The sequence below is a fragment of the Hibiscus syriacus genome, unplaced genomic scaffold, assembly GCF_006381635.1.
Source record: "Hibiscus syriacus cultivar Baekdansim isolate YM2019G1 unplaced genomic scaffold, ASM638163v2 tig00111540_pilon, whole genome shotgun sequence".
NCBI classification, from domain to species: Eukaryota; Viridiplantae; Streptophyta; class Magnoliopsida; order Malvales; family Malvaceae; genus Hibiscus; species Hibiscus syriacus.
The window spans coordinates 447,199-563,562 of NW_024063114.1; the positions used below are offsets into that span (position 1 = coordinate 447,199).

At 34.6% G+C, this 116,364-nt stretch overlaps 2 protein-coding genes and 6 pseudogenes across 3 annotated transcripts; 3 read left to right on the top strand and 5 right to left on the bottom strand.

Annotated features, from left to right (window-relative positions):
* Window positions 1-14,153: 14,153 nt before the first annotated feature.
* Window positions 14,154-18,696, top strand: LOC120164466 (annotated as a pseudogene).
* Window positions 18,697-42,846: 24,150 nt separating this feature from the next.
* LOC120164563 lies at window positions 42,847-49,498 on the top strand (annotated as a pseudogene).
* A 10,096-nt stretch (window positions 49,499-59,594) lies between these two features.
* Window positions 59,595-62,383, top strand: LOC120164475 (annotated as a pseudogene).
* Window positions 62,384-62,502: 119 nt separating this feature from the next.
* Window positions 62,503-66,250, bottom strand: LOC120164472 (annotated as a pseudogene).
* Window positions 66,251-67,038: 788 nt separating this feature from the next.
* Window positions 67,039-69,055, bottom strand: LOC120164474 (GPI-anchored protein LLG1-like). Its single transcript, XM_039174182.1, has 3 exons — window positions 68,747-69,055; window positions 68,603-68,657; window positions 67,039-67,598 (listed from the first exon to the last, which is right to left on the bottom strand). Exons 2-3 carry the CDS (start codon window positions 68,655-68,657, stop codon window positions 67,243-67,245), a joined length of 411 nt encoding a protein of 136 aa, XP_039030113.1. The 5' UTR covers window positions 68,747-69,055; the 3' UTR covers window positions 67,039-67,242.
* A 1,157-nt stretch (window positions 69,056-70,212) lies between these two features.
* LOC120164476 lies at window positions 70,213-75,250 on the bottom strand (annotated as a pseudogene).
* A 6,300-nt stretch (window positions 75,251-81,550) lies between these two features.
* LOC120164473 lies at window positions 81,551-83,959 on the bottom strand (annotated as a pseudogene).
* A 26,520-nt stretch (window positions 83,960-110,479) lies between these two features.
* Window positions 110,480-114,843, bottom strand: LOC120164528 (vacuolar cation/proton exchanger 5-like). 2 transcript variants are annotated; one of them, XM_039174236.1, is made up of 13 exons: window positions 114,462-114,843; window positions 114,003-114,044; window positions 113,585-113,869; window positions 113,438-113,505; window positions 113,316-113,344; window positions 112,969-113,165; window positions 112,671-112,883; window positions 112,414-112,554; window positions 111,831-111,947; window positions 111,708-111,761; window positions 111,182-111,298; window positions 110,884-110,980; window positions 110,480-110,770 (listed from the first exon to the last, which is right to left on the bottom strand). In XM_039174236.1, exons 2-13 carry the CDS (start codon window positions 114,042-114,044, stop codon window positions 110,751-110,753), a joined length of 1,380 nt encoding a protein of 459 aa, XP_039030167.1. In that variant the 5' UTR covers window positions 114,462-114,843; the 3' UTR covers window positions 110,480-110,750. The 2 variants fall into 2 exon arrangements, with proteins under 2 accessions (XP_039030167.1, XP_039030168.1); XM_039174237.1 differs by having other exon boundaries at window positions 113,585-113,866; window positions 114,462-114,842.
* Between the last annotated feature and the right edge of the window lie 1,521 nt (window positions 114,844-116,364).

Here is a 116,364-nt window from a genome sequence, read left to right on the forward strand (position 1 = left end):
CAACGGTCAAAATATTTGAATTTTACACACAGTGTACCGATGCACTAGCCTTATGCATCGATGCACACATACTTGTAACTGATTTTATTAATTGTTTTCACATTTAAACGGCTCCATTGACTCCACTAATCATCCTCAATGTTCAGAATCAATTGAAGGAGTATTTAAACAAGCTTAGAAGCCATTGATCAACAACAAGAAACAACAATCAACAAGAATCAATAGAGAATCAAAGAGAAAGCATCAAACCTCAAGTTTGAGTATTTTCAAGCCTATTTCATTCAATATTCATTTTTTGCTTTCAAGAACACTTATTGTGCTCAATTGTATTATTCTTGAGTGTTCTTTCTTTATTCTAGAATTGTGCAAACACATTTTCCTTGTGAGGTTTTTCATTAAGTTTGCGAATTTGTAATCTTCCCTTTGAGAAAGAGTGTTCTAAAAAATTGGGGTATATTCTTGAGGGAGTTGTAAGGTTATCTCTTTGTCCTCAAAAGAAAGAACAAATTAGTAAATTTGTTGGAAAATCCTTAGTGTGGATAGCTAAGGTAGTGGACGTAGACTTTGGTTGAGAAAGTCGAACCACTCTAAATCGATGTGCAAATTACTTTCAATTTTCTGCAAAAGCTTCCACCAAATTTTTAATTACCAATTCACCCCCCTCTTGGCCTATTCCATCGATCGATTAACTCAACAATGGTCACTGAACTTTTCAGGTGCTTGGATTTAGGTCCCTTTAACTATTAAAACTTGCAACACATTCATCAATTACATTCTAAACCCTAAAATCCAAAATACTTCAATTGTATTCTAAACCTCAAATTCCAAAATACTTTAATTACATACCAACCCAAATTCATAATCCATTCTCAAAATTTGTCATAACAAACTAAACTTGAAATAATAACCCTAAACCCTCAAAATTAACCATTTCAAAAAGATTTAACCAACTATAAGTGAACAAGAAGTTATTATGTTGGGTTTCGGGTTTAAGGTTATATTGGACCTAAATACTCAATTCAGTTTATAAAATAGTTGACTCGAAATTTTTTCGATTTGAGTTTATAAAATTTAAATCAAATCAAACTGAATTGAATTTTTGAGTTTCTGTTTAAATTTAATTATAAATATTTATCATATTATAATATTATTTGATTCTAATTCAGTTCAGTTTATAAAATAGTTGACTCGAAACTTTTTTCGATTTGAGTATATAAAATTTAAATCAAGTCGAATTGAATTGAATTAAATTTTCAAATTTCTGTTTAAATTTAATTATAAATATTTATAATACTATAATATTATTTGATTCTAATTTATATAGTTTTTTTAACCATATACAATACATATATTTCTTCATATTTTTTTCCATATTTGATATACATATATCATACAGAGTCAAGGCACTAGACTCAAACTTAAAAATTAATCCACTAATTACTAAAATTTTGAGATATTCGAGTTGTATTTTACAACTCGATTTTAACTTGAAATTTTTTTTAAGTTGATTTTATGAAATTACAACTCAAAGTCAATTTGTATCAAATTTTTTGAATCAATTCAAGTCGAAAATAATTTTTTCGAATCGAATTGAGTACTGTTCACTTATAGTTGGTTAAATCTAACTTTTAAATCCTAAACCCAACATTATCACTTATTGTTATAGAACTAAAATAAACTAAACGTTGTTGATTATGTTGGGTTAATTGGTGGGGAAATTTAGCATTTAGGGTTATGTTTTAAGGGTTTAGGGTTATTGCTTTAAGTTCAGTTTGTTATGGCAGATTTTGAGAATGGATTTATGAATTTAGGGTTGGGCATATAATTAAAATATTTTGGAATTTGAGGTTTAGAATGTAATTGAAGTATTTTGGAATTTGGGATTTAGAATGTAATTGTTGACTGTGTTGCAAGTTTTAAAATTTGGGGGACCTAAATACAAGCGCTTGAAAAGTTCAGTGATCATTTATATAATTTACCCTAACGACAGTGAAACGACCGTTACGTTGGGGACCATTACGTTGGGGAACATATTGCAAACGAACTAAATGTTTGGTGACTGTATTGCAAGTTTTAAAAGATTGGAGACCTAAATGCAAGCATGTGAAAAGTTCAGTGACAATTTATATACTTTACCCTTATTTTTATATAGTTGGAATTTCGATTTGGACTCTCTTAGGATTCAAGATATAAATGAGAATTAAGCTCAATGCAGCCGGAAAAAGTTCCACGATAATGCATGGGGAAAACTTTATTTCCCAAAATAATGTTGTAATGCGATTATTTCCCCAAATGGGGCGATTGACACAGGAAACATGGATCTCTCGGCGTCTTTAATAGATTTCTTGGCGCCTTCAGGTTTGCTGCACTCGTTTGATGGATATATCGGCGTCTTCAACACAATTTACATGCAAAATTGGATCTCTAGGCGTCTTTAACACAATTTGCATTCAAACATGGAGGTCTCGGCATATTCAAATTCAAACTTGGAGGGCTCGGCGTCATCAACACAGTTTCCATGCTCGTTGGATCTCTCGGCATCTTCCATTGGTTTGGCAGCCATAGATTTTGGAGCAAAACGAGGAAACCATGGGAAGATAATGGGTTGTAACAATGAGGAATCAAGATCGTGAGTGTTAATGATTTTAGTGCAGGTTGGTCCCATAAAACAACACAAAACAAAGCAAAAGTAAAAACTTGCATGTGATAATGGGTAATAATCCATCGAAAACATAACACAAAACAACATAAAACAAAGCAAAAGCAAAAGCAAAAACAAAACATACATTTCGGAAAAGTTAATCAATAATGCATCGATAATGGGTAATAATGCAGAGAAAATTTTGTATGGGGTCGGGCTGGAAATCACTACATGCATGTGAAGCAATAATGGTGTTGTAATAATGAACCGAAGATGATTTATAAATAGAAGATAGTGGGAGGGAGAGTGTGAGTTCGGGGAGAAGTTAGAAAAGAAGAGAAGAAAAGCTTGCATGTTCGAGAGTTCTTTCGGAAATAAAAAGAGAAAAAAAGTTCGAACAAAGGAAGAAATAAATCAAATATTTAGTAAGTTTTATGTAATTTTTATAATTGTTCCATTATATTAATTTTAAATAGAAATTAATTAGATAAATATTTTTGATTTTAAAGAATGAACTATATTTTTTATTTTGTTAATGAGTAGGTTAGTGGTTGGTGGTTAATCCATTAACATCCCGATAGGTTGGTGGTTACAGGTTATTAATTATCCATTTTAATTATGAATGTAATTTATTATGAATATCTTTATTTTAACGTGTAGAGAAAATGAGCAACAAATTTTTCACAATTTTCCATTACAATGGACATATGATGGAAAATGAGGTCGCGGTTATTTTTCAGTCTGAAGCACTTATAAATATGATTTTTAAAAGGGACATCACATTTTTAGAGATGAAGGCGAGGATAGAAAGAAAAATATGTGCTAAAGTTGATGGTTTGAGGTACAAATTTATGGTATGTCTCAATCCAGTCAGGTATGCTGCAGTACCAGTTGAAGAAGATGATGATATTATAACTATGGTTGAATTACATGACTCAACAAATATTCCAATTATTGAGTTATTTGTTGAGTTGTGTAATATATCTAATGTGCCTGGGTCATCGAGAAATGCGGTTGGAATTTCATCTCAAATGGGTTTCGAGAGACATTTCGATAACCCTATATATAGGTCGATGAACAGCTTTTTGGCGATGTTGGAAAGTGAAAATGAAGTTGGTGGAACATCTGGAGCCGCACAGTATGACGCTGAAAATCGATGGGAAGAAATACTTGAAGATTCCAGTGAAGATGATGAACCTCATTTGGTTGAGGATGACGTCATGTTCGATGGTGATGAAGATGATATCAATATTGGTGAATATCTGACATCGTATCAACCTACCCCTCACATGCAGAAGATTGATTATGAAGCAATGAGGGCACCTAAATTCCTGGAGATGCCACATTTAACTTTAGGCTACATGATTGAATCGTCCGATAACTCTGGTGAATTATCAGTTGGGAAGCAATATAGAGGAAAAAAAGAAGCTACACTAGCGATTAAAGAGTATTGTATAAGAGGTCATGTAGATTGCAAGGTTGTAGAGTCCAACCAGAAAACTTTGTACGCAAAGTGTGTTAAATATGGGCTTGAGTGTAAGTGGTTGATCAGAGTGTCCAAAATATAGAGACAAGATGCTTGGGTCATCAAAAGGTACAATGGTCCACACACATGTTTGCAAAACTCTATCGAACAAGACCACCGACTACTGGACTTTGATGTAATTTTTCAATATGCGAAGGTTTTGGTTGAACAAAATCTAAGGATCCCTTGCTCGGTGTTAGCTGCATCTATTCGAGACTAGTTCAGATACAATGTAAAATACAAACCCATTTGGCATGCGAATGAGAAGGCAAGAAGGTTGATATATGGTGATTGGGATACATCATACAATGAGTTACCTGATTTGTTATGAGCTATGAAACAATTCATACCTGGAACCATCGTGAAGTCTCAGACCATGCCTGTATAAAATTGAGAAGGTCAACTTGTTCTAGGAAGAGAATATTCCATAGACTCTTTTGGGCATTCAAGTCATGCATAAAAGGTTTTCCAATTTGCAAACGTATGGTCCAAGTAGATGGTACGTGGTTATACGGTCAATACAGACATATATTATTGATAGCAATTGCGCAGGATGGTCAACGAAATATATTCCCAATTGCATTCGCCATCGTTGAAGGAGAGACGATAGAGGCTTGAGACTTCTTTCTGACTAATCTACGTAAGTATGTAGTCCGAGAAGAAAGAGTTTCCTTGATATCCGATCTAGGAACATGCCTTTTGTCAGCAATTGAACGACCGGGTAGTCGTTGGACACCTCAGCACGCATATCCCGCATATTGGTAAGAATTGTATTGAGAAATTTCATAACGGCCGTATTCGTAGGGAGATAGTCAACATGGGTAAGTTTTATTTTCAGCATTTGTACCTATTTATATGTTTGTTTATAAATTGACTTTAACAAAATATCTATTTTGAAACAGGATATGAACTACGCCAACCAAATTTCAATAAGAGATTGGAGGATTTGAAGGCCATAGATGAGCGTGTTTGGAATTGGGCGTCAAAAATCGAGCGGGAGAAGTGGTCGCAAGCATACGATGGTGGTCGGAGATACGGACACATGACTACAAACCTTGCTGAGGCCATTAATTCAGTACTAAAAGGTACACGCCATCTCCCAATAGCGAGTGTGGTGAAAGAGACATACTTTAGGTTGGCTAAAGTTTGGTCTGATAAAGGGAAAGAGATCGAGTGTCTGATAAATCGAGGTAAAATCTGGGCTCCGACGGTGGTAGAAGCAATGGAAGTAAATGAGCGTATGGCAACCTCAATGTTTGGTCATGACTTTGATCGAATTGGACATACTTTTTTTGTCATCGCATGCATACGTCGCAATGAAGGAGCAGATCGAGAATCATTTATTGTTAATTTACGACAAAGATGGTGTGATTGTGGCCGCTTTCAAGCGAGGAGATATCTGTGTGCTCATGCAGTCACTGCATGTATACATACTGGAATCAATTCATACACTTTTGTTGATGAGTGCTTTCACCTACAGAGGATATTAAATATATACAACCATGAGTTCAGACCGATCCCAAATGAATCTTATTGGGAGAATCGAGATCATGATGAATGGTTGCCAAATCCACTACTTCGTAGAAGTTTGACAGGTCGACCGAAATCTACTCGTATTCATACCATTATGGATATTCATATTAAAGAGAAAGGCAAACTGAAAAGATGTGGATTGTGTAGAGGTGAAGGTCATTCAAAAAGAAATTATCCAAACCTTCCACGGTACAGGCCTCAACCGTAATCTTATTATTGTATAAATTTGTTAATTAATTTTTATAATTTTGTAGATTATATTCGATTCAATTACTCGAGTATATATACATATTTATTAATTAAAGTTTAAAACGTCAATTTTAACTCCTTACTGAAATGAAATAATAATTTAGTAAAATTTAATAATAATGATTTAATCATTATTAAATTTTAACTACTAATGATTTAATAATAATAATTTAATAAGTTGATACAAATGATTTAGTAATGATTTGATATTTAATAATTTAAACATTTTTATTTTACATTCCTGCTAAACAAACAAAACAAAATAATACAATACTCACATAGTAATGTTACATTAAAATGATTTTATTCTCAAATGTAATCTTACATTATATGAAACAGACGCTCCCTTGAGGGCTATGCATGTGGATTGGACCAATTACGATATTACTTATCTTCTATATGGTAAAGTTTCATTTGCTATGAATATGATATTACTCGTCTTCTATACGGTAATGTTTAGGGATAAGGATAAATATTTAATCGGGTTGAGTCAATTAAAAAAATTTCGAGTTATTCGAGTTGACAAGTCGTATTTTTTAACTCGAACTTAACTTCAAATTGTTTAGAGTCGAATTTAAGAAATTCGAGACGAGTTATTAGAGTTTTTATGTAAATTTTATTATAATTATTTATAGTATACGGTAAGGATTAGTTCCAATTTTCTGACTTTCTCTAACCATATAATATATATATATATATATATATATTTCTTCATATTCTTTTTACAATATACTATTATTTAATGTATAAAATGCATTATAAAATTATAAAATATATTTATAATATTATATTTTAAATTAGATATTTTGAGAGAAATGTATTGATGCGAGTATAAATGAGTTAAGGTACTGATAAGAATAAAAAAATTGCAAACGAATGCAATCAAAAGACTAAATAAAATGCAAAGTTAAGGGATTAAATAAAAGAGAATATATTTTTAGCAAAAAAATATGAATTGAAGTTACATAGGCATTCTATAGCGGTACATGAGTATGTAATTTAAAGTTGGAAAAAACAAACTTAAAATGAATGATGAATTGAAAAAATAAAAAAAAGTCATGAAAAGTTGAGGGATTAAATTAAAAAATTGAAAAAATTTGAAAATACATAGGTATTCTATTATGGTTTAGCACGTGGATAAAATTTGATAAAAAAATAGACTTAAAATGAATGTTGAATTGAAGGAATAAGGAAATCATGAGCTAAATTGTAATACTGTCAAAATACTCAATCAAATTTTGTATTTTTCGAGTGACTCGAAATTTTTAAATTTTAACTTGAATCAAACTCAAAAATTAAATCGATAATTCTAGTTGAATCAAGTAACTCAAATAACTCAATTTAAATAACTCAAAATTGAAGAAAATTTATTTTTTTGAATCAAATTGAATTTTATTCATCCTACACTAATGTTACTGTATAAAGCCAGTTGTCAATTCTTTTCTATGAATTTTATTTTATAATTTTTCAAGCAATACATATAGTCGGGGACATGTAATGTCTTCAATTAAAGTCTCTTAGAAAAGTCGATGACTTCAGCTCCCAAATAGTACAAACCAAATTACTCATCTACCAAATTTATTATTATTTCCGTCTCACTAAATTCGATCCTTATTGATTTTTTTAAAAATAAGAAATTTTAATCTTTAATCATGATCATTTTAAATATTTTAAAAAAAATTAAATTTTATAATATATAATTTTATTAATAATAAATTTTAAATAATAATGAGCTAAAATTAAAAAATGACTCGTTAAGTTAAGTGAGACAAAGGATCATAAGTTAAGGTTAATTGTGATTTAGATTATGTTTATTAATGTTATCTATGTTTAGAGTAAATTACGTGTTTAATACCTAAACAGTTGAATATGTTTGATATAACAAATTTATCGGCAAAATATTTTTAAATTTAATTGAGTTTATTCAAAGTTTTCAAAAATACTTCATAAAACTTGAAATTGAACACAAAATTGATTTTCTGGGTAATCAATATCGATACTGTTTTTACAGTATCAATACCGCGTGAACAATACCGATACAATTCTTACAGTATCGATATCAAAGGTAAAAGAAGTATCGATGCTCTCATTGCAGTACTGATACTGCATATTGTTTTCAAATGTGTTCAAATTTCAGCAAGCAAAATTGGTATCCATATTCAAAGGATTATCGATACTACTGTATAATAGTATTGATACCGTAACCCCAGTATCAATGCTCTCCTCGCCCAACGGTTATTAACGGCTATTTTATTTAAAAGTTATAAGCGAAGTATCGATATTTCTATCCTGAGTACGGATACTCCCTGGTCTGGACAATTTTATTTTACAACAATTAAGTCTCCAACGACTAGAAACAGTCACAAGTTTATTTTAACATATAAAAATAATTTGATGACAATTGAAGAAGGTGCAGTTAAGCATCAGGTAGAGACGAGTAACCAGGGTATGATGATGATAAGGCAGAAACAGAAAGCACTGATTGAGACGCCAAATAGTGTTTGGGTGACCCCGCTTCAGTTGGTTAGTAATATTGTGGTAGCATCTAAAGGGAGAGTAGTTCCAGTTCAAACAACGCTCAACAAGGATAAACACACTGTCGTCCAAGTGTTGGATAATGATAAGAATCGAATTCCCCGAGACCAAAATATTCGTATACTTCAAAGGACAACAAAGGAAATGAACCAGAAACATGTAAATAAAGGTGTAAGTGCAATTAAAGGCCTTTCTCGAAAAGGGCTGAAAACGAAGAAGAAATATTATTGGATTCCAAACCAGCAGGTGCTTGCGCATTGGATGTCGACAATGAACCTTAAATTGAATATGGCTCAGGATGAACCTTAAATTAAATAAGGCTCAGGATTTAGCTACATTATCGGCCTCAGGAAAGCATCGATCCCCAGCCTCCTCTGGTGAAATGGTGCAATGGTGTGCGAATAATATTTTTACAACGAGTGATGGCGACGACATACATGTTTAACTTCTTGTTCTTTTCATTATTTTGTTATAATGACTAGAATCCTTTTTTGGAATGTTCAGGGTGCTTCTAACCCTGAGTTCAAACGGTACTTTAAGCTTCTTATGGGGTCTCATCTTCCGGATATGGTTGCGATCATGGAACCTAGAGTTAGCAGAAAATCTGCGGATTTGTTTATTTAGAATTCTGGCTTTGATTTATCGTATAGAGTGGAAGCTTGTGGGTTTTCAGGAGGTATTTGGATTATCTGGAAAAATCATATTCATCTCAAGATCCTTGCTGCTTCTCGTCAATATATACATGGATGGTGTGTCAATTTGAATGATAATTGTAGTTTCTTTGCCACTTTCATCTATGTAAGCCCAGATTGTGGGATTAGAAGCCGTCTTTAAGATCAGTTGAATGTCTTGGGCTCTGATACGGATCGGTCATGGGTGCTTGGGGGATATTTTAACATGATTGGCAGTACCTTAGGAAGACAAGGTGATTCTCAGTGTCGTGTTGGGATATGCCAAAGGCATTGTGATTTCATGTTTGACTCGGGCCTTATTTATATGGGTTTCAGTGGTCTAAAATTTACTTGAAAGCTTAAGACACTTCTTTAGAGATTGGATCGATGCATATGTAATTCGTATTGGACCGGTGACTTCCCTCACTCGGAGGTTTATCACCTTCAGCGAATTGGTTCTGACCAACGACCATTATTGCTTGACATGAGGGTAACGGAGAGGGTTTCTCATTCTCTACCTTTTAGGTATATTGATGCTTGGAGTGAACACCATAACTTCCAAAACTTTATTTTGGATGTTCAGAAGGGAATGAGAACATTCGCAATTTCCAAACCCAAAGTCGAAGCTGGAATTACAACACTTTTGAGCATATTGGTAGAAGGAAGTCTGTTTTGATGGCTCGGATTAGAAAGATTGAGAATATTGTGGAGAGATCAGAGGATGAATATTTGTTGGATTTACAGGATCGGTTAAAACGTGAACTCAATTGGGTCCTTGCACTGGATGAGAGTATTTGGCATCAACGAGCGCGTAACAATTATATTGCTAAGAGTGTTTTGAATACTTCATTTTTTTTTCACACATCGACTATGATAAGGCGCAAGCAAAATAAGATCAGTATGCTGCAACTTCAGGATGGTACTTGGTGCTCTGAGGGAGCCGCTCTTCATAATCATACTGTGAATTTTTTCATGGTCTTTTTACTAGTAAGGGTGTTTCCGTTGGTGGTTAGAATACAATGAGATGTACCTTTCACAGGTTTAGTGTTGATGAGCTTTGGGTTTTATTGTAGGATATATCGGTGAAAGAAGTTCGTAGTGTCGTTCTGAGTATGGCGCCGTTCAAGTCTCCGGGAGCAGATGGACTCCACGTGGCATTCTTTCAGAAAAATTGGACATTGTGGGTTTTCGGTTGTCACCTTTGTAAGCATTTTTTGAGGAGGGAATTTTGGATGACTAGATGAATGAGACTTTGCTCGTTTTAATTATGAAAGTTCCGCATCATACGTCAATAAATCAATTCAGCCCGATCAGCCTATGTAATTTTCTGTATAAGATTATTACAAAGTTGTTCGTTTGTCGGTTGAAGCCTTCTATACCTAAATGAGTGGTCAAAAATCAAGTCAGTTTTGTCATAGATCATCAAATCACAGATAATATAATTCTAGCTCAAGAGGCCATTCATTCAATGGTCAGGAAGACTGACAGGAAGGGCTGGATGGCCATCAAGGTTGATATTGAAAAAGCATATGACCGGTTGGAATAAGATTATATAGAAGAGACTTTTCATGAAGTGGGACTGCCAGAAAGGTTTATTGATCGAATCATGGTTTGTGTGCGCTCAGTGTCTACAAGAATTTTATGAAATGAGGAGCTTACAGATCCGTTTAAGCCCACTAGAGGACTTCGGCAAGGGAATCCACTATCCCCTTATCTTTTTTTTCTATGCATGGAACCGACTATCACAGATGATTGAAGCAAAAATTGCCATAGGAAAATGGAAGCCTATTCACTTGTCAAGGAATGGTCCGGGATTGTCTCACCTATTCTTTGCAGATGATCTTGTCTTGTTTACGGAGGCTGATTCTTCTCAATGCTCCACAATCAAAGATGTTCTTGTCGAGTTTTGTATGACCTCCAGTCACAGAGTTAGTGCCACAAAAACTCAGATTTATTTCTCAAAGAATTGTTCGCTGGACATACGGAATTTTATTGCACTTTGATTCGGGTATAAGAAAGTGAAGGACTTAATGAAGTATCTTGGAATTCCCCTACTTCACAATCGAGTCACCAAATCAATGTATGCGTACCTTCTTAGCAAAATGAATCAAAGACTTTTAGGGTGGATGACGAGAATATTGTCGCTAAATGGATGCATCACTCTGGCAAAATCGGTCCTTCAGACTATTCCGGGATATGTCATGAAATCGTCATGGTTCCAAAAGGTCTATGTGATAACATGGAGAAGATTATTTGATGCTCCGTTTGGGGATCCCTAAACCAAAAGAAAGGTCTTTCCCTTGTGATGTGGGATACAATGACAAAACCTACGACTGATGGTGGTATGGGAATGGAGAATATGTCTCATTAGAACAAGGTTTTCCTAATGAAGATAACTTATCAGCTGGTCACAAATCTAGACACTTTATTGGCGAGGATCGTTCATGCAAAATACAAGTAGGATGAGAATCTACCTTTGAACCTTGGAAGAGTAAATGGATCTCATTTGTGGAAGGGACTTCATTGTATATGGCGTGATTTTACCGAGAATATTGCTTGGAATATTCGGGATGGTAAATCTATACACTTTTGGTACTACCATTGGTTGGATAATGAGGAAAGACTTATGTTTCCCTATAAGGGACCAGGTTCGCTAGCTCTTGTCCCAATTAACGATATGGTTCTCCCCTCAGGTTATTGGGATTGGGGGATGATTTCACCTCTTCTCCCAGATTCTATTCTTCAGAAAATAATGACTGTAATACCGGTTGATGATCGGTTGGGACCAGATGTACCTGTGTGATGGTGGAAAACGGACAAGCGGTTTACAACTTTACATCTAAGTCAGCATACTGAGCTATCTTCTCCCTGTTAGAGGTAATAAATAACAATTTTAATTGGGACTTGATATGAAAACTTGCTGTGCCACATTGGATAAGGACCTTTATTTGGCTTGTTGCCCGTGATCGGCTGCTCACTAACTTTGAGCGATACCGACGTCACATTTCGAGTGACATGCACTGTTTGATTTGCTTTTGAGGGGTTGAAGACATAGATCATGTTTTGCACCGATGCAAGCAAGCAGAGAATTTGTGGGCAAATGTGATCCGAGTAGACAAAATCGCAGCGTTTCTGTTTACCCCATGCAACGAGTGGATCAAATTTAATATTCGATCGCCAGGTATGTTCATTTCCAATATGGATAATTGGCCTATACGGTTTGTGGTTTACTACTGGCTTTTGTGGAAAAACCGATGTCGAGTCATTTTTGATGCTGAGTTTGTGGAACGTGAGAATTTTCTTGTGTGTTGCGATCGATTTGCTGTTGAGATTGTCCTCGTTAATGAGCAGTTAAGTGGTCATAATTTACAACATGCAACTTCCCAATGAAATGTCTTCGACCACCAGATGGTTGGATCAAGGCTAACTCGGATGGAGCGATTCACCCGGTTGATAACAATGCGGCGGCTGAAGGTATCCTTCGGAATCATAATGGTGATTGGGTTTTTGGTTTTACTCGAATTTTGGGTGTTACTTTGTCCTCATAGTGGAGCTGTGGGTGTCCCACGATATTCTTTAGCATGCTTGGAGATTGGGTTTTAGGAATATCAAGCTTGATACGGATAATAGAGAAGTTGCGAATATCTACAACAGGGAGTCTGATGCTTTACATGGAAATTCCTTGGTTAGTGTTATCTGTGAGCTTTGAGATCGGGTTGGAATATGAGAGTTTCACATATTCGGAGGAAGCAAAATGGGATTGCGGATAGACTGAGGGCTCTTGGATGTGATGATCTAGTAGGAACTACGGCTCCGCCGGACAGTGTTTCCGACTTGCTGCTGAATGAATGGATGGAATCCGTTTGATCTTAGTTGTGTTCTGTGTTTATAAAAAAAATACTGTTGTGAATTTTAAACCTTATCATTTAAAGGTTTAATTCAAACTAAATAGTTGAGAAATTTTTAGGTGTCAAAAATTAAGTTAATAGGATATAGATTTTTATTGAGAATACTGAACAATTATAATCGACTATGCTAAAAAAAATTATTTAAGTTTTCGCATATTTTTTTTTACTAAAAGTCAATTCATCATCTCTTAACTATTTTTTATTCAAATGGTAAACAACTTAATATTACTTAAGCAGATCTTGAGTTCGAAACCTTGTATAGATAGAAAAATCCTTATTGAGAGACTCACCTACTCAAACTAAATATGCGACGTGTGTTAATCCATATTATTAAACGCGAAATCCTAAGAATTAGAAAAGCAACAAAAATGATGGAACAATATGACATTTCCTCTCAAGATCAGTGATCGGATCCCTCAATGCCTATATATATATTATTGATGAGACATAATGTATGTCAAAAATTTATTTCATATAATTCTATCACGATATTTAAAAGTTTGAATTGTTATTTGATTAACTATTATAATTCATCAAAAAAATTATTATAACTCAAAATAAAATATTAATATTAATAATAAAGACTAAAATGATTATCTAATCAATCAAGAAGTTAACCGTAAAATAATCATAATTAACTGTAATGAAAGTATTATAAAGATCAACAATGATTTTCATAAGTTAAAATATAATATCAATACATTTAAAAAAAATAAAAACTAAATTAATATAAGTAAAAACTAATTTTATTAATTTAAAATAATTTCAAAAGTAAAATTATTAAATTTATTTTTAAAAACCATCTATTATATATAATATATATATATAAATAGATGTTGTTCTATTCATACAACTACCGCTATCTATCGAGTGGGCGGTGGCAGGCTTGAGTGGTTTTCTTATATGGTGCAGGCGCGTGCTAACCGTAGAAAAGGCTTGACGTGACAATACAAGACCCGCACACATCGAATCCGAAACCAAAAGCATGATTTCTATATTTATTTATTTTTAAATATTTTAAGACAAAGTGAAATACAAGGTAAAGCAAAGATTTATCAAACACAAATTTCCAATAAATAAAATAGAATAAACAGTTGTAGTAAATGAATTCTGATTAGGGAGTTTCATTTCCCTTTGTTGGATCTGGAACCCTAAAATTAAAGGGGATGATATTCTTCTTCGTCCAAGCACACATCATTCAAATTCAATAAAAAAGAAAACAAAAGGTTTGATCTTTAGCAATGAATTGAAAGTGATAAAAGTAAATACCCAGATTTTGATTTATTGTTTTTCACTTGGGTTTTTTTTTTTTGAACTTTCGACATTGCCCTGTGTAGATACTTTGCTCTGCTTCGAACATGCATGCCAGACATAGAAACGCTGGGGATGACTACAGGTCTAATTCTATGGCGATGGGGCTTTCCTCCTCCCGAATATCCACTGAAACATCGGGTAGAGGCCATGGGTTTTACAATTCAGAGTACCGCAGCTTCAAGCGTGGGTTTGGGCGTGGTCGAAGCCACCCAAAATCATTTCAATTGCATCCGCCTCCACCACGCGAAGGCACTGACATATTTACGCAAGCTGGCCGTCTTGCGGCGGAATATTTGGTTTCTCAGGGATTGTTGCCCCCAAGTGTGCTGCCTGCTAAATGGCAGAACGGTAGGTTGAACAAGCAGATGGGGGATTATCAAGATTATAGCTCACAAGAGGGTGATAACTTGCACCTTCCCTCCAAGGGCCGAACATCGGCCCTTGCTCGTCTGAGAAATTGTAATTCTGATGTGGGTTTAAGCAGGAGGAGGTACGCTGATGCCAATAATTCCTCATGGTCTAGAAATCTTTCTAAAGGAAGAAGGAAGGATGAATCGTATCGAGGTCGAGAATATGGGGGAAGTGGATCATGGTCTGATCGGAGTCGGGGTTCTCCTGATTTAGACATTGATGATGGTAATGTTTATGGACGTCATGAAGAATCACAAGTTGGTAAATATGTTGGTAATGGATTGCAGAAGCACGTTTCCAGCGAGTTTGCACCAAAAGGCGAAGAATTAGATAACTTCGATGATAAGAACATTCTAAAAGATGAATTGAGCTCAAAGGCAAGTTGTTCTGGTGCGGAGAAAGATCTAAAGTCTGAAGCTGATGGTGAAATCTTGAAGAGATCCAATGATTCAACAGATTTTATAATGGAGGCTGGAGAGCTGAAAGATGGCAGCAATGATGACGTTGAAACTGAAGAAGAGGGTGTATTGAAGGATTCATCTTTCAAGCATTCTTCCACGGAGGATGATGTCTCGGGCAAGACTAGTACAGGTTTACTGGCACTCTGCAATTTTGCCAAGGTGCCTACTAAAACACGTTCTTCGTTGACATTGAAGAACTTAAAGGCTGACTCAGTTTCGGCTAATGAGCTGGGAAGTGTTTTTCATTTCGAAACTCCCAGTGCTCCTCAAGCATTACTTGAAGACAACTCTCTGGGAGGTTCCTCTGGTGATGTGCTATTAAATAAAAGTCAGGATTTGAAACCTGATTCTGAACTTTCTAAAGATTTGTCTGTTCATTCTTTTGGCATGGATCACATATATGGTGTTGAGCAGAGTACGTGTACAAGGTCTCAGTCCTTCCCTGATAGAGCCCTTTTGCATGACAGTGAGCAGGAATTGGATCAGGACATGCCTGCTCTCCAAAGATCGTGCTCTATGGCTGCGGTTAAAGAGAGAGGCGAAGGCGAAAAACGAGGTTTTGAACAGAGTGATTTGAGGGAGGGAGCCAAAAAACCAAGAGAGTGGCTTGAGCCTGTGACAACCAAGACTGAGTTCCTGCCTTTTTCTGATTTTGAGGACAAGAAGTAGGTCTAGTAGAAGGGATAGCTTCTACTTCCGAGGAAGTTGATTTGGTTGTCAAAAAAGAGTTCCAAGACAGATTGGTTACAAATTCACATTTTCCAGGTGGAGATGGTGAATCAAGTGTCAATTATGTACAAGAAAAGAAACTTTTTCCAAACGCATTCAAGATCTGTGACCTTAATCTGATGGAAACATCCGATATAAATGGAAGTCGCCATAATGATGCAATTATAATGTACTCATCTGCTCCAGAAACCAAAATTGAAGCAGCAACTGTATGTACAGATTTGTCAATTAGTAATTCCAACGGTGCTGCTGGAGGTAATAGGCATGCAAATGACTGTAAGGAGATTGAAATAATTGATCTAGAGAATGATTGCATCAAAGAAGACAAGGCTGAAGATAATCTGGAGAGAAAGTAAGTGCACTTTATCGGTACGCTTTATTCATAATTCTGCTCATATATTTCTCTCTTGCATATAAATATTGACAAAATGATCTTCAGAACTTGGTTTTCTGTTATTTCCCACCTTTGTTCCAAGTGCAGCGTGCCTCATGCAGCAACTAATTCCTCTAGTCTCCCATCTTCATCTTGAATTTGACTTGTTAATCATGTAGGAGTGAACCAGTGTTTGTTAGCATGAATGGTGATATGACTGATGTAGATCAATACGACGGGTTTATGATCACAGAGTTCTTCAGAAATTTTTCAAATTGCCCCCCAGATGATATCAATGCTCATCATCTACAAAATGAAAACATTAAAACTCTGCAGACCGAGGACATCAATCCTCTCCAGAATGACATGAGCCTTCATAATGGAGAGGTACAATACTAATTGCATTGAGTAGGATGTTCATTATGTGTACAAGTCTTTATGTTATTCACCCCTGGAGTCTTGATACTTACTAACCTTAATCTATTTTAACAAAAAAATTGATTGTTCCTAAATGTCAAGTTTCTTAAAAAATTGATATTGTGATGCTGATTATTACTATATTACTACCTTTTTTAAAGAATAGCTATTCTAAAGCATTTCAGTTGAATAAGTTGAGCATTTGCTTGATGAGTAATTTGTTGGGTTTTTTTTTACTTCAGGGAACTCTCACAGATGACGACTCAATATATATGTCCCTGGGAGAAATTCCATTAAGTATGTCTCCTATTTAATTTATAGTTTGCCTTGTAGCTGCAGTTTGTGGTTGACCAGTCTGATCACTTGACCAGTAATTGAATACGTTGTACATTCATGCATCAACCAAATATTGTGGAAACATGATGTGTTTAAAAGCTTCTAAAGGAAAGAAATAAAAATACGTGGAAACTGCTTTCTTTTTTATTCATTTTAAGACGTCAGAGAATTTACTTCTCATTTCTCCTTTAACTGCTGCCATTTCATATACCGCATTTTCCAATAGAGATTAAATTGGTATTTGTCACCAAATTACACTAAGTTTATTGATTTGAGAGAACTCCTTTGAAAAGAAATCAAGTGATATTTTCTGAAAGAGTACAAATATACTTGCTCAGCGGATATTACCAAGAGGGTGGTGCCTGCAGAACCGACTGGTGTGTGCTAAAGGAAGCATTAAGTAACAAAACTTTTTGCATTTTATGAAACTTCTTGTATGTGCAAGCTAGATGCTAGATAGCTTATTTGTCAGTTTTGGATGGAAAAGATAAGAAGGAATAATTTGATAAAGTAGGAGGGATACAAAGAGGAAAAGCTAGAATCTCATGTTAAAATTATTGATTGAAGGGAAGGTTAATTGAAAATTTTGGAAATTTTCTTCAAGTGATAAATCAACAATATAGTGACCAACTCACTATATCCAAACTTCCTTTCCCCTAGGTTTGATTTGGAAATATCAAATAAAATAAATGGTTAAGTCTTTATTGTATCTCCTGTGGTGACTTTTCTTCCTCTCCATTTTCCTTGGTTAACCTGAACAAAAATGAATTCTCAAGCTGTAGGGTTTCGCAATGACCCCATGGCTATTCTAATTTTGGATTTTCTTTTCTCTTTTTTGTAAATCAGGTGCTAAGATGTGTGGTGGGAGAAGTTTCCTCCCATGGAAGGCTTTCTAAGAGTAAGAACATCCTGGAATAGCTGCAAACTTGCATGAATGAGTTTTAGGGTAGCCCGGGTTTTTCATTAGTTTTTTTGATAGGAATGGAAGGCCTCGTTAAAACCTCCTTCATGATTAAAGGATGGTTTTCAAAAAACATTTTCGTTGGTTTCTTGGCCTTTATGACTTTTTTCCCCATTTTAGTTCCGTTATTAATTCTGCATTGCATTTAAATATAAACACTTGCTGCTAGTGTCTAATTATTGGTAAAAATAGGTTATATTATGTGTATCCCCTTCTGACTAAATATTCTTATGCTCTGAATTCTTTTTCATCCTTTTCAATTTATTTATTTTTTGACCTTGATAACCCTTTGATGATCTTTTACAGGCTTTTTGCCGGCATGGGAGGAAACACCAGCGCAGGAGTATGAAAAGCCGTTCTGTTTCTACAATTGTGCATCGGTGAAATACCACTTAGTATGCTAACATTAGTCACTGGAGTTCCTCTCTCATTATTGTCTGTTCCTTCCATCCTATTGCAACTTGCTTTCAAATCTATGCTTGTATATCTATGCTACTGATAGGATGATATCATATCTCTGCTGCCGATAGGATGATATTTCAAGTAATCTACTAGTCTATTTAGCCAACTTAGCCATTTTATAGTTAGGATGATTCTGATTGAGATAAATCATTACTCTCACAATTTATGATGTATAATTGTACTTTCATTGCAAGTCCTGCTAAGCCTAGATGAATATATTATGTGTGTATGGATGCATGTACATGTTATGCTACTATTTATAAGTAAAATTTGCAAGGTTTTCGAGTCTATTGCTTGAGAGGGTAATTAGGATGAGCTACAGTACTGCTTGTGCCACATCATATATTCTGAATTTACAGGACTCTTGAAGGGGATAAAATGGTGCTCCTCAAATCATATCTACTTGTGTTTGAGCTCGAGCTAAAGTTCATGTGTAGTTTCAAGCAAATCATCACGCACTGCATCGTTATTGCTTATTTTATTTTGTTTAAACAAACTACCAATCTATTAGCTGCCTGCTTGTTTTTAAGAGGAGAAAGGGGGTCCAACATTCCATTTCCATACAAAAGAAGGATAAGTTGATGAATTTGAAGGAGCAGAAGCTTGTCCCCATTTTGTTTTGAGACACAGAAACTTGCCTTGTTTTATTTAAAGCCTTTCAAGAAATCTGCAAGCAAAACAGCTGCAGTGCTTCGCTTTGGCATTGATCTGTGATTCTTATCTTCTTGATTTGGAATCCAAGCCTAGCCTAACCAGGTAAGGAATATCAAAACCGAGTTTGAACGACATGAGATGAGCATCACACTCAACATTATGGAGCCATGAAATATGAAATTGAGATATGTAGATTTTAGCAAACCCCAATCTTTGTTTTGCATGTTGGCAATGTAATTATATGATATGCAGTGGGTTACAGCTCATTCAATCCCAAACTGGTTTCATGAAGTTCCAAAGGATCGTATATATTGAATTCCAAGGACTTTTTTGATGGACTTGTTTTTGAATAGGGTAAATAACACATTTAGTACTTAAATTATCAGTTTTGGTCAGTTTTAGTATTTGAACTTTTAATTTTTTTCAAATTCATACATAAAATTTAGTTTTTGTTTCATTTTAGTACCCTACTATTAAAAACTTAACGTGTTTGTATCTAAATTATCAATTTTGATCCGTTTTAGTACTTTAATTTTTTAATTTTTTAAATTTAATGTTAATTTTTTAGCAGTGGTACTAAAATGTAACACCTTAATCCAGTTTGACTCGAAGATACATGGATTACGATGCCACGCGGAACCATTGAAATGGTCAACCAAAAATTTTCTTTTCAAAACATTGGTAAACATCAGAGTCATCCATTGATCATACTAGCAAAATTTAATTAAAAGTTTACAAAGTATGGGAGCCTCTTAAAATACATACAATACGATCGTAAAGTTTAAATCAAAATAGAATAGAGTTATGACTCGAATAATACAACGTCAATATAAGATACATGCCCTCTACAAATACTCAAGACATACTCTGCAAATCTTATGGTCTAGAATGGGCGAATGTGATAAGCTCTTTAACGATCCCATACTAACCTGCACACGGAAACACATTTCATACACTGAGCTCACAAGCTCAGTGCCACGAAAATAATTATTCAATACTACATGCATTCATTACATGAACATATTGGAGTGCAAAGTCATAAACATGCAAAAGTACATAACAAACACGAGATAGGCCGAATGTGTGGTCGGAGGAATTTAAGTGCATCTCGGACAACACACTAGCCTATCTAGAACGTAATAGCTTAGGGGTAAGAATCGAAATTTACGTGCGTTGGAACTTAAGGCCCTTAGTTTACCTCGGATCCTCAAGAGGTCGGGATTAAGTCCAAATTTTGCGTGCATCAGAGCTCACATCCGAACCTAGTCGAGCATAAGATATGATTCCAGAATTTACGTGCATCAAAATTTGTACTGGTACGATCTGAAATTTACGTACATCGAATGCGTACCAAACAGATAATATCATGATATTCAAAACAAAGGACGATCATCATATCGTCATAATGCTAGAGTAACTCATGTGACCTAGTCGTCTCCCAAGCATCATACAAAGGCAAGTATTATGCCATCCTATCTTGCTTGATTTCTAGGTGAGAATTGAGTTATCTTGATTGTTTTCACTTGTATTAAATACTTGTATATTATACGAACTCAAAACACCTCAGCCTGAACACCCAAATAAAATAACCAATATTGCCCAAAAATCACTGTGGGTATCGATATTATGGCAATAATATCGATACTGGACCCTTGGGTATCGATATTCACTCGAGTATCAATACCAAATTTTGCTTTGATGTTTTGAAAAATATACCTTATTATCGATACCTTTATGGGGAGTATCGATATTCTACCCTGGGTATTGATACTCTTATGAGTATCGATGCCAAAATCAGCATCGATGTTTTCAAAAATACCTCAATATCGATACTATCTGAGTATTGATTATGGACTCAGAGTATCGATACTCCTTGAAGGGGTATCGATACTGCCCCTATAAATGACTTGGTTTTTGTTTTTCACGAAGAATGATATCATTATTGTTCTTCCATTACCGATACTGACGGACCTGGGTGCTCTGTTTTGAGCACGACAACATGCCCAAAACTCACCCATTCACTCCCTTAAGACTAGCAAACATTTTTAAAGTGTTATTTAGTGTCTGAAAGGTTAAAATGTATCAATTTTCATGCTTGTAACACACAAATATGAATTTCACCATAAATTTCCTCTATCATGCTTACATAAACAAAACATACCAAAATGCACATGCCATGATCTACATGCAGTACGGTTATGTTAGAAACGTGTTACCTTGAAGCTAATTTGCTAAAAACATCCCCAAATAACCTAAGAGTAAGTTTTTCATTCCCCTTTCTTTGGAGCTCTCGCCCTTCTCTTGAATTAATTAGGACAATGAAGATGAGTTATTAACTCATTTTAAAACTTAGGAAGGTGTTAAAAACGATCCTATAACCCAGAACTCCCCCAAAAATGGATTAAACCTCAAGGTTCTTTAAACCCTACTAAAACTCGTTTTTGTGAAACTCACCCAATCCTTGTAAATGAGGGCTCAATTTGAAGCTTGGGAAGTGTAGTTCATGAATCTTACCTTAGAATTTTGAAGCATGCTTTCAAAACTAAAAAGCTTAGGTCTTTTTCTTAACTTGTAAAGAAAGAATATGGAGAAAAAGAGAGAAAGAAGACAAGCTTGGTGAAGAAAAAAATATGGGAAGCAACAGACGTGATATCATCCCAATTAATTGGAATTCAACCTTTGTTTCAAAAATTGGGATAATTACATCCTTAGTCATTCCCCAAATAAGCCTATATTAAAAACACTCCTTTTATAACTTGTTGGGCTCATCTATGGCCCAAATCAAATCTATTTGGGTCTAAAGCTTGATATACTAAGGGAAATTTGTTCTAAATCCCAAATGATTAAACCCAAAACTCCTAACCCTTATTTCATGGCGTTACATAAAATGTGGACATGAATAGTCTCATTAACGAGTTTAGTAACTAGATGATATTAGACGTATAGATAGGAATAGCCTCATTAATCTAGATTTGGAAACCATATTATTTTATCTTTTTCTCTCTTGGTTTATTCGGCCTTTCGGTGGAAAAATTTCGCAAATTCGAGATGTTGATTATTGGTGGATAGAGAAGTATAGATCAAAAACCCCTTCAAATATTACAATGCTCATTTTCCTTAATCTATCTAATTTGGTGATGAAGGGTGACTCCAATACTACTTCAATACCCTATGCATGTGTCATTATTCACATTTTGTAGCAGCATGAAATTGATGTTTTGGTTGACGACCAATTTGTTCGTCCTAGAAGATTGACATTAGTTATGCTCATAAATTCATATACAAATTTATAGGAAAAAAGGGTTAGATTGCAAAGGGTTATAAGAAAGTTGCCATTGAAGCAACACAAAACAACGAACATATGGACATGACGGACCACGACGACCATGGACAATACTATGACAAATGGAAAAAGTTGCGCTTGAAAAGAACTTTACTATATCGTCACTGATGGAGTACATGGTTAATTTCTATGAACATTTTGATTCTCAACCGACGCGTTTGAATGATAAAATCAGGGCAATGCGAGATACTATGTCGTCAATTCGTGACGAGATTCGTTGCGAAATGTCCAACATGCGTCAGGAATTCAACCAACAATACCAAAAGAGTTATATATTCAATATTTTAAGTTTTAACTTCTAATACTAACACTTATTTTTAATATATTTGGTTTTCTCATAACAGGGAAGGGGATTGAAGAGGAATAATGTAACATCCCAAAAACCAGGTTAGTGACTAAATTGTAAGATTTTGGAAACTTTGTGTCTGATTTCAAAAAATTGAAAAGTTCAGGGACTTAATTAAAAATTCTTTGTGTAGGAGTGAATAGAAAAGAATGAATGATGAAGGGGTATATTAGTCAATTGAAAGGTGAAGGAATTAATATTCATTAAGAGTGTTTTATATAAACACGTAGAATTGGGGAGGATTAATATCAGAGTACTCTAGAGCTTTTCTTCTCTTTTCTTCCTCCTCTCAACGTTTCTTCATAGCTAAGGTAAGGATTATTCTAATAAGTTATTTCTTGCAATTTAGTAATGGTTTTGATTCTTGAAATGTTAGGAAAGTTTAAGGAAAACTTAAAGTGGTTTAAAACTAGAAGATGGATAAGTTATGGGAGAATTTATAAAAAGGGTTTTTAAGTGAAATTGTGGAAAAGAGATAGTAAATAAATTTGGAAGTTGGATTTGACTTGTCATCGGTAAGGATAAGAGATTCACGAGTTCAGAAAGGAATTATAACAAAGTTGAAAGTTTAGAAAGATTCTTAGTTTTAAGTGTTATGGGGAGTTATTAAATATTATGATGTGTTATAGTGAGATAAGATGGTTTCAGTAAGTATAGTTGAGGTTAAGGATGAAAAAGTAGAGTAAAGTGAAGAATCGGTAAATTTTTGGGTTGTAAGAGTAAATTCTGGGTTTGTGGTATCGGTACTGTATGAACAGTATCGATACTACAAAACAATGATAAGTGCTAATTATGTGTAGGTATCGATACTGGATGAACAATATCGATACCATAAAGCAATCATTGATAAATGCATCATAGAGTATTGATACCGAAGTGGTAGTATCGGTACCATGGGTATCGATACCAATATATAAGTATCGGTACTATTTTTAGAATGAAATTCCAGAATCGAGAATAGGTATCGATACTGAAGTATAGTATCGATGCCACGGTAAGAAAATATCGGTATTGTACCTTGAGTAACGATACTAATCAAATGGAAATTATAAATCAAATGTATTTTGAGATTTAGTTTTGATGATTAATTATTAGTGATTTAAATTCCGATATTTATTTAGATCGTATAATTGTGTAGATATTGATAGAAACCAAGATCCAGAAGATTCAAAGTTATAAGACCAATGTTTTGATTGCATGATTCTATGAATACAAGCCTATTGTTTATATAGTTTCTATGTGTACATGAATACTTGTTTATGTGTTATATGCATTGTTATTCATGAACTGTGTTACATATTATCTTATGTGATAATGATCTATGAGAATATATGATAACAATGTATAAGTTATATGAATTAGATCTATATGAATACATGTCTGCATGGTAACCTATGTGAACTTATATAATACCTATGTGAGTAAATGGAAAAGTGAGATAAGCTCAATAACATTGACCTATGTGATTACATGAGAAATAATATAAGCTATGTGACTATGAGTTATGTGAGTACATGTCTATGTGATGATCTATGTGACTATGCGAACATGTGATATAATCTATGTGATACATAACTATGTGAATAATTGAAAATGTGAATTGTGTAAACAGTAAGCCCATAACTATATGTTATGAGAGCTAATGGTATAATTGGCATGCCAAGAGTCGAGGGTTCTACGCGGTCTTTCGGGACATTTCTACGCTGTCCTTCGGGACATCTATGTGGTCCTTTGGGACATTCTATGTGGAACTTCAGTGTAATTTTATACGAGCTATGGTGACATAATTTTGTACAACCTCAATGCACTCACATACCTTAAGTTCTCAAAAGTGTACCATGGGCTATTAAAAGAGATAAAATAAATAAACAATATGTGATGTTATGTGTGTTGCTTTGTGAAATGTATTATATGATGTGTTACGAATGTTAAGTACAATATTATATGTTTTAAATGGTTTAATGGTTTTGTATAGGGACAATGATAATAATATTGATGATGATAATGCTGATGATGATATATGTATATATATGTGTGTGTGCACTTATGCTTTTGTTACATGGTATGTGTTATCGTTTCTTTATATGATTATATGAAATGTTTAGAATATGATTAAGTGACAAGATGTTTAATTATATATTTTATATGTCTCACTAAGTCAACGACTTAGCGTGTGAGTGTTTCACACGTAGGTACAAAGAAGTCAGAAGATCAAAACAAGTACATGCAAGACTACATATTATTACAGAAGATCATATCAGAATTGATTGAAGATGTATGTTCTTATGTATATGTTATTTTTCTGGCATGTAAATGAAAGTTTAAATCAAGTATTCTCTGATCGAATTTTGTAAATTATTAAGTTTTATGTTAAATTAAAGTATGAATTATTCCACGGTTTCATTATGATATATTGTTCAAATTATAAACAAAATTTTAAAAGGAAATGTTTTGAAAGGTTAAGGTGACACCTCGGATACGAGTTGGGGTGTTACAAATAACTTACAGATAATGACGATGACGATAAAGATCCAAATAAATATTTAATATATCAAACACCACCATAGAGAAAACTCCTCATTTTTTATGTCAATGGTGTGCTTGCTTATTTTTAAAATAAGATTAAAAGTATGAAATATAAACCAATTTTCTATAAATGATTTAAAGTATGTGTCATACTATTTTAACATACTTTTTTCTAATGTTGTAGATGTTATAATGAGACCAAATGTATCACAATTTATTCAATTTTGTCTGGATAATTTTTGGTTGTTGCCATATGGTGTTAAAAGTTGAGATAGACATTGTTATGTTATTCAAATAATTGATAATCATATGTTTAAGGTGTTAATTGTAACAAATTTCAGGCATAACATTGATCATTCATTTGACAAACTATATTGTTTGTCTTTTCAATTTCCATTCATTTGAGTAAAAGGCAAATGTTTCCCAATTATTTCTTTTTCAACGTAAAAAAGAATGGTGTTCAACTCTTTCTAGGATCAAGACAAGTTCAAAAACAAAGATGAATTCACATTTTGTAAAGATTTGCATGATGTATGGAATCACTATAATCGGTTTTTCGTGACAAATACATTGTTGGTGGATGATTCATCAGAAAACCGAGTTATAATCCAGTAAGTTGCAATTTTTCAATGTTATTCTTATCATTGATAAATATGTTCATTCTTAATTTCTTTATTTCAATAGCAATACAGTTACCTATGTCCACAAACCTTTGAAGGATCTTTGAACGACAATGCGTTGGGTGAATACTTTGTTTTCCATTTATGCGAAAATGGATTACATTATTGAATAATGGTTTATTAGCTTATTTTGATTATTTAAATATGTTCTCAAAAAAATGCGAAAAAATTTGGGAGTACTTATTGAAATTAGCTAAGGTGCATAATGTTTCAAACTTTGTCCTAAATAATTCATTTTGGTCGGTTTAATTTCATTGTGTATGTAAAGACTTTTATAGATTTTTTTAATTTAGGATGATTGTTATATACATTGTATATGATATTGTGGGTCAAAATTGTTCAATACTAATATTTTTATTTTTTTTCTTATTTATACAAATCATATGATACCTCAATTATAAATAGAAGCAATTGTGTTTTGTTACCTCTCATGCTAAAGAGTTCAAACACCTTTCTTTTTTCTCATTCTATCAAAATAAACCATCATTTTCTATCAACATTTACATAATATGAAGCAATCAACTAATAGCTCATCCAAAAATCTCGAGCAATCAACCAACGACTCATCGAAAAATCTTGAGCAATAAACAAACAACACATCTGTATATTCACTCAAAGTTACTTATATATTTATTTCTGACTATCACTATGTTATAATTTCTCTAACATAATTATTTATTAGTTAAATTGCTACGATATATGTGGATCTGTTGGTTGGTCATAACTAGTTTATCAATTTTCTTTATGTAAAATCAAACGCCATTTGTAAGATTTTTTTCTAATAAACTTCAAATTATTTTTTTTTCAATTTAAACATACTACATGTCCATCATTGTGAGGCATAAGGTGGAATATTGGATATGTGAAGAATTTATTTCTTTCGAAGCATGACTATAGCCCATTTAGCTCGTTCTGATAGAATTGAGAAGATTGCAATTGTCTAAGAGACGCACATATGTATTTTAATAAGAACACAAACAATAAATGTAAACAAAGCAATTACATAACAATTGATTATCCTTTCGATCTCTATAGTCAGTGGACTTGTCAGATGTTAAATTTAGTTCTTCAATCCTTTGTTTTTATCTTGTTCTCTCATATACACAAATAATTATAATGTTGTAAGTTTCGCTTCTATACTTTTTGATTCATCTTCTTTTAACTTTAGATTTAAACTGCAACAACCCGTATCTACTTAAACATAATCAACAAACAATTCAACATGGCTTACCGAATTTGTTATGTACGTCTCAATCATTTTACGAATGAATGCATTATTATTCAGATAGCCCATTATTGAATCTTGTCCAAACGAACCTATGGGGAACATATAGCTTAATAACGACGATTTTTTAGTTTTGATAGATGCACCAGAGTCCATAATACATGCTTATTTGGACTAATGTTTCTACTCGAACCTATTAGAAGAACAAAGTCTCAAAGATTCAAAGCATATCTATTCGGTAAGTATAATGTGAATGAATCATTAAACGATTCTAATGTTGCTCCTTTTAATATTTCAGATTCGAGGTCGAATCTTTTTGAAGAAAGGGAGGATGATACATGCATCACAAGGCTCACATCAAAGGAAGAAGTAATAACACTTCCAAATGATCCACTCGTCCAAGCATTGGAAAAGAAGATCAAAACAGAAGCAGACTTACGACGACTTTTTAAATGGGATCCTAATCTTATTTAGTCAAGATGTCTTCTGTAGATACGACCTTCTGTCTCTTATCTTTCCAAAGGTTCTTGAATCGCATCAATCCGATATCGGGAACTCAAGATATGGCTATTTTACTGAAGACGGTGCATGCAGAAAATCCTATACGGGATTAATACGGGATTTTGTAAATATTACGAATTTTCAATATTTTTATTGATTATTTGTAATATAACTTAATATAGGATGATGCATTATCTTTTAGGATTATATTTATTATTTTATTAGGAATTAAGGTTGGGTTAAAAATAATATCTTTAGTTATTATTATTTTATTAGGAATTAGAGTTAATATATGTTTAGTTTATTATTATTTTATTTATTAGTTATTTAGGACCTTTAGAACTCAGTCCCTATATAAAGGAGGCTTCATTAAACTTTGTAATTGAAGATTTCTTTGATTAATAATACAACGAGAGTTCGTTTTTGCAAGTGTTGATTGCTTTGTGCCTTCGAAGTTTTTTCTCCTTGAGTTCTTTCAAGTTCTTGTGAGGGAGATTAATCTTCACACTCCAATTTGCATTTTCATCGCAACTAGGAGGGTTGGTTAGAGCCATATTATCGTGTTTGCCTTTTCATTGCGACTAGAAGGGCTCGATAGAACATTATCCATCGATTTTCCACATATCCATCCACGTCATCAATCATCTTTACCGTTCACCTTCATAAGGGAGATCTTTTGATTTCTTGGTTATCTTATTTTATTTGCAATTCTTTATCTTTTCTTTATCTTGTTTTAATCTTATTTTTTTATCTTATTTCCAGCACCAAAAAGAAACCCTAAAGAACCCTATCTATTATCGTCACCTTCCTCATTCATCCCTTATTGTTTTTCATCGAGTCTAGATCTTTTCTAGGTTTGATTATTCAACAAGAGCAACGTTCATCAAACCGCCACCGCTTCCCTATCAATTGGTATCAGATTTGGGCCGATTCTTGGAAAGAAGCAAGCAATCTTGTTTGTTCTTGCACAAACCGTCAAGGTATCCCAACAGAGCTAGTCCATAGAAGATTCATTGTTTCATGTTCTTTTTATTTAATTTTAATTTAGATTCAAATCCTTCTTGTTAGTTTGCTATTTTTTCAAAAAAAACAAAAAAAGCCAAAATTTCAAAAAAAAAATGCAAACGAAGGTATTTAGGGATGATTTTCTCCAGATATCTTATTTATCCTAATACAAATATCCAGTCCGAAATTCACCCAAATCGGAGTTCATTAGAGCCTTCAAATATATTATTCAAGTTTCATCGGTAGATTCGGTCTAGGATCTTGTCAAATTTCTTGAAAATTATACAGAAGGAATTTCGTGGTGAAAATTTTCAGATTGCAACTTCATATATTGAAGATCATTTACACAAAAAAGCATAATATTTGGAGATCAAGAACACCTTCGAACAAAGCGATCAAGAAAAACAGATTGTTTGAGGACTCACCGTTCAACAGAGTCCACTGGATACTACTGAAGGTATTTGGTTTTGAAATTTTACAGGTGGCTTCTTGACGCATCAAAAGACATTCAATAATTTTCTTAAAATTTTCGGACACCGGTAACCCCCTCAAAAACGTTACTCAAGTTGATCCAGCGTTTTCCAGGTTTTTGGGTTGGTTCTTTTTTTTTCTTTGACTCTTAGTGCTTTAAGTTCTTTTGTTTTTTTCTTTTTATTGTTCTTTTGCATTATCTAACACATTATCTTTCTTGTGTTGGTAGGACTAAAGAGTTTGCATACTTCTTCCTTCTTTGCATTCTCGTTCTCTTGGAGTCTAACCCTTGTTTGGCCTCTTACAACTTTTAAGTTTTTTCTTATCGCCTTTGCTAGTAATCAAACTCCGATACGAACTGTAGAAGACTACTGGTAAAGTGAGTTTTAAAGAGTACAAGATCGGCTTACTTGCCTCTCGTTGTGTTACTTTCTTGGAGTGACTTGTGAGGTTTCTTGCTTTGTTGAATTTTCTTCCTTTTATTTTTATTTTACTTTAAAATTTTATTTTGAGTGTTATGATTTAAGGATGGGCGACAATAACAACAAGAAACTTACGGCTATCTTAGCCACACTTACCCGACTCACGACTCAAGTTGAAAGATTTGATGAAATCGTGAGAGAACGACAAAAACCACAACTGGATCTACCAAACCAGAATCCAAGACCAAACAATGCTGAACTTTTGGTACCCGGGCAAGAACAACCACGTTTTCAAGCACCCAAACTATTTGCAAAACCAAAGTTCACGATCCCGTCTTTCAAAGAAGACAATAATCCAGACAGGTACATCGAATGGGAAGGAAAAGTTGATCTCATGTCCGCATACCATGACTGCCCCCAAGCTAAACAAGTTCACCTCATCACCACACAATTCGAAGGATATGCTCGAACTTGGTGGATGCAAACAAGGAAAAAGATCCAGAACTTCCAAATTCCAACAATCACTTCTTGGACCAACCTCAAACAAACCATGAGGAAGCAATTCCTACCGACACATTATACACGAGAAGTTAAACTACGACTAGACCGACTTCGACAAGGTAGAAGTTCAGTTGAAGAGAACTATAAGGAGATGCAGTCCTTACTCAATAGGGCTAACATAACCGAAAAAGAAGATGTCACCGTGTCAAGATTCATTATTGTCTTAAACTCAAACATCATTGATCTTCTTGATCTACAAAGGTACGAAAACCTTGAAGACGCACTAAAGAAAGCAATGACAATCGAAGCACAAATCTAAAGGAGATCTCGATTCAGTGAACATTACCAAGGTACTTCATCCTCTTACTAAGGTAATCCTTCAAATCCTTCCTCATCTTCTACTCCATCTTCGCTAAAAAAGCCAAGAGATGACAAACCTGACAAGGAGAAAGAACGACCAGCAAAGAATGACACACTTCCAGTCCCTAAAGATCAAATGATAATTTGTGAGGAGGTACGGAAAGCAAAAAAAAGAAAAAGTTGAGAAAGAGGCAAAAGCAAAAGAGGTCACTAGTTATAAAAGCCAAAAGAATAATGACCCATGGGAGGTGAGTGAACCTAAATGTGAGAAGAAAAGAGTGACTCAAAATCTATGTGTGAGCACAAAAGAATTAAGAGAGAACCTTCTTTACAAACAACCTTGCATCCTTGTTCGCTTTAGGGAATCCGATTTCTAACATTAACAAGGATTTGCCTAGTGTGTTTTCATCTCTTTTACAGGATTTTCGAGAAGTGTTAGGTGATCTACCTAACAAACTACCACTGAAAAGAGGAAAACAATGCCAAACCAATCTAATTCAAGGTTCTATCATACCTCGTCAAACATACAATCTCGAAGAAACCAAAGAGTTGGATTTATTACAAAAAGGCTACATCCAGGAAAGCCTTAGTCGTGACACCATCTTAATGACGAAACATGATTTGAACAACTCTACATGCTTTATAGTTCATGCACAGGAAATCCATGTAAATGATGAAATAGTAAAAGCAACACGAGACTGGCCCACACCATCTTCCATAGCCAAGAGTTGTCGAATAATATTAGGTGACCCTCCTGACGGGTTACCACCTGAAAGCCCTAATCACTATGCCATATCAATGAAGAGTCACGATTTACGGGAGTCCAAAGGTAAGTATTTTATTACTCATTTTAATAACATTGTAACATACTTCTTCTCCTTCTTACAAGGTAAGGCTCGTGAAGTTGTCATCCATACTAAACACAACTCCTTTAAGTGCGTAGCTGACCGAGGTAAGCAAAACACATTAGACGATGCACTACCACGAAGGTATACTCTTAAGCATGCTACTATTCCAAGAATTGAACATATAAAAGATGTATATCACGATAACTCAGATATTTCTGATATTTCTACCCATACTTTTAAAAGTACTTTTAATGAGTTTTTATCTTGTATATGAGTTTCCTTGCCAACTAAACAGGTTCTACAATCCATAAATCTCCTGCCGAGAATTATTAATTCATGAACCACACTTAGGAGACTTAAGGGATTACTTTAACAAACCAGTTGACATGGTTTTTAAACACTCATTCTCACCACACACGAATAAAACCATGGAGAAATTATCTGAAGAAATCATATAGAAAGCAAACAGTGGTCGACACCATGTTGAATTTCAACCTAAACATCATATTACAAGACTTGTATGCAAAAGAGGATTTCAAGACTACAAGAAATCAGTTCCTACAAAGAAGAAACCTCGACTGAAATGCATAAAGACACATCACATTGATCTTGGTAAATGTTTCACAAGTTTTCCTTTCAACACTTCTAAGTCTCTTTCTTTTTGGATTTTCAGATTCGAGGACGAATCCTTTTCAGGAGTAGAGGAATGATACATGCACCAGAGTCCATAATACATGCTTCTTTGGACTAATGTTTCTACTCGAACCTATTAGAATAACAAAGTGTCAAAGATTCAAAGCATATCTATTCGGTAAGTATAATTTGAATGAATCATTAAACGATTCTAATGTTGTTCCCATTAATGTTTCAGATTCGAGCTCGAATATTTTTGAAGAAAGGGAGGATGATACATGCATCACAAGGCTCACATCAAAGGAAGAAGTAATAACACTTCCAAATGATCCACTCGTCCAAGCATTGGAAAAGAAGATCAGAACAGAAGTAGACTTACGACGACTTTTTAAATGGTATACTGATATTATTTAGTCAAGATGTCTTCTGGAGATACGATCTTCTGTCTCTTATCTTTCCAAAGGTTATTTAATCGCATCAATTCGATATCGGTAACTCAAGATATGGCTATTTTACTGAAGACGATGCATGCAGAAAATCCTATACAGGATTAATACGGGATTTTGTAAATATTACGAATTTTCAATATTTTTATTGATTATTTGTAATATAACTTAATATAGGATGATGCATTATCTTTTAGGATTATATTTATTATTTTATTAGGAATTAAGGTTGGGTTAAAAATATTATCTTTAGTTATTATTATTTTATTAGGAATTAGAGTTAAGATATGTTTAGTTTATTATGAGATGACTATCCAGCTCAGTTGGTAGAGCACAAGGTTCTTAACCTTGAGGTCGTGGGATCGAGTCTCACGGAGGGCATTTCATAATTCGGAGGTCTTCTACGGAAGCTGCTCTCAACTGGTGTTTGGGCAGCTTAGTATCTTACCTCCCCCTTATCCCATTACATATGGGAACAAGGAACATCCATTTATATGTTTAGTTTATTATTACCTTTAGAACTCAGCCCCTATATAAAGGAGGCTTCATTAAACTTTGTAATTGAAGATTTCTTTGATTAATAATACAACGAGAGTTCATTTTTGCAAGTGCTGATTGCCTTGTGCCTTCGAAGTTTTTTTTCCTTGAGTTCTTTCAAGTTCTTGTGAGGGAGATTAATCTTCACTCTCCAATTTGCCTTTTCATCGCGACTAGGAGGGTTGGTTAGAGCCATATTATCGTGTTTGCCTTTTCATTGCGACTAGGAAGGCTCGATAGGACATTATCCATTGATTTTCCACATATCCATCCACGTCATCAATCATCTTTACCGTTCACCTTCATAAGGGAGATCTTTTGATTTCTTGGTTATCTTATTTTATTTGCAATTCTTTATCTTTTCTTTATCTTGTTTTAATCTTATTTTTTTATCTTGTTTCCAGCACTAAAAAGAAACCCTAAAGAACCCTATCTATTACCGCCACCTTCCCCAATTCATCCCTTATTGTTTTTCATCGAGTCTAGATCTTTTCTAGGTTTGATTCTTCAACAAGAGCAACATTCATCAATCTGCCACCGCTTCCCTATCAAGTTTTCTTTGTACCAACCTTGTTTGACACTTGATTCATCAAATTGAACAATCGCATGTCTTCTTCAAACAAAATTTTGAATGATTTCACCTCACAATACACAGTCGCTGAAATTCTTGTCATTGACAACAATAAGATTTGTACTTACACACAAAGAATACTGTAAATACACAATGAAAATTTTAGGAAATATATGTCGAGTTAAAATCAATTCTTATCACTTTTATTTGCACAATACATGTGACTTACATAGTAAATATTCTATTTCATACATAGTAAAGATTCATTTTTTAGGAACATAGTAAAAGATTATATTTCTTATGGACTTTATCACTTTTTCTTTTTTTTCCCGTGAACCCAAGTAAGTTTCAATTGTAATGCATGTGACTCTTTTTCTGCTAAAGCCTGTGAAGTAACTATTATCAATATATATTGTAAACTAGGGTTTTCAAAATAGAAGGTAGAAATTTAATCCAGAAAAATTCATTCTTTTCAATCGGATACAATAGGAGTTTTATACAAGTAGATAAGAAACCTAGATAAGTTAGGAGTTATCTTCTCTACAAATTAGAAGATTAGAGTTAGAATAAATATAGGAACTAGAGTTTGACCAAAACACTACTCACACTCCTCCTCAAGCTGGGGAGTAGACATTGTAAAGACCCAACATGTATATACGTTTATCAAAAGTAATCCTCGAAAGAGCATTGGTCAATACATCAGCTAGTTGATTTTGTGAAGAGACGTAGTTAAGTTTCACTTTTATGCCATTTACTTTCTCTATAATGAAGTGTTTGTCGATCTCTACAAGTTTTGTTCTGTCGTGATGTACCAGATTCTTTGCAATACTTATTACTGATTTTTTATCACTCTGAAGTTCTAAGTAATAGTTATTGCACCTCTCCAATTCAATTAAGAACCTTTGTAACCAAATATTTTCAGAAAACCCGAGTGATATCGTCGAATATTTTGCTTCTGCACTGCCCTTTGAAACTACAACTTGTTTCTTGTTTCTCCATATCACTAAGTTTCCCCAAACAAACGAGCGATATCCTGTAGTTGACCTTGTATCAATTAATTCTCCAGCCCAGCTTGAATCTGATAAGATCTTTATTGTTATATCTTCATGATTTCTAAAAATCAACCCATGTCCAGTGTCATCTTTAAATACCTCAAGATACAATTTATTGCCTCTAAGTGTTCTTCTCTAGGATCATTCATGTATTGACTAATAATACTAATGGAGAATGCAATGTCAGGTCTAGTTAGAGATAGATAGATAAGCTTAATGACTAGCCTTTGATACTACTCCTTGTTTACTGGATTTTAGACTTTCATTAACTTCAGATTAACTTCCATGTGATTTTCTTAGGGCTTGCAACCAGTCATTCCAATCTAAGAAAGTAAGTCTAGAATAATACTTTCTTTTATTTATGACAATCCCTTCTCTTGATCATGTCATCTCCATGCTGAGAAAGTATCTCAAGGTTCATAAATCCTTGGTTTCGAATTCATTTGCTAGTAAGGTCTTCAATTTCTCAATTTATATCGAGTTACTCGTGATGATGATGTCATCGAAGTAGACAATTAAGATTGTTTTCTTCTTATTAAGAGCAATTTTACAAACAGAGTGCGATCAGATTAACATTGTTTGTAGTTATCTTATAATAGTACATTGTTTGCAGTTATCCTATAACAATACCCTCGTGAATTTTTCAAACCAAGCCTTAGGTGATTGTCTTAGACCATATAAAGATTTTAGCAACTTACATACATGGTGATTTCCAGAGTGAATTTTTACTCATGATGGAACTCACATATAGACATTTTCTTCAAGATTTCCATTGAGCAATGCATTTTTTACATCTAGCTGATGAAGTATCCAATCCTTGTTCACTGCTAAGGATAATATAACTTAAACAGAATTGAGTTTTGCAACCGGAGCAAATGTCTTTTGATAATCAGCTCCATGAGTCTGAATGAACCCTTTTGTTATAAGTCTAGCCCTATAACTCTCAATACTGTTATTTGCATTGTATTTCATCGTAATGCCCATTGCATCTGACAAGTTTATTATCTTTAGGTAGATCGATGATAACCTAGGTTTTGTTGTTTTCAAGGGCTGAAAGTTCCTCTTCAACTGTATTCTTCCACTTGGGATATTTTAATGCTACTTCTATGGTCTCTGGAATGTGAATACGATCAACCTGAGCTGTGAATAACTTAAAATCGGGAACTAGTTTTCTATAAGCAACAAATTTATTAATAGGATGAGTTTTACATCATCGTACTCTCTATCTTTGAGCAATTGGTAACTCACTAGTATCAATCATCATATTCAAATTATTCTGATCATCATCTCCTTTGTCTGTCAAGGATTTAAACCTAGTTATGGTTCTTGACAATGCATCAGCTGCGGAGTGGATTGAATGACTTGTTTGAGAAGTCGATGAACAATTCAAAATGAAAAAACTAACATAATAACAAAGTTGCTAAAAAGAATTGGTGACCAAAACAAAATATTGTAATAATAGAATTACTAACTAGATTGTTTACCCGATAAATCTCTCATTATCCCCCTCATGTATCTTTGTTCGTTTGACTCGAATGGAACGGTAATGCATACTTTTGGGCATTTTTATCCAAAAATCTCCAAAACAATCAATAATTACCTTTCAGGCATGCTTTCTTCAAATATTACCGATCTTATGACATAGTGATAATAAAGCGTGTTGCAAACGTGGATGGAAGGCGCAAATCATGAAGCACATCTTCTTGGGGTTCAGTCCAAACTAGTGTCATAGTGGAAAAGCGATCATGAAGCGCGTCTTCAATTATTCCCCCTCAATTATTGTCCCTTCTATTATTACCGCAGCTTTCTTAAATCCCAGACGACCTATCCCCCTCCCCTATAAATACCCCCAAATCCAAATATCAAACCACTCCAAAATTACATTCACATTCTTCCTATTCCTTCTATCAAGTAGATTTTGTTACAATTTTTAAAAGGTAAAATTATTTTTTATTATATTATATTTATTTCATAATTTATTTATTTGACCAAATTTTATTGTACTAATTATTTTTTATTACTTTTTTCGGTTGTAAAATAGAAGGTGTGATCATATCTCGAAACATTTTACTGATACGATAACAACATTAAATTAGGTTATTTAAATTATTGTGAATATTTGTTAATTTTTTTAGTATTAGTTTATATTTTAATTCATATATATTTATTTAATTAAGAGAATAATCATATAATAGAAACAAATATTCGTTTTTGCAGATATAAGACTTTCAAACTTTCAAACTCTCAAAATGAGGCGTATTTCAGCTATTGTTTATTATGATGGAGAAATTCATGAAGATGAAACCAACGTTATCTCTGCATCAAATTATTTTGCCACCTTATCCTTCAAGAGAAATATCACTATTAAGGAACTTATCACTAAAATTTCAAGGAAGGTTCATGGTGGAAGTACTAGAAGACTGTACTCACTTCAGTACAGATTTCCAACTGCACTATTTTTGTTAACTTATACAGAGTTCGAACTCTCCAACAATGACGATGTTGCTATGATGGTTGATGCTTAAAATCAAAATTCAGACGTTGTTACACAAATGTATGCCATATTTATTTAAGTGTATGTGATTCGTGGTATGAATTATTCTCCCACTATGGGTTGGCTCAACAAGCTGATCAAGTTGACAGCCCAACTCAAGTGATGTGTAATGATTTTAACTCGTTAATGGGAAATCTACATTATGGTATTATCCCATCAAGTTCAATGGGGAGACATTCATCAGCAACTTGTTACGATCTCTACCGAGGTGGCTCCACGAACAATTTGTATGGTAACATTGCTTTCAGTTCAAAGGGAAGACATTCATATGCTAATTTCTTTGACCTTAATATGGATATGCCCTCGACACAATAATATGATCAGTACACATTTGACATGATGCCTTCAAGTTTCGAGGGGGGATAAATTTAACTGCGAGTTACTTCAACTTCAATGTGGAGATGCTTGCGACACAACACTCAGTTCAAAACTCGTATGACACGATGATTTCAAGTTCAAAGGGAAGGCATTCAACTACTAGCTTGTTCGACCTAAATATTGACATCACAGAGGAACCCTCATATCCATAAGAAAAACCTCTTCGTGAGCCAGGTGTGGATGGTTTTGAGACTGGACTATTTGTTGAGCCAAAATCACTGCAGTTCAACATGAACTCTGATAATGATGATTTATATGAAGTTCCCATGAATACGGTACATACTGAACCTCTAACACACATGTATAAAGCTGACTATGATGTAATGTACGAGCCAGAATTTACGGATATACGTAATGTTGGTAACTACGGATTTAACTCATCAGTCAATAATGGTGAGTTATATATCAGAATGGAATTTCCATATAAAGAATAAGCGATGATTGTAATTAAGAATTATAACATTTGTAATTTTATTCACTCTAAAGTCGACCAATCCACCACAGAAAAGTATGTTTATCACCATGTCTAACGTGATAACAGATGCAACTGGATAGTTCATGTATCGAAGAGGAAAAGAAAAAAAAATATACGGAAACTAACAATATACAACGATCCTCATATATGCTACGCTAGAGGGATCAACCAGGACTATCCAAACTTAGACTCCAACATTATCTGCCAAGCCATCATGCTCATGGTCAAATCAAGCTCTCATATAGCTATTGTGGTGTTGATTTTAGCTATACAGCCTCAATATGGATACACCATCTCCTACAGGATAACATGGAAGGAAAAACTTCACAGCGAGTGGGATTCATCTTACAACAAACTACCAAGTTGATTTAAGGTATTGCGCAGACTGAATCCTGGGATAATAGTCGACTTCGAAACTTACCATGCATACCAAAATGATCGAGTGCTTCACGATCGATGTCAATTCTACCAACTTTTTTGGACTTACCCACAATGCATTAATATTGTGAAATACTGCAAGCCCGTTGTCCAAATTGATGGGACATTCTTGTATGGAAAATACATACATGTTTTATTATTGGCAGTTGTCTAAGATGGTAATCGCGACATTCTTCCAATTGTTTTTGCCCTTGTTGAAGGTGAAGATATAGATTCTTAGGCTTTTTTCTCAGAAACTTATACTTACATGTTATCACGAGGGGAAAATATATATCATTTCAAACCATGAACCTGGGATCAAAGCATCAATGAACTTTTTGGGTCCAATGTGGATATCGTCCTATATCCAACATCGGTATTGTATCTGACATATTGTCGTGAACTATCATAGAAAATTTAAGAAGAATGATGAACGCCAATTACTTGTCTGCATGGGTATATCATAATGCCTAAATTTATTTCTCAATCATTTTCATTTTTATGGTAAATTAACAGTAAGTACTACATTTGACGCTCATAATACGAACTATTACCTCAAACGTTTGAGTCCATGCTTCAATATTTGCAAAGAAAAAATGAGCAATGATATAATTACATCAGCCTCATCAACAAAGAAATTTGGATAAATGCATACGATGGTGGATATTAATATAGACATGACAACCAACTTGGTTGAGACTATCAATTCGACCTTAAAGGGGACGCGTCATTTACTAGTAATAACTTTGGTTAAAACGACGTATTTTTGTTTAGGAGCATTTTTCCAAGCTCGGGGGACAAGCTCAAACTTGGATACAAAATGACCATGTTTATCACCCAAGATTAGTTGCAGGTCTACAAAAAAAAGATTACACCAAATAGAAAGTCTGTAACAAGCTTCTCTCGAACCCATGAATTATTTCGTGTCACAAAATGCCATGACCACTTCAAGGGATTGAATCTAACTCATTCAAAGTTAATCTATAAGATATATGGTGTGACTGTGGGTTTTTTCAAGTTCTGAAGTATCAATGCTCCCATGTCATAGTAGCTTGCTCTTATACTCGTCAAGACTATAATGTTTTATGGATCATGTATACCGAATTACAACCGTATTTAAGGTATATGAATTTGAGTTTCCCCCGATAGGTAATGAGAAATACCCAGATGAGGTTCAGAATTAGCTTCTGATTGTACTAGATCCATCCTTATTGAGGGAGACAAGTCGTCCAAAATCTACTCGAATTCATTGTGATATGGATATTTGAGAGACGTTCAAAGAAAACAAAAGATGTGGACATTGTAGAAACCTAGGCTACAATAGGAAAATATGTCCTTCTCTTTAGCATCACCTAACCATTAAAAATAACAATGTAATTGTAGTTTCTGGAAATCTCAATCTGTATTATTTCATTTTCGTTTACTTTCAATTAATGTCATTTGAGCATCAACAAGTAATTGGCTACTCAAGTGAAAATTAAATAAAAACATTACAAACTAAAGTGGTGAAAATGATTAAAACAATTAAATAGAAACATTAAATATAAATGTTACAATTCAAATAATTAAATAATAACAACATTAAGAAACATAATAAATAATAATTCCATAATTCAATACATTTGATGATAAACAAAGAAAATTAGATAAAAACATTACAAACTAAACAAGTCTATCAATGTATGTATCTTGAATGTGTTCCACAGGGTTGCAACTCTATATTTCGATAAGGGTTTTTTTCGTATAACTTATTTTTCCTCCTCACTCTCATCATCAGTAGCAGTAACAGTAGCTATATTTTGTTGATGAGGGACGAATGATGATGTAGGATCTCCATAGAATAAGGACCCTGGAGGTATATGACTAACCATCCCACTACTCATAGAAAACTGTAAAAACTACGAAAACATCGACATCGATGACTGCGATCCATACTGAGCCAGAGGTGTATGTGTCTGTGGTGAATCACCACCCACCAAATAAGTAGCATATAAAGCCCACGCTTGATCATTAAGCATATAAGTATAATATTTTCCAGGATATGTCATAAAACCCTGTGGTGGTGGCATCTAAAACTATTGTGGTGCAATCAAAATCGACGATGTACCCATGTATAGTGACGGGCTGGGAATATAAATCGGTGTAGATGGTGGTTGTTGTGATGGTTTCGATGCTGTAGTTGAGGATGGACCGGAAGCGTATACTCCTATCCACAAGTCAAGGGACGATAATGCTATGACGGTGGACGCTTTTCTCGACACCGATGAAAGCTTCCACCTGTGCTTCTTCAGAAAATAGGAATGGCTTATCATTCGTTTTGAATCACTCATAATAATCACCCGCAACCGAATAATGATCCACATAAATCGGCTCCCTATGGGGAATGCGTCCACGTCAATCCTCCCATATCATTATCCACTCGCTATGCTTCAGCAGCCAATTGACATCCTTTTTGCCCCGTCTATCAACGTTATGCATATTGTCGAGATTCTTAGGTTCTTCAAGAATTTGTTGTACGAAACTGAATTGGTGGAGCACGAGATCAATAGGATGCCACTCGATAATATCATAACTTATCAAAGGGACCACCACCATCCGTACATCTAATAAGCTACTCAACTGAGGTGGGATGCAAAGCCTCATTTATTGTGTATAATAAAGAGCTCATTCAAACTAAAACAAATATATAATTCTTATCAAAATAATATTTTAATTATATAATGATAATTAAAGGTAAATAATAAAATTTAAATGCATACCTCTGTATCAGCCTTCTGATCAATGAGTAGCCGAATTTCTTCCAATTCATATGGTATATCACAAGGATTTTCCTTGTACATGACCACCTATTCAATGTAAAGAAATATTTCATTATATACTCAAAAAATTATTTATATACGAACTCAATATTGAAATTATCTCAACAATAACGGGAAGAGTAACAAGTTATTCACGACCGATCATAAAAAGGGCATGCGATACCACACCCATGATTGGAGAAGAATGAGATATTTGTCGATAGCATTTTTTCGATAATCAATTGCCTGACACATTTCTCTATACAAATATGCCAAAATTACGGAGTCCTAACTGAGTCCGCCGGTAACGTAATAATCATCAAGGAAACGCAACCACACACAATGAACTTGGTTTCGAGTTTTATCGGGCATCAAGATCATTCCTATGAGTTGTAACATGCAAACCCAGACAAATATTTTAGCTTGTTCCTCGGAACAGTCTTCACTTAAATGTTGAAAATTTATAGCTAACCATGATAACAATATTCGACCACCGTTGAAATTAGGCGGATGCCTCCAAGATACTCCTCGCACAAGGAATGGCAATTACCATCTGCCACACCAAAAATAACATCTCCATCTACCGAAAGCCCCAAGTGTATGAAAACATCATCCAACATAATAGTGCACTCCCCACACGGAAGATGAAATGTGTGTGTCTCTGGTCTCCATCTCTCAATCAGTGCATAAATAAGGTTGGATTCAATATTACAATGTCATTCATATTTCGCTATATAACTGAATCCAACCTCATCTAAATATGGCCAGACACGACTCAATATCTCTAACTTAGCGTTACGAATAAATAGTTCTAATATACGATCATTCCCCTAATTAAATAAATAATATAAAAATTAAAATATAAATTAATAAAAAAAATAAAAATATTCACAATAATTAAAATAACACAATTTAAAATTGTTATCGTATCGACAAAATGACTTGATATATGATTCTCATCTAAACGCGACAACTCGTCTTCCATTTTATAACTGCAAAAAATAATAAGAAAATAAGTAAATTAAATAATAATAAAAATATTAAACTATTAAATGATTATAATATAATAAAATATATATATAACTTCTAAAAACAATAATAAAACTTACTTAAAGTTTGCTATAAAAATCGATAAGAAGAGATTAAAATTTTTGTGTGTGGTTTGAGTGTTGTATAAGAGGGGGAGGGGGACAAGCTGATGGTCGTATTAAAGGGAGTAGGTGGTAATTTAATGGAAGACACATATCATGATTCTCGCCTTTCGTCATGTGTCAAATTCCCCACGAAGGCACGAATTATTATCCGAGCTTTTCACCGTGACATTAACTCAGATAAAATCTTATAAAAGAGAGTATTATGATCTGCTTCTTCCATCTATATTTGCAAGGTGCGTATCTTAAAACACCCTTTATTATAATTATATAAAAAAGAGTATTAGATCAATAATATTTAAATAAATAGTGTCTAATAATTAATTATTGATTATTTGGATGATATTTTTGGATAAAAAGGACATACTTTTGCTTGTTTTTTAATTATTATTTTTATTTATTTTATTAACGGGTGGAAGCGGAAAGAAAAAGGAGGGAAGGGGGAGGAATCTGATGCCCCTTTTGATGTGTGAGTGGTTGGTTCTGATTTTACCTTCAACTTTCTCTCATCTCTCATTTTCTGCCTCCCTTTTTCTTTCTTCCCAAACAAAAACTCTTTCCTGTCAAAAAAAAATTTTTTTTGCCTTCAATCAAAATTTCCCAAAGGTAATAATCTCTTTTGCCCTAGTTTTCCCTTCTTCTACATCTATCCTGCCTATTGTTATTCAAGGCAAAGGCTTCACTTGTTTTGTATTCTTCTTTTTTTTCACATGTTCTTCAACGTTCCTTCCGAAAAACTATTTACTTACTATATATGTTTACAAATGATTTCACCATACCCTATGTCTTCTCAGCTTATGGGTTCCTTTCTTGCTTAGTCTCAATGTTAACAAGAAGGAGAATCTAGTCTGTGGGCTTAAATACTAGATTTCCTTCATGGGATCTGTTCTACTGTACCTTTCAGATTTGGGTTTTTCTTCTTGTTTGATATAGTCATCTCTTTCTTTGTTTCATTTCATGTTTTTTTTTTTTGCTCCTTTGTTCAATTTCTCACCCAGCTTCAAAAATTTTCCGATTTACATGTATTAATCTTCGCTTTATTCTCTATGATCTAACTAGCTATGGTTTACCTTTTTTTCTATGGGATTTGATCATTTTCTTGAAATTTTTAGTAGTCGATGGTGTTGCCACAAATCACAAAGATCAGTACTTTTCACTTCTTTGGGTTTGCCCACATAAAATAATGCTCCCTCATGGACTTTGGTTGAACATCTTTCCTTGCGGGTTTTGTTCTTTGCTTTCCTTGATTAACCAAAACGCACATGCTTCTAAAACACTCCTTCCCTTTCACATAAAATAACGTTGCTTTCACTGCCTGATCTTCTTCATCTTCTCAGTTGTGTCTTTCTTAAAACTATTCTTATTACCATATCATCTTCTTAATTCTATCTAATATTGCTGCAGGCTATGAATGATCGAAGATGCGAGTGGGATATCGTTTGATCTTGTGAATACTGTTTTGTAGAAAGAAGTTATAAGAGATACAACCGAAGAGAGGAAGAAGAGATCAGAGGGAAAAGGGTTATGCTGAAAATAAGAGGCTCTACTGCTGGAGAAAGAAGCAGTATAAGTGTGGCTTGTGACTGTTGTGAAAACAGCACAAGAAGAGAGCAGCTTTTCATCAGATGTTATCCATTGAAAACCCTCCACCAGATCCCCCATGTCCATGCCAAGTTCTAGAACAGCTGAAAAGTGGTGGTGATGAGATTGAGAGGCCCCCTCACAAGCTTCCCTTGCCTGAGGTAGATCTACTAAACAAGCCGTTTCTTGATAATCATCATCATCAACAGCAGCATCAGCATCAGCATCATACCTCACTCCCCAAGTTCTCCATAAGGTAATATATAATATTATTTAGTTCAGTTTGATTTTGATTTCTTTTCACTCCATCTTGTTCTCTTCAACATGAGGTGAACAGTGACCATGTTTTTTTTCCTTATGGATTCTAACAGCTTTCCTTTGATCTCACCTTAAGACATCTGTTGGGTCAGATCCACGAGTTTTATGTTACTCGGTGACTCAGTTCAACATGGGAACCTAAAATATTGACACAGACCAAATCTTTGCCCCTATTTTGGTCTTGGGAAGGTAGTTGGGAGGGGTACTTTTGGACATGTGATTTTATTTTTGGGAGCAAACTTCTGGGAAGTTCTTTGCGTTCTCTTTGCAGCAAGATGTGTACTTGAAACTTGACCACTCTTTACCATTTCATGCAGATAGTACTTTTCATTTTTCCTCTCATTTGCCTGGGGTAATTCAGTATAATAGATCATTGAATCTTGGGTTTTGTTTTGCTTCTCTGTTTCTTCACCGTTAATGTGTTTCCTCTCTCTTTTGAGTATTTGTTATGGTCCATGTGTCCCCCCTCCTCCTTGACTTAACATACAATATCAGAGTGTTCTAGATTTCAACCTTTGATTCCCCTAAGAAAAGCTCTTGAATGATCAGTTTTTGCTTCTTTCATAGTGATTGACCCTTTTTAACGTATAAATCTCTTCATGTGTTTACCCCCAGTTACTGACGGCAGAGATCTTCTTGTACTGCAGAGATTATGTTTTCACTGCTCGAGGCAATGATATCAAGAAGAATTGGCCGTTTTCTTCCAAGAATTTGCAGCTTTGTTTGAAGCATGGCTTGAAAGATCCATTGCCACCATTTGAGCTTCTTGGTACTGTAAAAAACCAGTCCATATAGAGATGCGTGGTTGAAACCGGTACATTTCAGAAGCAAACTACGAGAAAATTCGGTGATGAGCCATCTGGGTCAAACGATCATGTGGTCCTAGAGTCGTCCAATGATGCTTACTCAAACCATAACCTAGCAGTTACTTGCATCGACAATAGCTCGTGCAGATCGGGAGGAGAACATGGAAATGATTTACCTTCGACAACAGCAAGTGTTTCTCAAGCTGATATAGACTCGGTTCTTGTTAACAAGCAGTCCGACTCAGCATTAGAAACCGATACAACAGTGGAGGCATCAGCTGGAGTTCAAGCTGCTGGCAAGCCCCGTAAGACTGAAAACGCAACCCGACCATCTGGGAAGAAGTGCAGATTAATTGTGAAATTTGGTGCACAGTCTGAACCTAAATCTACTGAAGATATTGCTTCAAGCTCTACCATGCTATCTGAATCCATGGCTTCTAAAGTTTGCCCTGTTTGTAAAACCTTTTCTTCCTCTTCCAATACCACCTTGAATGCTCACATCGACCAATGTCTTTCAGATGAATCGACTCCCAAGTGGACTGTGGATTCTAGCCATAGAATAAAGCCGAGGAAGACGAGAATGATGGTGGATATTTATGCTACTGCTAAACCATGCACTTTAGAAGAACTTGATAGGAGGAATGGAAGACTTGAAATATCTGATGAAGGGAAAAAGCAAAGGGCTTCTTCTATTAATCCCAGGGATACTGTTGATGTAGGTGCTGTTTATTTTGATGACAATGGTACAAAAATCCGTATTTTATCAAAGTCTAATGATGTTCCACCAGTGTTAAAAGTCGGAGATGATCCTGGACCAAGCAAAGCTTTCAAGGGAAGCAAATTCTTTTCGACAAAAAAGAAAAGGCGACATCCCTCAAAACATCACAAGCATCTTAAACTTGCTCCTCAAAGCCGAAAACTTACCTCGCATAAGACCTGCTCTTCTACGGTACACTCTCTTTATTATTTCCTCCTTATCCATATCTTCTGCCTTTTACCTGATTATTTTATATTACTTTCTTGGGTGCTTTTAAAGGTTTTTTCTGCTTGTATTTGATGCCGACTAGCTGATTGAGTTATATTTTTAAATCCCTTGGAAACAATGTTGCCCGGACTCTTCATTTCTCTTGAAGTTCTTAGGCCCAATGCTTGCATCCAACAAATACATTTGGAGATATAACCTCCAAAGGTTACGAAAAGAAAACATTTAAAAAAATCTAAGCGTATCCATGGAGATATTTACCCGTATCCAACACACACCCAAGCCCCAGTAACATAGTTGAAACACAAGTAATTTTTATTGAAAAATAAACATTCTTATATGCCCTTAGTATTTGAACCCATTCCATGTTTTGTAGTTTGTGATTATAGGTTCTGCAGTGAATTGAAAACATAAGTAGTTATGAATTAAAACTTAACAAGCTTATTGCGCTCCGTGCTTTTTTTGTTTGTGATTATAAGCTTTGCTGTGACCATGGCATCCACATGCTGCTAGAATAATAATGGGGTATAAAAAAGGCTTTCTTGACGTAAAAAATTTAACAGTTGCTATAATGTTTTTCAACAGATGGTTGGAGGTCTAAAAGGGTACCATGGAGTAGCAGAAACCTGCCAGAGCGATGGACCGGATGTGCCAAAGCAAGTCAAATCCAGTGATTCTAGAAACTTTAGGGAAAGGGTGTGCTCTAAACAAGTTGGTCTTTCAAGGAAGCCTAGTAATCAAGCTAGAAATCAACCTTCGGTTTGCAGACGGAATGTTTCCCTGGACTTGCAGGTTCAGAGGGATCAACCACATCAAGGAGATCCTGTTGCGGAGAGAAACTGTGTTCGCAGGTTAAAAAGTTCATCTGAAATTGCAATTTCTTCTCCTGAAAAATGTGAGAAGAGAGAGAAGCCAGTTCATGAAGCCCCAGATATGAATGAGAGGGAACATTCTTTTGGGAGAAAGAGAGTAAGGAATTCCTTGTGTGGAGCAAGAATCCGTGACAAGGTGAAGCTAAGATCACATAAGCAAAATGAAAATCACTTGAGTAAAGACCATTCCCATCTAGGTAAGGATCGTTTGGTGAAATCTTTGAGCTCTGGTGGAAATTGTTCATCTTCATTGAGCAAGAAGATGGTTGATAATGATGCAAATAGTAATCCCAATACTCCCGTCACTTCTATGGCACCTATTAGTGGCCGTTCGTTTGCATTCAAACGCTTCAGATCCTCACCAAAGAAAAATGTGTCATCTTCTAGCAGCAGGTCTTCCGTGGGTAAATTTGGGTCAAACTTGGTTAAGAATCATTTAGTGACGGAAAGTCTGCGTTTTATGGAGGAAATCGATGAAGATGTATCCTGGGGTCCCGATTCTGATCAAGAATGTGACTTGATGCATGATAGTTCCGAAAATCAACCTGGAAGGAAAGAGATTACTGAAGAAATGCCATTTGGAGGAAGCATCATCCTAGGATCCCCATCTGGAGAACAAAGAAGAAAAAGTATTTCTAGTAGGGAGGAATCCATGACTTTGAGCATACATTCGACACGTAATTTTTCTTCTTCTGATGAGATGGAGAACACTGATTCTTATGCAAGAAGTGCTGAGAATACTCTGGATAAAGCTGGTGGCTTGGAATCTTTTGAGGATACTGACACTAGTTTGAGTCACTCAGAAGAAACCAAGTTTAACAAACATGGTAATCTTTCCGAGAATAGGTCCAATTCTATACAAACTCATGAGGATTACAGTGGGCACTTGTGTGGGGGTGAAGGAGTGGCTAACCTTACAGATCCAGGTCTTGTTGGTGAACCGCACATGTTTTGTGCTGAACTTAGCCATGATATTATTGGACAAAAAGGTAATATGGGAAGAGAATTGGATTCTGATGCGGCACAGTTGAACTCTTTTCCTGAGGTTGATCCGATACCTATTCCTGGTCCCCCAGGATCATTTTTGCCAAGTCCTAGGGCCATGGGCTCCGATGATTTTCAAGGGAATTCATCATTGACCACCAGCCGAATTCGGTCCTCTCAGGATCAGCTTGATTTGGTTGATGGGGAATCATCGGATTCACCCATATCTGCAATGTCTACAATCTCTAATTCTCTGGAAGCCAAGTCAGATTCGAAGCTTGCTGAACCATTAGCATTTGTCGGTAATCCTGCAATGCTAGAAAATTATAGATTTGGCTGCTCTAGCGCCAAATCTGGGCCTTTAGTTGAAAATGGTGCTGCATTTCCCCATACAAGTGCGGGACTTGAAAGAATATCTAAAGGAGAGAAGTTTAGAGAGCATAGAACTTCTATTGAAAATAGACCTTTGATTTTCAATAATGATGATCAGCCATGCTGGTGTCAGAGAAAAGAAAGATCATACCAGGGTTTTGCACTAAATTATCAGGAGTCACAACTACTAAGTCGACGGGCAACAACTTCGATGATGGTCCCTACCATGGGAATGCAAATTTGTGCCAATCAAAATATCAGTCCTGATAACATGGATGCAAGACCAGAAACAAACTCGCGGAAGAGTAGTGCGATTTTAGGATCCGAACAAGTGGTTGTACCCGTCTTGAAACCTCCTGCAGGTTCCATTGCTTTCGAAGGAATCCCGGGTGCTGTTGTCAAGCTTTCTGATCGCAGTAACATTGATCCTGCTACCCCATCTTCTAATCCCGTTCTCAGGCTAATGGGAAAGAACTTAATGGTGGTTAACAAGGAGGAAGACACATCTGTGCCACTTGGTCAGGCCCAGTCATGTTTCCCTGAGTATTCATCTAACTCCGAAGTTTCCAACTTCGTCTGGAATCTCTACGAGCAATATTGGGAATCAAGGTGAAATAGCCTTTCATCAGACAATGCCTCAGAGTTCTTCAATCTTTGATCAGCATCCAAAAGATTTGGCAGGTAAATCTTTTGATGTCCAATTAACAAATGGCTATAGAAACCATGCAAATCTTGGAACACCACAAACGCCAGCACAATTTACAGCTGGTATATTTTTTTGATGGACGTATGGAATGTGAGCTTACAACCTCCATGGAGCCATACAAATATGCAGGCGACTATAACTTGCCAGCTCTACCGAGCAGACTGAAGAACAAGCCAGGTCCAGATATGGAGAAAGTCACAAATCTAGACTACCTACATAGGAACGGTGATTCTGCTGCTGTTTCCAAAGAAGTAATTGTCACTGATGATGCTCCTGAAAGTGAAACAAACAAATTCTCCGACACTGCCAAGCGTTTTAAAGGCTTGAGGGAAAGCTCACTGATACCAGCTGGCCTTTCGATGCCATTAGTTCCTAATCATAGCGTAAGGCGCATGAATACTTTTTCTCGTTATCAGCTGGAAGGCTCATTACGGGGTGACCCGTCCATGGTACAAAATAATAACTTTAATACAATCCCTTCTGGTCGAGCCGATGCAGTTCCTTTTCGATGGGATTGCACTTCAGAACGTTCCGGTGTGCCTCAGCGGGGGCCTCTTATGGCTGCATCATCCTCAAGTGGCCATCTCAGACCTGCAGCTTATTATTCTCCGAGTTTGTCTTAGCAGCTTTGGGTGGTATGGGAATTGTACTGAATCTTGAGCTTCTCCTTGACTGATAAGATTTCAGGCTTCGAGACGATATGCAACAAGCTAAAATAATTGCAGTTTGAGTTTTAATAGATTCTGTGCAAGTTTAGCATTTGAGATGTCATAGTTTGCATTTATTTTTCATTCACTTACAATTAAACAAACTTTTCACAGTTTTCGAGACTTATTACAAAGACTAGATAATATATATAAGCAAAATCCTTGAATAAACCTGGCAGAGTTTAAAGTGTCCTTGTATCAAATATTTTATCATGTTTTTCTAATGTTTTGTTATACTTGTTGAGTTGCTTCGACATGCGAACAAAGGCTGTTCTTGTCAATTTAATTAATGGCATAGGGATTATGATCAATCATCGGTTTTCTATGTATATATTTTGAAGTAATAAGCGAATATGCATATAAATACGCGAAATATTAAAAATCTGAAGATCATTAAATGTGGGAATATACATACGTATTAGTAATGAGCAAGAGCTTTCACAGCTGAGGAACTGTCAAAGTGGGGGTGAAATACGTATCTGTAATCATTGCATGGCTAAATTTGCATGTCTGAAGCATGAAACAATGGTTGTGATGGACATGCATGGATCAATGAGTGATACGTAAATGATCAGTAAAAATACAACAAAATATATCTTGTGTAAAACGACCTTTGTAAATATAACAGTTGTAGCAGTCATGGACATGCATGCATGATACCAGTTAGAAGAACTGAACCAGGAAAAAAACAAAAGCAAAGAGCTCTATAAACAAGGATGAATAGTATTATATACATGTATATGATGGAGGTGGGGTAATGATATTGATTGGGATATTCTTCTTAGTTAGGAGACAAACGAGAAGAATAAAAATAAGAAACGATTGAAGATAATTGATTCACTGTAAAGATGATTTATATACTGCCATGGCTACGTACGTATGTAGTTTTCATTCGTTGTTATTACTATCGATTCGGCCTCAAACAAACATACATGTAATGAATCACGTTTGGCTGTCGTTGCCAAATACGCTGAGTGGTGTGATCCTCGGCATTTTGACGAAGTGAGTCGAGTACAGTCCGAGTCACGATTTGGTAAAAAAAAACAAAGAAAGAATGATAGATGTAGAGAGAGAGAGAAAGTGGTGGGGTTGCTTTTCTCCAACTAGGCACTTAAAGCTTTCTGGGAGCTGCAGTAAGACGCAACTACAAATTGTATAATCATAAATAAATATAATAATGGTAATCACACATCATATATAATTATGCACTTTTCCCGCCTCTTTATTTTAATAAGACGTGTCAACTAATTTATCTTGATTGTTAAAAAATTTATTATTATTTTTAAAATATGTGAGTTTAAGTAGTTATAGTGAAGTGAGTGAACGTTTTTTTATTAAATAGTTAAGAGTATTTAAAATAAATATTATTTTATAATTAATTTAGATTCATACAAAATTATTTTAATAAGATCAGTGCAAGTATATTAAAATATTAGGGTAAACTACACTAGTAGTCCCTAAACTTTTAGAGGATTTCAAGGTAATCGCCCATCATATTCAATTGATGTGCAATAAAACAACACATAAATTAGTTAATTTGAATGGTCCCACACACGCTGACAAGCAACTAACTAAATAGGAGTACTACTACTATTATAAATTGGAAAGGGAGGAGGGCAGTTTGGTAATTAAAAAAGGCTACATCCGTCTTCTTCTATTGTGTTCATTTCTGAAGCATTGGCAGCCGACCAGTTCAGCCCTATTGTCTCTGTGTGGGCCCTGTCTACCCATGTGTCCCCCGCCGCCCACATTCTTTTTCATTTACTCTTTTTAATTTTCACTTAATAAGTAATTATAATTGTACCATTTGTAGTACTCAAGTAATTCCTCTTCAGGTGAAAACAAACTCAAAAAATAAATATATATTTTTTAAAGAATTACTCAATAATAAATTTGATTCTATTTACTTAAATAGCATCATGAAAATTATTTTAAAATGGGTCATTACTGTACTTAATTATTAAAATAATATTTTTTTAAAAAAATTAATTGAATGTATTATATAAGATGAATGTATATTGTGAGATATAAATTTTATTAGTTGAAATGAAATATACAACTGATAAAATATAAATTTCATAAATTTAAATTAATAAATAAATTATGATCAACAAAACACACTTTTACTTATCACATTCACTTCGATATTAAATTAATATAATTCTTTTAGAATCTCTATAACTATTTGATCGATTGAATCTCAATATATTAACGATGATGAATGCATTTAATTGATCAATATAATACTCAACATATTGTTTTTCATCTATTCTTAAAATAAAAATCATATGCACAAATACTATCCTACTTAAATATGGCAATTTAATTAGAATCTAATATGTTCTGACTCGATCCAACTTGATAGAATCGGATTTTTTTTATAAAAAAAAAATCAAGATTGGGTCAGTCAAATTTTTAAGGAGTAGGGTCAGGTCGGGTTCGACTGGAGGGTAAAAACTTCGACCTAACCCAAGTATAATAATATAATTTTTTAAATTTTTATTTTCTTAAAATTAAGTCATTTCTTTATATCAGGTCATGTCAAAGTCAAATGAATTATATATATTTTGGGTCAGCTCGGATCTTATAGAGGATATAAAATTTCGGGTCAGGTGAGGGTGGAGGCAACCTGGCCTGTTTCCATCTTTAATCGTACTCAATATTTTACTATTGATATCGTATGTTGGATATATGAACTGCAAAACTACACCGTTAGCACTGACTGGAAATATAAACAGTAATTAAAAGGAACAGATTCGTAAACCGTGTCGTGATATAATCACTGTCTTAAAAACGAATTCGCCCCGATGTGTGTAATTGCTACAGTAGGCGGACCGTCCCCCGAGGTTAACACGGTCGCTCCGAATTCCGTACACCCGAAATCGGAGTGGACTGCCGGTGGTATTGCTCTTCTTATCGGAAAGCACAGAAAGAATAATTGCAGAAAACACTGAGAGTGAATTGTGAATGTTGAGAGTGAGTTGAGAAGCTGAATATAGCCCTCTATTTATAGGCTAAAAATAGGGTTAAAATCGTCCATAAAATTTCAGGATTAAATCTCTTCTTTTGTAACAGCTGAACCCGAAATTATATCATGTAACTCATAGAATTAAATCAAATAACTCCTGATATTAACAGCTTGTCTCCTCTGTACAAAGCTGGAAATCAGTCTAGATACATCTTAACGTTTTTTATTTAATTTAGGAAAAGTTGTTTAATTTCTGATAACTCTCATAAATCAGCTGTTATCATTTGTTTCCATTTGTTTCTCTAAAAAAATAGTATCCGCGCGAACGTGTCGAAGACACGTATTATCACGACCACGAGACGCGACGACAGTGCGCGAGAGTCCCCCTTATTCTCTTTCACTCAACAAGGAAGTGAGAACTCCATACTATAAATACACATTCACAATAGTATTTCTAATACTATGTGGGATTGAGCATTACCAACATCGTCTACTTATTTGTCCAACAATACTATCACAAACATTCTACCATCATCGTCGTCAATTATGTTATATACATATACACCAACATCATCATCTAAATCTTTAAAGTTCTTATTTAGCTAAAAGGAACCTAAACAAGGGTAGGGGATTAATTAGGTTTTATCCACTAAATCAGATTTAATACCAGTAAAAATAATTCAGCCCTTGTCCAAGTTTGGTTATCCTCTTTTATCTCCTATCTTCTATTTCATTTTATTTTTTCTATAATATTGGTGATATATATTATTATTTTATTAAAAATTATTAAATTGTTTAATTAAAATTATACGTCTCAATATTTCATTAAATGATTATTAAATTATTTTAATTTAAAAGTTTATCCGCAGCAGTTATTCTTCTTTGTAACAGTTATTTTACCTTAGCTGTTGGTTACCTAATTTTCTATCTTTCGGGCAACGGTGGTGGTCTTACTAGGGGTGTTCAAATTTTTGAACTAATTCGGTTAACCGACCGAACCGAATTAGTTCTGTCGGTTAACGGTTAATAAATTTTTTAGAATTCGGTTAACGGTTAATTCGGTTCGAAATCGGTTAATTAACCGAATTAATCGAATTAACCGAATTAACCCTTAAATATTTTTTATTATTTTTTCACCCCATATGTTGCCCCCCACTTCCTGCTACTCGGTTACCAATTATTTTATGCCTTGATTTGTGTAAGGTATGGGCACGAGCATGGGCAGGTGGAGCACTCGTTTAACAGTATTGGAACTTGCATCCATTTCTTGAATGTGTAATTCATTAATCTAAACTTTATGATCTTCCCATCATGCATAGTAGATATATTTGCATATAATTTCCCTAATGCATCCAAAAGATCAAATAATGAATGATAGTAGTTCTTAGCATTTCTCATAAGTGAGAAAGATAAAAGATACAGTGCTATAAACATTTCCAAACAGCACCAGAGTGAACCTTCCTCACCAACCTTGCCACTGCATTAGCCCAATCTCGGTCACCACCCAGGTTTATGCCATCTCCGATCACAACTTTTTTGCCTTCATCATCCACTTCATGTTCAAGAGGCTTGTGCAGTAAGTCCTGCACAAAACTGCACAAAAGAGCTAGTTATATTCTTGATTGTAGCATCAGAAAAATTAAGCATTTCACCTAGCAATACTGCAATAGTAGCTGTCGAGTTGCAGTTAGCACAACCTTCATGCACCATTTATTTTGTAGAATTTCAAATTTGTTGGTTTGTTTGAACTAAATTGATAGATACAAATATTTTATTTTAATATAATGTTTGAATCAAATTAATTAGATATTGTAAATTGTTTTTTTAATTAAAAAAATATTAAATTCTAAAATTCTAAAAAATTTCAGTTAATTCAAAAATTAACCGAAATTTATTCGGTTCGGTTAATATTTTAAAAAAAAGTACGGTTCGGTTAACAGTTAAAGAAAAAAAAAGTTCGGTTAATTCGGTTAATGGTAGTTCGGTCGGTTCGGCCACCGAATTAATCGAATGAACAACCCTAGGTCTTACACAACCATCTTCTTGTCTTTTTGTTCATCTTTTCCGTTATTTCTTATCTATTTTTATTAGTTTTCAATTATAGTTTAACGTGTTTTAATAATAATATATTCTCTTAGCCCTTTTTTCGTAAAAGGTATCATGGTTATATGTGTTTTTAGACCACTGATGTCGATTTCTTTTATTGGTATCATGATTATATGTGATTCTCTATGATTTCATGGTTGGTTGTTTTCTTGTTTATAAGACAAGCCATTGGTTATCTCATATCGGTGCTGGATAGGATTGCCATTAAGAGGAGATTGTTTTTTCAGTTGTCCATTTTGACTCTTCTTTAAGTTTTTCTCATCCATGTTTGGTGATCAGGGCTTTTTGTGTGATCCGATTATGTACATCGTTACCTCAATTGTTCACGCTTTTTCTTATCAGGCTATCACTAGTCGATCATTTTTATATTTTACTTATGATAGTCACGACTGTATTTATTTGGTCTGTATTTGATAATATGTTATTGATTTGACTTTCGACAAATCAATATATCCTAGTACTACTTTCAAAAAAATACTAGAATATATGAATAATAAATTTTAGGGTTAACTACATAGATTATAACTTATCTTTGTGTTTTGTCCATTTTTTGGTCATTGATTTAAAAAACATAAGATATTATCACTATTTTTTTATTTAATTAAGATATGGTCACCTCGAGCTAACTGTCCTTAACAACAGTTAAATATTTTGATATATTCTGTAACACCCTCAACCCGTACCCGACCCAGATACGAGTCCGATATGTCACTTTGACTTTTTAAAACAATATTCTTACAAAATAACAGAACATTTGGACTTGAATTGCATTTATTCAAAGTTTTCAAAGTTTACAAAAATAATTCAAAGTCCATTTAATTTGGAATTGAGCACAAAAATATTTTATGAATAGTATTGTATTGTATTGTATTGTATGAATAGTACTGATACTGTATGAATAGTACTAATATGTGTGAACAGTACTGATACTCAAAAACTTCGAATGTAAAATGTGTATCGATACTGCTATAGTGTACTGATACATTGCTATAGTATTTTCAGCCCAATATATATATATACATAGGTTTATACAAAATTCCCAAAATACTCAGAGCATACACGACTTAAAACGTTTAATTACATGCCGACATTGATTTACATAACAAAATGACATACTATTTAAGTTGCTTCTGATCTGATAGTTGCAGGAGTAATGTTGTCACAACTGCCTAGCTTTGCTTGTATACCTTCTCGGATCCTACGTGTGAAACACTCACACTCTAAGTCATCGACTTAGTGAGGCATAATGGTAATAACAATGAAATATAATGATAATGTCATAATGATATGAAATGTAATGAAATCACATATTTCATCCGTGCAAGTTGCATAACCATGTATCTTACCCATAATCTGATCAAATTACCATCATGAATTCGTATTAATAAGTTCTCTAGCTCATAATACAATACTGAGAACCTAAGATATGTGAGTACTGTGAAGTTGTGCACTATGCTGTCACCACAGCTGGTATAAATTCTCACTAGGGGCACGTAGAATTTGTCCCGAAGGACCGTGTAGAAATGCACCGAAGTGTCATATAAGATGTCTATATGGACCACGTAGGAATTCCTTAAGAATCATATACATATGCCAAGGATCAAGTATGTGTCTCAAAAGACATCACACATGTTCCAAAGAATACATATATGTCCCAAAGGACCGCGTAGACCCTCTACTCTTGGCATGCCAATTATACCTATAATTCTCATCTACATAACATGGGCTTATCACAATTCACATAGTATATCTCATAGACATGTAATTTCTTACCTTTATCACATAGTTCATGTAACTTTCCATGCATATTTATTATAATCATTATCACATAATGCATTTAATATGAAATTATGTCATGTATTATAGCATGGAATGTAATCATGTATTATTGTATTGACTCTAGACTTATCACAAGTCTAAAGCGGAATATACCACTATAATCATGATATGCATATGCACTCACCTATATCTCTTTGTCTTTTCCCCGATCGATCCTACTCTTCAATTGTTCCGGAACTTGTTTAGGCTTTATATCTACATAAATATAATTTTCAATAAGATTATTAGCAGCATAAACCTTATAATTCGTTGCTAATAACTTAAACTAATTTAATAAATCATATTTCATTTTTCCCTTAAGGAGTGTATCGATACACTACGGGTGTATCAGTACCCAAATTAGCTTCGAAATTCAAGGGTATCAGTACACTCCTTAATGTATCGATACACTATGAAGTTGTTCTTCAAATTTGGTCTTAGTGTATCGATACTTGTTCATAGTGTATCGATACACCTGCCCAGAACAGACTGTTTTCACCTGAAAATTATCAACACTTCTCCCAATTTTCATGTATAAACCCTTGTTATGCTACCAAACTCATCTATAACCACTTTAACCAACTTTTATCATTTCAACACCTTATTTTCTTCTATATATTTCCCAAATTCTTAAAACCAAGAATCTTGCTAAATGTTCCATGTAATCCAAACTTTGATTTAACACTTATAACTTCTTATTCACACCTATGACAAGTCAATTTCAGCTTCTAAATTCATTTATACATCCTTATTCACAATTTCACTTATCCACTTCTTCCCTTTAATCCTTCATAACTTATAACTCTTTGAGTTTCTATGACCCTTTTTATCTCTATCATCTTTCCTAAGTCTTCATTAATCAAAACCATACTTGAATCTTAAGGTTTAACCAAAGAAAACCCAACTCACCTTAGCTTGTATGCTTCACGGTTGGAGAATAACAAGATGAAGAAGAAACGTATGGAAACTTTTGTTTCCTCAAAATGGATTCCACGTGGGTTATAAAATACCCACAACTAATATTTAATTATTTTCCTTGTTCAAAGACCTTTGCCCCTTAACTTCTCCTTCATTTGCTAACTCGTCCTACACAAAATATTTTAATTAAATCCTCGAAATTTTCAATTTATCTCATTTGGTCACTGAATTTTAAAATCTCTCAATTTGGTCACTAACTCGGTATTGAGGATGTTACTTATTCACACATTTTGTTATTGTTATTTACATATTTTCTCAATTTAGTCATACTAATAAATTAAAATAAATTATATATTTTAAATGAAAATAAAAAATATTTTTAAATTAAGTTAATAATAAAATATATTTAATAAGTTGATATAAAAATGTTTTAAGTTAATAGATATAAAATTATATTATATATAATTCACGTCACGGGTACCAAAATTTATTAAAATTTAAAATAAATAAATAAATTAAATTAAATTTCAAATATTTTGAAGTTAAAAATAAATATTAAAAAATAATTTAGAATGTTAATGTGAAATATTTTAAAAAATTAAGAATTTAGAACGTTAATGTGAAATAATTTAAGAAATTAAGAATTTAGAATGTTATGTTGTCAAAATTTAAGAAATTGGATTTTAGAATGTTAGAGTGAAATAATGAGGATTATGAATAAAATTTAATATAAAAATAAAATGTATAATATAAATCGGGTACCGGATCGGAGGGTACTCGATTAACCAATATTTTGTGACCACTGACCCGTGCTCGACCCAGAAACCCTGTCGAGTACCCGGCCTGAAAAATCGGGTATTTTTATTATAAATACCTGATATTTTTTAACTATGTCAGCAGGTCGATGGGCCAGCTCAATCAAGTCGGGTATTTTTGAACAACCTTACTGGCATGACATGTGGCATCATTCGACTTGAGATTAAATTTATTTTAATTTATTAAAAGTATGACTAAATTAAGAGAATATGTTAATAACATGAACCAAATATTAACTGTTGTTAACGACATTTAACTCGGGGTGACTACATCTTAATTAAATAAAAACGAAAGTGATCATATATTATATTTTTCTGAAATCAATGATCAAAAGTGAACAAAACACAGAGATAAATTACCATACATGTAGTTAACGTTAAATATATAATTATAGCAACTTTTTTGTTTTTCTTGAGTTTAAATTATTAAATCATTATTATTAAATACCGCATAGACAAGGTCAACTTTAAGTTTTTTTAACTATAGGTGACTTAATTAATATTATTAAATAATCAAACGATTTAGTTAAAAATGTTAATATAGCAATGGTCAGATTAAGATATTCATATAATTAAATGGTCATCCATGTATTTTGCCCTAAAAACTCCCTGCTCTATATAACTGCAAGTCTAACCACACAAGGGTTTATATTTTCTTTGGTTAATCATGGGTAACGTATTAAAAAATAATTTTTAGGGTGAATATATGTATTCATAATAAAAAAAATTATATAGAATGATCATAAATAAATTTTTAAAGTGAATATCTTTAATAAAATAAACGAGTAACATAAAAAAATTTAAATTTTAGGATGTAAACAAATAAAATTTAACTAACGTAAGAGTTCAACGTACATCCGCCAGTGTTTATCATCACCGTAACCTTCATCTTTAGATTCTAAACCTTTACTTCCAGTCCTCACAAACATCTCTATGACTGCTTGAGAAAAAGGTACCACTTTTAATCAAATATCTTATTAATTACATCTTACTTTTTCACTTTTCTATTTTCGGTTGTTCTTTTTAATCATTTCAATTCAATCTGTGATATGCTCTCGTGATGTTTATAGAAAATTTAAGTTCATTTGCTTCTTTGAATTCCTTAATTTGTATTCGGAATTGATGATTGATTGATCATCCAATGATGGGCGCATTTCAGTTTTATTTCACTTCATTGACTTTTTTCCAACTGGGATGATAGCTGGGTTGTTTTGGACATGGTTTTGGTGGAATGGTAGTTATTGTTGTGGATCCTGATCTGAGTGAATCCTCTGTGAAACTCGATTTACAGTTATGGATTTAGGAAGCGAATGTTCTACGCTTGAATTGGTCGAGGATAATGAAGCCGCTCAAAACACGATACATCATGCTGGTTATGATAAAATCAAGAATAAGTTAGCTGGCGATCGCGAGAGTAAGGATAATGGATCGTGCACAAATGATGATCCGACACAGAGGTCGGACGCTGATCAAACTGACGAATCTAATGCTTTCACAGCTGATAACCATGTAAAGGGTACTTCTGGGAGCGTGCAGCCAATGCTTTCACCTCTTGTAGCAGTTAAATCTCCTTGCGCTTCATCTTCTCCTACCACCAAAGGGTATGGCTTGAAGAAATGGAGGCGGATTAAGCGAGACTTTGTTAAGGATGCTACTGTCACGATGGAGAGCGGTAAAATAGTGAAGCGAGGTTTGACGGCTTCCGCAAATCCAGATCCAAGTAAACCACAACATAGGGCATCACCTGAGATCAATCAGAGCAGTGGATCCCCTAATGAATCAATGAATATGTTGAAGAATGCAGGTTTGGCTCCTGGGTTCAAGATGCATAGCCCCAATTCAGATTCTATTTTTGCAGTTGGAGCTGCTTTTGCTTCCGCTACAGATTCTGAAAATAGTGAGGACCGGAGTAGCAAGTCATCCACGGCAGCCAGTATGCCAAAGGTCAGACACGACCTGCCTTCAGTGTTGGGTTACATTCATGAGAAACACCAGATGAATTTAAGTGGGAACACCGTGGGTAATTCAAGTCAACAAGTTCAACGGGGAAGGGGTCGTGCTGAAAGCAGCAAGAAGGGGGAAGGGGTCGTGCTGAAAGCAGCAAGAAGGTCAGAGGAGTTAGGGTCAAATTCGAGAAGGAAAACTCTCATTCCAGTATGGAATCCGACTCAAGAAGCTCCAACTTTAACTTTAGAAGGGTCCAATTTCAGTGACAAGTAATGGAAAGCAACATAGAAAATCTGTGAATTATGATGGGGAAAATAGTGATGAGGCTCATGGAGATGAACACCAGATCAACAAGGAAGTTCAAACTGCTTATAGGAAAGAAAATTCCAGTGACATTGAGGAGCTTTCACCTGATGATTTAGCTGCAGGATTATCTTGGGAGGATAAAGATGAAAAAGGTGAGAATCATCAGCCTTCACCAGATCAAGACCCTTTGGTCCAGTCTATTCATGCACTCCAATCTGTCCAGGAAGCCCTTGAAATTGGTGAGTGTGCTATCCTCCTGAAATTTTGGTGAACCTCCTCATTGTTTGTTTATATATTCCTTACTACTTATGCATACTGTATTATATCCTGCAAGTCTAGCTTGGTGATCCTCTTAATTTGTTCATGGTTCAGTTAGCTTATTTGTAATTTCAGATTTTCCATAAGTACTTACTTAATGCAGCTGATAACAATGTTATTTGAAACCAGTCTCCTTGATGTTCTTGGCTGAACTGGTATCAGGTAGTCTTAGATAAGTCTGGAATAAGCTTCTTAATGCGCAAGTTGGGCTGCTGTCAACATGGGCTTTAAGAAGCTAATGCGAATAGCATAAGGGATCTTCTGACTATATTTCGCATAAGGGATCTTCTGACTATATATAAAGTTAGTGAACTAGTTATCAATAAATAACAATTGATAGTAATGGTAAGTATCTGGTGAAGTCTGATCGCATCAGGAATAAGGTTGGACTAGAAAATGACATTTGGCAAGAATTGGTCATTAGAAAAGAGTAATTATGTTCTGTTCATATGAGAATCGCACCAATTGATTTTTGCTGGTTTGTGGTCAATGTGACGATGGCACCGTCACATTTGTTTAAGTAGTCTTCAATGCATCATGGATATTTGTTGGTTAACTTCATCATGTGGAAGAGTCTTGGACTACAGCATACTTGTTTTCATTGTTGGTGAAGTTAAATTGTTGATTGTCTATTTTACCCAAGTACTGATCATTTCATCTTAGCATAATTGCTGACCACGTATATCCCCCTCCCTCCATGCAGAATTGCAGAAAGCTAGGAGATATAACATACGTGATGAGTTAGCATAACGGTTTCATGTGGGTTCTACTTTTGATGAGGAAATCTGAAACCATCTGACCAATTAGCTTCTGAAAAGATGACAGAAGGTACTTCAGGTTCCTTGGAAACTCAGGTATTCACCTTAACACACAAAGTCAAATATTTGGAGAGCAAACTGAAGGAAGCAAGGCTTGTAATTCGGGCAAAGGAATCTAGAATTCTGAACTGGAAACCGCAAAAAGTAGCAGGTCAAAGAAGGAAGAATCAAGAACTGCAGAGTTACAACAAGATAAATATGGAGAGATGGAACTGGACCTTGAGGGCCTCTTCCAACAAAAAACGGAATCCGAAATCAAATTTCTAGTTCTAACCAACGAAGCGGAGAAGTTGAGAGGTGCGGTATTTGAAGAACAAACAACATTGGCAGGAGAACAAGAGCAGATGTTGAATAAGCTCGGGGAGTTAGAAAGCATGGCTGTAATGCTAAAGAAACAAGCGAAGGAGTTGGAAAAGTATCACCGAATCATATTGGACGTAGAAGAGGTTTTGAAGATGCGCGGGAGAGTATGCAAGGTTATGTCATATTTTTTCACACAACTGATATTACTGGCTTTAGTGTTCTTATTCCTTGTCTGGCAGATGTCAACCCATTCAGAGGTGGTTGTCCCCACCTGAGTTTTAAGGAAAATAAGCCCTCTCCTTTCGGTGACTGTATGTGTATTCTATAAAATGTTTTGGATCATAGATTCTTGATTCTAATCTAAATCTATATCACAACTAGATACCCAAAATTTGTAATCGACAAAAGAAAACGAGCAAAGAGCCAAAGGCACTAGCAAACGAAAGCAAAATGGCAAATAAAATTGTCTAGTTCCAAAGGAGCTGGGAGCCATAGTTCTATCTCATTCTTGTTCACATCAACAGGCCTTCTGTACATACCCTCCCATTAACCTCTTATGCAGAAATGAAAACCAATTATCCAATTTAACGGCAATCCCTAAAGTTGCAGCACAATTTACATTTACATCTAAAACCCTCTTTTACTGGCTCAGATACCATCAATAACCACAAAAGCTTATTTTGCATTTCCCCCTCTTCTACTGCTCAAGTTTCATCAGGAACCAGGTGACGCCCTTATTTTGCATGCTTCATAAGAATCGACTCACATGATTAGGGAATCGAGGTATGCGTAGTTCCTCCGTCGGCCATACTCAAGAAGGCTACCATATGTACGATCCCATACACCAATGAAGAGAGACTCTGTGTCTGGACTGAAGGATAGCCCAGATATCTCGCCGAAGAAATCGATTTCTTGCTCATTCTCATACCCACTTTTCACATCATATACATGGACAAAGTCAGCAGGCTCAGCCATCGCCATGTACCTGCCATCAGATGTGTAGCGTATGGACCGTATCGCTCCAAGATTTCCCTTGAGAACTGCAACTGACTCGGACAAGTTCCGAACATCCCAAATCCGACAAGTTTTGTCTTGGTTACCAGTGGCAAAAGTGACACCATCAGGATGCCATGCTGATGCAAATGAGTAGTCCAAGTGTCCATGCAAGGGCATAACAGTCTGCAACACGGTTTCACATTAGCCAAACACCAAGTCCTAGCCTTTGAAATCTCCAAACAGTGGTATATATAAAATAAAATGGTGCAAAAGAAAGAAGACTACCTTCCCCGTGTCAGAGTCCACCAACATAACATCGGGGTTGTCTCCAACGATTATTAGAAGTTTCCCATCAGGGCTCAGAGAAGTATGCTGCAAAAGCATATGCATTTTGATGGAATAATAGTAAGTGTATGTACAAATCTTAAAAATGAAATGAATCCCCTGTATATGGAACTTACATTGACTGGCCAAAGAAAATGAAAATGCTTAGAAAGCTGATATTTCTCCATATCAAAATCTCTGACTCCACAGTCATTGTTTGAGGCAGTAAAGTGAACTGCACCACTGGTAATTTGAAAACAAAGCAAAATTAGGTTCAGGTTGAATGCGACCGATGCCACCAGTAGCTCGGGGAACAAGATATACCTAGGAGTGGCATAAATGTCAACAGCATTTGTAATGGCATTGTCATCGTATGTGGTCCTGGAGCAAAAGCTTACTCCAGGCCGATCTAAATGCTACATGCCAGATCAAAATCAAAATTAATTCTTAAGATAATTGGCAAGAGGAAAACGATAAATAAGAACTCGACCAAAATAAAACCTGAATGGAATCATTTAGCCAGACTCATGATAAGACTAACATGTCCAGCAATGGATTGAAATAGAACAGTTAAGACCTAAACATTCAACTTTATTATCTTTTTTCTTTTGAGTCAATACACTACTTAGTACTTACCTTGCATATCAGTTCACCCTGGAATCCTCCAGCAACCAGCAAACTTATCTTTAACTGCAAGAGTACTGACTTGAGTTTGCGTAAAACCTTCCATCAGACTTCCAGGATGTTTCTAAAGGAAGAAAAGACATGTTCATCAATCACAGAAGAAATAAGATAGGGGGAAATAAAAGGGGGAAAAGGGTAAAAAACCAACAATTCAGAGAAAAAGCAAAATCACTGGCAGAACACTGACCTCAGATGGTGCCACATGGCCAGAAACATTAAGAATTTCGCGCTTTTTGTGTTTTAACGAAGACCAATGAATGACAGAAAAATGTGACATAAGGTAAACATCATGTTTTGATGTAGCCCATACCAAGTTCCTCAACTGCATCAGCACAAATGGTTATGTTTACCAGTCAACAATAGTAATCACAGCACAGTCAAAAGCACACAAAAACAGGTCTACTAGAAACGTCTTGAGATAGGAGAAAAGTTCTTTAAAAAGGGAAAAGAAAAAAGAAAAAAACTTCTATGACCTCACATAATAATAATGGGGTAACGATAGCTGATTAATGAAATGAAAATTTCCATTTAGCTAACCTGAAAATGAAGTATTGTTGATTTTACAGATCTGGAATTTAGTCGGAAGTCATAAAATGAGGCACCCTTCTTCGTTCTTTTGCAATCCTATGTACAAATTTAGCTAAATTAGCACCGAAACATTAGAGCAAAGAATTCTTATATAAGGAAGGGAGCAACTTATAAGTATTTTTACCTTCCCGGACCTTTCTCCAGAGTTAGAGATATTCTCATAGTTCTTATATTGTTCTAGCCTAGTTTGCCTGTACTTTTCCCTAGTGATGCTAAGCCGATCCCAAGGAATTCCCTGGATGTCTTTTCCTCTTCTAGCTTCAGCAGCAGAAGTATCGGATATTTTATTATTCTGCAGTACAGGCAAAAAAGGGCTTCAAGTTCATGAATAATAATACTAGAACAAATTCATATTGTACAGTTGCCTAAGGTAATGATTCATGAATTTAGTTGTTAAAGAAATGCCCATGTGAGTCTTGTAAAACAGAAAACAAACCGAGTAGTTTTCATCAACATCAGTGTCGAGCCAGAGATATATCTGCCGGTAAACTCTTCATCCATGTCATCTTCTATGTCTTCCATGTCATACTCCTCCATATATTCAGGATCGTCTTCTTGGTAATGGGACATATTCAACCGATAGAACTACACCAATACAAATTTAAGCATCCACGATAAATTAATGACATACAACCATACACAAAGAAAAAGGTCACATTACATTGAATTGGACTATTGTATTGGCTTAGATTTTTTTAGGAGTGAAATTTGTGCTAAATACACTGATGAACTGAAGATTGTAATTGACCAGATGGGGCAAATTTAAAATTGTCATGAAAGTAATATGGTGAGTTTTTAAGTCCCTTTCAACTTATGCAAGTTACAATCTAAAAAGAATTGAAAAAACATGCCCTATACGATAACAAATCATATAAGTTATAGTTTTAAGTCCCTTTTCAACAAGTTCGAAGCACAACATTTACATAATACATCGGCTAGGAGAAAAACAAATTAGATAGCTAAATAGCCCACAAGTCAATACCATAATAGATTATTTTAAGGAAATATATTATGCTAAATTCTGAAGTAAATTTTGCAATATTTTCAATTCAAATACGCTACAAGTCTATTATAATGTTAGGATCAATGCAGAAATTAGCTTCTCCATTAAACTATGCAGCATGCAACACCCGAAGAAGCACTACAAAACCTTGCCAAGGTCCCTAATTTGGAAAGTTTTGCCTCCTATAGAGAAATCAAATCTTCGTGAAATTCATAAACATACAAATTTAGGGTCTGCAAACTAAAATTGCAAGCAATAGCCTGATTAATGTAAACCCTAATGGAAATTCCAACAAAAAAAATTAAACTCCAAAAACAACCATGCAACAACAAGAACAAAATTCAATAATAACACTTATCCGAAAACAAAACATTGATAACAAAAATTGGTGAGGGGAAGGAACCCTAATTTTCTTTTTTTAAAATAAATAATAAAAGGAATTAATTTCTATACGTACCTATGAAGCGATTACCAGAAAGGATCACATAAACAAAGAAAAATCATGATCGAAGAATATAAACATCAACAAATGGATCGTGAAGCAGTGAAAGGATAACAGCAAAGGGGGGGAAGAGAAGAAAGAAAACAAGACCTTTTAAATAAGTGAGAATATGGGATGGGAAGATGGCCTTCTTCTCCGATCTGGAGATTAAAAAAAATCAACACAGGAATTGCATTTTTTACAGATATATAATATATTATAGTACAAGAAATCTAAGATGAATAAAAAATAATATTTTTTTCTTAATAATAATAATTTTACTCACCTTACTCTCATATCATTTTTAATATTTTAATTTTAATTAAAATAAAATAATAATTAATTTAAAATTATATTTTCAACCATCAAACAACTTCAATAGCTAAGGATTTATTATTGTCTCTTAAATGGTTAAGGATTAGAGTCACATTTTAATTCTAAAACAATTTTAGAATATAAAATTTAACAATTTAACATCCTAGTATCTTAACTCACCCCAAAACGAAAATTCAATACCAAAATTAAAGAATTTTAGAATTCAATGATAAAATCCATACACAACCTAAAATTAAGTAATTTCAGTATAATTTATCCAAATTATAATTGTAAACATGTTTTTTGTGTATATTGTCTTATTATATAACAATATATAACAATATATAACAATAATTATTGTAACTATGAACATTTTTAGCCTTACCAAACATAAAATAATTAGAAAAAGAGAGCATTGTTAATTTTTAAAAGTTATTTTTTAAAAGTTAGGATTTAAACAGTTGCATCTACTAAATATGTTTATGATTATTAATGATTAAGAAAAATTATTAATCTATACTATCAAAAAACATAAAATAATTAAATGTATGAAGTGAAAGCATGTACTAATTTTTAGCCATATCAAAAGTAAAATAATTAAATTAAATTAAATTACTATAATTATGATGTACGCCGGCACAAAATGAAAATACAAATAAAAAGCATGCACCAAGAACAAAGCTGATGGATGAAATGAGAACACTGTAACTCTTCTTTGCAATGTTAAAAGTGGGAAAATATATATAAATAAACCAATGGAGTGATCTGGAATTCATTTCCAGGCTTTCACAACAAGATAGCTGCGGCTATGGCTGTGGCCATCACCAGCATCAGTAGATTACTTATCAGCTGCTGACTGCCGCTGGCGTTCTCCGATGCTGACGGTGATAAGGCGGGGCAAGCAAGCCCTAGTTTCCCTTCACGACACTCGCTGGCAAAAAGGCCTGGAGGGTATTTCCCGTAAAGATTAATGTAGCTGAACATCGTCGAAGCACAGTCGGTCGTCAAGTCGTTGATCTGTTCTGCACAAGGACAAGCAAAATCCTTGAACGCTGAACAGCAGCTTCCAGGTGGAAACTTGGGTCCTTTGCATCGGCTTGTGATGATTGTGTAGTTCAGGAACTCAAAGTTAACAGGGCATGCTGCAAAGTACAAGGAATAGTACGTCAAAATCTAGTTATATGTCCCGTTCGAGGTTAAACTACACCTTCCCCAAAAAAAGCTGTTACTTAAAACTATATATATATATATAATCTTTAAGCTCAAAGAGATCAAGGCCTTAAGACATTGAAATGCACTTTTGGAATCTTCAATGAGCCAAGCAAAAGATATCTACATATTCGGTCAAATATGGTGGATGCTATTAGGTTCTATGTTAGTCGTACTCGAATGAGTGTGTTGGACATGGGTATTTGTACTCGTCTTATCCCTATACCCATGTCCGCATATGAGTCGGACACGAGTAAAATAGAAGGGTAATCATATCTAATTCGAGACAAATCTGATGATTTTAACATTCACCATATCGGTTCTCAAATCCTAGAGACACCTTTAGGCTTTAGCACTAAGAAAATGAAACAATAGGACTCACAAAATCTGCATGAATACGACATTAGCACTGGAAAGGATTCTGAGACGATAGCAGGCAACATCAAATGAATGATAGCACTGGAAACTCATAGAAGAAAAGATTTTAACCGATAAACTGTTTGTTTTGCTATGAAGAATGGTTTGATACATGATAAATTTTGGGGATTGTTCCATGGTAATGGTTTCAAATATGAGATGACCCAGAAACACTGTGCTAAACCATTTTTTCAGTTCAAGTAGTGCAGCCTGGAAGCAAACACTTAATCAGCAGATTTCGCATCATAGTTCATGGAAACCAGAAAGAAAATCAAATCCCTTTTCTCCCCTTCTCAAGATTTTTCTCAAGTACCTTCAACAAGTTTCTCCCCAGGGTAAAGATTTCAAACTAGCCAAAATCATATTCCTTTGTGTTTCAAACTCATGTAATTGCCTAAAATGATGCAAGATCTCAAATAAGCTCTCACCAAGAATCGGACTACCCAAACCCGGCATCAGATCTGGAAGCAAACACTTCAATCTTATCCTAAATAACAACGAAAAAGAAGAGAAAAATAACCTTTCTGGTTTAAGGAGATTCCTTCCAGTAAAAGTGAAAGAGCTGAAAACACCATGCAGACATTCAAATCATCACATATTAGAAAAACACAAAATGGGTCTAAAAAAAATGCAAGAAAGCAATGAAATCTATTGATAAAAATACCCGATATTGATTTGCAAGCAGAAAAACCCAACAAAAAGAAGAAAACTGCAAACCAAGACAACAATTTGTTTGTCCCCATCAACTTCCTTTTCTTTTTTCTTTAGATGATTTAGAAACAGATCTGCCTCAAGTTCAAGGGGGCAGAGTACTACAAAAATTGAAGCTTCTCTAATCTTGCAGCAGCTTCTGTTTACTTTTTTCTTTCTTTCTTTTTTATCGGTTCATGTTCGAGCATTAGAAGAAGGGAGAAAGCTGTATTGCTGAAACTATGGAGTCGTTAATGGGATTTTGAGATGATAAAAGAACAAGAGATGACAGAGCAGGAAAGAAGCCGTGTTTTCATTAAAAATTGATAACAGCTCATCACTGCTTTATTTCCCCCTTCCTCCAGCTACCCTCGGAAGTTAGTGGGCAAATTAATATATACTTAAAATAAGATATTATCGGTTTTGTTATTATTTAAATAATAAAATTAATAAAAAATTATCTAAAATATTATTATTTTTATCTAAAACATTAATTTTTTAATATTTTCGATAAAATTACTCAATAATAATAAAACCGGTAAAAAATAACAAAATCACTAATGCTTTACCAAATCTAATAAAACGTCTGATAATAACAAAATCGATATAAATAATAATATTTTTAATAAAAATTTACCTATTTTATATTTAAATAATAATAAATCGATAATACATTTTTTTAATTATATATTAAAGCTGTCATACGTTAGCATTTTCCAGCTAGCATTCCCTATTTTTTTTTAAATATTTTAAAATATTAATTCGAATTGAATTTTTTACCACTCAATTCGATTGTTTTTTTTTTCTCCTCTCTCTCTATCTTAATTGGTCGCATGTTTAAATATTACAGAGAAGAGGACAAGAAGCAGCTGAAAGGATTAGAAGACAAATAGGCTATTATGCTAATAATTATATAATTTTTTGCAAAGGCTAATAATTAACTTAAAATGTTGGCCATAATTTTCACTGTGGAAACTGGGGTCAACAGATTCAAAATGTCTAAATGATGAACTCATAAATTGACCATGATTTGGGTCCAAAACTCACATGGAGTCTTCTGTCCGACCCACCATGCAGCGAATTTAAAGGGCTTTTAGTTTGTATTATTTGAAATTATGGAGTATGATTTTAAATTTCGATAGGATGATTTTAATATTTTGTTTGGAACATTGTGGGTAGAGTTTAGAGTGTGGAACATTACGGATATGTACCGTGAAATTTTATTTTTATAAAAATATTAATTGATTTTATAGGTTCAGATTAATTGAGTAAATTATATTTTAAATTATTGTTGAGACATTAATGGAGACCACGTCTTCCGTCTTTTTCCTTTCGGATCATTCCCCTGCATACGGAAATCTTGGACATTTTCCCTTCATCTAAGTTCTATAAATATAAAGGATGAGTTTTGTTTCAGGTCTGGTCTTACGCTCACAATTCCATTTTACAAGCTTGGATTTTACAGATAGAGCAGGACATGGTAATTTCATTCGGATACGATGAAAACGAAACAAAAATCCCGCTGCATGCTACAATTACAAGATGTTTCACCGATATGTAAATGTATTTCTCTCTCTACATACAGTCTCAAAGCAGTGCTTCGGAAAATTCCGTATAGCTCAACTATAACTCCAGTCGTGTTGTACTTACAGTCCCTACGATTCATTAACTGTGCAGTGCTGCCCCCACATGAGCTTTGTCAGCATCGACATCAATCTCCTACCCCTAGAGCCTCAATCCAACGTGGTCTAAAAATCCGTCAATCTCCACACAAAAACAATCTTCGTTGCTGCACACAGCCAGCAAGAATGCATACATTCATCACTCATCTATTCGACTAAACAGTGACTTCAAATAATTTCTATATACATCAACTTAAAGAATAGGCATTCGATCTACAGGCTAGACCCCATATTTCCGTTCAGCAAACTTCATACACTTGTTTTCCATAGTTCTAAAACCGAAAGTCAAAGAAGATTAGGTCTCAAGTTTCTCCATTTTCATTTGGTGTGAAATTATCAATCAATGGCTTCACTATTAGTTCTTGATACCCCTTCCGTTCTGCTGACTCTTATCACATGTGACAGAATAGGATCAAGCTCAAGATTCCAAGACTGTAGAATTAAACTATTTTATGGAGAATGGAACTTACACGATATTTAGACGATCGTATATTATCCAGCCACTCAGCAATCTCAAGTTGCTTTATTACTGTAGCATGTAGGACCTGTATAAAATGACACCATTGTCAAAAAATCTATCAACGTTGAAATCAATATACTGCCTCTGAACCTGTGACTTTTATAAGCAACCAAGATGAGCCATACTCGCTTAGTTTTGTCAAGGTCAAACTCGACAGATTTGATCCGGTCCAGAGATTCCATGAGCATTTCTCCTTTTCTACGGGAATTACAGGAGGCTTGTTGCTAAGTTCCTCAAATGCTTTCTCAAGTTTCTGAAGACGCTCATTAAAAGGACGGACAAGGTCTTCTTCCTTAACAGCTTCTTGCACTGTTTGAATTTGAATGGCTATTCGTGTTGGGTTCCATTGTATTGGAAGGATGAATATAGTTGGCCTTCTCCAAGATTCAACGAACAGTGCGAATAAAAGCAGCCAGTCTAACCAATAAACTTATTAGCATTTTTGCCACGGAATGAATATTCCTTCTCCCAAACTTTTCCTTAACAGTGTGTAACAAATGTGTGATCGAAGTTCCTGAAATTCAATACCAATTTAGAGGGGGGAAAGAAAATCCACGGGTAGGGAATTATAACAAAGAAAACATAACTATATTAGGTAAATTATCAACATCATACATTAAATCAGATAGTAAACAAGAAACTCCTTACTGTGATGAAATAGCATTTCAAATACCTTCTGAATGAAAGATGCTCTTCATAAGATTGGCTATCCACATTACTAGAATTGGGCAACTGATCTAGGGAGTATGTCATTCCTTGGGCACTTTCTATGGTTTTCTCGATCATAGGGAAACCATCATTGCAACTATAAGCATTTGGATCTGACACCCTCACCTGCATAAATCACAATCAATCTTATTAAAAGGCCAGAAACAATCACTTATCAATAACACAGATTTCTTTGCTTTTGCAACTCACTTCTTCTGAACTGGTGCTTCTCGATCATAGGGAAACCATCATTGCAACTATAAGCATTTGGATCTGACACCTCACCTGCATAAATCACAATCATCTTATTAAAAGGCCAGAAACACATCACTTATCAATAACACAGATTTCTTTGCTTTTGCAACTCACTTCTTCATGAACTGGTGCCAAACAAGAAAACGCGGAGCTTGTTCGTCCAATTGGAGAACACTGGTCATCCATCTCTGACCCATACTCTGCTACTGTGTCACTAATAGTTCCCTGACAGAGTATATGTTGAAAAACATGCATGAGAATTTATAATAATCACAGAATAGTGATGTCCTGAATGATCGCAGGACACAATACTTGCCTTTAGTGGTCGTATGTGATATAAGATTCATAGTTATGCTGGTCATTCGATACTCTTGTAATTTGCCTCACAAATGTCACCTCTGCATTATGTACAAGCTATCATGGAAACAGTACACATGTTAGTATCCAAATAAAAGTTCAGTAAAACCTAAATCATGTCTAACAACCATTCCAAGGAAAAAGGATGGCTACCTTCATTATCTCTGGATCATTCCACGGACCTTTATTGGATCTAAGACACCCTCCATGTAGAGCAGTGCATGACCCTCCTAAGAAATCTGGCAATTGATGAAAGAGGAAGAAAAAAAAGGACTTAGGAGAGATCATAGGGTGAATTCTCTCAAGGGTAAGAATGAACAGATATTTAACAGACCTAGAATCGATGACCTCCAGTAGCCTACCGAGAGTTTGGGCTCCAAGACCTACAATCAGCAAATAGAGCATTGAATAACCACTGAGCAGGAGAAAGAATAGAAAGAAATGCCTAATGTCATATCCTTTACTTTCTTCCAATTGTCTTTCCATCCAGAATTTCTGACAGCAGGCCAAAGCATCTTCTTGAATCCAGAACCAGCATTGACTACATACATTCTGTTTAATGTTGTTAGCAATATAAAAAATTACATTTCCAAGTAGCAACAGAAAGTAAAACATGAATGGATTAGATCAGATACCTCAGGTAATAACTGTTGTCTATTTTACTCATGGCAGCCAAGAGATTTGCAGCAGTCCTGCTAAATTCTTCATGCTCTACATTCAAGAATAACATTTAATGACCAATTAGGGGATCAGCAATCACTTCAAAAACAGCATTTAATCATTAATTATATCCTATCATTTGGCTGCTTTAGAGGAAACAAAGAATTGGTACGCAGTTAAAAACTACATTTAATCAGTGATTATAATTATATCACTTGGCTGAATAAAAGTAAACAACAATACCGTTAGCGTCTTTGTTCCAAGTCATCATCGAAATGATGCCATAGCAATGATCAAGGTAAAAAATAAGCATTTTGCATTCACTTCTATTAGTTTGTGGAATAACAATGCATTTTTTTTCAAAAAGCTACAAGGCTAGCAAAGTTCTACCAGAATGGTATTTTTTAATGTCGTCAAATTAATGTCGTCAAATATCAAATTGTTGAAGGACAATGAAGATAAGAGCCAAATACCAGTCCTTGTACATCCAATATAGTAGTTGTTGAACAGATTTGTCGCTTTGCAGCAATTGAACAAGCAGGGAATTTCTCCAATAGAGCTCTCTCAAACTCTTGGACATGGTACTTCAGATATCGATCTATGGTGGTGATTTTCATAAGCCTACTTGGATGAGCTTTTCCTAGCCGCTCAATATAAACAGGTCTTCCTTCCTTGTCAACTCCATGGTACCCTTGGGGATAGTATTGCAATACTTCCTCTAGCTCTTCAAACTCAAAATCCTGTTCATTCAACAAAAGGTTAAACTTTGTATAATTAAAGAAAAATAAAAATAATCCTAGCCCTTCATGAAAATAAACATAATATTTAAGGGTTCCAGGCTATTGGACTAGTCAAATATGATGCAATATATTCCTTTTAGGTCTTATCTGTTAACTCTTTTCCAATGAACAAGCAAAGAAAGAAATACAACAAACTAAGCATTCTCACCTCCAAAATGGTATCTGTTCCAAACTCTTTCCTCCATTTAAGCATTTCTACCCACATCTGGATTGTTTTCTCAATATTAAACTCTCTAGCTTTCAAGAATCTACAAGTTAAAAAGCAGTAGCATTAATCGGCATGCATTAGTAAGTAAGCAAAAATTGCCCAAAGCAACAACTGACCTCAACAAAGTATGATAATCATCATGCCTAGGTGGCAACAAATCCTCATGGAGAAGCTTTTGACGCAACTCATGCACAGCACCCTCCTCTCTTGCATCCTGACATCCTCAATTGATACAGCAGGGACCCTGTAATCTATTTTCCTCTTCCCTCTTTTCTTAAGAGAATGAGTGAACTTGTTGGATGCATTTATGGCCTTCTTTTTCAGATTCCCAATTTTGGATCTCCTCCTCTCATCCTCAGAGTTATCAAAATCAGACCTTCTATCTCTGTTTTCATCATTTGCCACAATTTCTTCCACCCCTTTTCCCAATACAATAAATTGGAAGGAAATAAATGCATTTTCTAATAAAACCAGTAAACATACAGCAGGATTAATTAATATACCTGACATCTCTGCGCAATTGAAAAGGAAAAGCTTTGATTTTTTAAGCTATTAATGTTGTTCAATGGAATGTAAAAGAACCATCCTGATCTGCACATTGTGGAAAACAATTAGAAAACAAAAGCAAACGAGTCGTCTTACATGAAGAAGCGGTGATTATAAAAAAAAAAGCAGCAAAATTTATAAAATAAAAAAGTAAACCTAAAATTAAATCTAGAGTAGAGAGATGACAAGAAAAATGAAGAGATGATCAGATCTGGACAAACGAAATTGAATAAGCTTTTTCTCTCAGTTATCATTAATTCTGCCTCACGAGTCACGACTGCTGAAGCTATAAAATAAATTCCCAATTCCCCAAAATGGAAAATCTCTTCCTCACTTTAAGCAAAAAAAAATACAACCAAAATGAAATCGTCAAAATTCAGTGGAAGTAGAACAACGGAGGAATTAAGTGTTTGGCAGCGGTGAAAGAAAAAGGCGTTAAAAAAATGAGAGTTAAAGCTATCAAAAGATGAATAACGCCGCAACGCATTCAAATGACTCTTACGATACAATGCTTCAGCATATAGCACATCAAAATCGTACGGATCCCAAATCATCCATTTCCACTCACCATTAAGAAGCAAGAGAAATTAAAAATTAAAACACGCACCCACAGATAAGACTCCAGAGGTGGGAATCTATCAATCAAACACCAAACCGCACCGAATCTCTCGAGAATATGAAAGAGAGAGAACTCGAATGAAAAAAAAAAACACCATAAAACTAAAAGAATAAACTTTTGTGGGAAATGTGGAGGAGTTTCGGGGGGAAAACTGGTTGCGTGTAATATTAAAAAACTAAAAAAATATTTTTTTTCTGAAAGATCTGATCTGATTTTCTCTCTGTATAAAACGAAGGAAAGTAAAAATGGAGAGAAAAAGCAAAAGCAACAAATGAAGTTTCCAGCGAGCGAGGGAAAGAGAGGCAGCTTAAGCTTAAAGCTCTGCCTTCTTTTACTTGAGGGCTGGCCTTGGCAATGGCGTACGTGCCATTTTCTTATTTTATTTATATTTTTAAGTGAAATAATAAGTGCTTTTCGTATTTGGGATTAATAAGTTTCAGTTTTAGTTAGTTATGACTCATTAGCATTGATAGTGATATTCTATGTGAAGTTATTTATTAAATTGATTTTAGGAGTTATATTACATTAATGTAATCAATAAAATTATATAATATAAAAATAAAACTCATCATTTCAAAATATTAATATTTATTTAGTTTGATTAGTATTTTTATCGATACAATATACAAGAAGATATGTAAATATATATGTTTAAGCTATTAATATTTTTCAATTTATGAGTAAAACATTGTCCATACAATATACAAGAAGGTATAATATCAATAATGATGTTGATATTATTGAGATGATTGAAGCATATCATTTCAATTCTATATCCAATGTGGAGTTTTATGCAGAGTTTATTGATGTTGATGTTAGTGGTTCGAGATCGAATACGAAACAAGTGCGTAAATGACATATGAAGTAGACTCGAAAACATTTTTTGTGAGATATATAGAAAACGAGAACCAAGGCATGAATGCTTGAAGAACCTAATATAACTTCTGACGAGTCCACAAATTATGAATTAAAGCTTTTATGTAAGAGTAGTGTGTTTATGTTACATGAGATCTTAGTATTTTTCTCTCGTTAAGTACATAGATGGAGAACTCTTCTATGTAATGTGACAATCTTATCCTTAATCAATAAAATATTCGACTCAACTCGATTTGAGAATAATGGATAATTGTTCTTTATATATTTAGAGACAATTGCTATATTACCCCGTATCTTTATTTTTTTTATTTCAATTATGTCAATATTTCGCATAATAAAAATGAGACGTATATATTTGTATCAGACAGGATCATATACGAGTTTAAATCTTAAAATTTAAATCGACTTCGAATAAATTAAATCTGAATCAGATTATATAATGGATAAAAAATTACACTCGGATCAAATTCAAATAAATTAAAATTTTATCCGGGCTCAGTCCATAACAATATATGATATTGATCGTATAAATGAAATATATCATAATTTTTAACCCCCATTTATAAACTTAAACTATGCACGAACTAATTTACCTATATCGTTAAACGAATTATTATTATTCCTAGAGATCGCGAATTTAAATACCATAAACTATAACATCATAATTCAACATTCATTCGTATGAATGATGAGAGATGAAACCAAACTCACATGAGTACTTGGAACTTGTCAAATTTTTTTAAATGCTAGCATTGGGTGTAGGACAAGGGTTGAACTTGAAATAAAAAAATATGAATGATGAGATATGAAAAGGCAAGAAGTCAAGTATGGCAGTATCAACAGTACATAATATAATTAAGAGGAAGCACTGCACAATCACCCACACAGACAGAAACATGACAAAATCCTCACGACCACCGACCCAACAACTAACAATTTTATTCACACTGTCTCACAACCTACGTGTTAGACAGTGTGATATGTTTTGGTTAACTTCTAAAATTTTGAGGTATGATTCTAGTGAACAATTCTTCAAAGGTTGTGATTTTGGATCTAATTTTTACACTGTCATAACTATTTATTACGATAAATTACACGTTTACTCATTTAATTTTATTCTCTCATATTTTATTCACCGTACATTTTTTTTTTAATTTATTTATTGAACTTTAAACATTAATTTTTTTCGGTCACTTAATCGTTAAATTTCTAACGAAATTACGACTTTGCTATATTAATTGAAAAAAATTAAAAGTACAGTGAGTAAAATAAGAGAAATAATAAAGTTTAGTAAGTAAACGTGTAATTTATCTTTTTAATTATAAATCTTACGTGACATGTTTTATTATTAAAATAAGTCACATGAGTACGCCGTTACTGAATAAACAGTCGAGTGACAAAAAATCAATATCTAAAGTAAAACTATTTTACATTATTTGACTGTCGATCAGCACATGCCACTTGATTAATGCAATTATTTTATACTAGAATATAGATCAACCAAAAAGTAAAATTAAATAACGGTAATTAATATATTATCTATATTTTTATGAAAAGGTAATTTTAGTCATTTTCATCATTGACAACGTTAACTTTAATGTTAGTTGTCTATTATTTATGATTCTTTTTTTTTATATCGTATTTTTTCATTAAGTCTGTTTATGATGTACGTTTCATTTGTCTTTATCACACGTTTTTATGCTTTTGGCATTTTTCGATTATTTGCCGTTTTTTCATTTATCTTTTTTCTAAGGGTTGATTTGACCTCGCCACGACTAATCAAGATGACGCTTATATGATATATTGTTGATATTTTCTGCTTTGGACTCTCATATTGTATTTGGATACTCGATTTACGTTTGTGGATAGCTTTCCACGTCGCTTGAGTCTGATTTGTAATTTTTCGGTGGTCTTTCAATAGCTTGATACCCTTTTGTGGTTGGTTTGTCGATACGATCGGATCTATCAGTATCTATCTTTGTTCGAGTTTCTTGATTACATTTAATCTTTCCTTGTATGGTCCTTATGTGACCTTAAGTTGCTAGTTTTTTTCAATTATAATAGGAAATTTTCTTAATTATGTGCTTAATTTACAACTGTGATTGTAAATCTTTATTGTAATTTGAGATATTTTATATTTTAAATAAAATTTGTTGCTTTTATCTAGGAGTGCTTATCGAGCGAGTTGATTGCGAGTTAGGCAATGTTCGACTCGACTCGTTGCTCGTTAAACTAATTAAAATCTTGCTCGACTCATGCTCGTTAAAAAAACTTGTTGCTCTACTCATGCTCGTTAAACTCGTTGCTCGTTTAGCCCGTTGCTCGTTAATCTCATTGAAATTTTCATCTTATTTTTTTAATTGTAGGTAAAATCTACTAATACTATAAATTAATAAATTAGTCATTTATAATGTTTTTATTATCTATTAGTAAAATAGTAATTTTTGAATGAAATAATTTTTAAAATTATAAAAAAAAATTAACGAGTTGATCGTGAACTTATCGACTCGAATTGGACTTTGCTCGACCCAACTCGTTAAGCTCTCAAGTCGAGTTCAAATTTGAGCTCGAGTGGAGTCAACCCGAGTCGAGCTTTTATCATGTTTTGACTGAGTCGAGTTTAAGTTGCTCAACTCATTAAGCACCTCTACTTCTATAAAAAAATAAAATAAAAGGTAATATTAAAGAGTGGATTATACACTAATCTCCACGCATGCATAGACCTAACTTTAAATAATTACCCTTAATTATTACCCTTAATTTTAAATAAATTATTAAAACTTAAATTAAGTTAATTAAGTTAATCTGAAACATTAATGATGAGTAGAGATTTAAAAATAATATAAAAGATAAATATGTTAAAATTTATATAATCTGATAATATTGAGTAATAGAACGTGAAAACGAATAGGATGTTGACAGAAGAGGGAATTTGGTGGAGCAGGAGGAGCTCAGTGGACGGGAAAGTAGAGTAGTGTCACTGTCGATGGCCCAGGGCTCGGTGGAAACCTCCAAAATGGCAAAGACCAAGAGAATTCTGCAGTTAATTAATAATACAAAATAATTAATATCAAAGTAGCTTTCGTTCTGCGTTCAGTGATCTTTTCCGTATAATTAAAATCTGATATTTGATTTGTTGTTAATTAATCTAGATTAAATATTATTAAAAATAATTAATAAGATCACAAGTTCAATAATATATGATGTAGTTTACCCTTAAAACAACAGCTTATTGGATTTGATAGTTTAAAGATCCGATCAATATAGAGAATAATACAATTTGATTTGAATCCTAATTTATGTGAATTAATACAATTAATTCAGATTTTAAAATATTTTATAGTCTGTGTGCTAACACATGGACAAAGGGTACGCCTAATCTGAGTGAAAAGGCACGTTGCATTGCATGATATAGGACAACACAACGCGCAGGCCTACAACAACGACACGCCGAGAAAGTTCTTTCTGCTGATTTTTTTTTCATAAATTGATTCCCAAGCCTTCTCCACCTGCGTGTGGTGGTCACCGATTTGTTTTTTTAAAGTTCACGTGTCTAGTACTGGACACCATGCCAGCGGAGAAAGAGAGAGACCGAGTCAAACAAAATGGTGGTAAGCCGACATACGAACAATTTTATGAAGCATAATTTGTTCGGTAGTCTGATTAGGTTCACTTTAGGAAGAGAAATAGAGAAGTATTATGATGATGGTTGCTATTTTAACCAGGATTATTTCGATATTCATAGTTAAATATAAACCATTTTTTCAATTTTCGAATTTATTTAACATAATTAATTCATAATCATTCATATGACAAAAAAATGTCAACTCGTTCTGGATATTTTCACAACTTCGTTTCTGGATATGGTTTAATTACTTATAGTTTCAGGAGAAAATCAGTCCTTACATAGTGCATATTTTCTAGTTCCTAGAATTTTAATGCAGAAAAAACAGGCATACCAATGCAGAAAGATCAGACCCACTTAAATTCTCACAAGCCTCCATTCGGCCGATGGCACTCAAATCTACATCGGCATCTATCGGTTTCTTCCCAGCAAGAGCTTTCTAGATCAACCCACGTTCGTCAGGACTGGGAAGCGGTACATAAAGAAGTTTACCGAATCTACCAGGTCGTAAAACAGCACGATCCATCACTTCAGGTCTGGCAAAAAATTATGCCAAAGCCAAACAGAGTAAAGCGATGATAATCAATAGTCATCATCTGAAAAATCGAAACTAGATATTCTACCTATTGGTGGCACCAATAACACAAACACCACGCCGCTGATCCGCACCATCCAACTCTATGAGTAACTGAAAACGTGACCAATTCTTTCATGCCATTATTTGCAATTGGTTATTTTTTTTATATGGAACCATCCAACTCTATGAGTAACTGAAAACGTGACCAATTCTTTCATGCCATTATTTGCAATTGGTTAATTTTTTATATGGAAAGATGGTAAGTGGTGATCAGTTTGCTAAGAGACTGTCGTAACAGATTAACTAACCTGGTTCAGAAGTCGCTCAACAATCCATCCCCCCTCTTTCCTACGCTTTGTGGTCAAAGCATCCACCTAGATAAGATCAGAAAGACCCCAAAAACGTCAAATCTCACACTAGAGATGTTACCCCAAGAAAATTTTCTTTCATTTAGAAATAGAAAAAGACAGTCCTCATAAAAAAAAAGTATGCATGGAGAACATGTCCTGGCACGGCTGAACAATGTCCGAACTGCCAGCTCACTTTCTCCAACATACTAATTCAAAAGTTCAGGGCCCTAATCAGCAAAGAACTCAGGATCAGAAAAAGCAGAAACATAGGAAAACTAGGCTATTTGTTTCGTAGAACCAGTTAACATCATCTTTACCAAAGAGAAAACCAGTTAACATCATCTTTACCAAAGAGAAAACCAGTTAAATACATGCCGCAGACTGACCTTGACGTGAATGAAATTGGCTCCAGCCTCATTAGCTACGGCCTTTGCAATCAATTATGAGTTCGTTTAATCAAATCCCTTTTTCTTTTTATTTTTTTTACAATTTAAATATCAATGAAAATAAATACTAAAATGAACATAAGGTGAACTTTGAAATTCAAATTGTGAAGTTTAAGAAAATTAAGTACTACTGAAATAACTTTATCATATTTATTTGGTTTGTAAAAAATGAGTTAAAGAAGTGTAGAGTGTTAATTGTCGAGCATTAAATGAATATGTTTATAAACGTTTAATAAATATATTTGTGAATGTTAAACGAACATATTTACGAACATGTTCTTGATCGTTAAACGAATGGACACAAACTCATTCAAAAATAAATAATGAACACGGTTATGAAAATTTAAACGATCACAAATCGAATATGAATAATTTTAAGAATAAACAAATAAATATGAACTCAAATATGTTCCTTCAATCTGGTTTGTTTACCCACCTAATTCTAACGTTCCAAATAATTTTATGATTTGTCAAATATTTCTACTTATAAAAGAAATTGAAGTCATTTTTACGTGTAATTCTATAACCATAATTTGTAGTTTTCCTTTACAGTGATACATGTGAATATTACAATGGTATGTTATCCAAATTTTGCACGAATAAGTCCTTGAGCAGACCCTGTAAAGGCCACTATTGTCACAAGTAAGCCGAAAATGCTGAAACTCTTGAGAGCAACCCATTTTCTGGTCCAGGGTTGAATTTTCTTCTGCACAAGGTACATTTCCACCGGAAAATATACAACAAAAGGCCAAAAGGTCAACGCTCCCTTCAGTCCCAAAACCTGGTTGAAGTATGGGAACATCATCGCAATACCGGTCGTCGACGCGACGTAGGCTGTTCGGAAACATATCTTGAGGGGATTCATCCAAAACGATGGCAACCAAGGGAGTCTGTTCATGTAATATTTGTTTACGAACCAACTGTTCGGAAACTTATCGGTAAACCGTCTCTCCGCAAATGCAAACACTGGCTGACTAAAAATCTGAGCAGGAAAAATTAGCATACGTTGTTGTATTTGTTATTCGATTTTATCAGAAAAACGAATCAGATTGTCGATAGCTGGACTATTATGCTCGAAAACATGTACCTGATATCCTCCCACAAGGTGAAGAACAATGCAAGCATTGGCGAAATCAACGAGCCAGTACGGCTTGTAAAATCCGAATCCCGTCAAGAGATTTCCGGGCGTGTTGTTGCCGAAGGCAGCATATCCGAAACATCCACAACAGAGGTAGAACAAGGTTGTTATTACGATGGCAATTACTGAGGCCTTTTTCATGATTTTGTTCGGAGGTGATTTCAATGTATCCTAATAATCCAAACAATTCACTGATTTTGCCTAACATTCCTGTTTCATTTATAGTAGAAATTTGAAGCCATTTTACCTGTATTTCTAGGACAATGACTGTATATGGAAAGGCATAAGCAATGTCCCCAAGTGCCTGGAATGCCAACCATAATTTATCAACAGTATTAGCAGCGGGAACTCCATTTATACTCCCCTTAATGGTTCCATTTTCTGCAATGGGAAACAAGAGTGAGTCTTATATCAGGCATCCAGGACGAGTAAAATTTGAATCGGATTCGGAGTTATACCGATCGCTTTTGCGAACCCGAGTCCGGATCCTACGGAAGCGTAAAGAAAAGGACATGATTGCAGCAACCACTGAAAGCCATTTCATGTTATGGAAATCAGGTATCTGGGACATTACAAACTGAACAGCACCAAATAGGAACACGTAGGAAGTATCTTCATATGAACATGGAGCATTGTGGCCTTCTGTGTGGAAGCAGTTTGATTTATGAATTCCTCTGTATTAGATGTTAGTACATGGGGTTAAAAAACTTCTGCAGTAATTTATTTATCGTTATATCCCGATAGCCATGTCCGGCATAGATCTGGATACGGAGTTCGGAAATACGAGTTTCTTAGGACTCTTCATACATGGAAAGAAAGAAAAAACTGAAAATACCCCTATTACATACATATCTGTATCTGATACTCATACCTGAATCCAAGTAACATGGTATATGTATATATATTGTATCCAACTCCAAGTTACACGTATATGTAGGGGTGAGCAAAACTCGACTCGACTTGAAAAACCGATTTTTTCGACTCGACTCGAAATGACTTCGAGTTATAATTTCATAAACTCGACTCGACTCGAAAAAATTTCAAGTTCAACTAGAGTTATAAAATACAACTCGAATAACTCGAAATTTTTAGTAATTAGTGGATGAATTTTTAAGTTTGACTCGACTCGATCGAAAAGCTCACCCCCTACGTATATGCAACATAAAGAAATTAGTTAAAGAAGGGAAGCAATCAAAGAGTAAGAATTGAATCATACTTGATGCTGCTAGCGGAAGTTATGACATAGGCAATTGCAGTCCCATACAAGCTCCCCATTAGAATTACTCCACAGAGTCTGTGTGTCTTCTCTCCTGCATTTGCATATACATTTTCCATGTTTTTTTTCACATGTAATTCTTTCACCCCCAAAGTTTAAATTAAGAAACATTCATCTTTGCAAAATATATGAACCAACCCCATCGTCAAAATACTTTTTTTTAGTAGCACGGGGTGATTATAAGGTAGGGTCTCTTAAGAATTTTTCTTAGCCGTTGACCACGCACACGTAGCTGCTCGAATCCAATAACTCAAGGAAAAATAACACTTTATTTTACCATTGAGATGGCTCAGGGGAGAATAACACGGATAAAATCTCATAACAGACATAGTCCAGTAATCCTTGTCTGGATGAAACCATAGGATTAAGGTGCATGTTGTTGATGAAAGTGTAGAAGAAAGAGAGGAATTTGCTTACCCAAATAGAAAAGGACTGCATCCGTGTAAGACTTGAGTCTGTTGGGGCCAAATTCAGGGTCGGGAGACATGTAGCAGTCGGATAGAAGGGAGACAGAAACAAAGGTGATTGCAGCAAACACAAGCATGGTGATTGTCGTAACCGGTTTTCGCCCGGGCACGAAATATTTATTTGACGGGAAAAGTGATGTGAATAAATGGTTTTTAAAATAATTTGGGAGTCGCCATCGGCCTTTTGGGTCAGGTAGGTCGAATACCTAAAAATCATCTTTTTAAAAGAGTTTTTAAGAAAATATCGATTTAAAAGATAAACTGATTTGCGTTTTAACCAAAAATTCGTTCTTTTTAATAATAAAAAAAGATTTGTGGTCGGTTACGTTTAGGGAAGGATTAGCACCCCTACAATGCCCAAAATTGGTACTTTTTAATTAGAAATTGTCTATATTATTAGAAATTAAAAATTCAAAATATATTTAATTTATAATCCTATTATTTTAAGATTATAATTATGAAAAATATATAAAATATTTATTTATTTAGAAATATCAGAAAAGAATTTCTAGGTGCCTTAAGACAGCTCTTTTCTTCGATATTAATAAATATTATAATAATTTAAATAAAATTAAATTATAATTTTTTTATCATAATATTTAATTTTAAAATACCAGAATAGGACATCCAGTTGTATTAAGACTGCCCTTTTCTTTGATATTTAAAAATAACTAAATATTAAAATATGATAAAAATAATTTATGTAAAATCAAATTAAGATTTAATATAAATTATTATTTATTATATATATTTATATGACTATATAAAAATAAAAATAATATTTAAATATAAACAAGTAAAATTAAAACATAAATAAACAATAATAAAAATAAAATCAGAACTTATATATTTAAAAGCAGTAAAACTTTATAATAAATGAAAATATTTAAAATTAGTGACTAAAATTATAATCTAATAAAATTTAATACTTGATTCGTAATTAATTATTTGAAATTATAGGGATTAAACATGCTATTTTTCTTTATTTATTAAATTGGTGACTAAACTAAAATTATATAAAATTCGAATATCATATTAAAATAAATTAAAAATATATACTCGGGATTAAAATATTAATTATTAAAATTAAAAGGACTAAATATGATATTTATCCTAAATATATTATTTTAATATAAAGGACTAAAATAAATAAAACTAAAATTAAAGAACCGAATTAAAAGGATTATAAATTGATTTAGTGACTAAAATGTAAAGATTACAAATTAGGACGGCTGCGGAAAGGGTTTAACCTTCAGTTAATTACAGATAGATCCCTCCCCAAAACGACGTCGTTTGGGGAGGGCTATTTAAGCCCTTAACCGTAAATCGGACCATCCTATTGATGGTTCCGATGACCGTTTCCTTTAAAAAGTTCTCAATCAGAGCAAATCTACAAAAATACCTTCGGTTTTCAAAGGTTTCCGATGACGTGCGAAGGCTTCAGTGATGTTGCAGCTTCCTCAGTAAGTATCTCTTCGTCTTCTCTTTGCTTATTTTTGGGTTTGTGGTTGCTGGTTGTTGTGAGTTGGTCTCTATTTTTGTATCTTTGCTCTCAGTTTTGTTTCTTTGTGGCTGTTGGGTTTTTTTTTTTCGCAGGTTCGGTGGTGGCTTTATAGCCATCACCGGCGCTTGTCTCGGACCGGGTAAAAGAGTGGAGTCTAGTGAGTCACCGGACTTCCAGTGGTGACTCACCGTTGGGACGACATGTGTGCGGCGGGAGTGGTTTCTTTGGAAGCTTCCGACGGACGTGGCAGCGGTGGAGATGGTGGGAGTAGCTGCGGCGGCCGCGTGGCCTAGGGTATCATCACCCTAGGGTTGTACTGATGAGTGTGGGCCATTGGATTTCTCAGATCAACGGCTGAGATTGAGGCGGCGACGCACGGGGCTAGGGTTAGAAAACCCTAACTGAAACCCTAAATGTTTTAGGGTTTCCATCTGGTTTGGGGCCAACTGGTTGTTTGTAACTGGGCCGATCCAGTTTCCATTGGGCCTGTAATTTTTTTTTAATATAATAATAATAAATAATATTATTATTATATTATTATTAATTTATAATTTATAATAATAAATAAATAAGTAAAATGGGTAAAAACAACTGGTTGTTTGTAACTGGGCCGATCCCAGTTTCCATTGGGCCTGTAATTTATTTTTTAATAATAATATAATATAATAATAATTATTATTATTATTATTATAATTATAATAATTTATAATAATAAATAAATAAGTAAAATGGGTAAAAAATTAGTATTTTCAGCTGCCCCTCTTTGCTCTTTCTTGTGTTAACAAGAATAGGGTAAAGACGAAAAGATAATAAATTTTTTTTATCCATTTGACTTCACTTGATTATAATGGTAATGTTGAATAATTTCTTCTTTGGGATTAGTTCTTCTAATTATGAACTTTTCCACTGGGGATGACAATTTATTTCCTTCTGTGATGTAATCTGAAAGTGTTGATGTTGATCTATCTCTTTCTGTGATAGAATCATGCAAAAGATTGAACAAGTTCTTCTCATTATGAACTTCTTCTTCTTTCTTCAGATTAGTTCTTCTCATTTTGAACTCGAACTGGAACTGCTGTTCCACCGAGTGATGAATTTAAGCAAAAAGTTGAACAAGTTCTTCTCATTATGAACTTCTTCTTCCTTCTTTAGATGAGTTCTTCTCATTATGAACTCGAACTGGAACTGCTGTTCCACCGAGTGATGAATTTAAGCAAAAGTTGAACAAGTTCTCTCAGTGATGAATTTAAGCAAAAAGTTGAACAAGTTCTTCTCATTATGAACTTCTTCTTCCAGATGAGTTCTTCTCATTATGAACTCTAACTGGCAATGCTGATCCACCGAGTGATGAATTTAAGCAAAAAGTTGAACAAGTTCTTCTCATTATGAACTTCTTCTTCCTTCTTCAGATGAGTTCTTCTCATTATGAACTCTAACTGGCACTGTTGATCCATTGAATGATGGATTTTAATCTTTGATAAAATCTTTGAAATTCCTGTTAAAATTCAACATGGATAAAATGAATGAAAATGCACCTATTTTTGCAAATGCCTAAATATGATGCATGAATGTTAAGTTTATTTGATTTCAATTTGGTGAACTGAGTATTTCTTCAGTTGTGTAGAAATCCAATAAATCTTTCTTCTTCAAATAGGAGAATCTATCATCTTTGACAAATGTAGATGTAGATATAATGTCACAAAATCTCTTGAGAACAAAACTCAATGGCACAGGCTCTTGAAAAGTTTGCACTCATGTAACATGTTGATTCTGATAACTACTCATCTAATTATGAAGTGATCTTTCAAGATGATTTCACAGATATCGATAGTTCTTTTGATACCGAGAAAATCCTGAATTCTGATTCTGATGAGGAGAGTAAACTGTTATACTTGACGAAAATGGGATACTCAAATACTATGTCTTCAATAGTCATAGAGATATAATCCTGATTCATCAATTGCAGAGTTGACAGATTTTATATGTGCTACTCAAATGGCTAAGGCTGCTGACACACTTCTTTCGGTAAAAGATAGGAAGCCATTATGCAATGATCCCAATTACAAGAAAATGCAAAACTTGGGCTATGCTTTTTTGGAAAGGAATAAGCAGAAAAAGCTTGAAAAGAAGCTTCTTAATGAAGACGATCATGCAGTTCATCTTTTAATTCCAATAATTGGTTCTGTGGTTCCTACCGAACCAGATCAAATGACTCAAAGAAAACTTCCAGAAGATGCTATTGGGTCTTCTTATTTATACTATGAGCAAATTCATCTTTCAAATCCAATGATTGATTTTGGGGTTCATACCAAATCAGATCAGATAACTCAAAGAACACTTCCAGAAGATGCTATTGGGTCTTCGTATTTCTATTATGAGCAAATTCATCTTTCAAATCCAATGATTGATTCTGGGGTTCATACCAAATCAGATCAGATAACTCAAAGAACACTTCCAGAAGATGCTATTGGGTCTTCGTATTTCTATTATGAGCAAATTCATCTTTCAAATCTAATGATTGATTCTGGGGTTCATACCAAATCAGATCAGATAACTCAAAGAACACTTCCAGAAGATGCTATTGGGTCTTCTTATTTCTACTATGAGAACGTAGCACTTGCTCCAATTAATGTTTGGACTGGAATATTACAGTATTTATTCGATGTAGAGCCATAATTTATAGATTCGAAGTATTTTCATGCTGCTACACTAAAAAGGGGCTATATTCATAATCTGCCAATTTGAGAACAAATTTCTTCTTGTTCCGCTTCCAAATAACTCTATTATGGTGATAATTTGCTTACTTTGTATTCCATGCCTTTAAAAGTATTAACATAAAGTGATATTCATAAATCTTTAACTTATTTCAGAATTATGTTAATCCATTTACAAAATAAAAGAATAAGTTGAATTTTCGAAAATAAATTGAATCTCAAATAAATAGAATTTAGAGAAAATAAACTTAGAATTTATTAATAGATAGAATTGTATTCAAAGTTATGGCAAGCATAGGAATGATAAAAATTCAAATGACTCAACAAATTATTAGCATAAGTATTTCTAAATTAATCAAATTGATATAATTTAGAGTACTGATGTAAGCTTTTGTCTGAAAGATCTCAAACGTTGTCAGAATGCTTGTAGATGTGAAGTTCCTCCCAAACTATCAAAATCTTAAGAGGGTTCAATTGCCAGATGCCTAATATCAACATGTATTTGAGCCGCCCTTTCAGGTTTTCAACTCAAATCCTTCCTTTGGTTACAAGATGCCCTTTGCGGGTTTTCATCTTGACCCCCTCTTTTTTCTTCTTTTCTTTTCTTCTCTTTTTTTCTTTTCATTTTTTTATTTTTTTTATTTTTCTTCTTTTTTTCTTCAAGCATAATATTTCTTGACAGAATCCGAGTTTATTGGATTTCTCAGAATTTTTCCATCCATTTCTGCCAAGATCAACGCTCCTCCGGAAAAGGCCTTTTTTACAACGTATGGCCCTTCCCAATTAGGCATCCATTTCCCACGGAAATCTTTATGTATAGGAAAGATCTTTTTTAGTACTAGATCACCCTCTTGGAATTCTCTTGGATGTACTTTCTTGTCATGAGACTTCATCATCCGTTTCTGATACATCTGTCCATGACAAATAGCTTTCAATCTTTTCTCCTCAATAAGGTTCAATTGATCAAATCTAGCTTGGATCCATTCAGATTCATCCAATTTTATTTCTATCAAAATTCGAAGCGATGGAATTTCAACTTCAATTGGTAAAACTGCTTCCATCCCGTAGACTAAAGAAAAAGGCGTTGCCCCAGTAGATGTTCGAACAGTAGTTCGGTATGCATATAAAGCAAAAGGTAACTTCTCGTGCCAATCTTTGTAAGTTTCAGTGGTCTTTGTAATGATTCTCTTGATGTTCTTATTTGCCGCTTCAACTGCCCCATTCATCTTTGGACGATATGCCACTGAGTTTGCATGTTTAATCCTAAACTGTGCACAAAGTTCGGTCATCATTTTGTTGTTCAGATTTAGAGCATTATCTGTAATGATCCTTTCTGGTAGGCCATACCGGCAAATTATCTCTTTCTTTATGAATTTGCAGACTGTGGACCTCTTAATATTGGCATATGAAGAAGCTTCAACCCATTTGGTAAAATAATCAATTGCCACAAGGATGAAGCAATGTCCATTCGATGCTTTTGGTGTGATTGCCCCAATGACATCTATTCCCCACATAGAAAATGGCCAGGGTGCTGTCATTACATGTAAAGGAGATGGGGGTACATGAATTTTGTCTGCATATATCTGGCATTTATGACATTTCCTTGCATAATCAATGCAATATGTGTGCATGGTATCCCAATAGTATCCATATCTCATTATTTTTCTAGCCATGGAAAGACCATTTGCATGCGTTCCACATATTCCACTATGTACTTCCTCAATGATGCTTCTGGCTTCGCTGGTATTTAAACATCTCAATAGCATTTGATCATTGATTCTTCTATACATAATCTCGCCATCAATAAAATATCCAGCAGCCATTCTTCTCAAGGTTCTTTTATCAATTTCAGATGCATTTTGTGGATAACTTTGATTTTTGATATATTGCAGGATATCATAATACCATGGTTTACCATCTACCTCTTCTTCCACACTATAACAATGTGCAGGAATTTCATATACTTGCATTTTGATTGGCATCATATCAACTTTCTTAGTTGCCTGAAACATAGCAGCTAATGTAGCCAAAGCATCTGCCATTTGATTTCTTCTCGAGGAGATAATTGAAGGTGACTCTCTCAAATTCTTTCACTAATTCGAGGGTAAAATTTCGATATTCCAACAATTTGGGATCTTTTGTTTCCCATTCACCTCGTAATTGATACACCACTAACGATGAATCTCCATATATCTTGAGACATTTAATTTTTCTTTCTATGGCTGCTTTCAATCCCATGACACAAGCTTCATATTCCGCCATGTTATTGGTGCAAAAGAACTCCAGTCTACTTGTAAAGGGATAATAAATATTTTCTGGAGAAATTAACACTGCCCGATTCCTCGTCCCAAGGCGTTGGATGCTCCGTCAAAGTAAAGCTTCCAAGATGCAGATGCATCATTTGTTCTGACTTCTTCATTCATGGATATACACAACAAATCTTCATCTGGAAAATTGAAACTCAAAGGCTGATAATCATTCGATACACGAATGGCCAGAAAATCAGCTATGACGCTTCCTTTTATCGCTTTTTGGTTGACATATACAATATCAAACTCGGATAATAACATCTGCCATCTAGCCATTCTGCCTGTCAAAGCTGGTGATTCCATTAAGAATTTCAAAGGATCAAGTTTGGATATCAACCAAGTAGTATATAACATATATGTCTGAGTCTTCGAGTAGCCCACACCAAGGCACAACATAATTTTTGTATGGTGGATATCGAATTTCACAATCAGTAAATTTCTTGCTCAGATAATAAATGGCTTTTTCTTTTCTTCCAGATTCATCATGATGTCCTAGTACACATCCCATCGAATTTTCAAAGACTGTCAAGTAGAGAATTAACGGTCTATCAGGCATTGGTGATACTAAAATGGGGGCATTGGATAAATATTTCTTAATAATATCCAAAGTTTCTTGACATTCATCATTCCAGACTTCAGGATTGTTCTTTCGAAGTAATTTGAACACTGGATCACATTTGTCAGTTAATTGAGAAATGAATCGAGATATATATAATTTAATCTTCCCAAAAAACCTCGAACTTCTTTTTTTGTATTGGGTGGTGGAAGATCTTGAATTGCTTTTACTTTATCTAGATCAATCTCGATTCCTTTTTGCTAACCATAAATCCCAAAAGTTTCCCGGAAGTTACCCCAAAAGTGCATTTAGCGGGGTTGATCTTTAATTGATACTTCCTCAATCTCTGGAAAAGCTTTCTCAAATTTTGAATATGTTCTTTTTCAGTTCGGGATTTGGCAATCATGTCATCTACATATACTTCAATCTCTTTGTGCATCATGTCATGAAACAAAGTTACCATGGCTCTTTGATACGTTGCCCCTGTATTTTTCAATCCAAATGGCATTACTTTATAGCAGAATGTGCCCCACATGGTTACAAATGTTGTTTTTTCCATGTCTTCAGGATTCATTTTTATCTGATTATATCCTGAAAAGCCATCCATGAATGAAAACCATGCGTGTCCTGCAGTATTGTCCACCAAGGTGTCTATGTGGGGCAATGGAAAGTTATCTTTCGGACTAGCTTTGTTGAGATCTCTGTAATCCACACACATTCGAACTTTCCCATTTTTCTTTGGTACTGGAACAATGTTGGCTACCCATTCTGGGTATTTGGCTGCTTGTAGGAAACCTGCATTAATCTGTTTCATCACTTCCTCCTTTGATCTGTAACAACATTTCTGGCCTCATTCGCCTGAGCTTTTGTTGGACCGGTTTATATTCTGGATTGATTGGAAGCTTGTGCATTACTATATCTGTACTCAAACCAGACATATCTTGATAAGACCAGGTGAAGATATCTTTGAACTCTTGAAGGAGATTTATCAATTTTTGTTTTATCTGGATTGTCATAGTAGTACCAATTTTCACCTCTTTCATTTCTTCATCTGTTCCCAGATTCACAGTCTCAATCTCTTCTTTGTGAGGTAAAATTTGTTTATCTTCTTTTTCTACCAGTCTTAATAATTAAGTAGGAATATCACATTCCAGTTCATCCTCACACTCATTGATTTCCTCCCGACATATGGGCTGCTCTAAATTTATCTCTCGATTAAATTTAGGAATAAACATGCTATTAACATTGTGACACCTACAAATTTAAGTCGGACATATTTCCGAAAGAATATAGTAAATTTATAAAAATAAATAAATGTAAAAATGTAAGAAAATGTAAAGAATGATTGCCATATGAAAATTTTAAAGAAAATTTCTTATATTTAATATTAGGTGAACTTAACATAATTTCCTTTACAAGATAACAAAAAGTTTTCATACTTTTGGGCTAAACATAAAGATTAGTTCTGAATATTACTCTGTGTTAATATTAAAAACTACAGGAAGGTCTTCAGTGGTCCAATTGTTGAGTGTTTCTCCAGGAGAACATGGGCGAATCCTATCCAAATATTTGCCAGTCTTGTTGTCATTCATGATCATGTTGATAAATAATCCATTCATAGCTTCTTCAACTATGCTTTGATCTTTCATCAACTTTTCTTCTTTAAAGGCCTCAACAAGCTGTTGTTCTACATTAATTGTTTCCCCTGATCTGAATGTGGTCTTCAACTGTGGGAAAAACATGTGTTCCCAAAGGATTTCTTCTCCTTTCAACCTTGCCTTTCTATCTTCACACCTTCTTTTCATCTCTTTGTATTTTTACTGAAAATTGGGCTTAAATCCAAGCCCAAAACGATCTTTCTTCTTCATTTTTATACTTACAGGAACTGAAATCCCTTGGAGATTCTTTCCTAAACCTTTCCCAGTTTTAGCTCCGATGCCTAAAGTCTGTCGTACCGTCATCTTGGTGCAATCAGACAACCTGGGATATGGAATTTTACTTCCTTCTGCAATAAAGGTTGCATTGAAAAATTCAAGAGCTCAGAAAGAGCATTCAAGAGCATCATCATTGGTTTCAATATATGGAACACCACTTGTTATAGACGCAATGATTTCTTCTTCAGCTCCTACGTATATTAGTTGTCCATCAACAACGAATTTCAATTTCTGATGTAATGAAGAAGGAACGACTCCTGCTGAATGAATCCATGGCCTCCCTAATAAACAATTATATATAGGGTGGATGTCCATCACCACAAAGTCAATATTGTACACGACTGGTCCGATTAACAACTGTATTTCCATTTTCCCAAGCACCTCTTTTTGAGTGCCATCAAAAGCTCGCACTACATTATGATAACTCTTCATGTGTGATTTATCCACAGGTATTCTTTGAAGTGTGACTAGAGGCATCAAGTTGAGAGCGGATCCATTGTCAATCAATACTCTTGGCAAAACATGACCATGGCAATGTGTAGTGATATTCAAAGCTTTTACTGACCCTATTCCGCCTTCAGGTATTTCATCATCCGTGAACGTTATGTAATTGTCAACGGCTATATGTCCCACAATTCTGTCAAGTTTATTGAGGGATATATCTTCAGGGATAAAGGTTTGATTAAGCATTCTCATCAAAGCATTTTCTGTGTGCTTCTGAATTCATCAATAGATCAAGAATAGAAATTCGCGCTTGTTGTTTATGTAGTTGTTCAACCACACTATACTCACTATGTTTCAGGAATTTCAAAAATTCTTGCGCTTGTTTTTCTGTTACAGGCTCATTGAATGCTGGAGGGGATTTATCATCAAATACCTTTTGGGGTATTACCATGGCTTTTCCTTTTGCTTTCACTTGTTCTGAGGCATTGGATGTTTCGGGAGAGTAACATCTCCCACTTCTTGTAAAGAATCCGACTTCACTCACTGCTTCAGACGTCGAATCCAGACTCTGTATTTTCTCTTCTGTTTTTTCTAGAGAAACATATCCTCCAACCATTGAAACATTGGTAGTATAATTCCAAGGTACTCTGCGGGTATCCTTGTATGGAAATGGTAGAGGAGTGGTGATAACTACTTTCGGTTTTGTTGGTGCAGGAATTACCGTAGATGATTTCACATTAATGATCACAGGATCACTTGTTCTCTGACTAGGTTTAGAATCTTCTGAGGAGAAAACATCATCTTTTTTTCCCTGGTTCTTCTTCAAAGAATTCTATCTCTCTGTTATTCATCAATTTTTGCACCAAATCCCTAAACTCAGGACATAGTTGAATTTCATGCCCTTTCTCTTGATGATATTCATAATAATTCTTGCCTTCATTATGCTTTGCCCTGAATTGTTGTAGAATTATACCGGCTAAAGAGAGTTGTTGAAATATCCAAACAAAAGGAGATTTAATTTCAGAAATGTCAGTTTTTGCTTTCTTTCTGTTCTCTTCCTGAATTGCATTCACGTTTTTATCTCTATGATTTGGCAATGGATGATTTGATGTAGATGGTGAATTGAATTCCAACTTTCCAGTGTTGATCAAATTTTGAACCACCCTTTTGAATGCCAAACAGTTTTCAATAGAATGACCCGTAATTCCTTCATGGTAAACACAGTGTGCCTTTACATCATACCATGGAGGGAATGGTGGTTGCATGGGAACCAAAGGATAGGGCCGTATGACATATGCTTTTAACAGCAAATCATAGATCTCAGCATAGGGTACTGGTAAAGGTGTAAAAGACAACCTTTCATTTTCCTTTCGAGATCCTCTGGACTCTGCTCGATTAGTGTTTGTTTCCTCTTTCTTAACCCTTGGCTGGGTTATTATAACACTTTTCGATGAATCCTTGTTGTAAGAGTTTGCATTGTTGACTTCATTCTCTTTTTTCCGGTACATAGGTCTTTTGGAACTAGACCCTTCATTTGATTCAATTTTGCCACTTTTCAAGACATTTTCAATGAGTTCTCCAGAAATGACCAAATCTGCAAAATTTCTGGTTGCATTCCCCATTAGATGATTTAAATAGGGAGCTTTTAACGTATGGACAAATATTACTGTGGACTCTTTTTCTGATAGAGATGGTTGAACTTGGGCTGTTGTGTCACGCCATCTCTGAGCATATTGTCCGAACGTTTCGTTATTCTTTTTCTCCAAATTTTGGAGAGTCCATCTATCAGGGACCATGTCTCTTACGTGGCGGTATTGCTCTAGGAATGCTTTAGCCAGATCTTTCCAAGATCTAATGTTGGCTTTGGTCAATTGAGTATACCATTTTAAGGCTGGTCCTGTCAAACTATCTTGAAAGTAGTGAATTAATAATTTCTCGTCTTTCACATATCCTGCCATTCTGCGACAAAACATAGTAATGTGGGATGAAGGGCATGTGGTACCGTCATATCTATCAAATTCGGGAACTTTGAACTTGATGGGGAGAATTAGTTCTGGAACCAAACTCAACTCACTAGCGTCAAACCCATAGAATGATTCAGTTATTTCCACGGATTTCATTCGTTCTTCTAAGCTCCTGATATGTCTGGTCAATTCTTCATTTACTTTTTCCTTCTCATTCAGTTCATTCAAATCTGGGATTAGATGCTCAGTATTAAAATCCCCAATTTTCACATCTGATATAAGTGGATTTTTACTTGAAGATGCAGGATCCACTTGTCGATTTTCATGTGGTTTGGTTTCTTGAAATGCTGATGTGCGGGCATTGATTTGTATAGGTGTAGTACTAGAGTGATAAATTGGTTCTGGTGGGAAACCTAGAGGATACATAGGTTCTTGGTTGAAAGATACAGGATTTTCATGTATTTTTCCAATGATAGCCTGCCTTTTAAACATGTCTTCTATTTTCTGCATCATGCTGTCTTGTGAATTTGCAATACTGGCTTCAATTTTCTCTAGCTTCATTATCATTTCTGCCTGTTCTTTATTATGTTGTTCCTCAATACGTTGTATTTTATCCTCCATAATTCTCTTAGTAGCTTGTCTAGTACCGTAGTGATGTTGTATTTCTCTTTTGGCCAGAATAACTGCGATTGAAAATTCTTTTGATATTATTTTTTTCAAATTTTAAATAATGAATGTTATAAAAATTATACATAAAGAAAATAATGTAATGAATAATGAATGTATGCAGAATGCATGTATGCAAAAGGTATTGATCCCAAAAAGTTAACTGTCATAGAACAACTTTCATCGGTATACAAAAGTTTCTTTATAATAATTCATAACTACAGATAAGGCGTAGCTTTCCTATTAAGCTCTATAATTTCTTTCATTAGCCATGACACATTCTTTCCGAATTTAGAAACTGGATCAACGTGATGCTCAATTATTTTTTGCTTCAACAGCTAGTTCCCCAACATATCTAGCAACTTCACTCATTTGTACCATGGCCTCGAATACCATATTACTTCTTTCTTCACTTCTTTCTACATAGAAATCAGTTGATTTTTGCCATTGTTCATTAGTTCCTTCGAGAGTTTGCTCTAACTCAGTGATTCTGACTTGACAATTGTGCAGAGTTTTTTCAAGATCTCTAATGTGTCTTCGCATTGAAGCACTTTCCTCATTACTTTCTTTGAGATCACTAGGTCCTAGACGAACCTTTTCTTGAAATAATGACTCTTCAAGTTGCAAAATGTAAGCATTAAATTCTGAGTTTTTGTTTCTAGACTGATCCAGGTCTTCTTCGAGTTTTGTTCGTGCTTCTTGCGTTCTTTGATTAAGCTTCTGGATTTGAACATTCTTGTTTCTGCATCTTTGCATCCAATTGCTAGCCACTTCTTGCTCTACCTCAAGTTTGGTGTTGAAATTCCTTCTTTCCAGCTCCCATTTTTCTTTTTCAACATTGAACTCTTCAATCCTTTGGCCTCTGACTTCAAGTTCGGCAATCAGATGGTTCATTTCATATTCAAATCCCTTGAACATGATATTTTTCTCACCTTCAAAGATGTCATTCTTCATCTCTTCTAAATCTTTGGCTCGATCCCTTTCTCTTTGTATTTCATTCATGATCTCGCGGTGTTCAGCTTTGTGTTTTAAAATTCGCTCTCTTCTGTCAACCTCAAAATCTTCCATTTTTTGCTTTCCTTTCTCAAGGCTTTTGAGTAGACAGCTATTTTTTCCTTTCAGATCTTCAACTCGACTTTTCTCGATGTTCAATTCTCTGGTCATCTGTACTGTTGATCGGCTCGGTCCTGATGCTTTCCGGGATTTATATAACTCCTGGTAATTTTTCTTTAATGCTCTGAATTCACCATCAACTTTTTCTTTGTTTTCTCTCAACATTGCACATTGTGATGAATGAAAGTCAATGTCAACACCCAACATAGCTTTATCTCGTCTCATTTGCTCTAATTCTCTCGACCAACATTCTCTTTCTACTTCAAACTCAGCTCTCAGGATTTCAATCTCTGATGGAACCACCTTAATGCGATCTTCCATAGAGATATCCTTATTTTGGTCTGGTAGAGGAATATTTTCATTTTTCCTGACAGATCTCCATTCCTCATAATCAGGAGTTAGCATTTCTTTTGCTACTTTAGCTCGGATACAAAAAGTTGTTTTCCAAGCTGTAAAGGCTTCCATGATATTTCTTTTATAATTTTTGCTGTGGAATGCGAACTCAGATGAATGTAATCCAGCAGTGACAAGTACAAATTGACGACCTTCATACTGTCTTATGACCAAAAGTGGTGCATATCCAATTCCTCCCCACAATCCGAGCAGCATTATCCAATTGTAATCACCACATTTGTAAAAGAATTCCCTTTGGATTTGCAACGGGGCTCGCCAAACAATATCATTGCTTTGCAGATTTCGAAAGGCATTAATCCACATATCTTTCTTAATTTCTTTCGGCCATTCTTGCTCCATAAATTCTTTCAATGGTGAGTAGTCTGTATTAAATCGCCGGTATGAAACCTTTTCTGTCCTCCATAAATGGCTACGGATCCAGACATATAACAATTGGGTACACCCTGAGAATCTTCCACCTCCTAGCTTTCTACAAGCGTTTAACGATCCGAAAGTCTCTGCTAGAATTGCAGATACGGGATTAATCTTTTTTGGTAGCTGCTCAAACAAATCTACTACTGCAGCTTCAATATATCCCAATACTTTTGGGAAGATGACCATACGATACATACCCAGAGCAAAGAGATCGAATTGTACTTTAGTGTCTGGATGACTCTGAATAAGTTCTTTAATGTTGGTCCAAGCAATGCCTTCGCTTTCGCCCTTTTGTTTTGTACGGGACTCCACCCATTCTTCTCGTACTCAAACAATCTTTGCTAATTTAACTCAAAAAGGTTGAGTTTTAATTGACTTTGAATAAATTCGATTTTCCAAAGCCCCTTCTATATGTAGCAAAGTTGAATACTCTTCAATAGTAGGGACCAAGTCCTCTTTATTGAGAGTGAAGCAATTGTACCCTGGATTTCAGAGTTGAATTAGGGCTCGAAGTAAGTCATCATCAACTTCGACATAGAGCAAATATGGAATGTCTCCGTAAGTCTGATAAAACTGCAACTTTTTGTTTGAGTCCCAACTTTCCCAAATGCTTCGTAAATCTTGCATATCATTTCTTTTTAGCGAAACTGGAGCATAACTGGCTAAATCAGATACATAGTCATCTTGCAGACTGTCTCCTCCTTGTCTTTGTAAGTCCTCAGCCCACTGTCTTACTTCTGAGTTTAGAACTATTTGATTTGAACACTTTTTATCCATGGACGAAGGTTTTCCAATGAGACAATTAACACAAGGATCAATGCCTTTTATCTTGTATGATGCTATGCAAACAGAAGAAATAAAAGAAAACACAAAAAGAAATGAATTAGTTTACATAAAAAAATAATTTAACAATAATGTCTACCTAAATTCTTTATTTAAACATGCTTTTTCAGACTTTAAATAATTTAAATTCACATGCAATTTATTCAGTAAAAAAAAATTAAAAGGAAAAGTTAAAATTCATTTCTCCTGTGTGTACACCTATTTGGACAAAATTTCGGCATGGCTTCAGATCGGAAGAGTTTCTAGGGTTTATTATATGCAGGGTTTCAGATCTAAGAATAAAGGTACTCGAATTGTCCTTGTTAGTGCCCCCTTGGGTTGCTAACCCTCAATCCTAGTCCATCACAGACTAAAGTGGATCGAGTTCAATTCGAGGGGATACACTTCTCTATGCCTGACACGGAGATTAAATTCTCACGAAGACATAGAGCATATGAACCCCGAAAGTTACTTGCTAGGTCTGACACGGAGAATAAATTCTCACGAAGACGTCGCTTTCACTCTCACTTAAAAGGGACCAACTCAATTATAGAGCTTTATGTTATGCAATGCAAGTGTTGTGTGTGAGGAGAAATGTTCAAACCTCTGACAGAAAAATAAATAATAAAATACTTGCAAATAAAATGAAATAATAATATAAAAATATAAAATATAAAAAATTTGAAAACAAAGAATTATAAATTAAATATACAAATTTTAATTTATAATTAATAGAGACAATTTATAATTGATTTTAAAAGTTTGACCAGTTCCTAGCGGAGTCGCCAAGCTGTCGTAACTGGTTTTCGCCCGGGCACGAAATATTTATTTAGCGGGAAAAGTGATGTGAATAAATGATTTTTAAAATAATTTTGGAGTCGCCATCGGTCTTTTGGGTCAGGTAGGTCGAATACCTAAAAATCATCTTTTTAAAAGAGTTTTTAAGAAAACATCGATTAAAAGATAAACTGATCTGCGTTTTAACCAAAAGTTCGTTCTTTTTAATAATAAAAAATATTCGTGGTCGGTTACGTTTAGGGAAGGATTAGCACCCCTACAACTCCCAAAATTGGTACTTTTTAATTAGAAATTGTCTCTATTATTAGAAATTAAAAATTCAAAATATATTTAATTTATAATCCTATTATTTTAAGATTATAATTATGAAAAATATATAAAATATTTATTTATTTAGAAATATCAGAAAAGAATTTCTAGGTGCCTTAAGACAGCTCTTTTCTTCGATATTAATAAATATTATAATAATTTAAATAAAATTAAATTATAATTTTTTATCATAATATTTAATTTTAAAATACCAGAATAGGACATCCAGTTGTATTAAGACTGCCCTTTTCTTTGATATTGAAAAATAACTAAATATTAAAATATGATGAAAATAATTTATGTAAAATCAAATTAAGATTTAACATAAATTATTATTTATTATATATATTTATATGACTATATAAAAATAAAAATAATATTTAAATATAAACAAGTAAAATTAAAACATAAATAAACAATAATAAAAATAAAATTAGAACTTATATATTTTAAAAGCAGTAAAACTTTATAATAAATGAAAATATTTAAAATTAGTGACTAAAATTATAATCTAATAAAATTTAATACCTGATTCGTAATTAATTATTTGAAATTACAGGGATTAAACATGCTATTTTTCCTTATTTATTAAATTGGTGACTAAACTAAAATTATATAAAATTCGAATATCATATTAAAATTAATTAAAAATATATACTCGGGATTAAAATATTAATTATTAAAATTAAAGGACTAAATATGATATTTATCCTAAATATATTATTTTAATATAAAGGACTAAAATAAATAAAACTAAAATTAAAGAACCGAATTAAAAGGATTATAAATTGATTTAGTGACTAAAATGTAAAGATTACAAATTAGGACGGCTGCGGAAAGGGTTTAACCTTCAATTAATTACAGACAGATCCCTCCCCAAAACGGCGTCGTTTGGGGAGGGCTATTTAAGCCCTTAACCGGCTGGCCCGAAGGGCCAGCTCTCATTTCTCCTCTTCCCTCTCCCTCTCTCTTATTTGAGAGAGTTAAAAACTCTCTCGCTTCTCTCTAAAACAGAGAGAAGCACCGGCCGGTAGCCGTTCGCCGGTGTTAACCCCGCCGCTGGCCACCGCATACGGTGGTCGGAAATTTTTTTTTTACACCTAAATATAGATCGGACCATCCTATTGATGGTTTCGATGACCGTTTCCTTTAAAACGTTCTCAATCGGAGCAAATCTACAAAAATACCTTCGGTTTTCGAAGGTTTCCGATGACGTACGAAGGCTTCAGTGATGTTGCAGCTTCCTCAGTAAGTATCTCTCCGTCTTCTCTTTGCTTATTTTTAGGTTTGTGGTTGCTGGTTGTTGTGAGTTGGTCTCTATTTTTGTATCTTTGCTCTCGGTTTTGTTTCTCTGTGGTTGTTGGGGTTTTTTTTCCGCAGGTTCGGTGGTGGTTTTATAGCTATCACCGGCGCTTGTCTCAGACCGGGTAAAAGAGTGGAGTCTGGTGAGTCACCGGACTTCCAGTGGTGACTCACCGTTGGGACGACATGTGTGCGGCGGGAGTGGTTCTTCTGGAAGCTTCCGACGAGACGTGGCAGCGGTGGAGATGGTAGGAGTAGCTGCGGCGGCCGCGTGGCCCTAGGGTATCATCACCCTAGGGTTTGTGCTGGATGAGTGTGGGCCGTTGGATTTCTCAGATCCAACGGCTGAGATTGAGGCGGCGGCGCACGGGGCTAGGGTTAGAAAACCCTAACTGAAACCCTAAATATTTTAGGGTTTCCATCTGGTTTGGGGCCAACTGGTTGTTTGTAACTGGGCCGGTCCAGTTTCCATTGGGTCTGTAATTTATTTTTTAATAATAATAATAATATATATAATAATAATAATAATTATTATAATTATAATAATAAATAAATAAGTAAAATGGGTAAAAAATTAGTATCTTCAGTGATCGGACCAGCGATCCATCCGAGTTGAGCGATGCTCCACGCCAGGGATAAAACTCCGGCCCCGATCACCCCTGCTATGATATGTGCTATCGCTGTCCCCAAAGCCCCTTTTCACATGCACATGGAACAAATTTTGAGGTATGAAAACAAGGAACTATATCTATCCATAAAGTCAGTTAAAGGACATAAATTTTACCACTTCTTTTGACAGAGCTGCTTGAAGAACTTGGCAGCAATGGATAGTGCTGATTGTTGCCATGTTCTGCACCATGTCTGATGTCTTTGATGCAGCAAAAAATGTCCTCCCCCCCCAATGTGATTAATGGTTAGTAAAATTAGTTTAACCAGATTTATTAGAAAAAGTTGAGAAAAGATGCCAGCCAATGAGCTAAGCCATCTTGAATTATTAGATATCCCTGTCGCTGTTGATTATTATATATCCCTGTCGCTGTTGAGTGTCCGTCCAAGTTTTTAAAATTATGGAATTACTACATTTTCCAAGTTTTTGATGACACCATTATTTAGATTAAATGATCAAAATGTATGAGGATGAAAACGTGGGTGGGTGCATTAGGTCTGAATTGTTGGCGATGTAATGTAAGTTTCAGACACACGAGTATAATAAGAACAAAAATGTTTGAATAATGATCCATCTATAGGACAAGATTCCAAGACAAGTATAGAGACATTATCTTTCTGGTTCTTTATTTTTTATTAAATTAAGGTGATTTTAAAGTAATATTTTTTTTAAATACTAATGTTATTAAAATCGGATCGGATCGGCCGGTTCGACCGGTTGAATCGTGAACCGGTGGCCTGTCCGGTCCGATTAATTTCCAAAACCGGATTAGCACAGAACCGGTAAAGAACCGACTGAAAACCGAGAAAACCGGGGTGAACCGGCTGAAAACCGGCAAAACCGGTTTGAACCGCTGGTTCACTTTTTAAAAAAAAAAATTAAACCAAACGACGTCGTTTGTTCAACGAGCCGAGTCAAATTCGAGTATTGCTGAGCTCGAACTCGAAAATTTTAAAAGTAAGCTCAACTCGACTCAAAAACTCACGAGCTAAAAATTATCAACTCGAAATATAATATTAAAACTTGAAATCGAAAATACTCGAACTCAAAAAAAAATTAGAAGTTTGATTGAGGCCTAAAATTTGAGCTCAATTGAAGCCTAAAATTTGAGCTCAATTGAAGCGAAAGAATAGTTCGCTTTGTGCTCACCAAAAGACACCAAGATTTTGAATGTCAAATTACCTCTATTATTTATAAAAGTAAGTTGGATGCTCTTCTATGTTTCTTAGCCATGTGGGATTGTTTTGTTCTCATATTTTTACTCTTTAAACTTTTGGGATACTCTTCTATGTTTCTTAGCCATGTGTGATTATTTTTTTTAAAACAATTAAATCAAATGACATCATTTGTTATAATTTTTTAAGCCTCAATTTTATTTTTTTGATTATAGTTATATAATTATATTTATTATTTAATATGTTTTACCTTAAATATTATGTTGTAGTTGATTTGAATCATTTTGTTTCACTTGATTTTATGGTTTTTCATTTATACATGTTATGACTTGTGATATTTTTATACCTTTAAATATTATAAACTTAAAAAAAGTGTTACATATATATTAATATTGCTTTGAATATTATGTAAAATTAAAAAAATATATTATTTTATATAAAATCCGGTTTAACCGCGGTTGAACCCGGTTGAACCAGTGAACCAGTACCTTCACCTGTTCAATGTCCGGTCCGGTTTTGAAAACATTGCTAAATACTATTAACTATTTGATAATGAATGCTCAATTACCCTACCGCAGTCGCTGGTGCTCGAACTCATGACCTCTAGAAATAAAAATAATTCATTTAACGATTCGTGCCATTATTAAGGTTCTATTTTGCCCATCTCTTGTGTTGGTGTACAGATATAATAAAATTTAGGATAAATTATAAATTTCATCATTCAATTTTACTCTCATTTTTATTTTGGTCATTAAAATTTTAAAAAATTTAATTTATTCGTTAATCTTTTGATTTAATTTTATTTTGATCCTTTGGATGTTAAATTATAAAAGTAACGGTGACATGACAATCACTTGTATTGATATGGACCGATTTATATTGACATATAATTCATGTGTCATTTATGTCATTTTCCCTTTTTATTTATTTATTTTAGTTTTATCTTCTTCTTCGAAGGATGAAAGTTTTATAGTTTCATATGTACGTCACGTAGGTACTACAATTACCATTCTTCAATTTCTTCTTCGACCACTCAAGATGTCGACAAACTCACTTCATTATCTCTTACCATCATATCAATTTAGATTTTATTAAAATCACTTTAAAACTCATAAATCTCAACCTTAAATCTAAAACTCATGAAATCTCAAACCACTTTTATCTATGATATTCAATATTCAATCAGCGAGGAATCAATATATACAATTCGTTTTCTCTTTCTCCACCTCTCCATCGTTGAGATTTGAAAAAAGATGATTTTCCATCGAGAAACCAAAGGAAATTTATAATTATGTTTTTTTTATAAAAAAAATTGATGACCATTTCATACTTTTCTTTTTTTAAAAATATCCAATTATAACGTCACTAAGCATTTAATAACGATGCAATCAAAATAAGAACAAATTGAAAGTTTAGTGAATAAACTAAAATTTTTAAACTTTAATAACTAAAATAAGAATAAAAAAGCCGAGCGATGAAATTTATAATTGTCAATAATTGTGGCAGCAGCCGACTGCTAATTTAGTCTAAGTGGGCAGCCAACTTTGGTTGATTTTAGTAAGGTATAATTAAAAAATTTAATCACTAAACTTTAGGGTATTTACAAGATTAAGTCCTTAAGATTTAGCTATAAATACCCTAGCCCATTTAGCTTCAAAACCATCCCAAAGCATTCTAGCTTTCTTCTAATACTAGAGAGAATTTAGAGAGTTTCTTGAGAGTTGTTTTCTCCTTTTTATCAAGAGAGAATTATCATTGTTTTCTCCTTGGTAGATCGAGAGAGGTTGTAATTCCTATTTTTCTCATAGTGAAATTCTTCTACCGTTGCCCATGGTTTTTACCCTATATTATTTAGGGGTTTTCCACGTAAATTTTGTGTCTCTTTTATCTTCATTTTTATTTTCTCAAATTATCAATTGCGATTTTGCTCTATCTGATAGCTGTCTTCCGCAACAATTGGTATCCGAGCTAGATTAGAGTGTGTAGTATCTGCTTATTGTCTTTGTGGTTGCCACCAAAAGGTGGATCCTCCAACATAAGAAAGTAAGAAGTTATTACCCATTCTTTGAAGGTTCCAGAGAATTATTCACGATAGTGAAATAGTGGGAGCTATCCGTAAAAGAAGCTATGGCAACGAAATTTGATATTGAAAAGTTCAATGGGAGAAATTTCTCATTGTGAAAATTAAAGATGAATGTCATTCTGAGGAAAGACGGGTGTCTAGCGGCTATTAGTGAAAGGCCGGTGGATTTTACAGATGACAGCAAATGGATCGAAATGGACGGAAATGCTATGTCAAACTTTCATCTAGCATTAGCAGATGAAGTATTATCAAGCATCGAGGAGAAAAAGACAGCTAAGGAGATATGGGATCATCTCACCAAATTGTACGAGGCCACATCGTTGCACAATAAAATTTTCCTTAAGAGGAAATTGTATACTCTCCGTATGCCAGAATCTACTTCAGTGACAGAGCATTTAAACACATTGAACACTTTATTTTCTCAGCTTACAACCTTAAGCTGTAAAATAGGAGAACAAGAACGTGTTGAACTTCTACTTCAAACTCTACCGGATTCGTATGATCAACTCATCATCAACTTGACAAACAGTAATGTCACCAGTCTAGTCTTCAATGACGTTGCAGCTGCTCTTCTACAAGAAGAAAATCGGCGCAAGAACAAGGAAGACAGACGAGTAAATCTGCAACAAGCAGAAGCATTGACAACGATGAGAGGGAGATCAACAGAACGTGGCCAAAGCAGCAGTCACAAACATGGTAGATCGAAGTCGAGGAGCAAGAAGAATTTAAAGTGTTACAACTGTGGAAAGAAGGGTCACTTGAAGAATGATTTTTGGAGTCTAAATAAAAACTCCAATCCACAAGGCAATACTGCAAACACTTCAGATGATGGAGATGCTCTATGCTGTGAAACGTCAACCACCGTGGAAGGCAGAAAGAGATATGCAAATATATGGCTCATTGATTCGGGAGCAACATATCATATGACCTCAAGAAGAAAATGGTTTCATCATTATGAACCTGTCTCAGGAGGATCTGTGTATAGTTGCAATGATCATGCCTTAGAGATCGTTGGCATTGGAACTATCAAATTGAAGATGTACGATGGAACAATTAAAGTTGTTCGAGATGTGCGACACGTGAAAGGCCTGAAGAAAAATTTATTATCATACGGATTGTTGGATAATAATGCAAGCAAGATTGAAACACGTAAAGGAATCATGAAGGTGTTCCGTGGAGCGCTTGTGGTGCTGAAAGGCGAAAATATAGCATCAAACTTGTACATGCTGAAGGGAGAGACTTTGCTAGAAGCAGAAGCCTCTGTTGCCTCATGTAGTTCAGATTCTTCAATGCTATGGCATCAGAAACTTGGACATATGTCAGAACAAGGAATGAAAGTCCTTGTGGAGCAAAAGCTACTTCCAGGCTTAACAAAAGTATCACTTCCTTTGTGTGAGCATTGCATAACAAGTAAGCAGCACCGGTTGAAATTCAACACATCAAATTCTAGAGGCAAAAGTGTTCTAGAATTGGTTCACTCTGATGTATGGCAAGCATCGGTTACATCCCTTGGCGGAGCAAAATACTTTGTCTCATTTATTGATGACTACTCTAGGAGATGCTGGGTGTACCCTATTAAGAAGAAGTCAGATGTGTTTTCAACTTTCAAAAACTTCAAAGCACGGGTGGAACTTGATTCTGGAAATAAGATCAAGTGTTTCAGAACAGATAATGGAGGAGAATACACAAGCGAAGAATTTGATGACTTTTGCGGGAAAGAATGCATCAAAAGATCGTTCACAGTGGCGAACACTCCTCAAAAAAATGGAGTGGTAGAGCGGATGAACAGAACCTTGTTAGAAAGAACAAGAGCAATGTTGAGTGATGCAGGCCTAGTAAAATCATTATGGGCAGAAGCAGTCAATACCGCCTGTTATTTGGTGAATCGAGCTCCATCAACTGCATTAGAGCTGAAGACACCAATGGAGATGTGGACTGGTAAACCAGCTGATTATTCAAACCTCCATGTATTTGGAAGTATTGTGTACGTGATGTACAACTCCCAAGAAATTTCAAAGCTAGATCCAAAATCCAAGAAATGTAAATTCTTGGGTATGCTGATGGAGTAAAGGGGTATCGCTTGTGGGATCTCACTGCGTGCAAAGTGATCATCAGCAGGGATGTTATCTTTGTAGAAGATAAGCTACAAAGAAAAGAAGACGATAATAGCGCTGAAAAATCAGAGACTACACAGATACATGTGGAAAAGGAGTTTGAATAAGGAGATTCTTCTGAAGCAGAACCAGCACATGATGAACAAGAACCAGAGAGTTCTGAAGCTCCAACAACTCGTCAATCAGATCGTGTTAGAAGACGTCCCAATTGTCACTCAGATTATGTTATAGAAGGTAATATTGCATACTGCCTTTTAACAGAGGACGGTGAGTGGATGATGGCGATGCAAGAAAAAATTGAAGACCTTCATAAAAATAATACATGGGACCTTGTGCCACTACCACAAGGAAGGAAGCCAATTGGTAACAAATGGGTTTTCAAAATCAAGCAAAATGGTGACGATCAAGTGGAGAGGTATCGTGCAAGACTGGTGGTCAAAGGATATGCTCAAAAAGAAGGTATTGATTTTAATGAAATCTTTTCTCATGTGGTTCGACTAACAACAGTTCGAGTAGTCTTGGCAATGTGTGCTACAATGAACTTACATCTAGAGTAGCTAGATGTTAAAACAACTTTTCTTCATGGAAATCTTGAAGAAGAGATTTACATGCTCCAGCCTGAAGGTTTTGAAGAAAAAGAAAAGAAGAAATTGGTTTGCAGGTTGAACAAATCTCTGTACGGTCTAAAGCAGGCGCCGAGGTGTTGGTATAAGAGATTTGATTCCTTCATTATGTGCATTGGATACAACAGACTTAATGCAGACAATTGTGCTTATTTCAAGAGGTCTGGTGATAACAATTTTGTTATATTACTATTGTATGTGGATGACATGTTGATTGCAGGACCCAACAAAGATCATATTGAAGAATTGAAGGCACAACTGGCTAGGGAATTTGAAATGAATGACTTGGGATCATCAAACAAGATTCTAGGGATGCAAATTCACCGAGACAGAAGTAATAGGAAGATTTGGCTTTCACAAAAGAATTACTTGAAGAAGATCTTGTCACGATTAAACATGCAAGATTGTAAGCCAATTTCTACCCCTCTTCCTATTAACTTCAAATTATCCTCCAGTATGAGTCCTAGCAGTGAAGAAGATAGGATGAAGATGTCTCGAGTGCCGTATGCATCAGCAGTGGGAAGTTTGATGTTCGCTATGATATGCACAAGACCAGACATTGCACAAGCAGTGGGAGTGGTTAGTCGGTACATGGCGAATCCAGGCAAAGAGCTTTGGAATACAGTAAAAAGGATCCTGAGATACATCAAAGGGACCTCAAATATTGCATTATGTTACAGAGGATCAAACTTACTATTCAATGGGTATGTAGATTCTGACTATGCAGGGGATTTGGATAAAAGCAAATCTACTACAGGATATGTGTTTAAAGTTGTTGGTGGAACTGTAAGCTGGGTTTCAAAATTGCAGTCAGTTGTGGCTACATCCACAACAGAGGCAGAATATGTAGCAGCAACACAAGCCAGTAAAGAAGCAATTTGGTTGAAGATGCTATTGGAAGAGCTTGGACACAATCAAGAGCATGTTTCTCTGTTTTGTGACAGTCAAAGCGCCTTGCATCTAGCAAGGAATCCAACATTTCATTCAAGAACAAAGCACATACGAGTTCAGTACCATTTTATTCGTGAAAAGGTGGAAGAAGGAACGATAGATATACAGAAGATCCATACCAAAGACAACATAGCAGATTTCATGACGAAGGCGATCAACGCTGATAAATTTACCTGGTGTCGATCCTCTTGTGGCATGTCAGAGACGTAAGCAACATGATGGTACAAGGTAGAAAGAATGGTGTGAAGATATTATTGTTCCAATCAAATCTTCAAGTGGGAGATTGTCAATAATTGTGGCAGCAGCCGGCTGCTAATTTAGTCTAAGTGGGCAGCCAACTTTGGTTGATTTTAGTAAGGTATAATTACAAAATTTAATCACTAAACTTTAGAGTATTTACAAGATTAAGTCCTTAAGATTTAGCTATAAATACCCTAGCTCATTTAGCTTCAAAACCATCCCAAAGCATTCTAGCTTTCTTCTAATACTAGAGAGAATTTAGAGAGTTGTTTTCTCATTTTTATCAAGAGAGAATTATCATTGTTTTCTCCTTGGTAGATCGAGAGAGGTTGTAATTCCTATTTTTCTCATAGTGAAATTCTTCTACTGTTGCCCGTGGTTTTTACCCTATATTATTTAGGGGTTTTCCACATAAATTTTGTCTCTTTTATCTTCATTTTTATTTTCTCAAATTATCAGTTACGATTTTACTCTATCCGATAGCCGTCTTCCACAATAATAATTTATCCTAAAATTTAATGAATTTTTAAGTTCCACAATAGACGAAATATTTATTGTTATGGATATGCTTTTATAGAATAATTTATAACATTAAAAACAATGGAAGAAGAACAAAAGAATTATTTTTAAGTTCAACTCTTATGTTAACCAGAGTGTTAAACAGATCGGGTGAGTATGGGGAAAAAAAGTTACTTAGATTTGCATGTATTATCTTAATCATGCATGCATGAGAGCATGGCCATGACATGGTCTAATGCATGCAAATGGGGTGTGTGCGCTCAAGAAAATAAATGTGAATTTGTTAGCTTTGTTAAGCCTACGTAAGATAGGTGTAGCTGGATTTGTAGGTGGGGGCCACATATAAATGCCTTTAAGCCACTCTCTTAAATGATTGATGTACTCCTTTTTTAATGAATAAAAATAATATAATCGAGAAAAATTGCTAAAGTCAACATGGTATCAGAGTAGACAAATCTCATGTCCGTAAGCAACCAACATAACCATACAATCTCAGATAACACATGATTAAGATAATAACATGAAACATCAAAAGCAGCGAAATAAATGGAGCCAAGTGGGGTTGTAGTAAATGAGCATTGAACACCCACGGTTGAGTGGCCAAGTCACCTCGGACTCGATAAAACTCAACGACACGAGAGAGAACTTATTATTCCCAAAAGGCTTCATATGCTGGGAAGGAAACGAGAGAGAGAGAGAGAGAGAGAGAGAGAGGAAAACACTAAAAGGAATAGGAACGGAGGAAAGGAGATAGGTTAATGGTTGGGGATAGGCCATTGGAGGTGACTGAGGGGATAGGTTCCCAATGCTTGGACACGTGAGAGGCAGAAAAGAAAGGCTTTTTCCCCTGATTCCAAATATATGAAGAGGCTTAAAACACATCAGCCGTAGAAACAAGTGAGAAATTGAACACCAACGACTATTTTCATTGCAAACAACCCCCAGTAAGATGTTCAAAAGAATCAGTGTGCTACATGGACTACCAAAATTTAGAGAATCCATTTGTTTTCTACATTATACACAAGTCTCTTCCGATCTTGGCAGATGTTTTGGCATCACAAGTATAAAACAACATAATGAGCAAGCACCTCCTGTGTTTTTCAATAATATTAACTGCACATGCATAAGCAGCTGGGGGGAACGGAGTATCTGCGATTGAAAATATTTACAGCACCGACGTGGGACTAAACTTCTTCCGGAAATCATCCCTTAATTCGACCACCTCGTTCACGTTTACGGTTGCTTCTTTTGATCTGTAGAATTTAATGAATTATGTCGCAACCATTACTAAAACGACGACAAAACCATGAAAAAGAAACCAAAAGAGAGATACGGAGCACGGAAATAGAAATTGGAAAGAACTTACCAGTCGAAGTAGGGTCTTCGTGGGCGAAGAAACTAGCAGCTACTATCAGATAGCAAAGAATGAGCATTAACCCTTTGAAGTAGTTTGACGTTCCCTCCTACAGAGAAAAAAGAAACAGAAAAGTAAATTCATTTGCTTCTCACAGCTTTCTGGCCTAAATTAGTCTTCCATGTTGCGAATTCTTTGAACTATTAGGTATGGTCCAACAAGGACATGAGTTTGAAGATTGCTTCAATTCCTGATGATAAAGATAACAATTGGACATTATTACTTTCCAAAGTTATTGATATACACCAACCTGAAGAAAGAAGGCTACAACGATAACAGTTATGAACAGAGTTGCTGTCTCGAAAAGCTGGAAGTTTAAATCCATTTCCCGTCCCATCATCCACCCGATAACCACACAAAAAGGAATCTGTATATGCAACAAGGATATGGATTAGTGCACTAAGGTAAAACAAACGACATATTAGACATAAATATGTATGTATGTACAAGACACACACATAACGTGGTTCAGTTCAACTTCAGGATCTAAACTCTAAAATTGATCATAATTCCAGAACTTGAACACTGTTTATGCACCATCATCAGTTGTCAAGTATAAAGAGTAGAGGTTGCTAAATAATTGACGAAAATGAGTAACCACTGACTAAGAGAACATATATAAAGATGAGATATATGTGCTTCAGTATTTGCCGCCACGGAAACAAGCAAAAAAAAATCAAAAAGTAAACCCCAAAAGCTCCCGACGTTAGATGACATTATATAAAACAAAATATAATGTTAATACACAATGAGGGCATCAAATTTACGGGACCTACCCCAAACATAGAAATTTGAGTCGATGACCCTATTGCCACTCCCAACGATATATCCTGAAAATAAGTTTATTAATTAGTGATACATACAAATTCTATGAAATGAAAGTTAAGAGAATCACTTACAAGCTTGTCTTTCATGGCAAACATGATAGCACTTGCGTGCTCTGCAGCATTCCCAATAATGGGGAGCAAGATAACACTGATAAATGCAATCGATAAATCCCATGCTTCAGATGCCCCCTGGTAAACAACAATCAGAAAGGAGAAAGATAAAGTGAAAGTAATCAGCCTGTAGCCCCATAGCCTAATGAATATAATTTTAGAAAGAAAGCATTAAAGAGAAAACAAAAAAGGTGCAAATCCTAAAGCCTTCTGAGTGCTAACTAATTACATCTGCTGCTAGTGAGAGCAGATATGGACCTCTTAACTATCTTACATGCTGTTTATGTCATGGATTCATGTCTGGATTGGTTTGAATAAATCCCTAGAGCAAGCTTCAATCTAGGGGACATCCATCGCATGTTCCACCCCACCCTAACAGCCACTGCCCATTTGCTCTTAAACACGAGACAGTGGACGCGTGTCATATATGGTAACAGATACAGAGTTTAACAAGTTAAATTCGTTCGAGCAACCTCCGATGCCAAATATTTGACATACTCGTATCATTAACCAATGAGAAAAAAGATTAACAACCAATTGTTACCTGTATTGTATCCACCAAATAGTCTGATAGGATAGAGATCCAAGCAGTCAAGATTGTAAGCCAAATCATCGATTCCCATTTGGAGATCTCCGGAGCTTCATCCTCGTCATTATCTGAGTTATCCCCATGGGTACTTCCTTCCTAATATCACATCATTTTTCACAACAACTAGTGTTCTTCACAAAATACTTTTGGGGCGAAGTAACTAACAAAGTACTCTTCATATTCAAACGATACCAATAACATTGATAACCAACCTCATTAATAGGGGAATAGTGATCATTTTGACTTCTTAACTGGAAAAAAAGATAGGCAGCATAGGCTACAAGCATTATACAACTGCTAAATCTTGAAAGAGACAACTCTGACTTCCCAACTCGCCGTTCAGTGTGTGTGTAGTGGAGGACAGCTGGGAATAGTAAACCCATGACTGCCATCAGCAGCAGACCCGAATTGACAACAGCTGTAGCCTGAATGAAATATCAGGTTCGTTTAGAGTGATAAGTAAGAAAAATAGAGAAAAGTAAATCAGGCAACATAATGGCGTCTCCTTACCTTGTTAAAAACTTGTTCCTTTCTGTGATATACAAGCCCACCGCAGAAGAACGCACACCCAAGTACAAGAAGCATGTTTGACAAAATTGAACCCAACAATGACAGCTGAACAACACGTATCATTCCACTTTTCAGAGCATATATCGAAATAATCAGTTCTGTTGCATTTCCAAACGTAGCGTTTAGAAGACCACCAACTGCAATTGATTTCAACATATCAAAGACCGTTACTAACACAAAATTTATAGATAAAATATTAAAAGAGAATTTAAAATAAAAAATAGAAAAGCTAGTTATTTAATCTAGACAATGACAAAAAATCCATAACAATTAAGAGTAATAAGTACCTGTAGGTCCAGTGAAAAAAGCCAACTGCCTAAATTCAATCAAAGAAAAAGCAAAATTAAGTAAAATAAAACAACCGATAGCAACAATAGAACAAACTCAATGAAAGAAAATGAATTCTTACTCAGTCGCATAACCCAAACGCTCTGCCAAAGGTGTTATACCCAGTAAGCTAAGAAAGAAGACCCAGCCCTACAATTCCCTTCGCAATTAAACAACTTATGTAAAAAAGAATAGCAAGCAAGGAAAGAGTATCAAAACAAAAACTCACATTACTGGCAGTCAGCTTGTGAACCAGGATTGCTAGAGGCCCAAAAGGCATGAGCAGGTTGAGTTTATTAGAGAAAACTACGGTCTTTATGCTCTGATAGATTCTGTTTCTCACCATTTTATTACCAACAATAGGAAAACCATCAGAAAGTGGTAATTGTTGATCTGAAAATGGTATTTGTCGATTAGAATCAGAAGCTTGTGTTTTTCGAGCATCTGTTCCAGGGGAGTGGAGGCACTCATCATCGAGATCATCCATTGACCTATCTTCTACTGATCCCATCTGCTACAGTAATCATTAAAACAAAATGCAGGGTAGAAATACTCAAAATAACTAGCTTAAAATGCATATTCCCCAACCAAGAAAAAGGGTAAAAAAAAAGAGGAAACCAAAACACTAAAAATGAAGAATAGCATACTTCAACATGGGATTGAACTCCAACTTGCTGCTTGTAATCCATCTTCAAGTATCAAAAGAGCAATGAGTTCTCCATAACCATTAACATAAAAAATCATACAGTATCATGTGCTTGGTTTTTAATTCCTCAATGTCTAAATAACCACAGCACAATTGAAATTTGTTAAAAAAAGCATAATACTAGCAGTTAAGCTAATTAAGATCTCATCTTGATTCTCCTACAATACTTGTTCATCAATTCATACTATAACAAAATCAAACTCAAGATTTTGATTTCCAAGACTTCTATGCATCACATAGAAGCCAACAAATAGAAGCCAACAACATCAAATCCATGAAAACACTAACAGATTCAAATTCCAAACAATTAATAGCAAACAACAGATTCAAATATTAACATCAGTGGATGCTTAACAAACTAAACTTGCCAAAACATCAACGGATCTGAGAAATAACTAACCTTTACCGCAAATCTTCAGAAATCTCCAAACGGGTATGAATCGGGAAAAAAACCCTAATAAAAGAAACAAAAACACTATTCCTTACCCAAAAAGAAAAAAAAGACTTTTTTTTTCTTTTGGTAGAGAGAGAACCCTCAATGACAGAGCGTACGAATGTGACTAGATTCTAATTAGGTCCGTCTTTACGGGGTTATATGTAGTGTAGCTAAATTCTGATTCCGTTTTCTTCGTGTAATTTTTCCTAGTAATTCGAAAGTGCCTGCCTTTGTTTGTCTTTTTAATGTTTTCCTGCCTTAAACGGACCGTGAAAGAACCAAAGAAATAACCTTGAAAGTTGCTTCTTTTTTTTTCTTCTTCTTGAACTAAATAAACTGAACTAATGTTACCCTAGCTTGAGACAAGAAAATATGTGAATCCATGTGCTCTTCCAGATCGGGCCCTTTTTTTATTTTTTAATTTTAAAAAACAGGTAATATGTTGTTTTCATTTGTTTAATTAATTTGTCAGATTTCATCTCATTTTCTAATACAAATTTAAAGTTTTTGTTGGATTCGATTATTAGTCTGATTAGATTCAATTTTTATTTGATTATATATTTATTTTATTGATTATTTTCTATTTATAATTTATGAATGTATAAATTATTCAATCAAGATAGATCACGTAAGGAGGATGGAGGCCGCAGAAATGAGAATGTTTCGATGGGCATGTGGTAGGACTCTGTGGGCCATGAAACCAAACTCTGCAAATGGTGTCTGTATCCGAAAAATTGAGGAAGAGAAAACTACGGTGGTTTGGGCATGTCCTTAGGCGACAACCGCGCGGATATGGTCAGGAGGGTAAAGTCGATTATAGTCGACGGTGCCAGAAGGAGATGACGACCAAGGAAGAAGTGGGTAGTGCAATAGTGTTGCCTTAGTTTAGGTTTTAACCTATATTACTTCTCGTAGCTTGTTATCACTGACTTCTGTGTATCATTCTCTTCATGTTTCCTCCTTTTAAATTTAGTCGGGTCTTACGTTTCTGTTTATATGCAGAGATTTTTACGCAGGAATTTATTTGCAGGGATTACTTCCATTCAGACGCGCATATGAAGACTGTTCAACTATATATTTATTTATTTATACATGTATTGTGTTTTATCTTTATTTTTAATTTTCTGACTGCCGGAGGTCTTCCACGGAAACTGCTCTCAACCTGGCGTTGGGGGCAGCCTACTACCCTACCTCCCTCTTACTCGAATAGAGTTTTGTTGTTGTTGTATCTGTTATTCATATTATATAAAATTCAGTTTATACAATTTTATTTATTTAAATTTTAAATCTCAATTCTTAAATCTTAAGACTTAAAGTATTAATTTAAATTAGAATCTTTAAATTCTAAAATAAATGGATTTGCGTAAAATTACATAATTGAATACAACTAAAATTATGACTGTATCGATAAAATTCTTCACATAATGCTTTGAGGAAAAAAAAATTCTTCACATATTGCATTTGATCAATTATTTACTGAAATAGCGTGATTTTTACAGTAAAAGGATTGGTCGTCAGGTGCTCCGGACGACCTGTACAAGTCGTCATATCGTCCGAGCGTCATGCTTATTTGCTAAAATAAGTTCGAGCGTTGGAATGCATCAATTATTGCTTCCATTATGGTTTAGCTACCGCTGCCATTCTAATTTACCATGCAATAAGGGAGCAGAGGCTGGGGAATCACAGGCCAACCTTGGATTGCTTAGCGCCCTATCTCCAAAGGCGTTGAAATGCAACAATTATCACGGGCCAACTTTGGATTGCTTGACGACCTTTCTTGAACGCGTATGGATGACATGGCGACATGCACAAGTCACCCGAAACATCTGGCGACCAACCCTGTTATGATAGAAAACAACAAATAATT

Coding starts and splice junctions, on each gene's coding strand:
- LOC120164474 (XM_039174182.1), bottom strand. CDS start 68,657: ATGGTGTTTTCAGCTCTTTCACTTTTACTGGAAGGAATCTCCTTAAAC. Junction 67,599..68,602: donor AATCTCCTTAAACCAGAAAG/GTTATTTTTCTC, acceptor TGTACTTTGCAG/CATGCCCTGTTAACTTTGAG.
- LOC120164528 (XM_039174236.1), bottom strand. CDS start 114,044: ATGGATTACAAGCAGCAAGTTGGAGTTCAATCCCATGTTGAA. Junction 112,555..112,670: donor ACTATTCCCCTATTAATGAG/GTTGGTTATCAA, acceptor ATGTGATATTAG/GAAGGAAGTACCCATGGGGA. Junction 111,948..112,413: donor ATTTGGTGGATACAATACAG/GTAACAATTGGT, acceptor GTTGTTTACCAG/GGGGCATCTGAAGCATGGGA.